The 128223-nt window shown below is 41.3% G+C and overlaps 2 protein-coding genes across 13 annotated transcripts in view; one reads left to right on the forward strand and one right to left on the reverse strand.

Moving 5' to 3' along the window:
* RNF6 (ring finger protein 6) overlaps nucleotides 1-3662 on the reverse strand; it is a 9320-nt gene extending 5658 nt beyond the window's left edge. For 2 of the 8 annotated variants that reach the window (XM_010400251.4, XM_010400250.3), the window contains exon 1: nucleotides 3557-3662. Coding sequence is in view for 2 of the 8 variants with exons in the window: in XM_019286375.3 (XP_019141920.1) it covers nucleotides 1255-1303 (49 nt within the window). In the remaining 6 variants the exon portion in view is untranslated. Of the gene's footprint in view, nucleotides 1-646; nucleotides 2938-3556 lie in introns of those variants that run through there. The other 6 variants (XM_019286379.2, XM_019286378.2, XM_019286375.3 and 3 more) reach the window with 5 other exon arrangements.
* A 7370-nt stretch (nucleotides 3663-11032) lies between these two features.
* CDK8 (cyclin dependent kinase 8) lies at nucleotides 11033-85950 on the forward strand. 5 transcript variants are annotated; one of them, XM_039565549.1, is made up of 13 exons: nucleotides 11033-11160; nucleotides 34255-34330; nucleotides 45235-45345; nucleotides 48284-48424; nucleotides 65393-65450; nucleotides 68198-68329; nucleotides 70223-70366; nucleotides 72360-72429; nucleotides 73457-73529; nucleotides 78258-78355; nucleotides 79725-79803; nucleotides 79923-80081; nucleotides 84664-85950. In XM_039565549.1, exons 1-13 carry the CDS (start codon nucleotides 11033-11035, stop codon nucleotides 84787-84789), a joined length of 1395 nt encoding a protein of 464 aa, XP_039421483.1. In that variant the 3' UTR covers nucleotides 84790-85950. The 5 variants fall into 5 exon arrangements, with proteins under 5 accessions (XP_039421483.1, XP_039421490.1, XP_039421495.1 ...); XM_039565556.1 differs by having other exon boundaries at nucleotides 79926-80081; nucleotides 84664-84789; XM_039565561.1 differs by lacking the exon at nucleotides 70223-70366 and having other exon boundaries at nucleotides 84664-84852.
* Nucleotides 85951-128223: the final 42273 nt, after the last annotated feature.

Raw genomic sequence — 128223 nt, forward strand, 5'->3', positions numbered from 1 at the left:
GAAGAATTTACCTAATTTACAGTAAAACGTTCCCAGCATTTTCAAATGAATTAGTTTATTAATAGCTAAAGATGATTAAGGTGAACCAAGCTCCACATTATTTGCCAAGACACCAGTGTAGTTTATTACGCAAACATATAAATACTTCTAGCTTGCTGAAAAATAGTTTCAAGCCCCCTTCCTCACTGAAAGGCCATACTGGTTGGTATGGCAACTTTAAAATAAAAATGTAATGACAGATTTTTTTTTTTAGCTAAATAAGGATATTCTAGAAAGTTAAAGGAATGAACATAAAATTTATGTCCTTTCTCCCAAGTAAAATACAACAGCAGTGTGGAGTATTTTAAAAGCTGAAGTATAGTTAAAAACATGGTTCTCTGATTATTGGACTGCAATTACCCAGTGTAAACTTGTGACAACCCCAACATAAGACTGTATTTAGTATTTCCATCAGTAATATCCCCCACATAGCATACAGCCTACAGATTTATTTTTGGTGGAATGACTCTTCTGACATTCTTACATTATTTGCATATTTTCCTTGCATTCTCTAATCCAAGGACTAGCTAGCAAAGGGATACCCATCTCCAGAAAAGGGGTGTAAAAGGGATGGGCCATGCTTTAGCCACAGTTCTTCATCACTTACCAAATACTGAACCAGTAGGACCACACTGTTAGAAGGCAAGAATAACCTTCCAGTGTCAAAGAGGCATCATCTCCATTGCTTTCTGTGTCATTACCACCTCTCTCTGGTTAGGAATCAATCCAGGGCAAATCAGTGCTCAGACCACTCCTCAACTTTTCTATTTTCTGAAGGAAACCTGTTCTTCCACTCTCTATTTGGAAGACGATAAAGTCTCCTTTCAATTGAGCTGCCTGTTTAACAAAAGGCACCTGCTGAGGCAGACACCTGACAAAAGAGACCACTTCCCTAAAAAGCTCAAATCACACTGCATCATTCTGCTTGCACTTGGGTAAATGCCTTTCTTTTTTGTTTGCTTTTTGTCAATTCACATACACATAAAAGTCACTTCAAGTTTAAATTATGGGGAAAACACAGAAAACAGCATTCTAAGCACACTCCTGATCAGTAATTAGTCTTCACAAGACAGGTAATGAGACAACAAACAGACCAAATCAACTGACTATTAGAAATACAGAAAAAAAAGCCAATCTTTATCAATACTGCAAACAGATACCAAAAATGAGAAAATGTATTTGTCAACAGCAGAAACTGGCATACATTTAATATACCTTTCTTATGTTCTTTGTGGGATCCATTCTGACGTATCCTTGGTTTCATTATTTCCACACCTCATGTTACTTCCCCCCACCAGCCCCTGCCCCAGGTAGCTGCACTTCTAAACACTTCTTCCAAATCAATCATCTTCCTCCTGTGTCCAAAACTACATTTTGATGCATTTAAAATCTTTTCTCCCCGCTCTAACTCAAAATAAATTAAATCTGAGTATCTTCCCTTCAAGACATTTTCCATTCCCGTAATTTTTTTTTTTTTATCACTGTTGCCCTCTTTGCTCAGTCTCACAAGCTGTAGATAACTGCTGACTTCGATTTCCCACAAGGGCTATGTTCAAATCAGGTCACATCTCATATCACACTTCTAAACACAAATTTCTCATCCAGCTCTTCCTCTTACTACCCCCATTTCCTCATAACAAAAGCAGTTCCCACCCAACCCCCAGCCCCTCAGTTAGCACGTTCATTACCTTGACTACACCCATCATGACTATTACCATGAAAATCCCCAATCCATACTGCACTGAATACTGAAGTTCCTCTCTCCCAGGTGACTTACAACTTGACACAGGTGCAGCGGGGAGGGGATTGTTAAAATCAATTCAGTTTCACTTGAGGTTGTTATTTAGACAAATGCCTTAAAACAACATGTGGCTGCTGGCTCGACAATGACCATACCAAGTTAACCGACTTCCCAGGTACATCAGTGTATTGCTGCACAGAAAAAAAATGCGATACATATTCTTAAGAAGTCCACCACATGTAGTCCCCCTCAACCTAAATTTAAAGTGTTGTTCAAAAGAGAGGTTCTTTAGTTTTCAGCTATCATCCACAGAAAATCTGGAAATCTCTTTGATTTTGTAGGTAGTTAGGGAAAAAAAATACTCTTTTGTTGACAACTGTATGGTAGGATGATTAGTCACACTCCTTAAATGACTCACTTAGAAACAGTAAGAAGTGTGAAGTGCTCGGTTGTCCCATCTGTTTAACATAACTCCACGGATGACAACTACTATCCCTACTTATCAAATGCCATCAAAACGAAGTACTTTGACACCTAAAATGTTTTAGAGTTGTGAAAGTTGAAGGGTATTAACTGCATCAAAAATGAGGTACTTTGCACTAGAATATTTCAGAGTATTTAAAAGATGAAGGGTATTAACTACTAAGATGCAAAAAACTGAAATCGAAATCCACTTATGACTCGGATTACTCTTCGTTTGCAAAGAGGTAGGGGCCACATGCCAACAGCTTACGTTTTCTAGAATTTTCAACCTAAGATTTACTCCATTAGTTCTCCATTCATGGTTACTCTGGACTATTGCTTGAAGTTTACGACTATTTTTTTAATATATACCTTATGCTTTTAGGTTTTAGCCTGTATCCCTGAAGTACTACCCCCGGTTCAATTAGGTACTCATTTTCTGAAAGACTACCACCTGATTGCAAGGCGACTACGGAGTTAAACTGAGGAAGCCTCCTCGAGCCAGAGGGCTATTTAGCATTTCTGTCACACCGCAGCCTCCAGGCAGGATGATCTCACCGACTTCGGGAATAAAAAAAAAAATAAAAACAACCCCCAAACCAAACCCAGAAGCCCCCCACGCACGAAGCCTGGGGAAGGAGGGCGGAAGGAGAGAAAAAGGGAGAGTCAGAAGGTAGTGAAGACACAGCCCCCGGGACACCCAGAGCGACCCAGCCAAGGGCCTGAGACTGCCCGCCCGCCCCACCCCCACTCCCGGCCGGCAGCAGGGCCTGCAGACGCCAGCGCCGCGCCAGGCCCCGCCCAGGGCAGGGGCAGGGGGTCGGGGCCGTGCCCCCGGGCCGCGGAGCCACGAGGGCTCCGGGGACTCCGCGAGCCCTTGGGCCCGGTGCTGCCGGCCCCCCCGCCTGTTGCCGGGGGGACGGGAGCGCCGTGACTGACGGGGCTCCCGCCCATCCCCCGGCCGGGCCCGCGGCCGCCGACCAATCGCAGCAGCGCGTGGCAGCTCGTGCCCTCCTGCGCCGTCCCCCCGGGCTGCCCGGCCCGGCCCCGACACCGACCGCTCCGGCCGGACCCGCGCCCTGCCCGAGCCCACGGCTGCCCCTGCCTGCCGGCGGGCCGCGTCACCCGCTGCGGCAAACCGGGGAGGCACCCGTGCCGCCCGCCTGCCCGGTGGGGGAAGCCTGCGAGAGCGCAGCCGGGGAGACCCGAAAGCCCCGTCCCTGCCTGCTGACCGGCCCGGCCTCAGCCCGCGCCGCGCTCTGCGCCCCGTCCCTCCCGGCGGCAGCAGGAGCCGCCTCCGCCCGGGACACCGACCCTGGGTGTGCAAGCAGGGCGCGCTCCAGCTCCAATTGCGGTTCCGGGTGCCGGCTCCAGCACGGATTGCGGTCCGGGTGGCTGCCAGCGCTGCCGGCGCAGGTTCCGCTCGCGAGTGAGGGGCGGGCCCCACGTGGAGCCCCGCCCCCTCGCGCGCACGCGTGTTGGCACCGTGTAATAACTTACATAAGGAATGACATTTTAGAGTTGGTGTTCTCTCTGCTGCTTCCTTGCGAGGCCTCCTGCGGCGTTAAATGGGACGCTTTTCCTTTTCCCGTGACCTTGCCTCCCTTTCTTTTCTTTTCTTTCTGTTTACGTTTCCTTCTGCAGGAATCTCCCACTGAACTTTTTCTAAAACGTTCAGAAAATAATTGCTCGGTGCCGTCACCTGTCTCAAGCCGTGATTTTAGTAATTTCCATTTGGAGAGCCTTAGGCAGAAGTTCTCCCACGCGAGGTGCGGAACCTCTCACAGAATTTTGCGCGTTCTAGTTGCGGATGCACTGAGGGCACCCACAAACTCGCTGTCCCGCAGTTGCCTGTGCAGATCTGTCTCTACACGCGCTGGAAGCTGCCACGCTGTGACAGCGGAGCGCATTTCACATCTTGCACAAACTCTCCGAACCGGCAAAATGAAGGGATTGCGCCAGAAGGGTTCTTCTATGGAAAAGCACCTCATCCCTCTCATATCCAAACTGCTCTTGTGTTCAAACAGGCTTGCAGAAATAAACAGAGTTTGGGTATTTTCCGTGCAACTGGTCTCGATACAAAGGAACACGACCCCAGTAATGAATGAGGTGGTAGGAAGGGCTCAGGGCCGCTTCCTAGGGAAGATACTTTCACACCACACCCAGGATTTCTTTATTCTGCTTAAGGGGAAGAGTTTACACAAGTGTTATGTTTAGATTTGGTGGTAGTTTACATTCCTGTTCTGCCATTAGATGGTTTCCATGAGACAAACTCACGGCTGGGATGCATTCTTATCAACGAAGCCAGATCAGGAACTACTCCTTGCCCACTGCATTCAGAAAATGGTAACCTCTTTGTTTTTCATGTGCCTTGCCAGAGTATAAATAATTAGTATTCTATTATGATTCACCTTGCCTGAGGCAGTTAAAATATGTCCTTCCTGAAGATCAATTTTACTTTCATAATAGAAGTCAGAGTATATATATATATATATATGTGTACATATGTATATATATAGATATATAGATATACATATATATGTATATATATATATATAGTAGTGCATGGATCCCTTGAAAATTCAGTTTCTTCCCACAACTATTTTTGGTCCCGTTTTTTAAATATTTTCCTCATATGGTCTGCTTTTAGTAATCATTGTTCCCCAATCAAACACTACATCTTCTCTAGTATCAAGCCCACATACAGACTGTTCATCCAGAAGGAAGTTATTATTTAGATGGGTGAATAAACGTGTATTTCCATACCAAAACCTGGCACTGAATTAGTTTATTTTCCACTGACCTGTTCTCCAATGCAGAATTTGGCGTTCATGTCCTGTTCATAGTGATATTTCACAACAGCACGCTATAACTAAGTAAAGTACTTGTTCATTTTATGCTGTGTTGTTAATACAAAATGACAGGAGTAGATCTTTCCTAGAATATTATTGCATTGTAGCAATGCTTTCCACACTGAAATACTCTCTTTGCAACTATAACAAAAATAGCCTGTGGAGGGCAGCAAACCTCAGGCAATTATTAAGTTTTGTAATAACAAAGAATCTGAGAACCTGGATTTAATGTGATTGTTCAGTCTTTTAAGTTCTTTAGAAAGTAGCTCTGTTCTATTATATTTTATTGTTTGATATAAGTAAGGCAGGGCCGCATAATCGGGCTTTTAAAATTGGATCTTAGTATGTCCAGGTGACACCAAAATGGTGACATGAAGTTGATTTGCTTGAGAGGAACTTGGACAGGCTGGAGGAATGGGACATCAGCAACCTCATGAAGTTCAATGACGACAAATGCAGTCCTCCATCTAGGAGTGACCAGCCCCCTGGGACAATCCTGAATGGGAGCTTTACTGACTGTCTCTGCTGGAAATGTTGGAGCATCCTGGTGGCAGTGGTTAAAGAGGATCAAGATTTCACCCCAGCAGCCATTAGCTTGGAGAAGAGAAGGCTGAGAAAGGATCTTATCAATGTATATAATGTGTCAAAAGGATGGGGCCAGGCTCTTTTTGGTGGTGCTGAGCAATAGGACAAGGGCGATGGGCAGAAACCGATGCACAGGACATTCCACCTGAACATGAACAAGAACTTCTTCACTGTGCAGATGACTGAGCACTGGAACAGACTGCTGAGAGATGTTGTGGAGTCTCCTTCCCTGGAGATATTCAAAAAGTTGTTGGGACACAACCTTGGTTAACGTGCTCTAGGGGACCCTGCTTGAGCCAGGAGGTTGGACAAGATGACCCACTGTGGTCCCGTCCAACCTGGCCCATTCTGTGATCCTGTAAACACAGAAAAATGATTATCAGGACATGACTGGGAAGTGATTACTTCCCTTTACATGGCTCTTGTTTGCCTGCATGTGGAATATGATGCCCAGTTTGGGGGTCTCCAGTAGAACAATCCTGATATGGAAAATTCCTGACAAATTGGAGTGAATTCTGCTGAGAGCACTGAGGGGCTGGAGCACTTTCCATGTGAGAGAGGCTGTGGGCCCTAGGGCGTCTTGAAGCTGGAAGAATGGGCAGCCTGCCAGTACTGACAAGGAACTTACTGGAAAGACAGAGGCAGGATTTGTATTGAGAGAAGGACAGAAAATTTCACCTGGAGGATAGTCAGGTCCAGAGAGGCTGTGGAATCTCCCTCCATAGATGCTTGAGTGGACAAACCCTCAAGCAACCTGAATTTAGGAGTAGCTCTTCTCTGAGCAGGGTATTGTCCTAGATATCATCCAGAGGTCCCTTCCAACCTGAATATTTCTATGATTATATGAACGAATACAAACTAATATTTAATTGCAGGGTTTCTTTCCCCTCAGGCAAGAAAAGTAACCATGAGTTCATAGTCTGAATTTTCAAGGTTTGAAGAGGCAGAATCCTAGAATCACTTAGTTTGGAAAAGACTTATAAAATCCAGTCTGAACCATTAACCCAGCACTACCAAGTCCAACACTAAACCGTGTCCCCAAGTGCCACATCTGCATGTCTTTTTAAATACCTCCAGGGATGGTGACAACTGAATCTCTGTCAGGATCATAACGCAGGCTGATTGTTACTGTAGGTGGTCCCAAGTCTGGCAAACAGATGTTTCACTGAATGCAAGCACAACTCTCCTATACAGCACCTGGATCCAAAGCGCTTGCACTCCAGCCAGAATCTAGGATGCTTTGTTAGATCAAGTTGATAAACTTTATAGTAAAATATAGTTGAATGGAAAATAATTTAAAAAAACACCAAACCCAACACATTGCTTTACACTGTTTGTAGAATCAGTATTCTACTTACTGGCATTAAGTAAATTGCGTTTTTAAGTGCTGCTAGTATTCAGCTCACTCATCTGCAGGTAAAAAACTGCAAGGTTTCTGAAAAATACTCAGACTGTGCAAGTATGACAGTTTTTCTTTACATACAGAAAAGAAAAAAGCGCCACCACTTGCCTTCAGCTTTTCCTGGACTAAACAAAAAATGGAAGATGTATATAGCACTTAACAGGACTGGCACTTTTTCAGTCAATACCAAGCTGGGAACACCTCAGTCACACCACTAAAGAATGTCCCTTTGGGGGTATGGGAAAATTTTAGCAGGTAGCTACTGTTACATGAAAAGTTTTCTGAAAAGCAAAAGTATATTCAAATTTGGCAAATTAGTACGTGGAATGAGCAGACACTCTAATGGCATGGGGATGTGATTGAGTGTTGTAGGTTATCTACTTATAAAATACAAAGAAAGCAAAAATATAAAAAATGTACTTCTCTGTATTTTTATTCTATTTTTGGAGACTGCAAAACAAAGAGCAAGTAGTTTGTTGTACATTCCCCAGCTATAAGTTTTGCTTCAGAAACTCTGACTCTAGCACCAACAGTATTGCCACAAGCATGCAAACACCTATCAAAACTAGCTTTGCTTTCAGTATTGATGCTCCCATAGCCCAAATGACAGCATCTGCTTATTGTGACAATCCAACCTTCTTCCCAGACAATCCAGGCTTTCACCTGAAAGACAATTCCCTGAAATACATTCAGAAATGTTTAATGATGTCAGCCTTCCTTGACTACTATCCTGTCTGGTCACAGCTCAGTTTGGTAACTCTCTCCAACACACTGCACATTACCAGTGCTGACATGGCAACAGCGGCTTTCCTGTGGAGAACTCAGCTATCCTTCACAGGTGTGGTAATGTCAAACAAAAAAAAAAGTCAAAAGGGTGTGTATTCTGGACATATTAGAAATTACACAAACTTGGATCAGAAGGATATGATAAAGCAAACCATGAATGTCAGGGGAAAAAAGAGAAAGAGGAAAGCTCCAAAAATCCAACTTCAGCAGGATGTGTTAAGCATATACTTTAAAACTGATTCCTGGGAGACCATGAAAGAAGGGAATGAAAAACAGGCAGTAAGAGATAAGAAATCCTATAAATTGAAAGGGCCACTGTGAGGATGGGGACCTGAGAGTCAAGAATACCAGATCCTGGTTTTGTCTGTCTTTTGAAGAGCAGACCCCAAAATGAAACTTTTCCTTGGAATTATATTACATTGTGACAGATTCTTAAAATAAAGTACAGAAAGTATGCAACTTTCCATGAAACAGAGCTAAAAATTGACCTTGAAATGTCAATATTTATTTCTCATTATAAAAAGAGCCAAAGCGTGCTTTCTATTTCAAATTTCTCTTGAGTCAGGGACCATATGTCTGAATTGGTAAAATCAAACACTGGAGTCAATACAAGTACCTGAAGTGGAAACAGTGTGAAGGTGCAGCAGATTTACAGCTACACTCATTCTGGAAGGCATACAATTCAAATGGTATGTAAAACTAAGGAAAGAAACATTTGAAGAAAACTTGTAAATATTCTTACAAAAGGACCAACAATCTGGAAAAGAAGCTATCTCAGTTGTGGTTTTGACTTCTCAGAGTGTGTCAAAGTATGGAATTCTTTCCAAGTGTTTTATGCAAATGGGAAACATAGCACAGGTCGTCACAAAACGAATCTGGATTGTCTATTCTTCTTTTCCTTCATGATCTCTTTTCTTTCTAAGCAGACGTTGTTTGTCTTCCACACCCTGCAATGTTTCAGCTCAGGACGGACTAATCCCAGCCATTAGTTACCATGCAATGATTGGATCTGTGTGGAGGAGTTTGGATGTTCATTGCCTCCACGAAAAAGTGATAAATAACGCAAAGAAGAGTATAAAGTTACAGAAGTGTGGATATTGCTACTACCCTTGCTGATAGGACTGAGGGTAGTGAGCAGGCAGGAGGTGCTGTACATGGTGGGTTTGGCCATGCAAGCTTGGTCCCTTACTGTCCCTGAAAGTCCCCAAAGCCAGGCATCCCTGAAAGCAGAGATGGGGCTGAGGTGGATGAACTTTGTGAGGTGGATGGCATCCTCCAGACTGTTTGATCTTTATGGGCTGCTGGGCTGCCCTGACCTGTTTCTGTTTGATTGATGCCGTGATGTGCTGGGGAATGTTCTTCTAAAATTTAGTTGAGTGCTGGGCAAATAAAGTGTAATTTTGCTGCTTCTCCCAATTGCACTTATTTTTTGTAACACATGCCTTTGCTTTATTTAACGTACATAATATCCCTAACAACTGCATAGCAACATACTGAAAGTCCGACTGTGGGCATCTGACACGAGTCTGATTGAGTGATTCCAGCTTGAGAGGGAGGTAGAACCCTATCCCAAATTTTCAGGGATCAGTGCTAATGTGTAAATGAAAATGGAGATTTGTAAATGAAAACGGAGATGATTTCAAACCATTCCAGAATATGTTGCTTCTTCTTTTAGGAGCCCCCACATTCTATGATGTCTCTAAGTTAGGGGATTTGAGTGCCCACTTGTTTACTCAATGTGCTGCATTCTTAGCATGCAACGTGAAGCATACATGACAATTAAAAATGCCAAAGCTGGGCTGTAAGTAGAAAGATTGCTGTAGCTTTAGTTTAGTTCCAAGCTGTTTGTTCTAGGAAATTACCGGCTTTGTGTTGGGTGGGTAACTCTGTCAGCCAAGGGAGGAGTCGGGAAATGTCCAGTTACTGGTCACATACAAGGGCCTTGCTAAACATAGCAGTTTTTGTGTTACATCCCGAGTGATCTCAGCAGCCACACAGAGGTTTGTCAGCACTGTGACGTGTCTTGAGAGCAGCTTTGGGCACCACAGTATAAGAAAGACATTAAGCTCTTAGTAAGTGCCCAAAGCAAGACAACCAAGATGGTGAAGGAGTGGCTGAAGTCACTTGGTCTGTTCAGCCTGGAGCAGAGGAGACTGAGGGGGAACCTCACTGCAGTTACAACTTCCTCGTGGAGGAAGAAAGGGGAGCAGGAACTGATCTTTTCCCTGTGGTGACCAGTGACAGGACCCGAGGGAATGGCCTGAATTTGTGTTAGGGGAGGTTTACTGATTATTAGAAAAAAGTTCTTCACCCAGAGCTTCAACCACCAGAGGGTGGTTGGGCACTGGAACAGGCTCCCCAGGGAAGTGGTCACTGCACCAGCCTGACAGAGCTCAAGACAATGCTCTCAGGTACGTGGTGTGACTCTTGGGGACGGTCCTGTGTAGGGCCAGGAGTTTGACTTGATGAACCTGATGGATCCCTTCCAACTTAAAATATTCTGTGATTCTGTGATTTCGTCCGTGTTCACAGTCGTGGAATTATCTTAATTACAACGATGCTAACGGATGCTCACAGCAGCACGAACCAACCGCGCTTGCCCTCTCCAGCCTGGATCGAGCCGGGGACCGGAATATTCACCTTAGCCAAGGCCCCGCGATGGGACCCCTCGCTGGTCGCGGTCGCTGCTGATGGCGGGCCCCCCGCGCCTCGTACCCTGCCCAGAACTACAGCTCCCGGCATGCAGTGCGGCTCGGCTTCCCTCCCTCCGCCTGTACTACACCTCCCGGCGTGCGGCTGCGCCCGCAAGGCACGCCGGGACGGGCCCTTCCACGTGGTGCGCTGCCCGCGGCCGGGGAGGTGCCCGCGGTTTGCGACGTCCGTTTGCGGCAGCGCGCGCGGGCGCGGCCCCGAGAGCCCGCCCGGGGACCGGCGGCGGTGCCGCTCTTGGCGCGGAGCGAAGAGAGGGAGGGAGGGAGGGAGCGCCGGGGGTCGGGGCTCGGAGCGAAGGGAGCAGCCCCGCCGCTGGATGTTCCGCGGGGCGGCGCGGGGGCCTCCTCCTCCTTCTCCTCCTCCTGCTGCTGCTGCCGCCGCCCGGTGTGTGCGGCGGGGCGGGGCGCGGCTGCCGGGGGCGGCGGCGGCGGCGGGTCGCGGCGGGCGCCCAAGATGGACTATGACTTCAAGGTGAAGCTGACCGGGGAGCGCGAGCGGGTGGAGGACCTCTTCGAGTACGAGGGCTGCAAGGTGGGCAGGGGCACCTACGGGCACGTCTACAAAGCCAAGCGCAAGGACGGGTGAGTGAGCGAGCGGCGCGGCTCCCCACGGGACCCCCGGCCCGCCCGCGCCCTCCTTCCCCTGCCGCCTGCTGCCCCATGGGCTCGTGTGGCGCCCCCGCTCCCCGCGTTAATGCCGTCCTTTCTCCGGCCCTGCCGATCCCCGCCCGGTGAGCCCCGCGTTATCCCGGCCGGCCGGCGCCTGGTTCCCCGTGGGTCGCGCCGAGCGTCCCCAGCCTTTCAGCGCAGTGCCGGAGTCGTGTTTCGGTACTGGTGGGCTTGGAGGAACAAATTTTGTGCTCGAGGAAAACCCTATCCTTAATGGATTCTCGTTGTGAGTGAATCAGTGGCCGCTTACAACTGTTCAGCCTGACCATCGGCTTCATAGACGGGTTTTTTTTGTTGTTGTTTGGTGTGATTTTTTAACAATGCCCTTTTTTTGATATGATTTATTACTTGTAGTCACCATTTTGGGTCGTCTTGCTGGCTGCTTCTCGTGCCTTCGGGGCTTTAGAATGCTTTAAACCGTTTTTTGTGTATGACCCGTTCTCGGTATAGACCTGAGTAAATTAATTTCTTGGCATAAACGTTTTAGAGAAAGACCTAATGAAACTGTCATTTAGGTTTCCCTCGTCCGTGACACGGCATCACTTGCTGAACAGCGGAACAATAGGAAGTAGGGAGCGGGAGAAACAGGAGAGGCACGGGTTGTTCCTGTAGCAGGTCCTAAATTTTCAATTACATCCAGTCTTTCTGTTAAAGTCTCACCGCAGTGGTGCTCTGTATGCTGTCGTTCAAATAAGGTGCATTTTAAAAGTCTGGCTATTTTTATGTTGAATAAATAAACTTTTAAAGCAGGCGGTGGTCAGTCATGGCCAAAATACGATCTGGTTGGGTTTACATAAGCTTTTGATTCTAGAAGGAAGTGCTCTGGCTATTATCTAGAGAACAGTTGTAATAGAAATGGTTGCACCTTGTCTTGTCTGGGTCTTACAACACATGCTGATATAACATGCTGATATTAATTGTAGTTACTTCAGCCTGGATTTTGTTTGATGGTAGGAGTCAGGTAACTACCTTTTTCCATAACTTTTGTATTTGGATCCTTCCAGCTGTTCATAGGAAAAATTCTTTATCTTGCATGAATTCTTTCTATTCTGGGAGGGCAAGAGGAAAAAACCAGTTCTCTGTGCGATAAGCTGTTACCTCAAGCCTCCTTGTACACCAGTGCCAACGCTGCTGATACAGCCGCTCTGGTTTCTGTGCTCATACAGAGATTGTACATAATAATACAAAAAATAAATCGAGGTGCTGAAAGATATGGCTACATTTCTAATGTTTATGTCAGGCTCTTTGCAGCTGTTCAGCATGTTGGACTGCAGCAACGTGTAGGGAATTCAGCATGTCATACTGCTGAAGCATTTCTAGTGAAATCATCGGTCTGCTTGATGTTGTCTGGGAGAGAGTGTTTAAAAATGCTGGTGGTAGTGCCATTTTGAGAAATTTCAGGAAAAAAATTGAACTGTTTGCTTTAAAAATGGGTAGTTACTCAAAGGTGGTTTTAAATCCTCACTCTTGTTGGTGAGTGGGGAAATCAAGGTATGGTATTTGATTAAAGTTTGGGGTAAAAAAAAAGATGAGCAATGTATATTGTCTCATTTTTTCTTTGCTTTGTTGTTCATTTACTGCTTTGTTACCAATCCCTTTCCATAATACTTCCCATTTGCCTGAATTCTGTAAACTTTTTCTTCTAAATATGCTGTGTAATTGCTCTTGGACAGTCACTAAAATATGTGAAATAGAAGCATCCATAGATGCTTTTGTAGCTTGTAATATATTTGTACGTATGTGATCTTAAATTACAAGGGTGGAATTAGGATTGAAGGTTTCATTTACATCCCTTTATCCGGAGGGAATCAATTAAATCAAAGAAGCAAATGTGTAACAACATTTAGTTTTCCTGAAGCTGTGGTAATGTATGGATGTTATGTCTTGTGGTGGGGAGTACCTGCAGCAGCATTCGGTGTTTGTGTATTAGTACATGCATATATTGAAATAATATTCTTGCATTGTTTTAGTATTCCTCAGATGGTAAGTAGTGATGGGTCAATCATTTTTTTAGCTGTTTCTGGTATCTCTAAAGCTCAAATCTTCTTTTTTACATTTCCCGTGAGCTTGCAAGTGTTCTTTAAACTTTGTTGCATGATTCTAATTCTTAATTTAAATAGCACAAATATTTTAAGATACACATGGTAATTTTTAGAGTACTTTCAAGAGTGGGCTGCAGGACTGCAAATATTTAGTAAACAATATTGGTTCAGCTTTTTCTTAAATGACATCTTCTAGTATGGATGTCTGAGGGATAGAAGGATCACAAAAAAGAACTGAATTTTAGTAATCGGGTTTGTGCAAATGTATCTTCTAAGGCCCTTGGTGATAAAACCCAGTTCAAGAATACTAGGAGCAGTGTCTGTAGTACAACTGCAGTCTTCATCTCCTTTTTTTTTTTTTATTTTACTGCTTTACAGGTTTTACTGCTGCCTCTGAGGTGCAGTAAGGCAATTGAAAACTAGATAGCAGCTGCGTATCCTAGTTCTAGGAAGTTAATTGCATCATTGGAACTACACAGGAATGTTGTGGAGGACAGTTCTTCAGGAATCCTGGAGTGAGAATCCTTCTAATGAGGGAGAGATGTCCTGCAGTATGTGCACTCGTGACCAAATGAGGGTGTAACCAGGGTTTCGTGCCTTGCTCCAAGAAAAAAGCCAGTCCAGCCCTGAAGTGCCCTTTGCCACAGGGTGAGGCTTGGGGTCTCTACTGGTCCGTCTCAGAGGATCACCAGGTACAGCTCCATGGGGGTTTCTCACATATTAGCTGCCAAACTTGACCCAACTGAACACCAAATCAGCTGAGTGACAATGTCAGCCATCATAATTGAGCTCTATCTGGTGCATTGCCTGCAGCAAAATGGTATTTTCAAGTTTTTATTTTAATCCCTTTTATTTTAGGTTTGTGGCCTGCCTATGTGGTTGAATCTTCCTGGCTTTTTATTGAATGATGGTGTCTTTCTCATCAGTGCAGTACCTGCAATGGGCTCTAAAACCTGCTTAGAACAAAGTCTGTGAATTGATGGGGTTTATTTTTATAGCAGAAAGGTGTACAAGGAGGCATTTGACTCTTAATGGCAGACATTGGGAAGGGAGCACAGGCATGGCATGTTGAGCATCAGCCTTCAGATAAAGGAACTGTTGCTCATCTCTAGTGTTGGTAGGATAGTTTACTTTTTTTTTTGGTCCAAAAAATGTCAGTTATTTCCTGCATAAAAGCTGCTTTGCGTGCCATTTGCGTGCTCCCTCACGAATGCTATTCAACCCAGATATTAAACCTACCTATTTGATTTATGCTGGGCTTGGAAAATATACCAGCAGTTTTTGTTTGGTGAACTAGCATGCAGATTTATTGGTTTTTACTTTTTTTCTCTTCTTTGAAGCTCACTAGGAGCCAAATGCCAGGTATGGGCAGACTGAGGTGGCAGGACGCTGGGGGCTCTCATGCAAGCCTGGCTGCCCAGCTTGTGCAGCACACCGGGTACAGCCCCTCCTGTGGCTGGCACCATGTGCTGAGCATGTGCTAACGTCAAAGCTGCGTGCCCAAGTTTAATGGGATTGGTCTTCCACTGCTTTCTTTGCTCTTCTCTCCCTTTTTATGATACAGCCACAGTCAGAAATCTGAGTGAGAAGCCTGTTCCGTGGAGCAAAGCTGACTGTTTCAGTGGCAATTTGGAGTGTTTCCGAAGAATCATTTTTCCTGTTTATCGGACGTGGTTTGGATGAGAATAAGAAACTATTGAATGTCCCTGTTAGGCAGTATCTAACTTTTTAATTACAACAGCAAAAAAATTACATAACTGAAGGTCTTGAACTCTAGAAATGTCCCCTAGTGCTTTACTGAAAGCTTTTCCTAATCTCTTGGAAAGAGACTTGAGTGGTGAGACTGTTGGTGGGAAACCAACACTAAGCAAACTGGTGCTCTCCTAGCTATTGTCAAGAACTGTGAGAAGTGATATTGGTCCCAAACACAAGTGGAATTGGAATTTTTTGTAATTTCAGCTTTTACAGTTCTGTGTAAGTGGGGGAACAGATTGTTTAATTTGAACCTACTGGCACATTGTAATTGGCATTATGAAAATACATCTTGCATGCTTCAAACAGTCAAATCTAATCTACTTTTTTTTTTTCCTTGAGGGTCTGTAGATTTTTCCTTGAGGGTGTATGAGTTGTAAAAGAAGCAAAATGGTGGAAATACAGTAGATGTCCAGTAAGTTATTGGGTTGCTTAATCTCTAATATGATATATCATAGTTTCTACAGATCAGTTAAAAGGAGATTGCAAGAATTTTGATTCTCTCTCAAAAGCTCTTGTTTAAAGAGAAACTGAAGGGATGAGGAATATTTATCTTGGAAAATAGAGAAGGCAGAACTGTTTAAGTTACATAAAATAATGAATGGATTGGGTAATGCGCAAGATTTTTGTGCTATTCTTGTTTCACAGTGTTTGAAGATGGATGATCTGAAATGTTTTTGGAAAACAAAAGAAAATGTTTTAATACATTATAGATAAACTGCATAACCTGTTGTCAAAGGGAAAAGATGAGAGCATAGTGTCTGTTCTGTAATGTTATCAAAAACAGTCACTTCTGACTGTTGTGACTGTAGAAGTTAAGCTGCTCGCTCAGAGATCAGGCCAAGCTCTGCGATGCATGCAGAAGACCCTGCTTTTGTTTATTTCAGGAATTCTGAGTTTTGGTGGTTGGTTGTTTTTTTTACACTAAACCACTTTCTGGCCCTTCATAACGTGGTTAGCAGATTAGTTCCAATTTGTCTGTGTTTGTGGATATTTATTGATTGAGTTACATCGGATAAACAATCACTTATTTCGTCAAGGTCTATATCAAACTGATATTTAGTGAGAGGTACAGAGAGTTTAGGAGTGCCACAGATAGATGTAATGAATCAGAATTTTACTTGGCAAGGAGTGAAAAGCAGGACTGAATGAACTTCAAGCTTCTTGATTAGTTCTGTATCAGGCCTTTACAGGAGTTTTATCATGGCAGTCATGCTATTAGTTTTCACTAGAAATTTACAAACAACTCTTGTCTTCTCTCAGTTTAATAGATGTGAGGGTGGTGATTTTGTTGTTGTTTTTGGCTGAATGTTTGTGTGTTATTTCAACTGTTTTGACCCGAAGCAGTTGGTAGAGATTCGCAGGCAGGTGGTGAGAGCCGTAGAGCCGGCATGCAAGCCTTTGGCTTCTGACTCCTGTCAACAATGATGTGGAATTTCTAAATGCCACAGACTTTATTTATGTATGTAATATGTGGTATTATCTTCTTAAAATACATGCCCTGAGTCTCTTTTGGATCCTTCACCACAGTAGTTACAAAGTTCCTAATTAAACTATATCTACATAATGAGGTAGGCATGCTATATTGCATAAAGTCTTGCGCTCTTACATTTTTCTGGTCAACCACACTTTTAACTGTCTTCCATCTTCTTCCTTCCCTTCTTACCCGGTTACATGGCTTCAGGCTTTATAGGTTTTTAAGGTCATGTGGTTGAGTGAGTCCTGCTTTGGCCTTTGGACTTAATTTGGTGTGATCTTTTGTTATCTTGTCACAGACGTGTTGATTTATTTTCATACCCTGCAGCAAAGGTGAGTTAGTGTTTCCTTCCTACCTGAAGCCTATGACAAGTACAGAGAAGAGGCTGTGAAAGTAGTGTTGCAAAACAACAAAGAAAAATGCCAAAGTTCTCAATGTAATTTCATTCTGGATTTATAAATTACAGTAATATATGTAAATAATGGGGGCATGTACTGCTGTACATGATTTCCCATGAGAGAATAAGGGACAATTTTTGAGGTTGCTGATTATACAGAAGGTACATGTTGTCAGAGAGCACTGCTTTTGGCCAAATGACATTGAGGTAGTATGTTTGCTCTAGATCTTGGGTATTGTTTGATTTTTCTGTTTTAAAAGTATTTTCAAAGGATTTTTTTTTTGTTTGGTTGTTAAAAATAACCAACCACATAACAGTGGAAATGTCATTTATTACCACTGGAATCTGAAGAGCTGTAATTTGCAGACTACTGTAGCAGAAACAGAAAAATTTCTTCATTCTTACGAAGAGACTTTTAGTCTGGCTGAAATTTGAAAACTACAGATGAAACCTAATGACGGTAGAGCAGCTTGGATTTGTGTATGGCAGGGTTGTACTCCCAACAGTGTGCAGCAACAACCAACTTGCCAATAGGCACTTCACAAGACCTTCAAATTACAGCCCAGATATGTCCACTGTGTCATTAAAAAGTGATTGTTGTGCCACTGTATCAAGGAGGTTGTAAAAATCTGGCTCTTCATTGAACTTTACTGACTTATAAGCCATTCATTGGTGTGCCTGAAATACTTATAGAAGCAGATCGCTCTGAGTAGCCAGTTAATACCTAGATGCTTCTGTCTTTCACCAGAATAATTTTTCCATGGACAAGTAGCAGGACAATGAAAAGCAGGACATGAATTGCAAAGGTCTGAGTAGCAGCACCTCCTAACAAAATACTGATTTGTTTCAATTATTTTTTTCATTTGTCTGTCAGCTTTCTTTGAAACTGAATTCCTTCTGCTATGGATCCTTATCCTTGTGGAATTGTGGTTATGTGGGGTGGACACCGAGCTGCTGTGTTTAGATGAACTGAGGATGCGAGGCATTGCACAGGCTGCTGGTGTGGACTGTGTCTTCCCACCTCCACTGTAGTTAATACTTTCATGTGCAGCTCTGGTTCCAGAATAGTGTAGTTGCCTTTTGGTTTTTTATTTAGATTTAAACATAAAATTAGTTTAGTGAGAAGAAGAAAGCAAAATCATGGATGTTGGTCTTACCAATTGGCAGCCGGTATCTTTTTTTTAGCAGAGATCATGGGCTCCAGCCCCAAAAGGAGATACTTCATGCATCTCACAGAATCTCCTTTGTTCTGTGCTGACCAAGAGTGCTATCTTCGGTCTCTGCCATTTGCCTGGTGTGCTAGTATTTTTGTCTTACGATAAAATGTTTGCCATGTCTATATTTTTGCCATACAGCCTGTTTTGGGTGGTTGCCTCTGGCTCTTAGTTCCAGAGGATAAGCCTTTCATTTTGAAGTGTCATATTAATCTGAATTTTCCTACAAGAGTCTGTAATGGGAGTGATAAGTAGACTTCTCTGTCTTCCTTTCATGGCTGCCTTGGAAGCAGCAAAGATGTGATAATTATTTGTTGCAATGGTGCTGTTAGAGAGTACTGCTGATTAGGGGTAGGTGAAGTGAGGATCATAAATAATTGCACGGTCTGGTAGTGTCTTCTTCTTGGGAAGTATAAAAAAAAAATTAATTAAAAAAAAATTATAATGGCTTCGGTTACAGACAGACAATTGAAGTTTTCTGAATAGTTCTTTTCCCTCTAGACTTCTACATACATAAGAAAACTCCCTATTTATCATAGAATCATTTAGGTTAAGATGTGTGGTTGTTGGGTACACTGAAAAAATGCATTGTGAAGGGAGGGGAGATGAAACTGGAGCTAAACTGCTCCTCAGGAGAAGGTGAAAGAAGAGGTGGAGGTGGTGTGGTAGCTCTGCAGAGTTCAGGAGCTCAGAGCTTGGGCAGTGTATCTCTGCATGGGAAAGCATCTTCTTTTGCAGCTAGGCTAGGTGTGGACTGTGGCAGTGTTGTGTTAACAAATGGTCTGAAGGCAGGAAGAAAAATGGAGCTGCAACTTTCCTGGGTGTGATCAGTGACCACTGTGGAGTAGGATTGGGTTTCTGTCTCAGAGGATGAGTGGGGTGGGAGAGGTGAGTCAGGGTCCTGGGGTCTTCTGGACCAGGATGACAGATCTTGCAGCTCTTGTTTCCGCTACTGAGTTGCAAGAATTTGAATAGATATTACGGAAAACAACCTGGGCTTGGCCTAGAAGGAGCCCCTTACATTTGATATCTGAAATCAGGAATAAAATGGTAGAATTAAGGAAGGATCTAATTTTGTAATTTTGTACATTTGAAGAAAAGTACTTCGAAAACAAAAGTTCAGGTGGATAAGCAAGTTATAAGTACTCAGTGGGCATGTACTTGGCCATGCAGTAGCAGTTCTTCAGTCCACAGGTTGAGAGCAGATTCTGAGGAAGTGTTTCCTCATCTCTGATAAAGTTTTTTTGTGGTATTTTTAACAAAAAAAATAGAGGAGTGGCATCTCCCTTGCACTGAGGGATGAGTGTGATGAGGTTTTAACACCCTTCATGCTTTTGCAGGACCTTGACTGGCCTTTGCAGATTCTAAAAGAATAATCTGTAGGAGATGAATATCCAGATTTCCTAGCCTTTTTGCTGATTTTAAGCAAAATTGTTTGTGGTCTCTTCATGTGATAATGGTTCTGTGGAAAATACAGCTTTCAAGTATTTCTCCAAAACCATCAGGACATGTCTTAACCATAAGATAAAAAATACTACTTTTATAGCTATGCATATGAATAACCTCTATATTTCTTAAACTGCTAAAACGCCAAAGAATTTTGTGTCTGTACAGAGTCCCTCCATTAAGATACATGAGGTTCTAGCTGCTTTTGAGATACTGGAAGATTGATGATGGATGTGCAGCCTTGCTGTCTTAAATTCACATGGGCTGTGCTAGTTCTGTTTGCAGCTTTTACCTTGCACAGTAGAAATGTGATGGCATTTATGAAACCTGATTTATTTGTTCTACTTCCCAAGGGTGTTTGCTTTATTGTGGAATTATCCACTGTCTAAATGCAAGTTCAAATTGGAAGTATACGTGCAGCTGGGGTTGCCTCTTAGGATGAGGTACGTAATGTATTGTACAGAGGTAATAATCTGCATGTCTTATGCCAGTCTGCTGCCATGAAGAATCTTAGATTTGTTTAGCTCAGATTATTTGAGGTTAAAATATTTTGTTTTCTGGACCTTTGTTGGGGAAGAGGAACTGCCAGATCTTAAACATTTGCAATACGACTAGAGGGCCCGTGCTGAAGGGAAGCATTCAGAATTCTCATTTTGAATCTGAGCAAGAATATGAAGATTATTTAATCACTATGTAACTAACTCTCTTTCTTTTATATTTGTTTAAAATATTAACAAAGCCAGCAGTTTTATAATACGATAAAATACTCAGTTCTAGATTGTGATTTTATGTAGAGGATGATAATCAGTTCATCCTTCTCTCTTAGTTAAAGTCTTGGAATTGTTCTTCAAGGTTCAGAACAGCTAAAATGTATCTAAGTATGTTCAAATAATGAAGGTGAGGCAGGAGCATCAAGATACTTCGCTAATAAAAGTCTTGCTTTTCTTTCTGGTAGCCTTCCACTGGAAAGCAGTCTTGAGTTTAGAGTAGAGAAGCCTGTGCTGTGTGAATGGATGGGAATAAAGTTTCAGTTTCAGGCTTCATCATACCAGTGCTGTACCTCTCACGCTCCTCTCCCCCCACCGTCCCCCATCTTTTCTTTGTGAGCTTGGCAAGTAATGCTGCATGTTACTGCTACGTGCGGGCTGATAACCATTCAGGAGGGTTTTGTGTTCTGGCTGGCTAGCCTGCTGTTCTCTCTTGTCTCCTCCAAGGCTCAACAAATGGTTTCTGAGACCTTGTCAAGCCCCATAATAGCACATTTGGGATTACAGCCCTAGCTTTATTCATAGTTACAATTTTTTGTTAGGCTACTTGTGAATGAGTTGCGAACTTCTATGTATTGAGGCTTCCCATTTGAGAGATAGCTGCTTGAATTTGGAAATCACTGGATGATCTTTAAGGTGCCTTCCAACCCAAACCATTCTATGATTTTATGAATAAATATATTGAATTTTGTACAGAAGCATATGAAGTCCTTAGAAGCTTATGTAGGAAAGGTGCTAGATAGACTATTTTAATATTTTGCTTTTTTTTAAGTGGAGAGTTCTACTGATGTTGCCCTATTGAACATTGTTTTTGCATATCCTAGTGAAAGCTGACTTAATCATAGGAATATTGGGGATGCTAGAGAGTCCTTGTAAAATTATATGTGAATAATAAAAGAAAGGTACTGTTGTTCAGAGAAGAGTTTCTATTCAACTGTGTCTTAACTTCCTTGAGTGTTAAGTGGTAGTATGGCAAAGTATATTTTGCAATCAGTTTAGAATTTGCAGGAAAAGAAATACAAGCCAGGATTAAAGTTGCAGATACTTTTTAAAGGACAAAATGTTCTCTTGAACATAAAGATTTTCTCAACTACAGATGCTAGGCTAAACATCAAAAATTAAAATTATCCTTGTAAAAAAATGCACGTTTTGTGAACAGGCAAGAACGCAACTAAAGGTCACTGAAACAATCTGCCTGTTTTTCTGGGAAAGCTGTGCTGTGTGCTTGTAGCACCTTGCATACAAGATGTTGACATTTGAATAAAGGACACTTGAGAGTTGCTCTAAAAATGAAGACTCAATTCATTACTGTCTGTGTGAATAATAAGTGCAGCTGAGAACTTGAAATACAAAAGGATCTGAATTGCAGCAAACCCTTGATTCAACTTCATGTTTCTAGCCAAAATATGTTTTCTGTGAGAGGCATAGCCTTACCCTGTGAGTGGGGAGCCCTAACTGCAGGTGTACTTCCAATTACAGCTTGCATTCAGATACTGGATAATCCCACAACGAAGCCTTGGAAAGTCAGGTTTCATCAACTGTGTTTTCTCACAGAACTTCTGTGCAAGGTATGGAGCTTAATAAAAGCAACTGGAGCAAGCTTTACCTGGGGGGACTTGAAAACAGCAAGGCAGCAAACTTGTCCCTGAGTGTAATTTGAATCTTATCTTACTTTTTGTACTTGAATAGCTTGGCTTTCAAAATCTCTCGCTTCTTTTTGGGTGAACTTCAATCCTGTTTAAGCAGGGTTAGACAAAACAACCCCTTACAAGTAAATGTGCTAACAGTGCCATTCACTGTTACATTAGTTGCATTTTATAAAAGCTCAACTGGAAGCTTATGTGACTCTGCCAGATGAGTGTCAGATACCAAAAGACTGAACAAAAAGACTAGCTATTGCAACACGGAAAGCTCTGTGGGTAGAATGTAAGTGCAGGGGGAAAATATCATTAGGACTGCATTTACATCTGCCTGACTTGTTTGCCTGTGCCGTGTTGGATCAGCGAGGCTACAAAGCAGAGAATACAGTAATGAACAGCTCATTAGGCTCATTTAATTTAGGTGGGTGCTTTTGGTCAGGGACGAATGTCACGACAAAACTTCGTGATAGCAAGTAGTTACTCAGTGAAACAGATAGTCAGAGCATGCACAGAGAATCAACTTGGGACTTGGCTTACAGTAGGGTGGAAGAGTAGATTCATACTGATACTCCTCAGGGCTGTCTGTGACAAACATGGTTTGTTCTTTGCTTCTGTAGGATGCCGAATCTATACATGGCTAAAAGCAAAACCTGCTTGAAATACCGCTTCACTTAAAAAAGAAAATACGGGGGGTGGTGATGGGAGGAGATGGCCTCTCAAAGCTAAAACATAGCCAGGAAGGTGAAATGATGCAAGCTGCCTGGGAACTGTTTTTGAAGCTTTGCTGGGCTCTCAGTGAGGCGAGGGTGAGTAGGTACTCTAAACCCATCAATTTGAAAAATGTGACATGCTGAAGTAGTAGAATAAAGGAAGCCCTTGGGAATGAGGATATGTTCTTTGAAAAATAATGTCTTCTGTGAAGGATGAATAAAGAAATAGAGGTTAAGTGAATGTAGACATTGTGGAGGAACTTAAAGGATTGGTGGTGAAGACAATGATTGAGGGATCTGTCTCAAACTCCAGTGTTCATGAAGTGAAGAGCAGTCGTCAAGGTGAGATGTCTTTGCACATTGGAAGGAGCAGATTTCTAACCAGAAAGTATAACTCTGTGCTTTAAATGGTCCCAGTTATGAAAGACAGGAAAAGGGCAGTGGTGAGATAAATTTTTAAAAGGAAAAGTGGAAACTACTAACTGGTAAGAGTTAAAAGCAGAGATAGTGGATACATGATAGGTGCTGAGATGAAGAGAAAACAGCCTTACAATACACATTCAGCACTTCATAAGTCTATTAAAATCCATCAATGGAGTTAATATACAGGCTAAGACAATGCAGTTGATGTAATCTAACTATATTTCCAAAAGGCATTCTGTTAAGTTCCCTACCAGGGACTGAAGCTGAGCTTAGAGATGATCCTTCTCTGGATGGAGAAGTTAGAGATGTGAAATAATGGTGAGAGGTCATTAGTGGTATCTCTCAGGAGTCTGTGCTGCTCAGTTCTGTTTGGAAATCACTTGTCATAAATAGTTGGGGAGAAGCTTTCTTCAGAAGCTGATGTGTATTATGTGGGATAATGAAGGCAAGGACTGATTGTGAGGGCTTTACCCTCAGTATCACAAGGTCTTCCAAAAAATGGTCCTTTCTTTACACACACAAAAATTTATTATTTAAGAAAACAGTTGTGGAGTTTATAATGACACTTTTGTGAAAGTGCCCATTCAATGCAACCAATTTCTAAAAAGCGGAGAGAATCACAGAACTTACTAGCAATGAAGTGGAGCACAAAGCACAGTGGCATTGTTGCTCTAAGTCTTATTTTCAGTATTGTAGGTGCTTCTAATTCCTTGATCGCAGGCAGGATATACTAGACCTACAGAGGACCAACAGCAATACTCAGGAATGCAGAGTGGTGTCTGTGTGAAAACTTCAGTAATTTGCATGGACAAGGACTCTTCTGTCTGTGAGAGCAAGGGACAGGCAGTGTCTCTAAAATCCTGAGTGTCTTGAGAAGATAGGAAACATTTGTTCAGTGACTGGATAAATTTCTGAAAGAATTTCCATTAAGGGCAAATAAATAAGCAAATATAATCTGTGAACTTGCGGCTCCTGCAGTAGTAAGTTTGTGACTGTTAGGCAAAGTTGTGACTTCAAAGGCTTAGGAAGTTTTTTTAAAGCAAGGAATATGTTGCTTCTTCCAGATAATGTCATAGATTTGACTACTGAAGAAAAATGGACCAAGAATAGAAGTTACTCACTGAAATTTTGGATTTTGGGAGTGTAGACCTGTGCTTTTCCCAGTTTGTTGATGATGCTTTGAAGTGCTGTGTTTTCTTTACACAGCTTCTAGTTTCTGAAGTGGTACAAATACTGAGGTGACTTAAGAGCAATCTGAGATGAGAAGGAAAGTGCAGATGAAATATAGCAATCTTTTCCTTTAGAGATTATTAGTTTAGGCACTTCATGTTTTGCTTCCTATAAATGTACTGGTAAGACTTCATGACATTTAGTAAAGCACCATGGAGCTTTGAGTCTGGAGTGGGGTCTACTGCCCATCAACTAATCTCATAGGAATGATCTTCATAATTGTGTGGGTTTAAAACTTAGGTTTTAGGCTGGCTGTCAAATTACAGTTTTGTGTGTTAAGAGAGGAAAAGATAATAAAATCCCAGGAATTCTTTGCTCTGTGGAAATTTTGTGCTGGAGTTAATTGCAGGGCAAGGGGCAAGACTGTCTTTTTTTTTTGGTTTTTTTTTGTTTTTTTTTGGTTTTTTTTTGGTTTTTTTGGGTTTTTTTGGTTTTTTGGTTTTTTTTTTTTCCCCCTGTGTTTTGAATTATGGACAGCCATACTCCCTGTGGTACTCCCTGTGGTTTTGCCACCACTAGAAAATAGGGTGTAAAGTGAGTGTTACCTTGCTTTTTGTCCTCTATCTCCATCTTTATTCTCTGCTCGTTCCTTTGCTGTCTTTTGCTCTTACCACATACTTTGTTAGTGCTGGTTTTGATACTCATCTTACCCTGCTATAAACTGACAGAATTAGTTAAGTCATGTTAGTTAACTCACTTAACATTAGCTAACTTCTTTTTTAGAAGTAGATAACACTTAGGGAAATGCAGGAGATGAATCATGTCATGGAGATCTCACAGATCAGAGCTGGCATAAAGGGAGGGCCATTTTTTGGCTGGGAGCAGCAAGGCAGAGATGTTGAGAGAAGACTTTCCTTTTCACAGCAGCAAATTCTTAGATGAGAAGAGCCACATGTGTAGTGCATCATTGAATTTATTTGGTTGCTTTGAACTTCTTGCCAAACTACATGTTGTGGCAAAAGTTGTTAATTAAAAAAAAATAAATCTAAGAACAAAAGGAAAAAAGTGAATCAGTAATTGCCATTCACCACATCAGCTGTCTCAGAAGCCCTAGTGTTTATTGGCTTGCTGTTGATGGTTTTTCCAGCTTTGGAAATGACCTTTTCTTTACTCACTAAAAGCTCTGATTATTGGAGGATTTATTTTGAAGTTGAAAATATTCTCAGCATAAGCCTTGCTATCTGATAAAAATAATGATGCTGTTCTGGCCCAGCAATCTTGTCATGTCCTCCTAAGTATTTTTGGGAATGGAAAAAATATTGATGCCTTAGCTAGACCTTTAATAAATTCAGTTCTGTTAGTGCTTTTTCCCCTGCACTAATTTCTTTTTGTTAGCATTGTGGTGAGTAATAAGGGTTTTTATTTTCACATGACCTCTTATAAAATTAGATCTGAGTCCATAAAACCAGCTTTAGTCACAAACTGTGCACCTTACATGCTTCTATCCTTTTGTAAAGGATTTTCTTTTTCATTTTTTAAAGCACACATTTTAAATTGCATATTAAAGTGTTAACAAGACTCAGTCATTCTGAAGCATTACTTTTCCTTCAGGATGAGCTATATGGGGGGGCAGCAGTGGACTAATAGCAGCAGTGAAAAGCACAAACTATTTTTTTCCCCTGCTTTTGAATAAGCTGTCTTTCACCTCTGCTTTTTCTGTGTGTTGTGTACATGTCTTTAAAAGGGGGAAAAAACCAACCCGTACCATGCAAATTTACTGAAGTGTTGCCTTAGGGAGAAGTCTTAATTTTTTTTCTTCTGCTAGATTGTTTAATGTTTACATTTTTAATATGATCTTTCTGTGATAGACCTCGAGTTAAATTTTAGTTCAGCTAGAACTTATTGACAAACTTGGAAGATATTCACTGCCTGGCATTAAGGCACATATTTTTGTTACATCTCTGAAAAAAAATAGGAGAAATGAGAGAACAACAGCAGGTAATTAAAATGAAATACGAAATTTCTGTCAGCTTTTCTGAGTTTTGCAATGTGCAAGTTTTTCAGGGGTGCTATATTGTTCGGAGGCTTCATTCAGCTCTAGGGGATTCTAGACAGTTGTTCACTACTTTTTTTTTTTAAACATGCTTCTATGCATTTTTATTCATATTTTTTCATGTATCTCACATTTGAAGTTGAAGAAATAAATAACATTTATTTCTGTAGAAATAGGGAAGCAGTCTGAAATCTCCCCTTTGGGGGTGAGCACTGTTGAGAGCATGTGACACTGTAAAGAGGTCCTGATGTTGGCATCTGTATTAGAATGGGTGGAAGGTGCTGCGTTTCGTGGCAGGGACAAATATGTAAGAAGTCACACTAATATATGAACTGAATTTGTTCTCATCTGCAGATTAACTAGTACCAGTTGCACTTTATTCCCTTCTCTTCCTGGAAAGAGATGTTCCTTTATTCTCATGTTCTCTTTGCGCAGGTAACTTTGTAGAGGAGAGAAGAGTTGTGAACTAGTCTTTTTAGCTGAAATCCTTAACAAAATAGTTCATATTCACAGATTTTCTGACTGGGTTGTATTATTCATAATCCTTCCTCATATATTAATACGTAAGAGGCTTTCATGACAGAATCTGGGATTTTATCTCATTTTTGGCAGATTTCTTCCTTGAAAGAAACAAGCTAGAATTTATGATGGAATAAACTTTAAGCTGGTTGTAAATACATTTAAATACTCTGGGCTTGAATAAATCTGAACTTTATTATAAATAGTCATGCTTTGGTTGTGTAGCACACAGTTTATGGTAGAGAAGATAATGTTAACCTATTTCCTGTAGGTTTAGTGCATGTTATAGAACTACTTCATTTTTCAAAATGTATTTAAAGTTCAGTCAAATGAAGAAGCAGTAGTTTGAGCTAATGTTTATCTTCTGATTTGGTACATCCTACTTATTTTAGCCAGTTCAACTGAAATGTGCTCGCAAGACAGAACCCATGAGTGGCCCTCGTAAAATTAAGTATTTGTAGAATAATCAAATTTTGGAAATTTGTATGTATAATATGCATAGAGCATCAGTAAAAGTAAAATAACTTTCAAGTCCTTCTTAAACAGCTATAAGAGAAGAACATAATTTTAGCTTATATTGTTTCCATATTTTGAAAAATATGTGGCTTTAGCTACGGTGAATTTTTCCAGTGATCGTAATTACTTCTGCGGGGGGTGCTGCACTTAGCTGCAGCCTTCTGGCAAATGTGGATGTATTGCATCCAGCTGATGTGGAAATGAAGTACTGGTTAGAAGATAATCTGACTTCATCTTAAATGTGGACAGGAACTGCTGTACTTCTGCTGTGTCTGCTTTTTGGTTTTAGGTAACTCCGGTGTTCATCTGAGCACTCAGCAGGCCACTTCAACTTACTAATGGGGCAGAAAGTGTACCAAAGAAAAATCTGGAAATACCTTTCTGAATAAGCTCAGAACAAGCCCTGAACAAACTCATCTCCATGAGAAAATGAGTGCCTGGGCTCCAGTGCAAAGGACAGGAGCGTGTGTGGGAATGAAGATGGGGTTGTTTCAGCAGCCACCTATTGACTTGAAGCAAGCTATTGTGCAAAACCTCATTGGTATTTTTCAGTTCTTTTTGTCAACGTCACTGGAAAACATTTTGATGTATGAAAACTAGCAGGTTTTGCAAAAAGGAAATTATAAGATGATGTAGTGGTTATCATTGCCTCACTGTTAGCTCAGATATTTTTGAGAGAATGATTTTTAAGATTTTGTTCTTTATTTTAGGTTTACCTGAAGATACAGGGTCAGTGATGAGACTTGCTGTGTGTGCTAATTAGTTTGACAAAAGTTTTGACCTAAATGTGTTTCTGGAAAGTCAGGTGCTTATAATGCGATTTCTCAGCCATTGTACCAAGTAGTTAGTGTCCATTTTTTTCCTATACAATTTATTTTCTGCTGATGCACGTATTTTTTGCTATTTGACTGTTACCCTCTATCCTCACAGAACTGTTACATCTCATTCTGCAGAGTTTTACCTGTTCAGCGTTGTACATTGAAATGTATGCAGTGATAACCACTGGGTTCCGTACATTTAAATGTTTTGACAATTTGAAACTTTTCTCAGTCTCAGCTGTTGTGACAATAACCTTTATTACATTTAAATTTCACTGCATTCTTCAGTTATAAAGACAGGTTATGTGCTTGTTGAGGTTTAACCCCAGCAGCTCAGCCCCACACAGCTGCTTGCTGTCCAGGCTCTCTAATTTGGCTCTGTGTGTATGAAGAGATCACGTCAGAAGCTTTGCTAAGGTCGAGGTAACATCCAGTGCTTTTTCACTGTCCATAGAGCTGTTCCTCTCATTGTATGGGACACTCAGGTTGGTAAGACACAACTTACACTTGGAAAATCCTTGCTAGTTGTTCCCAGCCATTTGTTTTCCTTTATGGGACTGAAAATAGCTTCCAGGGCGGGTTTGCTGCATAACCTTTTCATGGACTGAGATTAAGCTGGTTGGCCTATAATATCACTGAACCTTTTTGCCCTTCTCCAAGAGGGTCCTGATATTTGCCCTTTTCTAATCATCAGGAATCTGCCAGTGAGCACCATGACCTTTTGCAGATGACAGAGTGGCTTTGCAGTGATATTTGCCAGCGCTGTTAAGCACCCTTGAATGCAGCCCACATGGTCACGTGGACTTGAGTGTGTCCAATTTGTTGACATGGTCCCTAATTTGGTTTTCCTCTACTTCTTTTCACCAGGACTGTGCTGCTAGCATTGGGAATGTGTAGTTGTGAAAGTTGTGATGTGAAAACCAATGCCAAGAAGGCACTCAGGACCTCAGCCTCTCATGTCCTTTGGCCCTTGGTTCTCCAACATACTTATTTTCTGGGTTGGTAGTTAATATGTACAAAACGTAAAATAAATAGAACTCCTGGACTTATTCTGGCAAGATTATTTGGTGCCATGAATTGTGGTGTTTGAAGAGGAGACAGATAATTCTATTCTTGGAAGTCATCATTTGAATGGGTACTAGGTCTGCCCTCATCTTGCTGCACTTTCTAGAAAATTACGCGTTCTTTTGATGTGTATTTAAATGTTTGTTGTGGCTATAGCATGGACATTTAGTATAAAATTTATTAAATCTTTCAGCTTCAAAAACTGCATTTGTGCATTCATATGGTTCCCAAGAACTGAATTACTACTTCCTGTAGACTTCATTGGATCTCTTGTATGACTAGAATGATTTTCGTTTATTTAGAAACAAAACCAAAAAATACCAGTGCTGTGTCTTGGGAGAAGAGGCAGGGGATGATGTAACAAAATGAAAATGCCAAGTCTCCCAAATGTTGTAATTTGCTCCTGTGTTTGAATTTCATAATTGAATATGTAGAAATAAAAGAAATCCCTACACGTGTTTTATTGGTAGGCTTATCTTTCATTATCAGTTTTTTTTATTTTTTAGGGAATAAGAGGCATAAACAGTTAAGAGATTCCTTAGAGTTTTCTGTGGAGGAGATACTGCATTTACAGTTTCTTTTGGTAGTTGAAAACTCCAGAGCCTATTTCCCTCAAATATTTAACTGCAGTCACATTTTACATCCCCTTCATAGACAAAGCTATTCCTACATTGTCACAATTAATTTTGAATTTGAGATTTTTAACTGTAGTGTAAATTTAGAATTATCATCACTGATTAAAAGGATTTGTTACTTTATTCTGCTGTATTTATTACTCATATGAATTTTGAAATGTTCTAATGATCCAAATAAAGGATATATTGTAATGTTGTGTCAATACATTTCTTCAAAATTTATGGTATGTGAGATGAAATAACAGAACTATTTTTTTAATCTGCCTTTTATGTAATAGGTCTCCTTTCTTTTACTTATGTGGGCATTTTTTTAGGTTTTTTTTTTACCCCGGATGCTGAATATTTCTTATGATGCCTTTGTACTTCCAAATTCAGTAGAACTTAAAAAACTACAGTGCTTAGAAGCAGCATTATAATAAAAACTTGAAACTCTTACAGATGGCAATTTTTTTGTTTTAGTTTATTCAACTTGTAAGAGCAATGCCTTTTCTACTTTTTGATGGTAATTTAGTAGGGGGTTTTTTTTGTTGTTGTTGTCATTAAAATCTGCTGGAAGTGGTGTTGCAGGTAACCATCTTTTTCAAGTTTATGACTCAGATGTTAGTGTTGCCCCTCTGAGGATTTTCCACAAGGTTATGTGGTTTGCTCATGACTACAGTAAGCACTGCTGTTGCTAGCAGCAGTGTACAAAGTCAGTTTTCTTATTCTTGCTGCTCTCCTGCAGCATGTTACTAGTGGGGAGCACCACAGTGTTGAAGATACCAGCCTTCTTAAGTGCAGGAAAGTAAGAATAAATTGGTACAAAAGTAAGTTTGCAGATTGACCAGCTTTTCTAAGCCAACTGATAGGTGGAAGAGCTGCTGAAGTTACTTAATGTTTAATTCCAGGCAGCAGAGAAAGATTTTCCGAACATGACCTCTCTGTTAGAAGGAAGAAATTTAGTTGAATTGAGTCTTACTGTGCCCTTAAAATGCAACCTGCTAAGTGGCCCATTTTGTTACTCACAATTGGCTGTGGAAGATGTTTATAAACAGGGCTTCCCCCCCACCCCCCTTTTTTTTTTCCTTTCTGCTTTTTTTTTCTGTTTTGTCGTTGAATGTCTCTTTATCTTCAAATGTCTCTCATCTTCAGAGAAGGAAATTGCTCCGAATCATGGAGCAGCCTTGGGCTGTGCTATGATTCTAAATAGACTATTGGCAAAATATTGTCTTAAGTTTTGTAAAATAAGCTTGGTCATTGTGTTTGGCACTCCTGTAAACTCTTACTGTTCCCTTTAAAAAGTATTCTCCCAGTTCCCTTCTCTCCCAAAGAATTACACTCGGTTTTACAATGACTTGCCTTAAAGGTAAAAGTAGGATATTCTTACTTCTGTAAATGGAAAAGCTGGTACTTCTGGTGTAATGGGGTAACCATGGTGTTTTAGCAGCCTCAGCGTAGAACAGATGTTAGGAGTGGGTTAGAAATTGGTGTATTACTTTGTATCTCAACTGTGCCAGCACAATTCAGAAAATTTAAGTCTTAGAAGCCTTTGGTATATTTTTTTCCTCATTCTGGAGTGGAGTGTAGCGTGGTGCTAAGAATGTGCTTTATCTCTAAACTTAATTTATTTTCCTTCTTTTTGCCATGCTTATATTTCTTCTAGACTGCTTGGGTAGGCTGGGGACCCAGCAGCGGCCACTTGGTCTGGGTTCCCACATGCAGCACCTGGGCAGAGCAAAGGAGGGAGCAGTTCGTTCCCTACAGCCTTGGGTCACTGTAAGGGCAGAGCACGATTGGGCATTGAAGCTCTGGATTTCAGCTCTTAAAGTGGCCTTTAATGTGAGAAGATTAATTTTCAGAGGCTTCATCCATTGCTCTGAAGAGACCAAATGCTGTGTTCTTTAAGCCACCTTGTTGAATTTCAGCATCAAAGCCCTGATTGTGAAAGAGTTAACACACACAGCTGAAAGAGTGCTCTTCCAGTTTTGTTCTAGGAAACAGCTGAGGGGTTTCTGTTTTTTAAAAATTTCCAGAGGTCTACCATCTGGTATGGAAAATTTTAGTACAGATTTAATTTGGCAAAAATTTGACCAATTAAAAATAGTTGTACCATCTTAAATGGATGGCAGGCTTCATTGTAGACAGTGGTACCAGAAGTGCTTGTAGTATCGCCAGTTGGTAGTACTTATACTGGCTTGTATACTGACTTGTCCTTCAAATACCTTGAAATCTAAGCAGATAAGCAACAGGGCAATGAGAATAACCTTTAGTCTGACCCGTTTTGCTCCCTATTTTGTCAGTGGTAATGCACGTAACAGTAGCAGCTGTGTGGTAGCGCTTCTCTTGAAATAGAGATCTCTCCAAACACCTCAAAATTAAGTAGATGAGCACACGGGGCAATGAGAATAACCTCTAATCCAGTTCGTTCTGCTTCATATTTCTGTCCAGTAACAGCTGGATAGCTAGCCATTGCTAGCTAAGGCGGATGGAGGGTAAAACAATTTTTTGCTGAGAAAATTTGATCTTTTTGTATCAGCAGCATTGGAAATCCCTGTGCTGGAAAGCAGGTTGGGGTTGTTCAGAAGCTGCTCCTGGAGTGGTCCATAACTCCCTTATCTACCGTGAGTTTGTGTAATTTGATCTTAAAATCAAATTACCAAAGATCACCAAAAGATCAAATTGTGTAATTTGGTCTTAAATTTGTTTATGCTTTTGATCCCTGTAATATTCATACATCATGAGTTGCACAGTTCAATTATGTGCTTAGTATCATAATAGTTTCTTGGTTTTGGGCTGCATGCAACTTTTTTTCGTTTAAGGTGTGAACAGGTGTGTACTCTGGGGTGTTGTGTAACACCTTGTTTTGGCCACTTAAGAGTTTGTGCTCAGCATTGTCTCTTTCTCTTCCAGGCTGGCAAGTTTTAGGGTTTTATTATATGGAAACTTCTTAATGCCTTCTATCATTGCATTCCCCTATTCTTTTTTTCCCTTTTTTGTGTCAAATGCTGTGTATTTTCTTGTCTTTTCCTTGCTGCATCCATGTAATTCCTCTGTTACTGAAATCTTCTCTTGTCCACTTACTGTTTGTTCTTTCTACTCATTATCTGTGTTCAGATTTTGTCCATTAATTTCCCACTTTCTTCTTTCTTCCCTAGGTGGTGATTAATAGGGGAAAGTGTGTATTTTGGGTAGGAATAAAGCAATTCAGAGATTTGCAAATTGTGAGAGCTGGAAGAAACTGGAAAAAAGTGTATTTGTTCACAATCCTTAGCTACAGCTTAGTTTTATTTGCCTTAAGGATGTTTGAATTGCATTTTTTTTTAGGGTGGCTCTTCACAGATGGGAAGTCTGGATTCATTAAAAATGAATAAGGCTTGTTATGTAACTTGGAGGTTTGAGGCTATACAAGTGCTCCAAATATTGAAGGCAATGCTGTTACGTGTCATGCCCCCCAGGAGTTCTGTGCGTGCCTGCCCACAAGTGGGAAGGATAGGCACTCTATCTCTTCAAAGTTTTTGAGTCTTTGAGGCTGGGAATGGGCAAGAGTTCAGTGTCTTCTTTTGCTGCAGTGTATCTCTTCCTGATTTTGCTTTTGGTAACTGAAGTTACTAATAGGCTTGCTTGTGAAACAAGTGATTCTAAGCTACATACTGGTCAAAGTACAGGGAGGTCACGGTATTGGTTTTAATATATGTTATATATGTTTGAAGCCAAGCAAACTTTTCATAGAATCATAAAATGGGTTGGATTGGAAGGGGCTTTCAGGGTCATCTAGTTCTAGTTCCAATGTCAGGGACAGGGACACCTTCCACTGGAATCCACTTCTGGATTCTTCAGATTGCTCTAACGTCTGGGGGAGTTTTTTTATTAATCTTGGCAGTTCTATTACCTTGGTAGGAACAAAATTTTAAGGTGCAGTTTGGTATCTAGGGGAAAGAAAAGATGTTTTAATGTGGCATTGGTTCTGGGTTACTCAAGAATTCATTAAAATATGGGTGAGACTTACTGTGTCCCAGAGTAATACATTTGTGTGAGATAAAGCCCTGGCGAGGCTTATTTCTAGTATGTGCTAATTGTTTACTTTGTTTTCTGTTTAATAAGAGAAGGAAGAAATGGAAGAAGTGTTAATCATTGCATTTTAAAAAGAAAGTTTTAAAATCATCTCAGTGTAGTGAGAGCAGACTTATATTTTATCATGGTGCTATGGTTAGCTTACAGTTTAGCTGGATGTCCAGACATTTAACTAGTAAAGAATGAAAAGAAAATAAGATGCATAATTTGTATTCATTAGAAACTCATCTCTGAATGGTACTGAAGAGCTCACATTGAATTAATGGTGCAATTAAAAAAAAAAAACAAACCAAACTTCTTTTTCTCTTCACAGGAAAGATGATAAAGATTATGCTTTAAAACAGATAGAAGGTACTGGAATTTCCATGTCTGCATGCAGAGAAATAGCAGTAAGTAACAGTTCTTTTTACTAGCAAGCAAACTTACTAAAAGTATTAATTTGCATGCATCCTGGGTTATGTTTGCTCAGTCATGTTCTTCTACTGTGGGTGCTATATCTTTATCATAGGGGGTATAAAGTAAGTACAAATGTCATGGAAGATTTTATGTACCTGTTATGTTTGCTGTCTAAAATTGACAGTGTTTTTAAGTTGCAATTTACTACCTGCCTCAGGGCAGATTATATTTAGATGCAGCAGTTTAAAAAGATGATTTGAGTTAGTGACTTAAATTACACATTTGGTCTGACTTTTAGTACTTCAGTTCTCTTCCTAAAGAAATTAGTTCTTATTGGCTTACAATTATTAAAACATTTTAACTTCTGTTTAAGTGAAGATTTCAAACTAAACTGACACAGTTGTTGCCTTGGAGGCTGTAATACAGCCATGAATGCTATTCAGACATTTTCTTCAGTTTTTCAGGTTTATATTTGTATATTTCATGTTGTTAGAAGCTGGTGAATAATGTAGTCTTGTTATAGTTTGTGAGAAGCTTGAGAAGAAACACTGGAAAAACCGGTATTATGAAGCTTACCTGTTGTATGTTCTTATGTTTTACTGCTGCTTGGGTTCATTGTTCTTGAAATGTTTCAAATGAAATTGCTTACTAAAAGGAAAAGCACATAACTTAAGGGGGTGTGTGGGAAGGAAATAGTTTCAGTCCATCTTCCTCAAGAGTGTAAAACTTTACCCTAAATTTCATTTTGATTGACTGAAGTGAGTACTAGGCTTTCTCACTTAGTCAAATTCCAGTTGGCTTCATGACAGCAAAAATGTTAGTCCTTGAACTGAGGTGAAAAAAATGAAAGACAAAGAATATTCTTTAGGAGATGTTCTTTTTGTCCAATGGTGAAAGCTGAACCTTCTGCTATTGTAGACATCCACTCTGAACTAAAGGAGCAGAAAACAGGTCTTAAATTTTGCTGCTTTCAGCCATTTGGGCAGAAGTTTTCCAAATGCTGTTACTCAGGCTGAATGATTTTAGGAAATGTCAGCTACCATTTCAGGGGGATTTGGGATGAGTTGTTGTCTTTCTGCAGTGATTTGCCTAAAAAGATTTGAAGAGTTTGTTCTGCTTGAACTTGGCAGGAGAAGCCTGGCCGGTGTTAGGGAAGTGTCTCTGCTCTGTGTAGGACCCTAACTCAATTTCTGTGTATTACGAGAATAATTAACTTGGCTGACAGGCAGGAAGGATTTGGCCTCATTCCTCTTGGGCCCCAGTATTGATGGAAAAGGAGCGAGCAGCAGGGGGGCTTCCTCCATGCTCTGAGCTGCTGCAGCATGGCCTTTTGAAGAGAACAGCAGTACAGCTCAGGACCCACGTGGGACAAGGTTGGGGAGGGGAGGAGGGAACATAGTGCAAATACCAAAGATGCCAAGAAAGCAGGTATCGAGAGCAAAGAGGGGAGTGGAGCCCAAAAGCAGGCGTAGGGATAGGAAGAGAAACCTGAAGCAGCATTTCTTGAGCTGTAGTTGGCTTTGCTTCTGGTTATGCTTCCAGGCTTGCAACTTCTAATACTGTGGTTGAGTTTTCCTGCAGTTGAATTAATAATTCACCATGGACTTTGAGGTTTGAATTTGGTTTTGCTGTTCTCTTGATGTTGCTGTTTGAAGTGACAGGAGAATTTTTTTTCCCCTGGAAAGGTGTTGTTTATTTTAATTCTGTTTAAAATAGACTTTTTCCCACCCTTCTATCAATTAATATTGTAAAAGAAGCAAAACGAATATCATATGGAAATTAATCAAATTGATGATAATAATCATAGTGTTTATATTGGTGATGTGAGTATATGTAATGTGTGAAAGTGCTACTGAGTTAGTCAGCAGTGTTGTACCCTGTCATCTGTGCATATAACTAATAAAATGATTTGGTTTTGTACTTAAAAAGTCAAGGCTGTGTGCCAGACTTTGTTACAGTGTGTTCTGGACTACCCAAATTAATGCATTTGAAGAACATGGTGGTGTTCAGAGGAACTTGGATGATTTGTTTTGCCTTTGAGCTGTACCCATTTCAGTTTCTCTGGGGAGCTGAAGCTTGTATATTCTACTCTGTGACAATCTTGGAAGAATGTAGTTTGATATAAATCCCAGTGAAATTCTTGTTTTTACAGCTCTGCCATGGCTTTTGTCTTATGATGATTTACTTCAGTTTTGGATTATTGAGTAACTTTTATATTTAAAAATGCCCATAACTTACTCTTTTAAGACATCTGTTTGATGCAGACACCTAAGTTCAAGAACTGTGTAAGAAAAATAAAGTAACTATTGAAATTCATCAGTTGCAGGGAAAGGTTGGAACTAGGTTAGAGACCTGATTTCAGACAGCCGAATCAGTTATGGGATGAGCTCAGTATATAACTCAGTTTAAATAAGTTATTTGTTCAGGGTTTTTTTCTTCAGTTATTTTAATTTTGATTTTCTTCAACCATTTGTTTACTTGGTGGAGTTAACAGTTACTGTGCTAATTGAATCAGTATGTTTCCTATCAAGCTAGTTGAAGAGTTGTATTTTTCCTTATCGTTGCCCCATTCATCTACTGTGGTAAACATTTGTGAATCCTGCCTCTTTCAGAATTTTAACTGAATGTTTGGCTGCTCATATCTTGTTCTCTGCAGATCTGTGCGCTGCCTGCTGTGCTGGGTATCTGTTTTGTGATCTGCAGTTTCAGTTCTGAGGATTTAAGCAGGCACTGAAAACTGCACATTCAGCATGCCAAGAGTTGAATTTGTGTTAGGTGGGAGAGCAGAGGGATAGAATGGTGAGAAGATTTGTATAAAAATATGCAGATTATACAAGCCCAAATGATTGATTCCTCGTCTTCTGATTTAATCATGTGGAAGAAAGTCATTAAACCGTATCCACCTGGAATAGTGCTGCAAATGCTATTTCACAGTTCGCAAAGCAGGAGAATTCTTTAAGGCTGTAGAAATCTGGAGTAGTTAACCAGGCTTTAAATAGAGCTTCAGGATTTTGGCTTGGGCAGCTTCCTATACAGGAGTCTTAGGTTTTGAAGCAACCAAGTGACTTGCTGACATGTTTTGTGTTGATTATCATTTTTCATTCAGTTTTAGCAGGTTTGCAAGTACTTTGCTTGCATATGCTTCCTTTGGCTAGTGAGGAGTTGCTTAGGTTGAGGTTTTGTTTGGGATTTTTGTTTGTTTGTTTTTCGTTTTGTTTAGTTGAGGGAGCTGTGAGGGTTTTGTTTTGGTTTTCTTTGTTGTTTTTTCTTTTTACCAATTTTCCATGTAATCTGTTTATTTGTGCCTGGTTAGGTCAACAGAAATACCCAATAACATTAATTTTTGACTTGGCCCTGAAGAGGAAGTGCTAGCTGTGGTAGCAGATGCTTTTGTTGATGGAAATGCTGAATGTGACAAAGCAGATCTGGGGTGGACAGTGCTGTGCTCTGCCTGTCTCCCGTCTGTGTTGTGTCCTTTAAACACCATATCCAGTTTGTGCGAGTTAGAACAGCCTTGAGGCTGCTGGGGATGAAACAGAAAACTACAGAACAATAAGCAGCTGGCTTCTCTGGTTGTTTTCACTCTTTAGGTCTGCCTTGGAGGCATTCCTAGGATTTTATGTTTCCCGTTATAACAAGTGCAGGCTGTTATCATAAAAGGTGATGTCCTCGGTGTTGGATCTAGTGAAAATGTGACTGTACGATGTTCATCTTCACTGAAGGGCAAATGAGCAGTTTTGTTAGTTTGTGGAGTGAGCAAGCAGAGTTGAGCCATCCTTTGGATGTGCTGGTGCTTCACATAACTCACGTGAAAGGGAGAGGCTCTGCAGCAGGCCTGCTCACCTCTGTATCTGCACTGTCCTTACGGCTTTCAGCTGGGCTGGAGGGTGGCTGAGGTAGAGACAGAGGCAGAGCAGCAGCCCTGGCCCCCATGGCAAGTAAGAAGGGAGCTGCTGTTGGTGAGTGGTCTTGCCTGAGTTGAACTTGGTGGAGGAGGCTCCTCTGGAGAGTAATTGGTCCTTTTCACACACTGGGCCTTCCGTGCCCTGGGTGACAACAGCGTGTCACCATGTGGCTATCAGGTCTCTCTTCCCTCTGCCAGTGGAAGGGATGGAAGAAGGGTGTAAGGGCTCTTTCATAGCCAGTCTGACTGTGATCTCTGCAGCAACCAGAGGAGCCCCATGAGGCAGAAGCCGAAACTGGGTGACACCAGGATTTACTCTCTTCAACACCTTCCTTCTCTTGGCAAGGAACAAATAACTCTCCCAGTGAGCTTGCCTGAAGAGATTCTGAACCAGCTGTGTGGCAATGAACAACAGTTGGGTGTAGGTTCCTCAGGTTATGGGGGCTGTCATGTTCCTTCCAGGCTAACAGTTGCCCACAAGAAAGACCAAACACAGAAATCACTTAGATGACTGCATGTCTTCCTCACGTCAGAGGGCATGTTATGGTTTCTTGGCAATCTTTCCATGTAGTGAAAGGTGACAAAGTACGGAGGAATTTGATGTCTGATTTGACTCTTTTTGGCATGTTTAATGATTCTCAAATTCTTTAGTTTAATACTAACATGGTATGTAAAATATAAGTTGTGACTGAGTACAAGCTGCATTACTGATCTGAAAACAATATTCTTGAGAGATTTTGTCTAAAGGGAGGGTAGCACTATTTTTAGTTCTGTGACAGTGGGACAAAGATACCGACTAAATGTAATTAGAATCCTTAGGAATCATAATGTTTTCTGTGAACAGCAGAATTTGTCCAAGCTTGACATCCAGTACCTGTCTCATCTGGGTACTTCACCCACCTCCTTACTTTCAGAGAACATTTAATAACATCTCTTCTAATACTTCAAATGTGTTTGGAATTAGAAGGTGCTAATAAATATTGACTTGCATGTAACATCACATAAGACTAATTTATTTTAGAAATTGTGGAAGCTAAAAAGAAATGTGGGGTTTTTTTCCTCTAGACATTTTGTGTTGCCAGTCTTCTCTTTTGCACATTTAGGACTTTAAAAAAATCAAAAGAATAAAATATACAACCTTGTGAAATTGTTGCTTTGTCTGAAGAACTGGAGCTTCGAAAATGTGTTGTTAGCTTCATAATAAATTCTTAGAGTGAGCAGTTACAATGCCTTTGTAAGCTTTTATTTGAACACTTCTGAAAGGAAAACAGCATGTACTTTCAGCAGGTATTCTGTTCTTTTTTAGTACTGTGGAATGTCTGACTCGTGAGAGTGTAAAACTAAAATTGTATTTACACTGAAGTGAACAGATCTTGAACCTGCTGCATAGCAGCTAAACCAGCCTGGGATTTGAGCAGTTGTATAATAAAATTGGGGGGTTAGTTTATATAACAAGTTTAAAGTACTTGAGTAGAGCTCCACTGTTTCATAGGAAACTAAGAATAGTGGCTGGAAATTTTTTTACAAATTTTTGTGGCTTAGAATTGGGTGACATCTCTGGAGTTGTCATATTCTACTCCTGCTCTTGCAGACAAGCAAATGGTACCTTAAAAAATCTAGCAAGCTACAAGTTAAACTTGTAAGGAAGAGAGATCTCTGAAGGCAGTTTCTGAATCTCATTCTAGTAATGACTCTATGAACATTATTCAGCCTTTAAGCCAAAATTAATCATGACTAATTTGTACCCATTTGTACTTATCATAATATTGTCAGTTAAAATAGCTCTTCTTTTCTGCTCTCATTTTAAAAAGAGAGATAGAGACTGTTTCTTCTCTGCTTTGTTTTGGCAGGCTATAAGCATTTTGGCTTGGCTTGCTTGTTTTCTTTGAGCATTAGGCTCTCCCTTCCTCTGGGTGTGGGCTTGGGCTTTCTTTGCCCTGTTGCAGTTGGAATTAATCTTCCCTGAATGGGCCAGAATTATGCATAGTGTTTCAGGTAATGTCTTATTGCTGCTTATACTCACCTGTTGTAGCAGTAATTCCACTGGCACCTTACTTGTTACAGGATGAGTAAAATTTGTCATTCGCCTTCCAGTCTGAAAGTTGCCTCTCTGCATCAACTGCAATCTGCTTTGTATTCCGAGTCCCTGGTTACCCATTTTTCCATTGTAAGGCCATGGCATGGCTGTTAATATATGATGTCTGTTGCTGGATCCCTTGGTGAAACTGATGTGAGCCTTCTTGAAGCATGAGATGATAATCATCATCTCTAATCAGAGTTTGAATTTATGCCATCAAACTAGCCAGATAATGCAATAGTGACTTTTGCTTAAATGAATGTTTGGTTGATACTGCCAATGGCTTTGTGTGTAGCCAGTTTTCTGGCTGTCCTAAGGCTTGGGAGAAACGTGCTGCATGGGACTCAAAGGAAGGCGGTCAGAGGAAGAAGCTGCTTTTTCTAAAATAGCAAATGTCCTGACATAGGGGAAGCTCCTTCTAGGCCAGATTACCTGGCAAATTGCTCTAACAGCTGTGCTCCATTATAGGATTTTAGAACCATTTGGGTTTGGAAAGATGTGTATCATCAAGTCCACCCATTAACCCAGCACTAAGCCATGTCCCTCAGTAACAGCACATCTGTGTGTCTTTTAAACCTCCAGAGATGGCAGCACAACCATTTCCCTGGGCATCCTGTTCCAGTGCTTAACAAGCATTTTGGTGAAATAAGTTTTCCTGATAACTAACTGATCTTAACATCCCCTGTGCAGCTTGAATTACAGAAGTACGCATGGTAGTATTGCAGGGCTACATCTTGCAGGCTAACATTCCCCGCGGACCACAAAGATTATCAAGCATCAAGGGCGGGGGTGAAATGGCATTTGCAGTAGAGCTAGAAATCCTCACTTAGATGAGGAGTGTGGTGTCTGGGCTCATGAGAAGTGTTGTGGTGGAGAGCTTTACAGGAAATGTGGGAATATCACCGGAGGAAGCAGGTCGTGTTCATAAAAAATTGTGCTGTCTCCAGCTCATATTTTATGTGAAAGATAATTGTTGTTAGTGCAAGAAAAGATTGGCCTTAGTCATGCTGCAGTTTTCCTGATTCCTTTAGTGCTGCTGTTGATTATTTAATAACATCCTGTTTTACTTCACTTTGTCCTTGTTCATGAAGCAATTTAACAATTTTATGAATCATTGGGATGCTTTGATTTACTGTCCCTCAGCTACCCCATGGCTGTAGAATGAGCATTTCTTCATTTCAAGAGGGAGATGGAGGGACCTTAGTGTGAGCCCAGGACCTGCACACAGGGATGCTGTTTCCCTTGCTGGATCTCGAGCAATATGAAAGCAAGGGCAAGACCAGCCAGGGGCAAAATGGGCTTCTAACCCTCAAGTCAAAACAGATATATTGGCATTTTCGTCATTTGCTGATTTCTGTTTCTTTGAAGGTCTATTGGATCTCCTTTCTTTATGAGGTGGTACCCAGACTAACTGATGTTAGGAAATAGATTTGGTTGAGGAAATAGATTTGAATCATCATGTTATATGCAAATGAAAAGGAAGGCAGTTTACTAAGAGCCAAACACATCATTTTTGTCTGCTTTCTCTTTGTGTTCTACAGAACTGAACTAGAATAGACAGAAGCAGTTAGGTAACAGTCATTAGGCCAAAAAACAGCCTTTATCATTAGTAGACATCATACTGATACTCAAAGCATGTTTCTTGCAGTCTACTTTGTCTGAACGGTCTTTCTTTGAACTCTGTCAGCTGCTGGACACAAGTCAAGTCATCTGGTAGGAAAGGCATGTGGTTTATGGGCTAGAGAGGCCTGGTTCGTGGAGACTGAGGTTGCTGAAAATGCTCTTTACAGCCCATGTGATGCGTTATCATCTGCATGAGCTCTTTCAGATACTTCAGACAGAGTTTGCATTTGTCACTGTGTTTCAGCCTTTCCAAGACAGTGATTCAGGAATCATCTGTCACCACTGCAGCAATCATTTCCTTATTCTGATGGTTTTACTGATGTATGTTAGCCGTCTTATTCACTGGGTTGCTTGTGGCTGTCTGGCTTTGACTGAACCCATCAGGTTTTTTAAGCAGACTGAAAAAATGTGGATTTAACAGCTATTCAGCACAAAAGGCAAAGGCAGAAACTAGCAAGAATGATAAACTGAGTACACCGATGTGCAGACAGTAACAGCTGCTGTCAGTGGCAGTAACAAAGGCCAGAACTCCTAACACAATGGTGATGGGCTGCAAAAGGAACTTCTCAGGTGTGTTCTTGGCGAGTGTCAGCTGGGACGTTGTAACTGATGAGAAGGAAGGCAGGTTGCTGTGGATTTTTGAGGAGAATAGTGGGGTTTTGGGGTATTTGAGTGGACTGCTGGGGTGTTTAGAGGAAAAATAAAAGGCAGGAAGGGGAGTGATCAAGGTGGATGGGGGAGGAAAAAAGCAAGGAATGCTGTGAATCTCAAAGTCTGCAGTATTGACTGCCTCTAGAACAAACAAAGGAGAATTCTGTCTATGTTGCCTTGCTATACAGACAGGGAATCCTTCTGCTGCATTACTTAAAGTTTCTCATATTTGTGTCCAGCTTTGGTAGTAGTTCTCTGTGTGTTCTCCAAGCTGAATCACGTTTGATGTGAAGAGGTTGGATTTTTTTAGTAGGTGACAGCTGCTACCTGGGGAATAAGGAGTAGGACAGACTTAAAATGGGATCAGAAAGGACAAAAAGGAGCATTGCATTATTTTTTAGAGCTCTGACTAGTATCTGTGTCTCTCATTAAGGAATAGTTTGTTTTATCTGGTACAGATGTGTCTATCAGACTACAGGAAATACAATATTTTGATATGGACACATAGTTGCTGAACTGTCATGTAATCTTCTCGTAGAGGTAATTAAAATCTTTAGCATAAGTTTAATGTGTGAATTTTTGCTGATTAAAGAAGCATTGTGCCAGTCCTTATAGAAAAATAGCTTATCATTAAACCCTGCAACATCATTCACCATTGAGAGGCTGGTCTTTGATGCTGTGCTGTGCCTGTCTGGCATGCAGTTAATCTCCACATCAGCCTGTATGATGGAGTGTGTTGAATTTGTGACTAAAGCAGTGTTGATAAGCCACCAGTGCTTTGGCTATTGCTGACAGTGTTCAGGCTTTCTCCGTTTCCCACCCCTGCCCCTCTTCCCTTTGGAGAGGTAGCCTTTGTTTGGAGACTGGCTGGGCATCAGTCTTCTTGTGGGAAGTTATATGTGATTGCCTTTGCACTGCTTCTCTTGTTTTGTTGTGGGTGTGATGTTTAATTCCTCTTTCCTTCACTTACTAAACTGTCTTACCTCACTCACAAATTTTCTGGCTTTTTTGTTCTTCCATTCATGGCTTCCTGAGAGGGATGAGCAAGTGGCTCTGTGGAGTTTAGCTGCTGGCTGTGGTTAAATTACCACAGGCTGTCCCCACCTGTAATTGATAAAAAAGTGCAAATAAGCATTTCTTGGTTTTTCCCATGTTGATCTTATGCTTTGTAGGAATTACAGGCATTTAAAGAATTCCATACTTCTTGTGGATCCTGCCTTAAAGTGCCTCGATGTGCTGCTTTTACAAATCTTAGTTTTACTAGGCTCAAACTCTATGGCCTTCTGCATTGATTTCTATTGTTTTGTCTCCTCTACACTGTGTCCCTGTTTGGGCTCATACTTAAGGTAAAAGCTCTGTGAGCTATAGGTTTTTTACTCAAGAAATGCCTCACTGACTGGTCAGTGAGTCATAATGCGAGTCTGTCTCAAATGAAATAGGAGAGAAGGAAACGAACACAGATATACGCTTCCATTTTACTGTCTCAGTAGCAGTAAAATTTTAGCACATATGACAAAGGTATGAATAGTATCAATAGAAAGGAATGATTTTTTTTGTTTCCTCTGTTGTGTAGTGGAAAAATTATATTTTATTGAAAATAGATTGTTTCAGAAGTAAGTTCTGTATTCAAAGAGTCCTTTAATTTTCCCTTGGCTTTTTTTAAAAAAAGAAAAAGCCCTAACCATTCATTTAATAAAAATCATTTTAATAAAAGTCATCATTTTTGGCACACTGAACTGGCAAGCATTTGACTAGTTTTGGGTAGTCACAAGTTTGCTTAGACAAAGCTTTTGTTTCTTCCTTAGCAATGGAGTGAGTACAGTATGATTGTAACATGACCAGTAAAGCTCAAATAGACTGATGCTGTCTGTATTCAGTTGTTGTGCTGTGTCTCATCTGTTCTCCTTTTGGTGGGGTCAACTATAGTTTCTGGAGCAGCTGAGCTGGTTTAGCGGCTCACTGCTGCTGAAAGAAGTTCTAGGTGTGTCCCTTTGCCAGGGCTGTCTCCGCTGTTAGAAGCCTGATTTGTTTCAGCTCAAGAGCTCTGTACCAGGTTACCTTTCACCAGCCTTTATGCATCCAGAATAGTTTTCTCTTGAAGTGGGTGTTTTTCTGTGGGTGGCTTCTGTGAATGTACTAACTGCTGTAATCTATGTTGTGCCAAAAATCTGGACCCTTTTCTGTATAGAGTTGTGACCTTGTAGATCAGCAGAGCCCACCTTACAAACCCACACCTTGGTTTAGCTGACTGCATTGACAGCTGTACATGAGCCATCCCATTCAGTCTCAAATGACTGCAGTAATTGGGAGTGAGGAGAAAATGGAGTACTCCAAATGGGACTGTTGAAGATTACAGCCTATGTGAAAGGGCAGATGCCACAGCTGGCTGTTTGCAGAGTCATCTTGGTCCTGGATAAGAGTGAGGTTTTACATAGACTTCAGCTTTTAGAACATGAGTAGGAAGTGAATGCCGTGAGGGGGTTATGACCCACTTTCAGGTTTGGTTTGAAACTAATGACTGGTTCTTTCATGAAAAAATGTGGGTTTCTATGGCTTGCAGATTTCAACTTTTGTTGCTTGTGTTGTAAGTATCCCAGCTCTGGATGTATGGATATAACTGTTGTGGACTTTTTCTTTTGCAGTTGCTGCGGGAGCTCAAGCATCCAAATGTCATTTCTCTGCAAAAGGTGTTCCTTTCTCATGCTGATAGGAAAGTGTGGCTTCTCTTTGACTACGCTGAGCATGACCTCTGGGTAAGGTGAATTGTTTGTAGGTACCAGGCTTAGAGTTTTAGTTGCAGCAAAGGGACGAGGTCAGGGGAGACACATCATTTTTAAAACACAGTATAGCTATTTCCTACATGTTTGTTGGAAGCATTTTCAGTACTAAAGGAAAAGCAATGGACAGCTAACCTGTGATCTCTTGAAAAAGATAAAAATCTGCAGAAATGAGCTCTCAGTAGCTAGAAGTCTACTTAAATGTAGATATAAACCCCCATTACAGCTACAGTAGGGTGCAGGAAGATGTAATTGATTATGCAAGTGAATTGCCTTTGAAAAATGACAAACTTATTTTCTGAATAGGACAGTTCAGAGTTTTAGTTGCATTATCATCCATGCATGCATGAAATGAGAGTAGTGACACTGTATATTTAATTCATATATTTCAGTGGGAAGAATTTTTACTCAACTCGTCTGCAGAAATTCTGTGTATTTGGGAGGAAAGCTATTTATTCCTAATTGCAAGATACAGCTTTAAAATATAAACCTCTTGCAGGCAAAGTAAATTTGTTTTAAGATATATACTGTATTCCTGTGTTAACTTGAATATTTGTAAGCTTAATATCCATTTGGAATGCTTGAAAAAATAAAGTAACATGGTAAAAACTGAAAAATATAATGTAGCCTTGACCTCCCTGAAAAAAGGTGTGTGTGCCTCAAATTAATGCTGACACAGATTTGGAGCATTGCCCTCAATGCTACAAATACTAATCTTAAAAGATGCTAAGATTTGCATCCAAGAATGAAACAGAAACAATTTAGAACATGGTGGAAATTTTTATGAATGTGTACATGTGAGAATTGCACAGTATGAGTCATGAGTTGTTTTTTCATCAGCATGTCACTTAGCACAAACCAAAGTAAAACTAATTTCTTTGGAAAATGGTGTTCCTTGTAGTTGGGAATTATTCTGTAGCATTTGCCTAAAACCCTAGTGTGTCAGTTTTCTTTCTGTTAAGCTAAATGAAAGATATTTTCTTACAGTTAAATATCTTGGAAGTTCTGATACTTGGTATTGAGGTTTTGTTACCAAAATAAAATTGGAGATTAAAAAGTTACCAACAGCTGAAATGTTGAGACATTCTAAAGGCTGATAAACAGAAACAACATCTTGAGGGAGTGAAGTTGTTTTGTTTTGTTTTCATTTTAGTATGAGGGAAAACTAAGAGCACTCCTCTTCTCACTGCTCCCCCATATTAATGATATGCTAAGCTACAGAGGTTTAAGAAGGTCTGAGGGGTTTTTTGTTTCAAAATGTGCTACAAGGCTTCATATTTGTTAGGATGATTGACTATGATTTGTCCTTGTTTGTATTTATACATTTCTGCATTGCTTTGTACTTAACCTAAATCACCACAGAAGCGTTTTTGTTAATGAAACACTGGTTTGTACATAAGTAACTTAGGAATGACCCTCAATTTTGACCTTTATGCTTACATGCATATACCTGTATGAACTTCAGAATTCCCCAGCTGTACCAGCTCCTGGATGTTCACTGTATTGGGATGTGAGAGACTTAGTTGCTGTAACTGGGCTTCCTGTGTGCCCCAGAGAGCCGGCTATGGATCAAGTGCTCCAGCTCTGTGTTTAGCACAGCAGGTCTCAAGTAAGACTGGGAAAGGGCCAGATAATACAGAGTGTATTAGAGCAGGAACAAAAAAAAGTCTAGGACAACCATCTGTTTTTCTATCTGTCTCTGAAGATTCACTTCTCTCTGTCCACTGTGTGAAAATAACACTTGTTTTGGAGTTGGTGGAAGTGGGAGGTGAGAGGAGGTGAAGCATGTGGCTCAGGCTGAGGGATGCTTGTGCGTGTGGTGCTTGGCTGATGGTGCAGGGACTGTCACCTTTTCATCAATGCTTCTTTGCTCTGCATCTCCATTTTTACCATTGTCAGGGCAGAAATGTGCCTGTTGCTCACAGGAAAGCCAAGCTTGCTGCCTGAAGCAAAGGAGGGCAGGCTGTATGGAGCTGGGCTGCAGCAGGAGAGGAAAGGCAGTTTGCCAAAGGGTGTTAGGTAGTTGGGTTACTTAGCTGGCACCTGGAATATGAGGGGTCATGAACGTAGGAAGAGCACATGATAGAAGTTTGGTGCCAGGTTTTGGTAGACAAGATCTGGGCTGTTTGAAGGAGGCAAACCTGGAAATGGTTACCATGACTGTGGCACACCTTGCTGTTGAACTTAGTGACACCTGGGACTTGAGTGCTAAGACAACATGTCCTTTTGGGCTCCTCCTTGGTGCCAGACATCATTGCTCGTGTATAAACTTAGAATTGCTAAAGGTTCTTTTTCTGTGTCTGACTTGGTGGCTTACTTTCAGATGGATAGATTTGTAGACTTGATCTGTCAACAGCTTCTGTTTTGAGAGTACTGTGCTGTAAGGGTATAGTAAATAAAGAAGGAATAAATCTGGGCTTCTGATTTAAATGTATAGAATTCCTAATACAGTTTGCAAAAATTTCTGCTTGGCATTAGGTCTCGAATGTTACAGTCATTATTACTGTAGGAGAAGACCTGAAAGTGAAATAATGTAGGAGGTAATACACTTGTAATTCTGTGATGTACAGGATGTCAGCCTGTCTTAACAAAAAGACTCCCCAAATGAAAATGCCTCTAAAACTTTCAAGATTAGTGATCTACAAGGAAATTGTGTTGATGGTCATATTGGTTTTGTATTCTTCATACTTTGCAGGGCTTAGCTGTCTGCTGGGATAAAACTACCAATTTAATTTTTGAGAGATTGCTTTGGGACAGTGATCACTTTGCCTAGTACAGTATTAATTTTTTAGTTTGGAAAACAAATCGTGAAAGGTTGAAAAAACCTGAAGAAGTCTGTGTAAGGAGTTGATGGCAATCTTGTTGTGTAAACATTGCACTTCTTTTATTTTCATTTCTTTTTTCCTCTTTACAGCATATAATCAAGTTTCACAGGGCTTCTAAAGCAAACAAGAAACCAGTTCAGTTACCTCGGGGAATGGTGAAGTCGCTGTTGTATCAGATCCTAGATGGTATTCACTACCTGCATGCTAACTGGGTGTTACACAGGGATTTGGTAAGTGGATCTGCAATGGGTTTTAGCACTGGGATGATGATTGAGGGCAAGGATTGTTGTTTTTTTTTTAATGGAAAACCACTGGGAAGCAAAAACCTTTGTGCTAAGAGCATGTACTAATACATATTTTTATACTGCAGTAAGACAGCCTTGATTAGTAGAGTGAAGTTTATAAGCTGGCTGTGATCTGATATGCTTATGAGAGCAGGTGTATCAGATGGCTGGTTTTGTTTTTTGATTTTCTAAATAAACTATTTTAAATGGGTTCATTTAAATAACAGGCACATTGAGGTACGGAAAATGCCTCTAGTAGTATCACTGCAGGCAAGATAAATAACTAAATACAGCTTTGGTATAGGTGGGGGAGAATGATTGGCTGTAAGAATGGCTGAAAAAAGGTTTTTTCTGAAATTATCAGTTTAACGTCGGAAAGTAACTTTTGAAAGCCCTGATTTTTCTCCTAATGTTTATAATCTACCAGCAGTATAGCCATGACAACTTAAGATGATTTCTGCAAGTAAACGAATGTTTATCCAAACTACAATGTAAGGAAAACATTTTTAACCTGGGTTAGTGTCTTTAACCAGCAAATTCTTTTCAACTGGTGAATCTCACCAATTCTTATATATTTTCCTTCAAAATATGCCCACAGCTAAGTGGTCTTTTTTGTCTGTTGTCTTGAAATTGGCTAGTTTCCTTGATCCACTTGTCTGTAGTTCCTATTCTTGGATAGCATTCTTTTTTTCAATTTACTTCTGAGTGTACCGCCTATGTACAATATTCTCATGCACGAGTGAAATTTCAGTGATTAGAGGTATCATTCCTATGACCTTTCATTCCTATGAGTCAGTATTACCAATGATATTCCATGTTTGGTGAAATAAGTCTGGCTTCTTTACTGCTCCTCCAGAGTCACCTTTTATCTTTGAAATAGCTTTAATAGTGTTCCTGGAAATGTGGTCAAGGACTACTTATTTGTCATCTATTTTCATGCCTGATAAGTGCTTTTACAGAATGCCAGTGTCTCCATGTAAACTGAAGGAAAAAGGTATACCTCTGATAAATAGCATTTTCAGAACTGAAATGCAAGGAAACTTTGCTTTATTGCAGTGATTTTATGGATGGTTTTAATTTGCTCCTGGTTTTAGAAATAGAACCAAAGCCTCAGCACTGAGGGGAAAAAAATCAAAAAGATTCTGGTGGCTTTGTCATGACTCATGAAGTACTGGAGCTAAACATAATATAAAAATACATAGTGCATGTTACTACTTAGACAACTTTGTTATATTTTTAAGAGGCATACAGGAAGCAAATGATTTGTCATCAAGCATCTAAATTTTTCTGATGTTTTACTTTCTACAGTTTTGGAAAATTTATGAACTTAAAATTACACTTAAAAGAAAATCGTGCATGTTGTTAACTGGATGGCTCAGGAGATTGGTAATTTATTACAGAGCCTTTCACATCTAGGTCTGTAGCTCAAATACAGTTTAAGTTGGCAACTTCAAAAAAAACTACTGCCATCTTATTTTCTCTGAAATGAGTTGGTGGTCTCAGTTCAGCATGAAGTTTTCTTCCAGCAGATAATCCACCCATCACAATTGGCTATCTTTTGATAATCTGAGGAAGAGACCAAAAGCTTGAGGCAGAGAATGAGAGGTCTTTCCACCGGAACCTTGTCAAGCTGTGTCGGTGAGAATCCTGTAAGAGCAGTACAGGGGCTGCCTGTGCCACCTTGTCCATGCAAACCTTCAGACTTGTTGTTCTGAAATGTCCAGTTTGAGCTGAATTCAGAAGGCACATGTTTCATGCAGACCAAATGACAGAATTGTACCTGCCAATGCTTGCTTTCTTTTATCAGGGTCTGGAAATAACCTGGAACAGAAACAGAAGGGATTCTACTTAGTGTTTTGTCTTGGGAAGGGAGGGGCCAATGTGTTAAGCTTGAGAATTGGGACTCCACTAACACATGTATTCTGATTCAAAGCAGAATAACTGACATTAATGCTTAGATATGATTTTCTATTCCAGGATACCTGTAACGTTTTTTGTCAGGAATATCAGTGTTAAATCACCAGTTTTAACTCCAGATTGGATGGCTGGACAGATTTAATATGTTTTTCCTACTGTGCCTTTAAAATGATAGGTATTGCTGTAGTTTCTAGATGTTTTATGTTTTCCTGGATTTAGATACACCCACAAAGCTGCTTAAGTAACATGCTTGCTTTCATGTCATACACTATTATAAGAGTGATGGTGCTTGGGGGTGGTAGGAAGCTAAAGAGTATAGTACTTGGCAGAAAAATCTGTTATTCTCTCATAGGATAAGGATTTTTTAAAATGGGTATGAATTATCTGTATAATTATCTTCCATCTAAGTGCAGTTTTATGGGTTTGGGTTGGTTTCCTGTTGGGATTTTTTTGGTGGTTTTTTTTTAAGATGTCTTAGTGAAGTTAGCTTTCACATAGGTAGTTTTTTGGAGGTTTTTTAGGATTTTGACTTCTCTAACCAGAAACAAAATATGTCATAAAGCAACTCCTTTCCTGTTAGCATCTACAAGCCAGGCAGTAAAATTTGGTGGCTATTAAAATCACATTAACTTAGACTGAAATTTGTCTTCACAATGTTGGAATCAAGGAATCTCAACTCATGTAAGGTTTGTATAAAGTGACTGTATTCTGTATGAAACAGTAAAATCTGTTGGAAGACAATAATTGTCTATTGTGGGTTTTGTAGTCATGGTGAGTCTTTTACAAAGGAAATGTGTGCAAATCTTCTCAGTAACTTAAATACTTGACTCTGTTTGTTTTTCTTTCACTGGGTACATGAAAGCCAATTCACCGTTTCCATCAGAGCAAGGGAGATGTTGATTGTATTTACCTTTGAATACTGCCTTGAATACTACTGTGCTTGAGTAGTTGGCTTTTCCATAAGTCTTTGAAACATACCAGTTAAAGTTTTCAACAAATAAATGCCAGCCCTTTTAAAATTTCTTATTTGACTTGTGTATTCTTCAGCTTTTTAAAATTTCATGGCTGAGAGCAATTGAAAGCAGATTGTTTATTCATACTCTGACTATAGCAGGAAGGAAATAAGAACACTTCATATAATTACTGTAAAGTGCATCAATTATAGTTTTAATAATATTTTGAATTTAGTTATCAAGCATGCTTGAAACATACTGCATTTTGCTGACTTCTTTTCTGAGTATTTTTTTCCACTTTATAATATGCAGCTATTGGACTTCCTCCTTTACTCAAGGTTCTTATTCCACACTAAAAATAAGCATAAGCAGATGATTTGCCATAGATCTGTTTTCATCAATATGCAACCTCAACAGCAAGGGAAAAGACAGGATGCACTTTGCAGCATGCTTTTTCAAGTAACGGGCTTAAAATAGAGGTGCCTTTGCATGGTACAGTAACTTTTAAGCCATGCCTGTTAGCGTTTGGAAGTGCATTTCTATTTAATTTTTTTGGTAGTAGTCCTGTCTACACAGTCAGGATCCAGTCTCAGGTAAGAGATGAGCACCCCTCCGCAGCTTCTGTGTCGTGACAGTAAGAAAGTTAGTCTGCAATTTACATTAATAATGGAGTTGGCATCAAAGCTGTTTAAAATACTTCCATGGTGCAGCAGTGCTTAAAAGCATACCACTGCCACCCCCAAAAAGACCCAAACAAAAAAACCTAGAGGAAATCTCATATGTCTTGTAGTACTGCAGCTGGGACACTAGTATAAAATTATTTTTGTTCCTAAATCTTCAGACTACATTCCCAGGCCCATTTCTTTGTGCATGGCGTGAGTGGGTGTTGAACACATGAATTGACACTTGGCAAGTGAGGTATGGAAGTGGGGAACAGAGTGCTGGGCTTCTGCTTCCCATTCTCCTCCTCCTATCTCTTGCCAAAGGAATTAACAGTCTCCTAGCCTTTGTCAGTAACATCCGTGTCCTAGTTAGTCTGGGATTGTGTCACTGTGTTTGTGAGCATTTGCAGACTGGCACTGGTGCCAGTGCAGTCTGGTGAAGGCGCTTCTAGTGTACAGCTCAGCTAAAGGGCTGCTCTGGGATGAGCACTGGCTTTTAATAAGCTTTGAGGCAGTCAGGCTTTAATACAGTTGGCACATGGCTTTCTGAGATCTGGGCTCTTCCCAAGGATACCTGCTACCAGCTTTGGGATTAGTGAGAACATTAAAGATGTTCTTTTAACAATGAATGAGGAAAAGCCACGGCAAGAGTCTTTTTTTGTAGACAGGATCTTAGTAACTCTCCAGGCTCTGTAAAGTGAATCAATTAAATGTGTGCTTTAGGCAAAGTTAAATATATGGAACTTTTACCTTGGCAATTAACCATGTTCCTCATTAGAACTTCAGAATCCAAGGATGTCTCCCTGTCAATATTTAAGGATTACTTCAGAAATACAGGAATGTCCTTTTGTCTTTGTGTAAAGCTTCCAAAGCTGTGGTCATTTGAAGGAGTGAACCTAAATCCTTGAAAAGAAGAAAGTAGTAGTAGTGCACATTACTAGAAATAAGTTTGCAGCTTTAAAATTCAGGGTGATTTTGTACTTCAAGTAGATCAACAAGTGATAGGTGTTATTTCCCAAAAAGTATTATAATGGCTTGCTGATGATTTGCTTTCAGAGGAGGAAAAAAAAACCCCAGCATTCCAAACCCAATCACTCTTCTGGTTGTCAGCTGTTCCATTTCCCAAGATTTTTGTTTCCAAGGTGTTTTTCATTAGGTGTGTACTTTAATGAGATCACAAAAGAACAGTGTGTCTGGCAGAACTTTATTTTCTTGCATATGCTTATAATTACATGCTTTCCTGTGAGTTGTACTGTACTATAGTTCTAAATATTCCATAGCTAAAAATAATATTATTTAGTGTTTCTTAATGTTTCTATTTACAGGGAGCATGACTACTCCCTTGCCTGCCTTTCTGAGCACTTTCTTAGTGTACTAGATTAAACTTTCAAACCAGTAAGTAATGAAAATGTAGACGTGATCAAAAGAGACTGCAAAATTTTAGTAGGTGGTGCTCATAGCAGTGATAAAAAAAACAAACAATAGCCAAAAAAACCTGAAGAAAACAGCCTGTTAGGTCAAACTTTTGACTGGGTAATGTCTGTCAATTTTGTACAAATGCAGATTTAAAGGTAGAAATAGAGCATATTGTTGCAGTGCTACCAGCCTTCTAGTTAGAAAAGCAGGGAGAGATCTTTGAGTTCACCATAGAGAAGCCTGTAGAGATATATAAAATCACGTGCTTCATATTTATGTATGCAAATAATTGTGAGACCACTCTTTGAAAGGTCATAGCCATCAGGGGACGTTCCTGAGGGGAAGAAAGCAAATGTCACTCCAGCCTTCAAGGACAGTCTGGGAAATTACATTCCAGTTACTCTCACCTCGATCACTGGAAAGGTGATGGATCACATCCTCCTGGAAGACATTTTCAAACATTTGGAAGATACCAAGGTGATTGAGAGTAGTCAGCATGGATTTTTATGAAGGGAATATTGTGCTTGGCCAGCCTGAAAGCCTTCAAAGACTGGTGCGATGGATGGGACAACAGCAGTTGATGTTACCTGCTTTAGTAAGGCTTTCAACTCTGCATCCCATCCATCCTTGTAGACAAGCTAATGAAGTACACACCAGGAAGTGCACAGTGAAGGGGATCGACAACTGGATGAGTTGAAGAGCTAAAAGGATTCTGATCAGTGCCAGAAAGTTAAGCTGGCCACCATTCACTGGTGGAGTGTCCCAAGGGCTGATTCTGAGTTAAGTGCTGTTTTAACATCACCATTGGTAACCTGAACAATGGGACAGAGCACACCCTCAACAAGCTGGCAGATGATTTCCAGCGATGCCTTCCAGCCTCAGCCATTCTGTGAATGTATTGTATCTTCACCATTTGATTTGTCTTGAAAAATTCAATTAATGCTCTTTCAAAGTCTAAAATCCAGCTCATGATGAATCAAGAGATGCCAGGTGCAAGGGGTGCCTATGTGGGAGCAGGTATGAGATGAATATGAAAGATCAAATAGCTCCTAAGGAATAAGGAACAATGTGAAGGAAGCAGTGAAATATCCAATCTTTGAACTGCAGCAGGACATTTTTGCAATGTATCTTGACTGCAGTATGATGAGAGTTATGACATGGTACCATTTTCTTTTCCTGAGGGAAAAGGTGATGTATTCCTGAAAATCTTTTTAGAAGCTGTGTGGTCAAAAAATGAAAGATATACTTCTACTGGATCATCAGTTGTTACAGACTTTGGTATGAAACATTTGTGTCATGGCAATATCTCTAGAAAGAGATACCCAAGCATTAAGATATTAAACTGTCAATTCTATAGGATTAAAATTTTACAGAGATTTGTATTTTTAGACCTCTCTTGGATTAGCCCTATATCTTTTATTCTGTGCTGAAGGTGCTAAGTACTGACATCAAATGGAAAATATAAATTAAAATTCTCAGTCTATTCTTCCAGTTGTATTTGGGCCTTCACTGCAAGACTTCCTGATGATTTTGGAAATTGGCAATCTTTAAAGAAAGTAAAAAGATTTTATTTTTTTTAATTCACAGGCTGTGTCCCTTCAAGCAATTTTTGAATCTGAATGTAATCTTTCATAGCTTTTTACAGTTTGATCATCTGTAATCTTAGGACTTATAAGAAAATGTAAGGCCATTTAACAAGTTTTAAGTAAGGGTTGTGAAAGAATAGTACAGACTCCCAAGATTTATGCAGCCTGTGAGATCAACAGATAACACTTAAAAATTTTTATCCAAGAACTGGTGTTTAGCAAAAATGCTAAATCAGTCCTAAAAGGTATTTGATAATCTTTTACCACATAAATTTAGATTCCAATTTATAACAAGATGGAGTGCTAAATAGGGGAAGATTTGATGGATATTTTTTTGATTGCAAGTGAAAAGCTCATTTATTTTCTTGATATAAATGAAGCTAGGGGTGAAAGGAAAGGTCAGAAATATCTATTCCAGGTACAGGATTTTCAAATCTGTGTCTCAGACTGCTGCCTTTATTTAAAGCCCCATTTGCTTGATTGTCAAGCCCAACCCTATCTGTAATTTTTTTGTTGCCTTTCATTATCTTTGGTAGGTGTTTCCAAAAGGTCTGACTATATCAGTGTGTCTGGGGTACTCACTTATCTTTTGTCTGGTGGAACCTAAATTTAGTTTTTCTTCTTTTTAGTTCAGTATTTCTTTTCCATAAACAATTCTCAAAATAATTAATCCTGTGTAGTCTCACAACCTTCGTGTTTAAAACTGGCAGTAATACTGATGACAATTTTTTTCTCTATTAATGAATATATCTTGTTTTGAAACTAGAGTAAATACAATCTCTGTTCAAAGTTTAAAGGGAAAGTCAAGGTGAACCAATATATGTATAATAAGGGGAGCTTTGCTAATTTACCAAGCCAATAATATGACCAAACTTAGGCACAAGTACTCAGACACTGTTACTGCCTAGAGGAAGTGCAGGTAAAGTTTCTGAAACTGGCATTCTGAAATCATTGTAGACTTCTAAATGAAAGAAGTACAAGGTGCAGAAAATAAATGGAAAAAGTAAGACTGCTTATTGAAGTACCACCAGATATGTTAGGGGCAGACAAGTGCAACACAGAGGAGAATTTGTAGGCATGAAATTGCATTACATGATTATTGATGTTTTAGTGAGATATTTTTGCCTTATCTGCTGCAGAACTGTCAGACACAAGAAGCAATGGAAGCAGACTTTTTTTCCTGACATTTCTACATCATTGTAACATGGAATAATTTTAACCGGCAATCTTGGACCAGTTAACAGGCAGTGAAAACTGTTGCAAAAGGGAAACTCGGATTTTGAATCCAAAAGTAACTTGGAGGTTTTCTTTGTATGGCTACAAATGCTGTAAATGTGAACAGAACTGGTTTTGTTTCCTTTTCTCCTCATTCCCCTGGAGCCCTTCAAATAGAATGTTTCAGAACTGATCTGTATAACCATTTGCATCTTTACCTTACAGGATGTGAAACCAATTCAGGCCTTTTCTGTGCCTTTGGGAAGTTTGTCCTTGTCTGGTGGAATATACATTTAATTACAGCCCCAGAAATACATGTGTCTTCATATTGCATACTGACTTCTAAACTGGAAACAAAGTGGTACTTTAGAGTTGTAGATATGCAAAATGATAGCATGGCTTCTACAGTCTCTAGGAAAAAATAGTTTAAAAAATGCAAGTTGTGTTGCATATTTTACAATTAAAAAAAAAGCTTATGTTGGTCTTTTGATTCTGTGTGGTTGCTTAAGGATACAAAGCTTACCTGGACATGCTGGTTCTTTGCTGGTTTCCTCAAGTAACCTTTGTATCTGTTAGCATTTTTCAGGTACCTTTGGTAAAAAGATGTGGTATCAAAACAGACCATTTCTTTCAATGTCATGAAAAGCGAATGTCAAATAGAGGAGGGCATGTGTTCTGGGAGAAATGTATTGATAGTTCAGCCACGGCCAAATGCTGAAATACTTCTGTTGCCTTTTTCCAAGCTTAGAAATATTTTGACTTTTTAAAAATCCAGGTAATTTAAGTAAATCGATAACTGAAGTAGAATGGTGTAATTTAAGTAATAAATTGAGGAATATAATTTGTAGATGATTACTTATATCTATCTGCATATATCTATATATTGCACACTGGGGGATGAAAATATATCGGCTGATGGGCAGACTATTAGACTTCTTTCTTTTCTGTAGCTATAAATTCGTTCTTTTGTTACTAACTTGTTTTTTCATGTGCTGGCTTTCCAAGATGGCCAGATACCTGATTCTGGTGCTGGAAAGAGTAATGTAAGTAATCCTTCACTGTTTGAAGGCAAACTCGGTCATCTCAGTGCATTGCCCTGCAGTAGTTACACTAAACTGACTGCAGGAACTCTCATATCCATATATGTAAATACAAATAGAGGTAAGAGTTCTACAGAGGAAAGGCATGCTAAAACTTCAGATCTAATTCCTGCCATAAAGGTGATGAGCTGCACTAGTCGGGTGGAAAAAATACCAGCATACTTTGTGATTCTGACCTGAGAGAAGTATGGAGGACCAGAATCTCTTTGATCACAAATGTACCTTTAAAGTAAGTTTAGTCAAGAAAAATCCTGCAGTAGGATTTAGTAAAAACCCTAGGGTATGATTTTGGAAACACTTAAATGCAGTTTGCACTTTAGTTTGTTGGATTTTTTTACTGCTAAATACCTTGTTAGGTTGTGGAAAAGTTATCACAGTATAAAATACTGTGAAAGATAGGAGTATGGATTGTTCAAAATACAGGAAATAGCCATAATAAGTGTTTTCACTCCAGTCTGCTGTACAAAGAAAAGGCTATGTTCTGTATGAATGATCTATATTCATGATGTAGTGGAAAAGATGATAAGAAAACAGGCCTTTGAGTAATTCTTATCTGAGGAGTTATTTTAAAATAAACTTATGAATAGGACACAGTTATCCCGTGTGAAAGCTTGTTCTTTATGAACTCCTGACTTCATCTGTCTTACTCTGAGCATGAGTGACACAAAACAAGGTATTTGGGGTATAGTTTGAAATACTGTATTTGTTCTGTGCACAAAAGTGCTCTAACAGGTAAATACAAGCAAAGCCCATGCAACCACTGGAAAGTGCATAGTAGTAAATTATGTGGGCTTTTCACCTTTGGTACTTCTTCTTAATCCAGAACAGGGAGGAGTTGACAATTAATCCATACAAGTAGGGTGATATGGAAGTACTACTTAAATGAAAAATAACAGCAAAATAGGGCTTTTAAAGGAAATGGCAAGGGTTAGCACAACTGCATGCAAACCAAAGAGTACAGTAAGGCAATTTTCTGCCTTTGTGTGAAAGTTTTGGTATGTATGAGATTACAGTACTGCTGTACTGTACTGCCTGTCACCCTGCGGAAACTGCGCCAACAAAACTACTGAGCAAAAATGGTACTCGGGTTTTTATTACACATTCAAAATCCTTACTTGTGAGGCAGAACTTTGAATTTAAAAGGGAGGTGGAATTATATATGGGATAATATAGTACCTAAAAACCAGTTTCAGAGCTCTCCTCTTGCATTTGATCCTGCTCTGATGTGCCCACAGCATCCAGAGTCATCCTAACCTTTGGACAGGGTACTTGCTGCTGTAGTAAAACCCACAGGAAATCTATTTCTTCAAGACTGTTCGTTTTAATGAATTAAGTTAGTTACTATACTTTTGAATGATGTGTCAATGATATTGGACATGGTAGATTTTCCTGCTATAATAATATTTTTGCCTATGATACTCACCTTTCCTTGCTTGGAGGCTTAGTACAGAAAGTCACACCCTTCAGCTTGTCCCGACGTACATTTTTAGGGAGTGAAAGAGTTGGCCTGGAAAGTGTAGTTAATTTTTTTTATTCAGCTTGAATTCAGTTCCAGTGGAAGTGAGAAAAGTCTGTGTATTAGGCAGTGTGCAAGCCTTTAATAAGTTACATTGCCCCAAGTTGGCAGTAATTGAGAGACAGCAGTGAAAGGAAATTTTTGGAGTGTGTTCAGAGCATAAAAACATAATAGACCAACAGCTTTCATCAGGCTGAAACAGAGATAAAATATGGTTGATGGTAACTAGCAGAAGGCCCCATTGGCATAGATACAGCATCCCTCTATTTTCTATCCTATCCAAATACTTCCTGTACTTTTAAAACTTTTGGACATGTGTGCTTTGATAATTCAGGGGTTTGTTTTTGTTTGGCTGTTACTGGTAATTTTAATGGCTCCTAGTTTTAATGAGAATTTTATTTAGATGCTCAATTTATTTATTTTAAAGAGTGCTGAGATGTTCTTTATAAGAAGATAATTAGCAGGAAGTATTAAATTAAAATAGGCTTTCTTAATTTTCCAGTGCTTGTTACAATTCCTGTGTTTTCTAATCAAAAAGAATATTTTAATGTTTAGATTTAATTCTTGCGTTCTGTGGGGCCATTGTTTTCAACAGTGTTTGTCTTGGTCTTTTGATTATAATATATTTTAAAGCCCTGATCAGTTAGTAGATGCAACAAAAATTGTCTTGATTGTGAATGCACATCTTTGAATTCAAGGAAAGAAGTTAACTTCAGAAAAGTGCTGATACTATCATTTGAATAAGGTTAACTGACACTGCTATTGTGCTGGAGTACTGTTTAGCATTGAAGTAGTCAGTTTTGTTCAAAGTGGAAAGAAAATGGAATTATTTTGGAATGAAAATGCAATTATTTTTTCTAACCATAAAATGTTGCAAAAAGACAGTTCCAGTCCCTGCGAATGCAATAAGGGAGCATCCCACCTTGATAATAAGGAAATGTTTTGATGTAGGTTATGACTGCTTGAAGATCAACAAGGTTGTTAGAGATGTGCCAGAAGAAGCATTAACATTGCATCTTTTGTGAGTCATAGACCTTGACATGGCGTGTGAATTCAAGCCAAGCTGAAGGGCTAGTAGGTTTTGCTGCACAGCTTTTCTTGTTGGAGGACCTAACCTGATAAACCACATCAGGATGTTACAATTTTTACCATTATGCCACGGAAGTGCTCTTCTGAATAGGCTGCAACTTGTTAAGCCCTCGCAGTTGTCTTTCAAAACCTTTTTGTTTGTTCTTTTCTTCAGAGCAAGTGATTTCTATCTTATGTTTCATGCTTCCCAGGCATTTGCTCACATACTGTTGAAGAAGTTCAGTTATGGCTTTGTATGATTGTGGGGTTGTGTTTTTAAATCTGTTCCTATATTGTTTGATATGATACTTTGAAGTCTAAAGAAGTTGTTCACTATAAATCATAATAGAATCATTGTTGAGATCATGGTTGCAAAAGCAAAATAATTTAGGGATAAAAGCCCTTTGCTAAGTATTGTTCTTTTAAAGTTAAACTGCTGTTTTTTTAAAATTGAAAACCAGTGTTACATTCTTATAAATTATCATGGCTCATCACAGGTAGAAATGGATGGCACGGCCAGGTCTGTAATTTGGTGGCACAGACATTAATGATGCACAAATAGCAGTGGCTAGCAATCCCTGTGAATCCTCTACTGAGTAATGTTTTAGGAGCCAAACTCTTGAGTATTGGATTATCCGAATGAAAATTGGTTAGGATTATACTAAAACCTTATTAAAAGGTGCATTAAAAAGGAGGTGTAAAGGGTATGAGTCTGTTCATTATTATACATAGAAATGTTGCAAAAAGTTAATAACATCTGGAGAGGAGGTAGCATCCACATTATAATACCATAATAGGTAATCCAGAGGAGTTTAGATTACTCACTGATACCTATGTTTAAAATCAGTCTTTGAAAACTGGTGATTTCAGAAACAGACTAGGAGTAAAACATATATGGAATAATAGTTCCTGCAGACCTAGTTTGATGCTAAAAGTACTAAGTATCAAAAATTGCAGTGTCTAAGCTGTCTAAAAATGCCCAGTTTGTTCCTCACTGCTTTGGTGAGTAGAGCTTAGTGAAAGGAGGGCCCAACACCAAAATACTTTACCTGGAGCACGAGACAATGTCCTATTATTTCCAGACATCTAGTATACAAACATGAAATAAATAATCGTTTCCTGCTCCTATCAATAACTCGCTCTGAGCAGCAGGAATGACTTTTTTTGTCACATCTCATGAAGACATAGACTGGTATAATTTTCATTTTGTTTGTGGTTTTGCCTTCAAAACAGCAATTCAGATAAGTTCTGAAGTCTAGTTTCCCCTCTGTGAAAGAACACAACATTTTCCGTGTATGTTAAGAAGCCATATGTGACTGCAGTGTTCGTTCAAAGTAGTAGTCCTGCTGAAAAGATGTGAAGAATATGTGTGGCTGGTAACCTTAACATGAATCAATAGCCTTACAGAGTGAGGCAGGATACCATGCTGGGATCATACAAAGTGGAAGATGCTGTGCAAGGCATGTAAAACAATCCCTCCACTGCATTTAGCATTAGTGAAGCCTCAGCAGGAGCAGTGTGTAATTTGGAGCACTTGAGTTCAAAGAAATGGGTGGCCCAAGGCAGAACAGCTAGAGGGAATCAGCAAGAATGATCACAGATGCAGGAAAAAAAATAGCCTACTAGGAAACAGAGCAGGAGAGAGTTTTTGGGGTTTTTTTTAATCCAGGTGATAGGACTGAAGAGAGATGTTTGTCCCAGGAAGTGTAAAGTTCTTGCAGTGGTTTCTGTGCCTTCTGCTGCTGAAGAACAGAAGCGGCAATGGGACTAACCTTGTCTGTTGTGTTAGGAGGAAAGGAAAGACACTGCGATGGAGAAGAATGAAAGAGAGAAGATTGCACGGGAATTGTGCAGCCTTGATCACCAGAGACTTCAGGATCAGAGTGAACACGAGCAGTATTGTGTGAAATCAGGCAGATGGGTGAAGGTGGCTGTCTCAAGTTCTTCACAGATCTGTGAACCTCTCTGGGTTTTTACCTGCCTTGTTGGAAATTAGCCTGCTTTTTAGGATTTCTTTTTGCACTTTGCAAATAATTGTTAAATTAGAAGTGCCTAAAAATATTTCAGTGAGGATCTTTATTCTCTTTTCAACAGTAATAGTGATTAAATGCACAAGATTAGGACTTGTCCAGGAATCATAAGAAGGAGTCCTACAAAGCCAAATATAGGACAAGATAAGATTTAGTGCTGTGCCGTGGTCACAAGGTCATTCTTTCATGAGAATGAATTCTCTCCCTGCCGCTGAGGTGGATTTGGGAGGAGAAGGGTGATTTTTCTTGAAATTAGTTCTACAGAATTGCCAGACACTTTTGTTGGTCTCTGAAATACTCAGCTGTACATCACTGCGTGGTTCTTCACATTTGGTTTAGGATCATAACAGGTTTCTTATTTGCATTTGTCTGGCATGTGCAAATTATTTTAATGAATGGCAAAAGTAATTATGCCTTTATTAGTACAAAAATCAGGGACTTTAAGTTGATAATTTGTAGTTACAAAAAAATATAGCTGCCTTAAAGTAGAGTGTTTTCAGAACACAGTATAAGAACTGCTGAAAGATTTTGCTTCACTTGCTCAGCCCAAGTGATTTGAATAAGCAGTTTCAACTTCAATTTCTTCTGGATAATTAGAATTAAACTGAAAATTAACAAATTAAACTAATGCTTATCCAGATTTCTCCCTTCTGTTTCTAATGACTGCTTTTTTTTTTTTTTTTTTTTTTTTTTTTTTTTTTTTTTTTTTTTTTTTGGGGTTTTTTTTCTCCAGATAGTGGACTTGATTAAAGAATACCTAAGAATAATTCCCGACCTATGTATTGACTTTTGTTAGTGGAGTTCAGTGTTTTTCAGGGATTCTTCAAAATACATATGCTTTAGGTATACCAGTACTATCCCTATACTGATTTCCGGTAGATATCCGCCTATTGAATTTAAATTTCATTGTTTGGAAAGTTTTTTGAACTAAAAACGTTGTTCCAGTCTATGTGTACAATCATTTTAGAAATGGAAGCCTCCAGAATAAGACATCTAATTTAAATTTATTATTTTTTTGAGTTGTGATGTTGTATTTTTACACTGATGTGACTATATAAATATTTTTGTCTGTAGGAAGAATCTTCTGTTCCAAACAGAGCTGTTTCAGTGAAGGGCCTTTGACTTTAGAAAAAGGTGAACTGAGTATTCCACACCGAAGGATTTTTTTTTTTAATTTTGCGGCTTTAGAAGGCTCCTACATAGATTTCTAAATTGTCTCTATTGTTAAATGTGTTCTGTACCTTCTGAAATCTGTGTGTGAATCAAGCTGTTGATACTTACTTTGCTAACTAGTACTGTCTTATTGTGCTTTCTCGTCTCATCTCTACCTGCCTTGAACTTAGGTTAGATGATCTTTGGTGCAGGAATTGTTACCCAGTGCTGTGCTGATTAGTCATCTGGTATAAAGCAGTCTTTGTGAATAGGGCTTCTTGTCCTTACCAAAATCCAAACAGTAAAATATTTCAAGGTGAAAATATCATGAGGGTGTTAAAAGCATTTTTGTAGAATATTATCAACCTGTGAATTTGCAGGGGAAAAATGGTGCTTTATATATTATATCCATGTATTATAATATATCTGAAAAATTTTAGTGCCTGTGTAATGTATTGTTAACGCTACTGAAAACATAATAATTAGGTGTGTAGCTTGTTAACACCCCATATATATTGAAGCAGATTTTGTAAAAGATGTGGATTTGTTCTTTGAGTCACTGTGTAGCAATAGAAAGATTTCTGTGGTGAAATGATGTGGTTTTTATACCTAGCAGATTGAATTGCCATAAAGTTCAGCACTGACTCTGAATTTAAAGATGTATGTTGCTTGTTTATTTTTAGGATTTTTGTAGAAGCAATCTAAATGGAATGCTTTGAGAGCTGTGTGCCCACATACTGCATTTCTTAACGTTGAAGCAATACTTACCTGGAGCGTATGCCTTTATTAAAAAAAAAACCAAAAAAACAAAAAAAAAAACCAAAAAGGGGTGGTGGTGCTATGGGGGACAATTCTGGAAATCACAGCGCTAATACAGCACAAGTTGGATCTGTTCTTACTGCTGTTGGAAAGACAGTGGAATATATCTTAAATTTTGATAACATCCTCTATCCTTAACCTGTTTGCAGAAATGAAACACCTCAGATTCTTTTTACATATTTTGTCCATGGATTGTGGAGTTTCAGAAATCCATTTTGTAGCCTTTTGTAAACAACAGTAATTTAATTTCTCAAGGAAATCTTTTGCTGGATTAGTAATTTTTTTGTACCTTCTTTTACACAATAAGAATTACTTCTAGGTTGATACTGAATTGTGGTCTTCTGCCTCTTTGCATGTGTTTACATTAGAGCCTGATAGATCCAGAAAGGCTTGAGAATATCCTAGAATGTGTTTAAGACATCACATTAAGATATTAGGATTTACTGTGTTAACTTTTAGGTAGTCTAAACTGTTTTGCTGGGGTACTCTTTATCTTCAGATCAATTTAAACTGGAAAAGCAAAGCAAGAGCTGTAACTCAGCCTTATTATAATCTTACAGGTCACAACTGAATAGGAGTCCCTGTTTTGTCCAGGATTTACAGAATGAATGGGTATCTAAATCACTCCATTTGAGAACAAGTCTGGCATACATTATCAGCTTTAGTTGTGAGTTTCTTTACTTTTTTCCCTTAAAATAAGCACTGCAGGTTTCATTATATAAACTGTGTTAGGAATTGAGAAATCCTCTGACTACAGATGCTGAGAATGGACTATGGGAAACAGGACAGCAGAAAATAGAGGATTATGAAGTGTGTTGTCATGTTTCTAACCAGCCGAACTCTAGCTCAGTTCTTTAACTTGCCTCCATAATAAAACATACAAAGGGAAGACAGAAAAATAACATAAAGGCAATGCTTTCCAGTTTTGCAGCTGTGTGAATTGGTAAACACTTGTAAATAGGAGTAATTTAGATGAGTTTTCTCTCCAGTATCAAGTGATAATGATAATGTTTCATCTGTATCTCACTTGTGTATTTTTTATGTACAATGTGTCTGTAAATGTGCTTAATAACCCTGGGGAAAACATGGTGTAGAGCTGGCTTCCCATCCCTGTGTTGGGGGTGGTGGGCAGCAGTGGGACTGCCTCCCACTCCCACTGAAAGGATCTAGGGCAATTTGGATAGAAATCCCAGCGACTCGGTGGCTGCCAGCTCACATGTGTTGAGGACAGACACCAGGGTGTCAGTAGGGAATGTGGTGCTGGAGCACAGCCACGCCGAGAAGAAACGTGAGGAAGATGCAGTCAGGGAGAGCCTGTGTCTGGGTCCTTGCACAGCGTTACTGTGACAGAGAAACTTGTCATTTTTATCAAAACGAAGTTGGTTTAAAACTGGCAAAACAAAGCTTAACTAACTTTTCAGAGACTAATGTTTAGGTTTATCGTGGTATATGTATTGTATATTTATTTTTTTTTCCACAGAAACCTGCTAATATTTTAGTTATGGGTGAAGGTCCTGAGCGAGGAAGAGTAAAAATTGGTATGTTTATATCTTTGATAAGTCCCAGTGTAGCATTTAAGTTAGAATGTTCTGAAGGTGCAGTTGTACCACCTAAAGTAGTCACTGTAATACCAGTATGTGCCTGGGCACATTGCCTAAATGCTGTTTTCTGAGTGACTGGCTTCATCATATTAGCCCCATGTACCAGTTCTGACAATGAAATGCTGTAGCCTCATCAATAAAAAGTGGAAAATGTCATTATATTTTGCTTAAGTGGGTGTTTGTGTGGGATGGGGGATTTTGATGTGGGGTTAAAGATGACAGCTACCTAGGAGGAAAGGAGGAGAAAAATGGGATTTTAAAAGTTCCTCCATTTACCTCTAATGCCATGACATCTTGCTGCTGCTTATAAAAATCTAAATAGGGAACTACTCATTGCTACAAACCTTAAATCTTATAGGAATCAAAGATGGCATTTAGCCTACAAAATATTCTTGAAAGAATAGGCAGATCCCTTGGAGATAAACACAAGGGATCTTTAAAGTCCAGAGAACAAAGAAATCCATCCAAAACGTTGAGTGAGAGCTAGTGCTAAATGCTTAGCCTGAGGTGTACCAGATTAGAAAGAACCCAACACTTCCACACTATTGTAACATTTTCTGGTGGGAGTTACTATTTGCAGTGAGAGGATAATTTGTAGAAGTTCAATTATTTTAAACTAACTACATAAATAAAAATTAACAGTAGTCTAACAATAATAAACTGTACTAGGCTGTGCATTATCATGGCAGTGTTGTAATAGCAGACTACTAATGCACAGCCTGCTTACATTTGTTATGGTAATGCAGCCCCATTTGGAAGGGTTTTTTAAAGCTAGTTCATCTATTTCACTTCCCTCTGGCTTTCTTTTATGAGATTATTCTTCTGCATTGTTGCTCTGTTCTCTTACTGTTTTGTTTATCTGAACTATATTGTTAATCACTAGTATAATGATTCAGGGTAGGATTTTCTTGGAGCATTCGGTGCTGCTCTAGGCCTTCCCTTGCCCTTTGGAATCCAGGGAGCGATGGGCCAAGGTTGAATGCTTCTGCAGATCCTGCTCTGAAAGTTTTTAATGCCTTTCTGAGCTCTAAGGTTGACAGGGATTGAGGTCTGCATAGAAAACAGGTACAGCACGGACAACAGAAGGGAAAATTTCTTCATATTACCTTACTCTTCATGGAGGGTTGCTTCCAAAACAGAGAATGTAGATCATCCTCTGGACTCACTTTTGACAGTGGTGGTGATATTTGCTGTACACGACTACTTGCTAGTAATTGCACACAGACCACCCATTTATTTCTTAATTTATAGTTTTGAATTAATTTGAGAATAACTTAGTAAACAACTAAATTAAATCAGACTCTCTTAATGGACAGGTGAAAGATTCTGTATTGGGCCACCGGTCCTCTGAGCCATCCATTCCCAGTGGGGAAAGAGGGAGGGGAACCTTGGATTTCTAAGTGTATTATCAAAATGTAGATTTTTTTTTTCTTATTTTCTTAAGATTGCCACAGCAGTAAAAGAATGCAGAAGTTATACACATACCAAGGGCTTCCACTTTTCCAGTGTAACTAATTTTTCTAAAAAATACATAACTGGTATTTAACTTAAAATAATTTTTATAGGCTTTCTGTGTAATTTTGGGTCATAAATTCACTTTCTGCCAACAATTTTCCTTACTATTCATAGTTATTAGTGACTTGATCAATTTTGAGTAACTGATACTTTAATGTAGAAAACTGTAAAATGTTTCTCTTTTTAAATGCATTAAAGCAGTCATAAATAGGAATGCATATGAAAAAATAATTAAGGATTGTGTAGTCAAGTTAGAGACCCATATTTACACTGCAGTTTTCCCTCAGTGAGCTATAGCATGTAGGTCCTTTTCACTCAGGGTGGCTATTCATCTCATTTCATTCAAGTCTTTCTCAGCATGTGAATATCCCTAGATGATAGGGTCGCTGTCTTGGGATTTGGGGGTTGCTGGGTCAGAAAAGCAATTTGGGGGGAGAAGCTGCATATTTTAGTCTCTGCCCATTTTTTTCTGTATGACTTATATTTAGTAGTTCAGACAACTTTCTAGGCAGTTGTATACTACCAATTCTAAAAAGCAGTTTTTAATTCTATAATGCCCACAACCAAAACTTTAAAATCTTAGCCTGAATGGTATTTAGTACTGGTATATTGATACTGGAAATGCACCTTGATAGAAAATCAGCAGGGAGGCAGATGCTGTAGGCTTAGTTGCTGTTTTTTGTGTGAAGGAACTCTTGCTACAGCTAACTTCATGAGGAGGGAGCTTTTGTCATGTGCACGTATGTATTATAAATCATTCTAACCTTTGCAGACTCTGCATTTTGCTCACTAAAAATTGCTGCTTTGTGAAAAAACATCCTGTGATAATGGGAGTATTTTACCAGAGAACATCAGGTAAAATGAGTCAGGATTTACCAGTGTCCTGAGGAGTTGATGCACTTCTTCAGAACAATGGTTAATTCTTTGTTGGAAATGACTCATGTTAGCAATGATTTATAATGATATACTTCATAGGTGATGCCATCCAGTAACTTCTACAGAAAGGAAATCTGCTCAGAGAGTTCATATCTGCTACAGTCCGCCTTTGCATTTTACTTAGGATTGATGATAGTGCTAACAAGTAAACTCAATCAGTTTGTTCAAAAAAAAAAAAAAGAAAATTGTTAGTTTCCCTCAAATTTTAAAGCATCTCTCTTTGAATTTTGCAGCTGACATGGGCTTTGCCCGATTATTTAATTCACCTCTGAAGCCTTTAGCAGACTTGGATCCAGTAGTTGTAACCTTCTGGTATCGAGCTCCAGAGTTGCTTCTTGGAGCAAGGCATTATACCAAAGCTATTGGTAAGTAAATTGGACAAAAATGTACTATTTTGTTCTTTATGTAACTGTACCCAAATATTAAAGCTTTGATAAATTTTTCAGAGGACAGTAGCTGAGTTAAAGGTACATTACTTGTTTCTTGAAGAAACATACATCTTTGAAAATTGTTTAGTTTACTGTGGTCTCAGGCTATATATAGAAATGAAATCTATTACTGGGTTTTGGCTCCAAATGCCCTGCATGCAGTCTTAGTTTGTGGCTTTCACACAAGGCTTTCATAAATGCTGTTAGAGGCAATAAAAAATATGGAAGCAGCTTTGAACTGCTAGTAGAATTCATATTAGGATGACTGTGAGGCACAGTGCATTAATTTTATTGCAGAGGTTATTACCTAGTGTAATAAATACATGAAATAAGGAATGTACAGAGTGGAGAATATAGTGGCTGCACTGAAGCTAAGCTGTAAAAGTAAGCTGCATTTTAGCCTCTCTGTGTCTTTTTCAAAGACAGATGACAGATGGCCAGAGCTGTTGTGGGCTGTAGAACAGGGGGAACAGCGCAGCAGTGAACTGGAGGGAGATTCATCTTTACTGGATTGATCAGCTTTGCTATGGAAGGGACAGAGACTGTAGGGAAAAGGACTGGGAGGTTTTTCTCTTGCTGGCTGGTTTAAAAGATGTCTTAGAGGCTGGAAACCAATTTTGGGAGGAAATAACTTCCCCAGCAGCTACTCCACTTGCTTTGCACAGACAGAGAGGTTGTAGGTCAGCATACTGTATTGTTGTTTCTGTAACCTGAAAGGCTTCCTCAGAACTCAATCTTTCTGTTTTCTTGGTTTGTTTTTTTTTTTTAAGATCATATCAGTGTTTCTGTCAGCAGTTCTCATGTTTATGCCTTAAATGTATTCTTGTTTACTTTTCTGTTAATACTGTGTTTCTTTTGTAGATCAGATACATTTTTTATATGTTCCTTTAAACTGCTTAATTTTTTGTATTTGCATCTTCCCTCACTTTACTGGCATTTCTTCTGATTGCAGTGTGTGAAACTGCATGGGCAGTCATTGCCTTTCATACATAATTTTTTCAGTGCAGATAAAAAAATGACTGTGTAAAAACACTGAGTAGTGGGGTTATGCTGTCTGCATTATTTGCTTTTGTCCTTGTTTATGACCTTGTTCATTCAAGGCTCAATCTAGCATTACTTTGAGTTAAAAATTGCATTTGTATATACTAGAAAAAAATTGAGAAAACAGCTGGGAAAATTCAGGCTATCTGATTATAAGATAGGAAAGCAACAGTTAAAAGAAAGGTGGTGGGGTTTTGGTTTTTTTTTTTTTTCAATAAATGTTATGAAAAAGTTGTGAGGTATGTGGGCTTCAAGCAATTTGCTTGTTCCTCTCTTTTAGGGTATTATAGATAGCATTTGGTTTATTCCAATACCACTACTTTTCAATTTGTATTTTTTGGGGTCATTTAATACTACTTAAACTTGGCTGATCAGCAGTTGCACATTTCTTTGTCAGGACAGTGTGGCAGCAAATGAGCAAGATGCTGGTTGGCTTTTCTTTGTGTTTTGTGCGTTGACAGTCACCCCAATAGTTTTCTTCACTTTTTTTCTTAACCAAATAACTTTTTTACAATGTTAAATGGTAGCTACACTTAAAAACCCCACAAAAACTTGTATGATACTGTCTCAGCTCCTGTGTAGTTACTGAATTGGGTACCTCAATCCATAGCTAATAGAAAAAGTTGACAAGTACTGCACTTCTACAATAGAAACTTGAAGTTTTCAATGCAGGGACCTTATCTCTTGATAAGCTAAACACTGACATTCTACCTCATCCAGATGCTTTTGGAAAGATTCATTTGTTGTTTTGTTTTGTTTTTTTTTATTTCTGTTCTCCTTTTTTTAAAGATATTTGGGCCATAGGGTGTATATTTGCAGAGCTGCTAACATCAGAGCCAATATTCCATTGTCGACAAGAAGATATCAAAACTAGTAATCCTTATCACCATGACCAGCTGGACAGAATATTCAATGTAATGGGATTTCCTGCAGGTACATTCTGTATTTTTTATCACCGCTGTTCAAAGAAAGATATCTGTATTGCTTTCTTTGCATATGAAGGTAGCAGCTGATCAAAGCAACAAAGCTGTTCAAACACAATCTTTATTTCATGAGTTACAAATCTAGAATCTAGTGGTCAAATTAGATATTTGCCCTTTTATTAATGATAGGGTTATCTTTGTGTATATGTGTACCAATGCTTTATTATTTTAAAAGATTGTATTTAATGGTGGATGATTAAAAATGAGAAGGACTATTTCAGCATTTCATCAGTACTGATTATTGATTTGGAAGGCGACTGATGATTTATGAAACCAAGCAAAACTATATACTTTTAGTGAATATTATGCATTTGTTTAACTCATGCTAAATTAAACACAGCATTTGGAAGTAATAGAGGGTATTGAATTTTTTTCCCCCCTGGTGGAAGGCTGGTGGTATAGAGAAAATTTCTTTATTCTAAACCGGAAGAAAGAACTGCTTGCATGAACCAAAACAAATTACCGTGTGGACATCACCTGCTGCATTTTCCCTTCAGTGTTGATCATATCTTGTTTTTCTGCAAGCTGCCTTGCTTCAGTTAATACTTTGTCTTCTAGTGTTCACATGATCGCAGGAGTCGGAGTCAAAGGGGCCTTATTTTTACTTTTTATTTATCTTTCTCCTCACTGCTTGTGTTCCTGCTGTTGTCCATTCACTGTTAATTATGTTTTCCTTTATTGTTTTTCTGGACTTGCCTCTTCCTTTCACACTAATTTTGTGGTCTGTATGTTTGTGTGGTTCTAGAATTCTGTTATTAAACATGCTCTTATTTTTGCCTTTGACTGTTTTTTGTGTGTATGTACTTCATCGCTTCTGTACTGTTGTATGAGATTCACGGAAATGTTGCCTTTGCATATTGTGTCCTTAGTTTTGCTTCTTTAAGCAGTACTGTCCTCATCTGCTTTTGAACTAGAATTTTACCCTTTTATGCTGTTCTTACTTCATTTGGGTTTTACATTGGTTTTTTACAGCTTACATAAAAAGATCATAGTCTTATTTTGGTTTTCTGATTGGTTTAATGAATCCTTTCTGATGGTCTGCATTTGACCTTTGGAGATCTTAGGTTCTTACCAAGGAATACTTTTCATTCAATTAGAGCGATATTTTTTGCATTTTAATTGACACTTGCCATATCTGAAACAGTTTCACATGTCTCTGGGATAGGAAAGAGGAGAATATTTTGCTTAACTAAGTAACAATTAAATAATTATCTCTGATTTATTTCTTTGTTTATTTAATGCTTTTAAACTCAGTGTTCTGCAGTTGTGATCAGACTTAGTAAAGATTTGAATTGAACCAAATTACTTGCCCACAGAGCCTTTTCAAGAGTTAGAGCTTAAGACATTCGAGGCTAGGTGCTGGGAGTGAGATTTTTGTTTTATTTTTAAATCCATTTCAGCCTTGGTCTACATTGAGATGAATTATTCTTTAATTTGATCATGCAGACTTTACTTTTTCTTAACTTTTTGTTGGCTAGCAGTATTTCTCACTTTGCAGAAGTATCTGTGGGCATTTTTCTGTAACTAAAAGTGCTGTGAGCACAGAGAATCCCTTAGGAGGAAACAGGGTTTGCTGGAGTCTTGTGTACTCCTGTCCTGAGATCACAGCTGTGTCTAAATAAATTAAATAACGGTCCTTATGGGTTCAGGCACAAGGCCTGATGTGTTTTTCTTCGGCGTTGTTTAGTGGGCACTGTAGCTAGAATCTGTTTTTTCAAGTTCTTGAGTTAATCAGCACACAGCTGGAACCTCTGAGGTGTTGGTATGATTTATTGTGAGGAGGTGATGAAGGAATAGGAACCAAAGAGTACAAAGACCTAAGTAACTGCAAGGTTGGAGAAGCAGAATTAAAAAAGAATAAAAATCAAGGCTGTGGAGATACTTGGAAATGCTTTGTTTTACTCAGAGAGAAAGGGAAAAAAATAATTAATACTGCTTTGCAGATAAAGACTGGGAAGACATAAAAAAGATGCCTGAACATTCAACCTTAATGAAAGATTTCCGGAGAAACACGTAAGTCTCAGATGAGCTTGCTTAAGCAAGCATATTTTATATCTCTTTCCTACTCTTAAGTTTTTTGTAGTTCAGATTGTTTTTTATGTAGATGCCAAACAAGGACCAGGAAATCGTTATGACTTAAGATTGTGCAAAATGAAAAACAAAGTTGTTTCCGTGTGGTGAACTTGGCCTGTTGAGGTGATGTGGCTCAGAAGAGTAGCCAGAGAGCCTGTAAAGGGTAAGGTAGCAGGTGTGAAACAGGTGATGCCAGTGAGACCCCACGCAGCTCTGAAGTTTGCAAAGCACAGTGTGTTAAAGCACAGCTGTTCCCAAACCTGTGGTACTGGCAGTGATATTCTGTAATAGCTGCATGAAAGGGGTCTGGTAACCTTACACCATTTCCAGCAAACAGTGGGTATAATTGTCAGGTTTGGTGTCTAGGGTAGCTTATGACGACTAAAGAAGAAAATACCCTTCAGCTTTGCTGTCACATTTCCACAGGCTAATACGTGCACTTAAAATGCCACCCTGTTGCGTGATTTCTGTGCTGTACAGTTACATACCTTTCTTGCACCTGCCATGCTATTGTAACCATTCAGAAACCTTTTTTTTTTTAAGTTTCTCTTCCAAAAAAGTAAATTCATGAATGCTTTTGTAGCAAACTGGAGGTTGCAGGAGAGTGTTCAGATGGGCTCAGTATTTATCTCTACTGTCATGAGAAATATACAGAATCAAACAGTGTAATAGTAAAATTGCTAACAGGCAGTTCAGATCCAGTTGATAGTTTACTGTCTGCATGTGGGTTAAAAGTGTGCTTTTTGTGTGAATGTGATGTGCTTTTATAAGGATATGAGGGAAACATGCCTTTCTGCAGTTCTGATTTTCAAGCAGTCTCTGGTGTTGGTAGTTGTAGTTTTTCCCTTCTTACTGGATTTGCAGGGAGACTAAGCTGTTCTTATTAATATGTTTTGTGGCTACTAAGGAAGTTTTACAGTATCAATGATTTGCATATTAGAAATAAAATTTTTGTTTCCTTTTCTAGGTATACCAACTGCAGCCTTATCAAATATATGGAAAAACATAAAGTTAAACCAGATAGTAAGGCATTCCACTTGGTAAGTTTGTGCATACATAAAAAATCGAATCCCTTGTATAAGTTACGGATGTTTGAAGTAAGAGTTGAGCTGATGTCAAGTCCACTGTAACTAACTTTACTTCATAAATAAAGTTAGGAATAACTGAACTCCGCAATCGGAAAATTGCAAAAATCACTTTACCTTCTCACATTGATGAAATGATTCTGAGTGTCATTCACTGGATTAGGTTCAGTATCAAGTAATTGTGAAGTTTTTGTGTTTAGGTCATGTTAGCCTGTAGTTATATTTGCAGTTTTGCTGCAACCCGTAGCTATTTTGCTGCTTTGCATACTTTCAATAGCTTATTTTTTTACTTTTAAAAAATTCCTATATGCCTGATTTTTTTTTTTTTTTTTTTTTTAATATTCATTTTTAAGCTTTTGAAGAGACCTTAGAGCAGACTTTCAATATGTAAAGGGAGCATTCGTAGAAACTTGTTGCAAGGACAAGCAGTGATAAGACATGGGGTAATGGATTTGAGCTGAAAGGAGGTAGAGTTGGATTGTATATTAGGAAGAAATTATTGACTGTGAGGATAGTGACGCACTTGGGACAGGTTGCACAGAGAAGTTCTGGATGCCCCATCCCTGGAAGAGTTTAAAGACCAGGTTGGATGGGACTTGGACCAGCCGGGAAGGTGCTCCTGCCCACTGCAGGGGTGTTGGAACAAGATGGTCATTAAGGTACCTTCCAACCCAAACCATGCTATGATACGATACAAGTTTGCATCTTACAGACTTAAAAAGAAAATTGACTTAAGACTTGGACATGTAGTTTGGAAAATTTTAAAAGTCTTCCTAGTTCACTAATCCTTTGTAGCTTTCTTATGAATACTTCGTAGAACCCTTACAACAATTTTTTTCTCTCTAGAATGTGTAACATTTTTTATGAAGACTCCAGTAAAAATTATGCACTAGTTCAGCCCTGGAAGTGCTTGTCTTTTGTTGTTTCAGAAATTACAGTACTGAGCCTTTTTGTCCGTGTTTTAAAGAACATTTAAGTTGCTACAAGACAGCCTATATATGTATTTATGTATGAAGAAGAAAGAATTTAAGGGTGTCTAGTCTTTCTGAATGTTCATCCTCCTTATCCTGATGTTTCCTACTCAGATTAAATGTTTTCAGGCTCGAATGATAAAGTAAATAGATTATTTGGGAGGTCGATGGGAGTGAGGGAGGAAAAGGAGAAGATTTTTCTTCTTGGAGGTGAGAAGAACAAATTGGAAATAAGGGAGAAGATGGTGGAGAGGCCTGGGTGTCTGAGGGCCACGTGGCTTTTGCTCAAGTCTTCGGAAGCTGTACCTTCCCAGATGATCAGACACAAGGGGTTTTTAAGCTGCTCTCTCTTTTCTATTCCATACTCTTCCCTCCATATAAATTCTGGAATTTATCCTTCAGTCAGACCAGATCTGATGCAGTATTTTTCTTGTGGCATACTGCTTGAGGATGGGGGTTTTCAAGCAGATAAGTTATACTTCAGCCAGTCTAAAATAGAGCATATATTTAAGGTTCGGATTAAACCCCAAAGTACAACCAGCTGAATCAGGTAATGATTGCAGCTGTACTGTTCGGCGTCATTTACTGTGAAGTGTCTCTGCTCTCTGAAGTTAAAAGTTGGTGAAATTAACTAGAGATGTTTACATAAGCAAGGAGACCAATCCTCTCTGAGGGAGGCCCATAGTAAGACTTTCCCTGAATGAACTAGCTTCTCATACAAGCTGTGTATGCTCTGTCCAAACCAATCTGAAATTTCTCATGTGTTCTCTGTCTTGCAAGATTAGAAATTGTTTTCAATGGAGCAACAAAACTAGACATAAGATAGTCAGATGAAAATAGTTTGAAACACTTACTGCAGCATTTTCTCTTCTCTCTGTAGCACAAGGGGATTGTAACTGTGTGAACGTGTTCAGCATGTTTGTACCAAAAAGCAGTGGTTGCACTAAAATGCAGAGTCAAGGAATGCTGTCCTTTACCAGACCACTGGCACACTTCCATCCTTGGTTACATCTGTTAGTGCTGAACAACAGGATCAGAAGGGGAGTGTGGATGTGGACCCCAGACTGAACATATTCCTCAACTGGTACTTCACCCACCTTCACTCAACACAGCTGATGGCAAGAGAGGGAGCTTTGTGCAATTTGGATGGTGTCAGTCAGTGTCAAGGGAGCTAAAAAGCAGTCAGGGTATTCAGTAGTGTGGATGTAGCTGTGTTCTTTTGTACCTCCCATAGATCTGGATGTGAGAGAAGTACTGTGAAGTTCATTAGCTGTAATAGAATTTTCTCAGTTTTCTGCTCACTGCTGTCTGTCAGAACAGTTCACTGGATCCTATTTAAAAAACCTGAGCTTCCCAGAAGAACATCTTAAAATACTGTTCATGAGCTGCCAAAATTTGAATGTGCCTTAGGTTTCTGCTCTTGTTGTTTGCGGCTAAACTCAACTGCAGATGAATGCCTTGGGCCTCTACAGCAAAGTCTGAACAAGTTCAGTGAATTTCTTGGTTACCAGTTCTTCCAGAGGTGTTCCAAGATCTTACCCTTTCACAACTATTAAGATACAAGTATCTTTTCCTCTTACTCTCTGCATCAGAACAGATTAAAACGCTGTTTATAATCTACTGTCTTAAAATATATAAATCAGAGATTGTTGTCAGTGACAAAAATAAAATGCTTTGATTTCCCAACTTGAATGAACCAGGTTTTTTTCTCCTCTTTACAGACATTCATGTACATGGTCCCTTTTCACATGCAGTACTGATGTGTTAAGAAAACTTTGGCTCCTTCCTGCTTTTGCAGCTTACTATTTTCCCACTTCCACATTCTTGATTTTTTTTCGTACTTACTTACACCCTAGAGAATGGAAAACAGCTGCTGTTTCTGGTTAATTTAGTGATTCTTGATCTTCCACGTGGTTAGTTCGGTCCATATGAACTGTAGTGATTGTCCCATTCATTGATGATGTTTGAAGTTTACTGCATTTTTATTGTGTCATTTAGCCAGGTGATCTTTACATCAAGCAGTTTTTAAAATAGAAAATATTTGTAATAATAAGAGGAAGGTTCACTTCTGTGTGGCACCTGTACAAGGGGGCAGAACCAAAGTTTTGATCCCCTGGGTGGATAATGGTTGCACAATTATTTGTGATTTCTTTTTTGTGTGGCTGATAAGGACCAAGTCTTGTCAGCATGTGATGGACAGCTCTAGAATCCAGGCACCAGAAATTATGCTAGAATCTTGCAGTGCTTTTTATTTGTGTTTTTCAGTGTGTTGGCAGTTCTTTGTCATGTTTTGCCTTTTCTGGCTCATTCAGCGTGCTATTCTATAAAAACTTCACATAGACTCAAAGAGCTGAAATAACTTACTGTGAGTCCTTGTGGATGATTTGAAAAACAAAACTGTACTGATGGTGGTAATCATAGTTACCACGTTCTTAACCATGCCGTCAAAATAGAAGGCTGAGGGGGGAAATGTACTTTCTTAACTTCAGCTTTTGAAGTGTGGAGATTTGCACTGTGGTTATGAATGCTCACTTAATAGCTAGTGAAAGGAGATGACCAGTTCAGACTTAGATCATGACACTGGATCTTTTTAAAAAGGTGAATGTATGAATCCTGTAAAAAGTATGAACAGGAAATTTAAATTAATATTATTTACATATGTAGTTTCTTGTTAGATCCACAATTTTAAAAAACCCCACTACAGGTTGAAAGTGAAGCATTTCTTTTAAAGACCATTGTCTCTGACAGTATGTCATGGTGTAGTTTTGCCTTGGGCACTGTGTTGTATTGGTGAAACATGAAAACTCACAGGTTATCTCATGTTGCTTGTCCAGCACAGCTGCATTCCACACAGCTGCTGGAGAGAAGTATATGCATGTACACCAGACTTTTTGAATGAGAAACACATAGTTTAAGAATGCATCACTGCAGCTCAGCACTAGAGCTAAATAAAATCCTTGTGGTCTGCTGTTCCTAGTTCACAAGACCCCACCTGGGATGCTGTGTCCAGAGGAGGGCCATAAAGGTGCTTAGAGGTCTGGAGCACCGCTGCTCTAAAGACAGGCTGAGAGAGCAGGGTTTGTTCAGCCTGGAGAAGAGAAGGCTCCCAGGAGACCTTAGAGCACCTTTCAGTACTTGGAAGGGGGTCTCCAGGAAAGCTGGAGAGGAGCATTTTTTTGATAGAACAAGAGAGAATGGCTTTATTAATCGAAGAAGGTAGATTTAGATTGGATATTAGGAAGAAATTCTTTATTCAGAGAGTGGTGAGGCACTGGAACAGCTTACACAAAGTTCTGGATGCCCCTTCATTGGAAATGTTCAAGGTCAGGCTGGACAGGGCTTTGAGTAACCTGGTCTAGTTAAAGGTGTCCCTGCCCATGGCAGGTGGTTGGGCTGACTGACCTTGAAAAGGCCCTTCCAGCCCAAATTATTTCCTGAGTAAAGTTGCTAGTACATTGTGGAAACTTTCCGAATGTTTTGATACAACACTTGTGACTGGAACTGAGTGTCCTGAGCTTTGCAAGTGAAAATAGGTGTTCTTTGATAGGAAATGAAGTTGCTATTTTAACAGGGAAGAAGAGTGTGGTTATGCCATTTATGGTTAGGCTTTTGAGTTCAGACACATTTGTATCGTCTTGTCTTCCAGGAATACAGTGAAGTTTCTATAAATGATTTTGGTAATGTAAAGGTTTTTACCTTCTTTTTTTTTCAGCTTCAGAAATTGCTCACTATGGATCCAATAAAGAGAATTACCTCAGAACAGGCTATGCAGGATCCTTACTTCTTGGAAGATCCTCTTCCCACATCTGAGTAAGTGGTCAGTTTATTAACCTATCGGTGCATTCAGAGACGCTTTAGAACTGTGCTTTCTCTCTGCCCTAAGTATGTTTGTGAATATTGAGCTAAATACTGTCTAACAACCGAAGAAAGCTATAACCAGTAAAATGCCATTCGTGGTTTTTAAAATTAAGTAGTATTTTTATTAATTCTCTTGCTTTATGGAACTTTGATCCTATTAGTTGCAGCACTAATCTTGTTACTCACTGACAGGTTGATTATGCATGCTACAGATCTTGGTAGACGACTGCTAAGTGCCCGCAGGTCCACTTCTCTGCTCCAGAATGCCAGATGACAGTCTCTAATTAGTTTACATTTTTGTCTTAGCCTTTGTTGTAAATTCAGTGGGTGGGGAAAGTCAACTCTGTGTCTCTGTGCTGTCATCCTTAACAACTTAAATCCATTTTCTGTAGACACTCCTCTTTTTTGTTTGCACAGGCAGATTTACAAAAGGGAGAAAATGTATGGACAATGAATGATTTCATTAAAAATTAAGCCCCTCTTCCAAAAGACTAGGCCAAGAGCATGACTGTACACCCTTTTAGGAAAGCTATTAGTACATCCTGTGTGTGATTTTCTACCCTTCTGTAGGGAAGAATTTATAAAATATGTATACTTATAAGGAATTAATTAAAAATGAAATTATTTCACTAAAACCCACGGAATTATTTATAGCATCTCCTGACCTGTCTCTGTGATTTAAAGTCAGGTGAATGATTGTTGCAGAAACTGCTTTTAGAATGGTGTTTGGCTTTTTTCCTCAAGTTTAGGTTGACATTTTAATGTGAATACACAATGAGTATTGCTAACCGGTGTACAGAGACTTTATTACAAATACATTCTACTGATGAAGGGCAGGTAAATATTAGCTTTCACTAGCAGTAGTGAATCCATGTAGACCGTGAGATATGAATTGACAGGTGAAATTTCTAGTTACTTTTAAATTTTTCTTCCAGGTGGTTTTATTAATAGTCAGTGAAGTTTCCAGGAATACTTTTAGTTAATCCTGAGATTGTGAATTACACAATAGCTGTAGTGAGATAGCTCTTTGTGCCCTTGCAGATACCTAGCAGGTGATGTACCTTTCTAACCAACAAAAAATTTATTTTTTTTATAAGCTTAAGTTAGTGTATAAGAGTCAACTGAACATTAAAATTGAATGTGAGTATGTTTTTACTAAGCTTAGAATATGGTGATAGTCAGACAGGGAAAGCTTCTCCATTAGTTACAGGTATTAAGTGATGGCTCAGGCAACTTGAAACTAGCATGGGTGAAGTGGGAATCTTACAGGTCTAACCCTTCTGTTCTAATACGGTGATAAATAGACTTTTTTGGGGGACAGTGTTTTTGCAGGTTGTCAAATCCCTTACCCAAAACGAGAATTTTTAACAGAAGAAGAACCAGATGATAAAGGAGACAAAGTAAGTACTAGAAGAACAGTATCATCATGTTTCACTGGCTTTTACACTATTTCCTGATTTCATGTTCTATCATGTACTGCTTTTGAGTTGAAATTTTTCTTTGTGTTTAAACAATTGAGAAGAACCAGCAGCAGCAGCAGGGCAATAACCATACTAATGGAACTGGTCATCCAGGGAACCAAGACAACAGTCACACACAGGGACCCCCACTGAAAAAAGTGAGAGTTGTTCCTCCTACCACTACCTCAGGTGGACTTATTATGACCTCAGACTATCAGGTATTTTGTTTTATTCACATATTGTGTATTTGTTTTTCATGTTTAGAGCACTGTTTCTTCAAACTAAAAAAGTAATTTTGTAAATGTCACTGTATTAACAGTTACTTTTTGGCATCTTTTGAATTTTCTTTCAGATTCATTTAGTTGATGGTTTGTTGATATCCTGATGCTCTTTAGGTTAGCAGTAAGGAAATTAAGATGAGACATTATTAGAGTTACTAATTATTACCTTCATATTAGGGAATGCTAATGGTTATTAGGAGCCTGTCATGCTGTGCTCTGTATCACCTGAAAATGCCATTTCTTGCTTGAACAAGCCTGTAATTGTAGGAGGTAGAGGATATTGCAGTAAAAAAGCTGTGAAATAAGAATCTGAACAAGTATTTTAGTTGGGTAAATGGATGTGGAAACAGTATTTTGGATGACAAAGACTTGGCATGATGCTGTCATAATGTTTCTTTTGAAGACCAAGGGAGATTCCAGGTTGAGTAAGCCAAATATTACAGATCTGAAGATAGGTGAAGTGGTGGCAGTGAATTCATGAGGAAGATGAGGAGACACGTTGGGAAAAGAAACTTGAGGAAAACATGAAAACTTCCCACATTTGCGCTTGTGGTCAGACGTTAAAAAATCAGAGCCTGGAGTATAAGAATATCTTAGTCATCCCAAGGAATGATACCTGAGGTTTTGGGTTTGGATGAGGCTACTACTGGAGACTGGGGCGGAGAGAGTTAAGGACAGAAGCTTTAGTTAATACAAGCTAAGAAATTACAGAAGAGGAGCAGGGGAGACTTCAAATGATTCACAGGAGCAGTTAGAGAATGGCAGATTTTTGGAAGCGTAAGGAATAGAAGATTTCAAGAGGAGGCATGCTGCTGGAAATGTTAGCCTGCAGGAGCTATTGCATACTGATTCACATGGAATGCACAGTACAGGCAGCCAGTTGGCAGACAGTCTTGGATGAAATCAAAAAGATGGGGAAGTTGGAAACTACTGGCAATGTTTTCAGTTAATTTAAAGATTAATATCTAAATGTGAGACCCTGATAATGGAAACCCACTTAGCTGGGCTTATGTAGCAAAACGTAGGGAGAGTTAAGAAACTGAGTAAAGCTGCTGCTGCCAACTTGCCTTTCAGTTTGATACAGCTTCTCCATGAACCACCAGTGGGCTTTGAAGTCTTGCATTTCAGAGTTTGTTCCTCAGAGTACCAGATAGCCTCAGAAGCTGCCTGGAGGCATTACACTCATCCTTACCTAAATCTGTGTAGTCTCAGCATTGGCCAAAACTTGAAAGCACCATGAAAATGTAAAATAAGATCATTTTCAAGAGCTTTATTGTGAGCTCCTTCATATAGTCCCCAAGTGCCTTTGTTCAGTTTTTCCCAGGACATCAATAACACATCAGTTTGCAAGTCATTCTCCTTGAACAAGATACATTTTTAGAGCTGTTTGAGACAGTGGTGAGCCTTAACTACAGTTCTGCAGGGTGGGGTGCCTCTAAGTATAAATGTCATCTTTCTTTTAGTAGGATTATCCATCACAAGCACTCTTAGAGGAGTTTCATCCCTTTCAATTTGGCAAGCTGCAGTCGATTGCTGTTTTGGCCTTTTAATTGGCTCTTTCTACCACTTCTTAAAAACACACACACAGAGCAGAAGGCAAATGCAGCTGTAGCTTTCTTAATCTTGCCCTCCGGTGGAGTCACACATCTAAGGAGGTTGATGCCAGAGGTTGTGTGTACTGTGTCAGGGAGCCCCATTTACGTGCCCTATTTGCATGCCCTTCACCTCATTTTGCTGCTGCATCGTGGCATTTGGAACAAACTTCACCTTGTAGTTCTGTGAGCCAGAGCTGAAGTTTGCTGGCTGTCTAATCAGAGGACTCAAATTGCTCAGCTGGAGTTGTTTGTTTTCAGCTCATGCTCATCAAAATTTTTGTACTCTCAGATATCCATCCTGGAATTACAGCTGGGGGCAGCCCTTGTTGACAAACATAATTTCAGAATACTTTTCCCTTAAGATAATGACAACTGCTGCTTTTCTGTCTCAGGAGCTCTTACTGGTAACTTGACTGCTTTTGACCAATCTTTTTGCTGTCTCTCCAGGAGGGGAAATACCTGGTTTTCAAAGAAAAAATATCTTCTTCCTCCTACCCTTGCAAAGAGGCAGTCAGTAGATTTTTTCTGATTTAGGTGTCTGGAAAACATGATAATCAAAGAGAGGAGACCTGAACTTGCTAGCACTAGAACAAAAGCAGTTAAGAGTTTCCTACTGATGGTTTCAGGTCTCCCTGAAAAAAATTCCTCACATTTTTTGCTTCTGATCCAGCCGTTTGAGGAGACGGCAAACAAACATTACAATACAGCCTTCTGTTTTAATCAAACACCTGTTCCTTTGTTCTTCATTTGATTTGCTCAAATTCCCCATATAAGGCTTGTGAAGAAGGATTGCCATCTCCTGGGCAAGGCACACTAAGACAGTTTCTACATTCACTCAGAAGTCAAATTACTCTCTGCAGGGCACATTGACCTTGTATCCTTTTCTGCCATGCATAAAAATAGTAGGCACATGGCACACAGACTTCCTTGCCTCCTTGTTTAAATCTGCAATGTGACACTCCCAAAGGCAGTGTGATTAAACAGGCTGGAGCAATTCCACTACTCTGAGCTTTTGCTTGTGATAACCCTCTGGGTGCTTAATGGTATTTAGAAAGGATTGGATATTTACTTTTGTTCTTAAACAAAAGCCATTTGTTGCTTTGGGTGTCATGAAAGAAACTGATTTTTCATTGCCTCTGTCTTAAAATAAGATCTGTTTTAGAAGTCAGGATGCAGAGAGTGCTTTACTACTGAAATGAATGGTCAGTTTTAAGTGGTTAAACTTGTGATGGCTTCCTACATACAGGAGCCACACATGGGCAAAACCAACATTCAAGATTTTTGCCCTCTGAAGTACATCCTGTGTTTGTAACATGGAGAAGGGTGACCCAGAGCTGTGACCCTTCTGTTGATGAGTGACTTAGTCTTTCTCTGAGGGCTGAAGGCAAATGTCACAAAGTTCAGTCACTGTGCTAATGGTGCCATTCAGCAGTGCTGGTTTGTTCGTACTGATATTAAGTGCTGGTCCAGCCATTTCTGCCTCTTTTCTCTAGATGTGTTAGCTCAGTCTTATGAGTGTGTTAACAAGTAGAGTATGCCTTTTTTATTTCTGCCATCATCTCAGCATCCTGGGTATAGCTTCTCTTCTAAGTGCTGTACAGCAAGAAAAAAAAAGGGGTTTTTTGTTTTATATTGTCACTTAATATTTTACTTTCTCAGGGTGTTGGTTCACCACAATTTTTCCTATTCAGGTCTCAGTAGCAATACCCTAGTCCTGGAATAGTCACTTTAGAGAAGTTTCCAGAACTTTTCTAGAAGTTTTCCTAAAAACCATAATATGTCCTGTGATACCAAGAATTCAGAAGCTACACAGTTTCTAAATACTGCCAAGTTTGTGAGGGCATGTAAACCTTAACATGAATGTAAACCAGCACACTAATGCACTGAAACCGTGTTAATTTAATGACATTTGATGCTACTAAGAGGTCAGATACTTAGATTGCAAATCTCATAGGCAGTCCTTCTTTCCTTTATAACACATGATCAGTAAATAATAACTTCCAGGTTAAGATTGAAGTAGGCAGTTGCTGGTTTGCTGAGAGCTTCTTGTAATGATGAATGCTCCACTCAATAAATAATTGTGGGAGTTCTGGTTGAAAGGGACCTCTAGAAACCATCTAGCTCAGTCTCCCACTGGGAGCAGGGCTGTTGCTAGTTCTGACTCACTCGGGTTAGCATGGCTTTGTTCAGCTGAGTCTTAAAAACCTTCATAAACAGAGACCTCACAGACTCTATGGGCAGATTCTTCCAGTGCTGTACTGGTCCCTTAGTGGTCCCTTCTCCAGTGTCCCACCTGAACCTCCCAAGCCACAATCTAAGGACATTTTTCCCTGAAATATATGGTTCCACTGAGGAACATGTTGCTGTTGTCTTTAAACTCTCCTTCAAGTATTTAATGCTGCTGATAGATGACCCCTTAGCCCAGTCACAGTGCTCTCAGCCTGTACTCCTAGGTCACACAAAAGGGTGGCAAGTATATCCTCTACGTGTGAAAATCTCCAGAATAAGGCAGAGTGGCTCATCAGCAGTAATGCCTTGTCTGGACCTCCACCCCAGCCTACCCTCTTGGTAGGAGAAGGGAGCAAGTGGAGAAGACCACTGCCATGAGTGATGGTAGCCCAGTGTCATGTGCAGGTGCATTGTAGCCATCTGGAGGGTTGGCTGGAGGTATGACTGTGATGGGTGAAGATTCACAGGAGGCCATTAGAGTGGATAACAGAAGGCTGGCAGCTGTCACTTTCTGGTCTGCTATTCCTGATGCCGGTTACCTGCTGTAAACAGAGTAAGTGAAACGAAGCCTGGAAGTGCAGCTGCTTTGAGGCCGTGTGCGCTGGGTGCCTCGTGAAGAAACGAGTCAGTAGGTGCAGTTGTCTCGCGATGTCCGTGTTACAAAGGGTCATGTGTCTGTGCTTTCCTCCCTGCAGCGTTCCAACCCCCATGCTGCCTACCCCAACCCTGGACCAAGCACATCGCAGCCACAGAGCAGCATGGGATACTCAGCTACCTCCCAGCAGCCGCCGCAGTACTCGCACCAGACGCACCGGTACTGAGCTGCACCCAGTGCCGTCGCTGCGCCGTCGCTAATGCTGCAGGACCGGCCGCACGGCTGCGTGCCAGGAGCCCGGCTTGGGCCAGAGAATGTACTGTACAACCACACCTCCCACCTGTCCGACCGCCACGACCCATCCCCTGCCACAGGGCCGAGTGGGGGCTCCCACGTTGTACCTGGTTTTGGGGTTAGACTTGAAAAGAAAGTTGCTAGCACAGTTTGTGTTGTGGATATGCTACTTCTGTAGTTTACTTGACATGGTTCAGACTGACCGATGCATTTTTTTCAGTGACAGTCTGTAGCAGTTGAAGCTGTGAAATGTGCTAGGGGCAAGCATTTTTGTTGTCGTATGTGGTGAATTCTCTTGATGTAACAACTTTATCTGACCAATAGTACACGACATCTTTGAACTGGTACTTGAAACATACAGTATATGTTACCATGGCAAAAAAGCAAACTAACCATCTCTCAGACAGTTTTGATAGACGTTTATTTTTAGTGACTTTTGTGGGTTGGTTCATTTTCCACCTAGATCAATGTTTCATGACCGACACGATTGCTACGATGAGATTTTTTTAAGAACATGAAAGTGTTTGCATTTTTTCCCCAGCAATTACAAATGTCCCAAAGATTTGTTTCCAACGTAAGTTTTTGTTTTTGTTTTGAAATCTATGACTTGACTGGTATTAAAGCTGCTATTTGATAGTAAAATAAGTATGTTGTCATTGATATAAACATGTTTGGTTCAGCAAACAAACTAAAATGATTGTCATAGACAGTGTTTTATTTTTTTCCTGTTGGTGTTAATGATTTGTGAGCATGCTTTGGGATTAAAAAAGCATGAATGATATTTCCTAAAAAGGTGCGGCATCCATTCAGATATTTTGTCATGATTTTTGAGAACCAGCTTGGTGTAGTGGATTTTAAATTTTGTTCAGTTAATTTTTTTTTTTTTTAATGTTCGCACGTTGTTTAGGGGTGCCATTCCTACTGCAGAGGAACAAGGTGTTAGGAGAGCCTTAGAATTTATGAGAAAAAACTTACATACAATGTACTGTATCAAACTATTTTACATGAATGACACAAGTATTCTGAGTAAAAAAAAATCAAACATTGTTAAAACAAGGTGTTATGTAATAAATTTATTTTTCATAAATCTGCATATGACTTTTGCCTGTATTCCTTTTTATCAGTGAAAACACCCTGCTCCCCCATCCATACATCTGTATCAGGTTGTGTCCTGAGAAACAGCATCCAACGGGAATTTTTCTTGCAAGGCAGGCTTCTGTTAACTGGTGAGAAGGATAATTTTTCCTTTAAACAGCAGAAAAAATGTCATTACTCTTATTCTGTCCATGTAGCTGATCAGCTGGAGATACTTTAAAAGTGGGTTTACTACTAGCAACATTCCCTAGATCAGACAACTCCTCTTCATCTACAAAATCCAGAGGCATTCCTGTCTGGATAGTTCTTCTGAGGTTTCTGTAGCTCATTCTTATTTTGGAGGGTAGTACCACACCATGATTTTGACATAAATATATGTAATACACGCAGGACTTTTTTTCTGCAGGTGCTTCATGTAGTGTGAATATCAACTGGTGTGGTTCATCCAAATGCACTGAGATGCCGATGGAGGGCAAAACAAAAACCAAATTGTTAGCCAGCTGAGAGGCAAACCATGTTTGAGGTGAAGATAAAACCATCTGAGTGGATGGAGCACAGGTTCAAGTATTCAGGGGACTTTAAACTAAAGAAGAAACTCTTGAGTGCAGAATTTATGCTGCTTTTATGATACTGTATGATGCCCTCTTTATTTTGACGTAAGAGGTGTCAAAATCTGTCTTTCCTTGGTTTCTGGAACAAATGAATATACACGTGGGAGTGCCTTAAACTTCATGGTTTGCTTTTCAAGTGAAAGCATTTTTAGTTTTTATCCTTAATTTATATATAGGCTTTACGCTTGCCTGTTCAGTATCTCCACACTGTTCCCAGGTACTCACATGGTGCCAAGAGTAACTTTTTTTTTTTTTTTTCTAAATTGCTCTTGGCCCAGATTTTTGTTTCCTATTGATGCATATTCATATTAATGCATAATAGATAATACTATTCATGTGAAAGCAGACTTTTATTTGATACCACTATATTGTGATGTCTCCAGTTGAAAAGTAGCAGGCTTGCTTTAATTTCATTTTTGCAAAAGGAAATGCATCCAGCTGACAAAAGGTGCTCTTGACATTAGTTTATGCTTGAATTTAATTTTCTTATTAAGAATATATTTGAGATTAAGAGGCAGCTTATCAACTAATTACAATAAAACTAAATTATATTCTGCATTTAGTTTTGAATAGCCTACTACTCTCAATGTCATTCACTCGTATTTTTGTTTTTAGTAGCTGTATTGCAGGCTACATCAACATACAGATCCTACAGGGAAGTCATATCTTAATATTTGACTTGTACTGATGTCTCAGTCAGCTGGCCATTTGTTGGGAGGTACTTGAGGTTTCTTCCTCTAGGACTTCGGAAAGAAAAAGTTTTTCAATGCTTGGTATAACCTCTACTACCTTCAAGACAGGGTATGATTCTGTATTGCAGATAAGGTCAATCACATCATATGCATGATAATTATAAGAGATCTTCTGCATCAGACAAGCTTTTTAATACCGACTTTAGGAATACTGAGGGCAAGGCTCTAAATTACTTGCCTGAACTGTATAAAATAACATTAATCCTGTTATGCTTTTGATAGGGCTTCTACATGAGGGTTACAGAGAGGGGAGGAAGAAGAAAGCACCTTTGAGAAGGGTTTAATAGAAGAGTTACAAATTCCTTTGAGGAGATGGCAGCAGCAGCTGGCGTGCGAGCCATGCTTCTTTCCTCGCATGGCTCAGCTTTTGTTACTGGATTCAAGAACTTCAAAGCTTTTCCTTATTCACCAACAATTATCTGGACCCATCTGAGTTAATTTAAAATAGCTGGAGTCTGGGAGCCTTTGTTGCTGTGATTAAAGGACAAATTGTTTTGCTAGAGTAGGCTTATGTTGGAAATGGGCTACAAGCTTAACTTGATTGTGAGGATAAATATGCAGTTGCACCTTAACCTTGGCGCTCTCAGCAAGCCTGGCCTGTGGCAGCTCTGCATTTAACGTACCAAATAAAGACCCAGCTGCTTTAAGAAGAAATAAATAACTTTTGCACTGATCCCTTTTGAAGAGGGTTTCAGTATTAGTGGTGGGAGGAGCAGTCCCACCTTCCTAGAGGGAAGAACCAGAAGACTGGTTCTGTCCTGTTCTTCCCTGTGTGTGTATAAATAGGAAAATGCTCAGTGCATTCACTGAGTTTGCCCATGGCAGTGCCCAAGCAAAGCCCAGCTGAGGGGTAGGCCAGTGTTCAGGTTTTCTTCTAGATTCTTTTTTTCAGGGGATGTTTAGGCTGGATAACTTTACCCAGAGGGTGGCTGGACAGTGGAACAGGCTCCCCAGGGAAATGGCCATGGCACCAAGCCTGCCAGAGTTCAAGCACTTAGGTAATGCTCTTAGTCATGTTCTGGGATTTTTGTTACCCTGTACAGGGCCAGGAGTTGCACTTCGATGATCCTTGTGAGCCCCTTCCAACTCAGGATATTCTATGATTCCTTCATTCTGAAGCCACTGCTGGACAAACTCTTCTGGCTTCACTGAAAGGCAAGCTGTGATCTCTGCTTTTCATGTGTGGTGGCTGTTGATGATTTTATGGGCAGGGTTAGGCAGTTCGGCTGCAGCCAAGTGCGGTAATGGAGCCTGCAGGAGCTCATAGTGATGCCTGAGGTGGCCACCTAAAACAGAGACTAGACAAGAATAAGAGAATAATAGTAGGTATTTATTTGAAGGGCCTTCAAAGGTACACCCTGGGCAGTCAAAAGGCTACACCCAAGATGGACCCTGGGTCACGGGTTCTTCACCCTTTAACAAGTTTGGTTCATTTGCATATCAGGGTTAATTCTCCAGTTAAAACTTCAGTTAATGGTGTAACTGCCCCAAGTTTGCCCCCCTCTTAGTTTACACATTTTGGGCCTAGGACAATCTGGTTGTCCTTGGAGAGCAAGCTTGGAGAGGCTTTGTTATGTCTACCTAGCATGAGACAACAGCAGTTAACAGGCTACAAGAAACTTCAGAGTTACACACTCGGTGTGGGGTATGCCCAGCCCCTGCCCTGGAGGGAGGCCTGCTGAGATAAGGAGATTGCATAACCTCCCAGCAGAATCCCCTGGAAAGGCAGCCACTTTTCAGTTATGGTGAGAAGAAGGCAGACCCAGAATCCTCTGGGAGACCCTATGCAGATCCTTTGTAACCCACTGGCCTTTACCCTCTGACACCCACCCCTGTATCCCTATAAAAGCTAGCCCTCTGCCCCTGCGAGGGCAGAGAGCTGCCCGCCCCTGGTGTCCCCTTCACGGGGTGCAGACTGATGAAGCTGCCCCATGTGGAACTGCTACACGGGTCTCTTCGTCTCTCTCCTCCTGGTCTGGCCTGGAGGGTGCCCCGCAGAGCAGGAGCTGAAATCACGAGCTGGAATCACTAAAGAGCTGACAGCCTCTGCATGGGCACTCCGGCTACGGCTGAGGGAAGACACCGGGCCCTGGGAAGACAGTTCCTCACGGGACCATCTCTCTGGACTGGTCACAGCTTCCTGGGTCAGAGCTACTGACCCCACACCAGCTGCCTCAACTAGGCAGTACAGGATTTGAAAAATACAAAAGTTAAAACCTAAGGCATCAGTAGGCCTTACTGTGTATCAGGAACAAAAGACATGGAGTATTTCTTGGAGCCAGTGGTGAAGTCGCAGACCTACCATTTGGAGTAAATATTGTTGCCATGGTTAAAATGAGCCTCATTTCTGGAGAAGGAATGAGTAATGTGGTGTTCCCTATACCCTATTTTAGTTCCTCCCCTGAATAGCTCAGCCTTTTTTTGTTGAGAAGGGCAGCTATCCCAGCATCCTCCTTCAGGCTGAGTGGTGGCAGTGCTTCAGGCTGCTTCTGAGTGCTTCTGAGACAGTTTAGTATCTAGTGTCCCTGGAGACCAAGGTAGATGAGCCTGATTCAGTGTAATTTGCTTGTCACAGCTATGGATAAAGAGCACTGTGAAATAACTTGTCAGACATCTGAATGATGGGATGTACAAACTGCTCCAGCAGTAGGATAGAGTGAGAAAAAGGTGCTTACCCTTTGAAAGCAAAACAGAAACAAAGCTGCTGCTGTTTCCACCAGGTCTCCTGTGATAAGTTCCTCCTCAAGGATTTCAGGCAGGCTTTCAGTGATGGCAGGAGCTGTCTCCAGGGAACTGTATTTGCAGGGATGCTGTGCTGGAGAGCTGGGCACTGGCACTGATGTTAATGAAGCCATTGCTCTGAGGTGATGGACACGAGCTCCAGCCCAGGATGGGAATCTGGATGAGTTCCATCACTGCTCTGAAAGCTCCCATGTCACAAGATGTTGAAAAGTACTTTTCAGCCTGCCAGAATTAGGGTGCCTTTCGTTGGCTCTCATGGAGTTTAATTATCCCTGAGTTTAACTATCCCTTTGCATTTCTGCTCCTGCATAGGTGGACTGGGTAGTCCCCCAAGCCATGTGAACAGGTGAAAGGGCTATTACTTAAGCTGCTCAGCACATCTTGGCACATAGCCCTGAGCCCACGGAACACCAAGGACAGCCTTTAAGGCATGGCTTTTGGGAAGTGTTTCCGTTTGCTCAGCTGGGGATGTGGGAAGGCTGCCATATCCTTGGAGCAAGCCTTTGTTTAATGTTTGTGGGAGCTTTGAATCTGTACAGTGTGTCACCCACGGTGTGTGAAGAGCAGCAGCCTCTCTGACACCCCATTAGGTGCATATGGGAGGCAGCTGGCTGACCGAGGGAGGGAGATGAAGTAGGGATTTGTGTATGGACAGTGCTTACAGGAGTGCTGAGATAGAGGTGAAAAGCCCTTGTGTAGATGCTTATGAAGGACCGTGGTTACACCTGTCCCAAAGGCACTCTATGAGAAGGCCAAGAGGGATTGTCTTGCCCTGAGGTGTAAAGAGCATCCCTGTCTTTCATGGGAGCTCATTCCTTCCCTGTCCTGCTGTGCCAAAATCTGACCATGTCCTACATTTGTCTATGCAGAGTTGCCTTTAGTATTTGGCTGGTCTTCCCACAAGATGCTGGCCAGGTGTGCTAAGAGCTGCTCTTATTGATCAGCTTTTAAAATTAAATTTCTGTTTCTGTTTATGGTGTTTCTCAAGTATACTTAGGGACCTGTGAAGCTTCCTACAACAGCCAAGCTCCACCATAGTGAATTCGTGCCCTTACCTGGGCAGGGGAGACAGTAGGATGTATTGCTTGGCATGCTTCACACCTGCTTCAGCCATGTGCTCCTGTAGATTAGAATATGGAGATACCCAGCAAACTGTGGAGAAGGATTCTTTGGGGATAAATCCTGCATTTGGGTGCCAACAATGATCACGGGGAGGGGGAGGGGGGTGGTGTGCCTCGAGCTCAGCTCAGTGCAGTGCTCAGCTCAGTGCAGACAGCTTGTACACAGCTTGGGCACTCCTAATGTCCTCTGCACAGGCTTCAGGCTTTGCTCTGGCTCTCTGCCTCACCTTGCTTTCAGATCAAGAACAGATGAAGGGAGTATGATGTCCCAGCCCAGGAAAGGCCTGTATAAACTCCTAAAGTATGTTCCACTCCTACCAGCCATGCAGGTATGTAATACAGCCGTGCAATTTACTTGCACACCAGACAAAACCAGCTGGCTTGAAAATCCCCTCAGGGTCTTTGGAGACCTTGCTGGGAGAGCCCTGCAGGGACTTCTGACACAGAGCAGCCTGTGCCTCCAGAGTGATGGGCAGAGGAGGCCTGGGGCTGATGAGCAGCTGCTTGATCAGATCTCATCCAGCCCTCGCTCCATGGGTGAAGAGGTGAGGCTGTCACTTGCAATCACACGCTTCTCCAGCTCCCCAGGAGGCTCAGGCAGTGCTGGACCTGTCTGAGGGGAGGAGGGAGGGTGGTGGCTGCAGGCAGCAAGGTGCTGGTCAGTCAGGCTGGCTGGTCTGTGCCCTGGGGCTCAGCAGGACATGGATAGCTCGAGATGCTGAGGGGACCCACTGTCAGAAAGGACAATCTGCTGGAAAAACATCTTTTCTCTGACGGAAAAGTTGCAGAGTGTGTGGGCACTCTAAGACAGTTCTAATGGGCTGAAGGGGAGACCAGCTCATGGCCTGAAGCTGCCTCACACAGCACCTGTTGCTCACAGTGCTTCGAGTGTCTGCTGGGATCTGCAATCCTGCCTCCAGCCCCTGGGGATTTATTGCTGTGCCCTTGCCCACAAAATTTCAATGAGTGCAGCACCCCAAGTGTGTGAACAATGAACACAGTCACGGGGGAAGTTGGTGACACAGGTGCCAAGCCACTGCTCTAATGAAAAACACGCTGGGTTGTGTTTACAGGAGATGGATCATTTTGGTTTAAATATTAGAGAGCGGGAGATGGCTCTAAGAGTGATTTTAGCTTCCACCAGGAAAGAAGGCAGGGAAAACGGATCAACATAGAACATTATCAAGAAAGCTTGTCTGTCATTATGTCTATTTGTTTGTTTGGGGTTTTTTTTAACAGAATAAAAAGTATGGAATCCAGTTCACTGGGAACAAGAAGGAATGGTATCCCAGAGGTTTGTGTTTTAATAGAGTAAGCTGTGCTGCACCATGCGGTGTCCATAAACCAGCAACATGCACATACCTCAAAGGAATGAGGAAAAACCAAACTGGAGTCTGGATTTGGAAGACAAAGTGGGTATAACAAACCTGCAGTTGGAACAAAAGGCCATGAAATGGGAGTTCCCCCCTGGTGTGGTTCCAGCACGTTGTACACACGTGCCCACAGGCAGTGACTGATCCCACTGAGCACGGCCCAGGGGTGCTGCAGCCACAAGTGCTGCTCGTGGGGTTCAGTGCATTTGAGGGGGGTCCTGAAGGGTGCAGGGCCACAGGCAGGGGGAGGGATGGTGCAGCTTTTGTCTCCACTGTGTTTTTTTACAGAATGTTGCAAAATGGGACAGAAAAGCACCCCTGTCCTCCCCAGAGGACACTGGAATGTAGAGATGTCATCACTGTTACTGAATCTGCAGTTTATTCCTTAACTAAAGGCATTTCCAGGGAAAAGGGTTAAACATCCACACTGCAAAACATTTTCACTGGCTGGAAACCTCATTAGTTGATTGTAAAAATTACTTTCCTTGAGAGCAGTACCTTAAACAGTAATATTTAAACAGGGTGGTTTATGCTCCATGAGGTTACAAGTACACCTTTGTTGATCCTTAACATTCCTTGTGTAATTCTTAATAATGCCAGGAATTAAAATATTGATTATGCTAATTATTTATAAAATGTTAATTAATATCCAAGAGCTATTCAGAACAAAATCCTGTGCATAAGGAGCAACGATGCAGAGCATGGCCTGTCCTGAGAGGTTACTGATCTTCATGGTGATGTATCAGGGCAGATTATTGTATATATGTATATATTTTTTTTTTCCTTCTTGGTATTTCAGTCAATCTTTTGATCTGAAAATCTTGCAGCATCAATGGCTTGGAGCAGATGCAGTCAGGGATAAGGATCTCCCAAATAAACCATCACCACACCGCCTCAGGCTTCCAAGTCAGATAGGGAAGGGGAAAAACCCGCAAAAAAACCAGAGACATGTCAAACCACAAAGCAGGGAAGGATAGACATGCATATGTCGTGGACTGTGAAAATACCAAAGCTGAGGCCAGGGTAAGAGAAGTTAAGAGGTGTCCAGAATGAAAACTACTGAGAGAGAAAAGCAAACCAATGTTCTGGAGATACTTTGGAGCGGCATGAATGCGAGGGTGCTGCAGGGTAGGCGAGCAGTGGTGTGGTTTGGGGCTGGGCAGTTCCAGGACCTGCTGCTCACCCGCCATGCCAGGGGCTGAGCCCACAGCTGAGTCCCCTTTCCATTCCCACATGGCATCAGCGTTTCCAAGTGCTGCTCCTGCCCAAATCAAGCTCCACTCTCTCGAAGAAGACAAAATGTCCTCGAGCTGGTGATTTGCTGGTGCCTGGCAGGAGCACATTGGGGAGCGAGCCCAGGGAGGGCCCTGTCCCTGCTGTGCCAGGGGCTGGGCAGAGGTGGATGTCATGGCTAGGTGGTGGCCAGCGTCATGTCCGCTTAGTGCCACGTTGCATGGAAGAGAATCTGATAGGAATCAGAGCAAATGCAGCTCTCAGGCTCTTACTGTTCAAGCCTCACATAGAGGGTGCTATTTCAAATAAATATTTTAGGCAGTAAAACATCCTTCAGAGAGGGCTGCTACATTCCCGTTGTGTGCCTTCTTGCTGGGAGAAGCCTGCCTTAGCTGCTTCAAATATTCAAATGCTTGATATATAGTAACTGTTTTATGGAAAAATGCCTCTGGGTGAGATGTGTTTAATAGAGAGAGGCTAATATGTGAGTGATTTATCTCATTTTGCTAAGTTGATGCCTGTAATTCAATAACCCCATGAGCTACACTTAACTGTATTCAATAAAGATGATCTACAGGAGATGTTCATGCAGGTGAAGGATTCAAGAACTGGAGGAAAGGTTGTTATAAATAAATGAGTTTGAAGTAAACAGGGAGCTCAGGCAGAACTGTCCCCTAGGATAAATGTCTTGAGCATCATTAAACCAGTACAAATGGCTCTGTGAGCTGCAAAGATTTCTTCCTCTGAAAGGAAAAAGCTGTGAGAGAGACTTTCATTAGGGAGAAAATGCCACCTCGTGCTCCGGCCGTGACCCAAATCCTGCAGCAATCCTTCGCAAGCTGTCATCTTGGGGAGCATCCCCAGCAGAGCGTGCCGGATCCTCTGGCAATGAGGTGGTGTTAGGAAGGGCACAGGAAGGTGGTTTTACAAGCAGACAGAGGAAAGAGGTGTGACAGCCCAGGGCTTTATTCTCCATCTGCTTTAGAAAACCTTCAGACACGTGCTTGGGTGTGCGAAGTGCTTTACAGACAGTGCTGCGTGCAGACTCTGACAGCATGACAAGGAAAGGTGGTCTCTAAATAGCTGTTCAGAGCTGTAATTGCCCAGTTTGATGTAAAACTAAAGTAAACAGCACTGGCAGCTGAGTCACCCAATTGCAGACCTGAAGCACATCTAAGTTAGCTCTAAAAATATCTTGTGTGCTACTAAGTTACTGGCTGTATGGAGAAGAAAAGGGCACTGAGAAATAAAGGGATCACAGCATTGACAGTGACTGCACAAAGGGTTTTGGGATGAGGTGTGAGTGTTGTCCCTGGCCTGGCACTGTGGCCAGCACGGCTGTGTGGCAGCCCAGCACTGGAGGCTCGCTGTGTGCAGATCCAGGTGCCAGCCTGGGCCAGGAACGGGCTCTCAGCCTCTGCCCCCCAGCCCGCCCCAGACAGCCAGGGACTGTTCCTAGTTGAAAGTGTAGAGCAGTTGCAATAGCAGGGAAAATGTGGTGGTTTTCAGCCAAAAAGGTGATAGAAGAGGCCTGGGAACAGCAAATAGGCCATGGCCATCCATCGCCTTTTCCCAGCCAACACCTTGGAGGCATGAAGCAAAAGCAGGAGGCAGCAGCTTCAAAACAGAGAGGCGCTTTCACACCGCATGTCATTATGCAGTGGGGCTCTGCCATGGGAGCCAGCCACAGCTTCAAAACGTGGCAGGAAAAAGTCACAGGAAGGAAAATAATTTAAACTCTTGCCTACAGAGACACTAACCGTGGCCCAGGAGGTCCCTTGGATTCCCAGGGCTGGGGAGGAGAGGTTGGGAAGGTGCTACAGTGGGTTCAGCCTGTCCTCACCCTCCTCCCATGGCATCTGCGGCTGGTAGGGACAAAGCTGTGGGGTCAGATGGACATTTGGTCTGACCGAGGGTGACTGCTTCTCTACGACAAGCAGTCTCACACAGTGGGGGCAGCTGTCCCTGAGCCACCACATGAAGGTCACTCTGTGGCTGCAGCCTGGCAAACATGCTGTGCTCAGCCCCCTCAATCCTGCAGCGTGGCCACTTGCCCAGCACAGCTGGAGCCTTTTGATATGGAGTGCATTTGCCTGGTCATCGCCTGACAGTCAAAGCCCAAAATCTTCAAAAATTTGAAAATCAGCCCTGGAGCAAAGTGAGAGGAGACACTGAGCTGGCAGGGTTAGAGGAGGAGATGAGAGAGAAAGGTGCCAGAACCCCTGGGGCACCTGCTGCTGCTACCACAGCTCCTGGTGCTGGTACCACCAAGATCTCGGGCATTGCTGGAGGGAGTGGGAAGGGCCTAGGGAGCTGTAGAATAGTTGGCAGAGACAGAAAGGAGAGCAGATGGAGGAAAGGACAAACATGAGCAGTGGGAGCACCCCAATCTGTGCAACCCACTGTGGTACACATGCTACTAGCTCCTGTTTTTGACTTCTCTTCCCAGTAATTATTGCACTGGAATAAACAAACCAGCTCTTACCCCCTGCAGACACCCTGTTTCTGGTGCCCACAGTCCTCTTCAAAGACCTAGCAGCCAGCACAGGAAGGGAGCTATAGATCTTGATTCTATCCTGACACATCATTGCCACAGATGGGGCTGGCAGCAGCAGCCTGGGCTGAGGCACGGCCAGCTGCTCAGCTTGTCTGGGATGGAGCTTGGGATGACTGGAGCACTGGAAGGGATTTTCCAAAGCATGTGTCACAAAGCTGACAGGTTTTGGGTTTCCTGCTACTTTCAGAAGGGACTTTGCTTGGTATGAGCTCATCTGTTTGTAAGGTTTGGCAGGGGCAGCCAAAGCACTCACCCTGCGTGGGCTGCACGCAGCCTCACAGCACCTCTCTTGGTCCTTGCCAGGGCTGAAGGAGATGCCTGACCCTGGCATCCCACACCTCCCATTCCAGCCAGTCCATTGGGCCAAGTGGCTCAGCAAGAAGCTACATATACTCAAGTCTGTGGGGTGAAAGTTTGGAGGGACATGTTAAAGCAGAGCAGCTACATCTGAGGAAACAAGTCTGTCTGGGCCTTGAGTCCAGGACAACCTCCAAGGGTTTCTTTAGGTCAGTCACTCTTGTGCCTTTCCAAGTGTTTAGGAAAGCTCATTTTTTCCAGCTGGTTCAAACAAAGACTAATGTTGATGTTTTTCCAAAAGCTTTCCAAATAGGTTTTTGAGCAAAGCTGTACAGGCCAGGAGTGGGAATAACAGGAATGTGCAAAGGCCCTGGAGAGCAGAAAAACTTCTCTTCTGGGTTGTATTTGTTCCTCAGTCTTTTCATAAAGTAGCTAATTGAGCTGCTTTTTTTTCCCCTTTGGTTGTCATTCTTTTTGGCTGTTGATATGTTTGTAGCTGCTATTTATGTAAAACATCCTGCTAAAATTTGTCCCAGTCATCTTTTCACTCAGAAGCCACAGAAATATGATGTATTAGGCATCGATCTACCACCTCAGTGATCTCCTTCCTTCACATACTTTGCAGTTCTCTGTTTAGCATCTCTGCTTGCTGTGTTGCTTGCACACACTGTAACTATTTTGCATCCCATCTGCCCTCAACAGTGGTACCCTGGTCACCTGCACCAGCATCCATGGAGGGAAAAGTCTGGGGTAATCTGAAAGACACAGTAAAAATAGCAAATCTCTCTTTCTCCCCCCCCCCTCTCTCTCTGGATCTGAATAAGCCAACCCTCATAAATATGCAGAGTAATAAAACCCTTAATGCAGTGTGATTAAAAAGTTACGGTTCCCCCAGCAACCCGAAGGCGGCTGCCTCGCGCGTGCCGAGGGTCTGAGATGGCTTTGCTGGGAAATTAATGCCTTCATCTGCCTCCGTGCGACACAGCCGGGCTGGGGTTGCCATGGGAATGGGAGGTCAGGTTCTGCCTGGTGCGAACGTGGAGAAACTCTCTGCTCCCCTGCCCTGCCCCGCTCTCCTGTGCCTCGGTGACTGGCAGCTGCCTCATCCAGCTGCCTGCTCCCAGCACGGTGCCTGAGAGCAGCTTCCTGGCCTTCAATCCAGCCCCACACCTGGCACAGATGTCTCCCCCCACCTGGCACCTCTGTTTCAAACCCCTTTTCTTCATCTTTCCCTCAGCACCCAGTGCATCCCAAAATGTGTTCTTTTTTTAGTTGTTTCTTTCAGTCCTCAGTCCTCAGTCCCCTGTGAGGTTCGTCACACTGCCACCGGCCTTCTCCTTAATCAGCTCTGGGTCAGTCCTCTCAGCTCACCCTCTCCTTCTTGCTTTTCCCTGTGCGCCCTTGCTGGGGACACAAGCACCTGCTGAGCCCTTTCAGATGAGGACTCAGGGAACTGTTTGTGTAAAATATATGTGATAAATGTCCTGAATACTTTGGGTGGGTGATCCCAGGGCCCATGCCCCTTGTTTGCTCACGGCAATTTGTGAGTCTAGTCCATGAACAGCATTGGTCTCCAAGGCTGTCAGTCATCAGTACAATGAAATATGAAGTTTGGTTTTTGGAGGGGAGCCCAGGAAGTAATGCAGGTAAGGAACCCTGTGGGCAGCAGCAAACCCAAAGCAAGAATAAGGTATGAATTCTGTGAGGGTAATTAGCCTTTAGGAGCTCTCAGCCGGGATTTATGACACACATCAGGATTTTAATGAAGACAGAGTGTCTTTCTCACAGATTCACTCCTGCTCGGGTACAAATTGCCAGGCTGGATGCAGGAGCTCCTGGCTGCGGTTTTATGGCCACTTGTACAGGAGGTTGGGCAGCTGATGGCAACGGCCCCTTGGCCTTCCAGTTATGACTCTGTGAATTTCAAACTGCTCATTCACTTGTAGTAAGTGTAATTTAACATGGAATGAAATGCCACCCAGACAGTGGCCGGGAGCAATGCCATGTGGCTGCTGCCACAGCCCGAGGCGGCCAGCGCTGGGAGTGGCAGCTTGCCACTGGCAGCCCCAGCGTGCCACATGCAGCTTCCGTCACGGCAGCTCGTTAAAAGCCCACTGGGGAGGAGTTGGTCACACAAGGAAACCTTAATAATCCAAATGCTCCCTCCAGATGTGACAGGGACCTCCCATACATCTGTGCACTGGGAGCACGAATAGGTCATTGGCTGTGAACAAAACAAACACTTGGTGATTTTCACAAATCTCTCTACAGATGTTTTTCTTCCCTCTCCATCACCACCTCCCCTAGCAGTAGGTATCCTTCCTGCTCTTCTTTTTCCCTCCACTTTCCATGCTAAATTACAACTTCAGTAGGACATGTCTACCTCTGTTTGCCATACCATGATTATTCATTCAATTCCATAATCTCTTGTTTTATTTTCACCCATTTTATCTGGAGGTAGCATTACTTGGAGACTGTTACTCCAGAATACCAAATAAATTTTCCGATTTTTTTTTCCATTTTCCCTGTAATTTCAGTGTTATTAAAGATGTACCCTGTTAAACCAAAATAGACGAGAGGCTAATGAGAGGTCCTGTTTTAACTCCACGTGAAGGGCAGGCAGGGAATAGTAGGTTGCAAGGGATCTTTCTCCTGCAGGACACATGCTGCAGTGATTGTTGGTCTTTTATTGAGCAGAACTGGGAGCCTGGAGAAATCCTTGAAAACGAGGATCCAGGGTTTACAGACACCTATCTCCTGCTTTCTGCCTTGGTTTTGTGGGGATCAGCAGGTCTCTGGGTCCAGGGATTTCACCTAGAGAGCAACATGACTGGTGCAGCAGCACTGTCTACATGCGGTGTCTCCTGGCAGAACTAGAGGGAAGGTACCTGGGCAGATTGGAAGTGAGTTATATCCCACCCACTCCCTGTGTTAGTGGGAAGTTGGAAGCTAGGCTGCTATTCCTAGCCTCTAAATTCATGCCATTACATCAGAACTGCAGCTTTCATTTTTGCAAAAAGTGGGAAAACTCGTAAATAGAAGACCTCATGTGTATTGGAATTCACCTTGAGATTCATTAGCTTCATTGCTGATTTGTTGAGCAAGGAGCCTTCACACTTAAGAATGTACCCAACAAAATGAACAGCACTTAGGCACTTGGCCACTCTTCAGGATTGTGAAGGGATGAGCAAAGCCAAAATATAAACCCAGGTTCAACTGTGTTTGGCTTTCCCCCTTAACTCCTGCTGCAGTGCATCAAGATGATTTAATCCACAGGCAAAATAGACAAGGACTGGGCCCAGGAACAGCCTGTGAAATCCAGCCCCAGCCAGCAGCACTGCTTGGAAGCAGAAGCAACCCCTGGATACCTCTCAGATCCATCTTAAAGGATGAGCACCTGGCTGTTAAGTGTATTTAACGAGTGTCAGATTAGCTGAGCTGTGGGAGATGTGGTTGGGATGTTGCAAGCAGAGAGTAGCTCTGTGGAGGGGCAGTGCCTCTGTCATGGGCTGTAATGAGGATGTGCCCCACATGGGTGAGGCCCTGGCGCCTGTGTGTGGCACCTGCCCCTGGAGTGCTGCTGAGCACCACGCTTGAGCTACATCTGTGAGTGGAGCACCATGCTTGAACTACATTTTTGAGTGCTGCTTGTGTCAGCTGGACACAGTCTAGCTTAAAAGTAATCAGTCAAGCCCTGGAGAGGTCTATGAAAATCACAGAGTGTGAAGAGCAAACGGGACAGCTTGGTTTTTAAATTAATGTAACCAGTTTCACTGTGAATTCTTGTTAACCTCGGTTGGCTTTTCTCTCTGAATATTCATAATTAAGTGAGTTCTCAGTTGCCCTGAGCTCTGCAAACAACACAGTCACCTGAACACAGGGAAGATCTTGCATTCCTCTTTGAAGACTGATGCACGGACAGAGCAGCAATTGTTCCATGAAGGTTTCCTGACACTTTATTGTGCCATAAATTGAGTCTCTCCTGATGGGAGAGAATTTGCTGAAAGTCCTTGCAAGGAGTTTAAAAGATAAAGCGAGGCGTCTTCTGTAGTTTCAATGCTTCCAGATAGTTGTTTATTAAGTCTTATCAGAGGAACTGAGCCACTAGCGTGAGCCAGGTACAGCATAGAAAGAGGCAAAGTAGGAGTGAGAGCGAGAAAAGCCTGATTATCAAGATTTACACAGCCTTTTAAAGACATTTTAACCAATAATTACTAAAAACATACATTATTTTCACTTTCTTACCAATTATTCAGTAACATGACTAGGAACTGCGGAATTTTCTATCCAATCAATCCAAACTGCTTTTACTGTAGAATATGGAGTGTTAGAAGAAGGAGAAGAAGGTCTAGAGAGCAACAGCAATCCTCCATTTTGATATTTTTTACTCTAATCTATTTACTACAAAGAGAAGCCTAAAACCTCTAAATCTTTCACCCTATGACAATCTTACATAGTAGTCTATCACCTAATTCACACCACTGCATTTTCTAGTTGTTGTCTGACTGTTGGTAATTTTTTCCAAGGTTTAAAGCTATACCAGTGTTGTCCAGGGGGGTAAAAACCCTTAAAAACAGGCAGAGAAATATTCTCGTCACTCTGGGTTCCTACAGTTTCCCATTTATCAGATTGATAGTGGAAACCAGGATCAGCCTCTGTGCCTGACTGGTCTGGGACTGCTCTGCTGGAGGCTCTGGGCTTGCATCTTCAGAGCACACGGGCAGCCCTGTCTTTTGGGAAAGGAGCCCTAGGCAGAACCCGGGCACAGGCCAGCTTCCCTCCAGGTGGTGCAGGAGGAGAGCTGCTTTCCTGGCCAGCAGGGAGCTGCTGTGCTTCCCGGACAGGCAGATGCCTCTCCATGGGCCAGCGCTGACCCAGCCTTCCTGACATTCCCTGCAGCTACAAGGATTGTTCTGGCAAGCTTAGTTGACTTCTTCCCTGCACAGGCATCAGATGGAGATGTGCAAGGTCTGCCTTGGTGATCACGGCGGGGCAGAGCGGGGCTGTGAGCTGGGACTGCGGGCACAGCAGCCTCCCTGGCTCCTGCCCTCCCTGATCCCAGCCACAGCCCCCCTTCCAGAGAGAGCCTTGCAAGCTCTGCCAGGTAGAGCAGCTCTGCCGAGAAGAGATGTACGGAAATTGTGAGAGTTTAGATGGGCTGGTGAAGGCAATGCCTCCAGCCTTACCACCGAGTGCTGCCAGGTGAGCGCTCCCCTGTCCGATGGGCAACCAGGCCTGTGCCTCTCCCTTACCTGTGAGGAGCGACCTCATGCCCCAGCGCAGCCTTCGGGGCAAAGGAATACTTTTAGATTTGGTGTGGAACGGACCGTCTGGGAGCTCTGCATCTCTGGTTCCGTCCTCAGCAGCCGCGGGCGATCACCTCCTCCCATTTCCCTCAGAGTCTGGTCAACCTCGTCATCACCTTCCTGTCCTCGTTTTCCTCCCCTAGCAGTTATCCCCTCTTCCAGCTTCCAGACCATCCTCATGTTAGATCACTCTTGCTATGGTTTTCTTGCCATGTCTCCTGCTTGGTCCCCCTGCCCGCTCCAGCAAACACCGAGGAGCTGGAAGAGGCGTACCCAAGTGTAGTACGGGATCGCACCATAAGAGGGAGATGATTCCCTGTGGATTTTCTGGGAGACCTGTAGCCCCGTCCTGAGTAGTGGGCGCCAGTGGAAAAGATGGGCCATGGTGGGCACAGAGCTCTGGCAGAGAAGAGAAGGGGACATCTCAGGATCCTGCACCTCGGGACTGTGGTGTCCTTTCCATGGGTTTATCCCGGGAGGTTGTCAATAGGTTTTGGAAAGGCTGCTGTAACCGAAGGATAATTTCAGGTATTCCAGTGTGTTGCAACACAAAAAGGGCTGCGATCTCTTCTAGCCAAACTGTTTAAATACTGTTCTCTGTAAAGTCAGTTTCTAGCCCCACAGAAGAAAAATACTAATTTTGTTGCAAAACCAGCCTTCCTTCTCCAAGGGAAGAAAGTTTTTTCCCAAGGTCTGAAGTGCAAACTTAGACCTTTTGAACCATGCTTTTTGAACTTCAACAAAAGAAGGGAAAACCCACATCAACCAAAACATATGTACCAGTGTGGGTATCTTGCATTATCACCCTGGCTGCCTAGAAAACAGCACCACGCTCCTTGGTGTTCATTTCTGGAAGAGATTTGAATTCAGGGACAAGGTGCGAGACATTTTGAAAAGTCTTCATTAAAGTGCTGAGATATTTCCCACCTCCTCCTCCTCTTCCCATCACACCTTTTTTTTCCTTCCTTCCTTCTCTCCAAGCCTTGTCACAGGAGGTTAAGGAGCAGAATTACATTAACTGCCTCTTTCTTCCAGTCCACAGCGATCTCCCTAGCGGCAGACATTGTTTTTGCCAAGACTGTTTGAAGCTGGAAAGGGCCTGAACTGTGCCAAGTTCAGAAGTTCCTGTGATGGCCGAAGAACAGACTGAAGTGTCCAACACTACTTCTCTACTCCTCCTGCATCCTGGTGCTTCCAGCAAATGCTTTCAAGCCACAAAAAATCTTGCTTGAGGTTGCTGTTGGCTGCTTGGCTCCACAGAACGTGCATGGCCTCCCAAGGCATTAGGGAGAGGGCAGAGGGAAGAGAGCAGCCTGCTAGGAGAGGCTAGGTGGAATCCCCTCAGCATCTTTGCTGAGCCAGAGGTTTTGGGCTGCCAGGCTTTTGTGGGAGGCAGATGGACCACAGGGACTCAAGAGATGCCAGAGGAAGTCAACGGGCATGTACCAAGCCAGAAAATCTCTTGCCAGGGTAAAGCCTGTGGGTTGGTCTCCAGCAAGAGGGATGGGAGCAGGGAAACACTCGAGGGTGGGACTGTGAGAAGAGAGTGGAGCAGGTCTCTGGTAGCTTTGGTCTCCCCCACATTCCCGTCCCAAGAATCTTGTGTTGGTAGGTTATAGCATGCAGCAGGTCCTGGACAGTGAGAGATGTGGCAGTGATAATGTTGCAGCCCTTCAGTTTAACATCGAGCACTGGCAGGAGAGAGAAGGATCCCCTCTCCCAGATCTCTGAGGGCATCACGTCGAAGCACAAAGTGGAGATCGCTGCACCAAAACTGGTAGCAGAATTGCTCAGGGGAGTGAAGGCAAATTTATAGATTTCTTGCCTTCCCTTTATGGCCAGGAAGTCAGAGTTGTGAGCACCTGTTCTCTAGAGCTGAAAGCCATAAGCACCAAGGCAGCTCCATTCCTAGTTTGCTGCTAGATAAAGTGGCTGAGTGAGCAGCCTACCAGTTTCCAAAAGGTAGGATCACCCTGTTCCTCTGGTGAGCACCTACCTAGGTCAGAACTGCTTTATGTTAGACATTTTACCAAAGGACAATAGCTTTTCTGAAGAGCTTGTATTAACATAATCTTCTGCTTTCTTCTTGTATTTCTTTTTGTATTTCTTTCTAGGGTAGCTTCTGAAACAAACAAAAAAAAAAACAAAAAACACCCCAAAACAAAACCAAACCCCCAAGCAAACAATCAAAAAAACCCCCAACAAACAACAAAACCCAAAAACCCCAAACCAAGCTACCCTAAACATCATCCTGCGAAATTCTGTACAAATATCAAATGAAGAGTTGTTCCCCACGGTAAGGTGCTGCAGTCAGTGCACATGAAAGCAGCAACCACATGGATGTGTCCAAGGGGCTCACCGAAGAGCCAGGAGAACATGAGACATGGCTAGGGCTATTTGGGAGCTGACAGCAGCTCCACATTTCTCTCCCAGAAACCCATTGTTTTCCAAGGCACGTGGCCAAGATGGAACTACTGTTCCAAACCCTGTAAAGGACTGGCCCAGAGCAGCATGCATCAGTAAGGGGCAGCAGAGCCTGCTTTTGAGCAGGCCCTGCTTTGTCTTTTTGCAGAAAGTTGAATCATTTTAATGGAGGACAAGAGGGTGATTGAGCCTTTGGTGCAGGCAGGCAGAGCACTCATGTAGATCCCCTCTCCCTCTGACAAAGAAGGAGAAGGAGGACCTCCACAATACCCACACAGATAAAAAAACCAAACAAAACAAAACAAAACACCAAAATTCAACATCATTGCCTTTGGACATTGAACTTCTTATTAGATGCACATTAATTTCCAGTGATGTTTTGAGCCCAAATAAATTAATTTTCTTTTAATGAAAATATTTTCCTTGTAACTTCCAGAGGACTATCCATTGAGTATCTCTTTTCCAAGAAAAAAATAGGATTGGGTGACAAATGTCTACCCAGAAATAAAAGAGAAAGAGAAATCAATACTTCCTCACCAAGCTGTAGTGCTCCAATTCCCCTTCCAAGCTGTGCCCTTGGTCCAATTAAGGAATGATGGGAGGTGCTCAATAGTCTATCAGCTGGACTGGGGCTCTGGTGACCCTGGGCTTCATCACATCTCCATGAGGAAACAGTCAGCTCTGCACTTGCTCGAGATCCAAGAAGTTCATGAGGGCTTAAATCCATCCTCACCTCATCTGCCACTGCCACCCTGACCAGGTTCTCCTTTAATGTCCTGGTCAGACTTCATCGATCAGACTTTGGGGCTGTTGCTCAGGAAGAACAGAGCATCACCTTCTCGGAGGGAAACAGCTGCTTTGTCAAGCTTTGAAATTTGACAATTGTTTGATTGCCTGAAGCTCCCCCTAAATTATAGAGAAGGATCCTGGGAGGAGTGTTTTGGATGTTCTCAGGATCCATGGGAAGCTCCATGGAGCTGATCAGGAGACTAATTTTTTCTAAAGGTCACTTGTGGTCCAAATCAGAACAACAGCATAGACACATCCTTCGCATCCTTTGCCAAGCATCCAACATACCTAAGCCAATGTCTGCTTTAAGAGAAGTAAAATTGTCCTCAAAAGCCAGAGACTGCCTTGACTATAAAGGCAGGTTTACTTCTCCTTTTGTGCACCCACAGCTTTCACCCAGAATATACCAAAGCTGTGTGTCTGCAGGGATGAAAGATCAGAATCAAGCACACTCTTCAACCTTCAAAAGGCACAACTCTGTGCCTGTGCAAGGCCACTGGACTCCTTCCAGATGAGCTGAGCTCGCTGGGATGGAGAAAAACTCCCCATGGCCCTTTTTTGCCATACAGCTATTTTACTCTGTTTATGTGCTGGCTGTTCATCTGCAAATGCAATGCAGAATTGGCCCCTAAAAGAGAGTTCAAGTCAGCGAGGGAAACGTTTTTACTTAAATGAGCTTGTAGACAAAGACAAACAAAAGAGACTCTCTGGAGTCCATTAATTAACAGCATTATGTCATCTACAAGACTGCAGTAGGTAAGTACTGTCCAAGTGTTCTCAGCATTTCAGCCTCAGAGCACTGTAATTCTGGTTTGGTTAAGAAAAAGCTGTCTTTCTAGGGTTGCTTTCTGTTAATAAGGCTCCTGCTACTGCACAAATTTGGGCAATCTAATTATGCATGCCTTTTGTTTGAAAGTTTATGTAACTAGCAAGTCAGAGCTTCTTTTCAGAGTGTTTGAATGGTATCTCTTCAAGAGGTCAAAGGAGGAAATGTGAGATAATAGAGCAAAAAACAAATCAGAATCAGCTGCTTTCAAGTGCATCCAGGGGTTACAGTGGTTTCAGCCTGATTTGGGAACCAAGGAATTTCTCAGTAGCCTGAAACCGATGTAGTAAAAGAGACAAAGATATGGGAGGGAGCTTATGAATAGAAATAATAGGTGCTGCAGTGGCTGCTGATAATATCTTTGCAGAATTAGGACTTTATTCTTCCTGGTGCTCAAAGCTCATGTGTTTTGTTTTTTGGTTTAGTTTTGTTGTTGTTGTTTTTCTGGAGAAGGTTTCCTGTGTCTTTTTTCACTTAAGGTTACATCTTTGCTGCTGAAGTGGGCTTTCTGGTATCCCTCTAGCTCCATCCAGGAGTATAACATAACATACAGCCCATGTAGCCTCTTTCTTTAGCTGACATGGAGGTAAACAATTGAGTGCTTTTAAATTGTGGACGTAGTGCTCAAACAAGGAGCTGGGAGGGAATTTCACATCCATTAGCCAGCCTACTGAAACCAAAGCAGTAAAACTTACCCAAACACTCACAGCCTGTAATTCTCCAAGTGGCATGTTATCCAAGGGAATTTACACACATTTACCAGGGAGGTGTCAGTCAGGAAATTTATTGTGTCTCTTAAATCCAGCCTTTTCAAAATACAATTATTCCTCTCTGTCGACTGTGCAGAGAACTGGGGTGCAGTAGGATGGTGCTGCAGGAGCTCACCGTGGCTGCAACAACGCTCTGCTCCTTTTCTGCCCCCTCTCTGTCCTCCCTGAGCATGGTTTGTCCCCATCCTTCTTTCCACAGGCTCCATCACTCCCCTCTGTCCCCCCCCCCGAGCCCATTAACTCCAGTGGGTCAACAGGAAAACATTCCCTGCTTGCTTTGTCTGTGAAGACTGACTTTAGGGCCCGGAAAATGGGGAGCCAAGGCCTGAATATCTGACCCATTTCATACTGTCATTTTCAGCCAAAGTGACCTAGAGATTTCACCCTGAGGTGATAGCCAAAGCTGATCCATGTTTATTCAACTGGCTTAATTCTCCTCCCTCGTGAAACTTTCTAGCCACAGCCCCATTGATGTTATTTGCGTTACTTCATGCTCTCAGAGGAAAACAAGGCCTTCAGAAGCTCTGTTGTGATGATTGTGACATTTGCCGGAGGGAGAAGGATAGAAATAAGGAAGTACTTAAATGGGCATCTGGGCTGCAAGTAGACAGCAAAATATATGAGTTTCACCATTTTTTCCCCCTGTGATCAGTTATAGGACATATGATGTTATAGCAATGTATTACATTATCTTGTCTTGAGAGCAGGGAAAAGACACTGTGTGTATATTTAAGGTAGTCCTTAGTCTGACTCCTAAATATCCTTCTCAGCATTTGCTTTTTTACCTCCAACTCCAGTCCTAAGGTCTATAAACAGCTCCACACTGGGGAAGAGGTCTCTGCTTCTGGATGGCAGAGCTCGACACTGTGATGGTGGGATGGTGCCTTCAGCCCTTTCTTCTGAGAGCAGTGATATGTTTTAGGTAAGACAGCCTAAGCAAACAGACACATTGTGTTGCAGGGCTGAGATTAAAACTCTATTTATGCTTTGCTGGCAATTTAGTTTGCAGTCATCTAACAAAAACCTGAACTTATCTCTTGGTGGGTAAATGGGGCTTTGTCTTACCAGCAGTGTCTGTGTTTACTCTTGGGGTGGGCTCAGAGGGGCCTGATGAGGGTGACTTGCTAATCTGCAGGTATCAGAAACACATTAACAAGGAGAGGAGAGATGTGAGGGAGTCTTCTCCCCGAGATGCAATCAGGTCCCTAAGAACTCACATAATATCTGGAAAAGGCTACTCTTAGGGCTGGTATCTTAATGCTGAGTTCTGGTGGTAAACTGTCCTCAGCAAGCAGAAGCAACATCTTTCCCAGCCTCTCTTCTCCTCTAGGGACTAGTCACTGAAATGTCTCCCACTGTTAACAGCCAGCCTGAAGTATCACCCCATCTAATTGTGCTCGCTCGCAGAGGAGATGGAAGTCACAGCTTGCTGGTCAGACTGCATGTGGCCAGCCATTCAGAGATGACATTAATTATTCTGCAACTGGTGTTCAATGTGTTGTTCATGTAGGTTTCATGACGTCTTCTGGGGTTCTCTGCTGCTATGGAGCTCTTTGTTAACTGAGGAAATCTGGGCAATACCTAGAATATAAGGGCTGCCAAGACAGACTTTGCTGCCCAAAGATGCGTCATACCTACACAGCTGCATGTGCCACCAACCCCTGAAAACCAAAGGTACCACCTCCTGTAGAAATCAAAGTTCTGTGTTACGATATGCTAGAGGTACAGGAAAGCATATTGTACATAAGAAATTGCTTTAGTAGGCAAATATTCATACTAAAAGAGGAAAAAATTATACAGAGGACACTTCTTACTTCTGTTACATTGCAATGAGTCAGAGCCTGGGTAAAACTTCTGCCAGATTTACTCCTGATGAATCACACAAAAATCACTGGCAGAGGCTACAGATTTCTGTAAGAAGTCAGAAAGCAAAGGAAGCATTTTCTGTCTGTAGATTTTTTTCAGCCCTCTCACAATGCAGTCTTGTAGTTTCTTTTTTCTGCAGCTGAATTTCTCATCTTGTCAGAACAAGACAGTATTTTGAAAAAATGCTTTTTGAAATTTTGAAAAAAATTTTGCATTTTGAAAAAAAAAAATCCAAAGAATTGCTCTGAAAATATGACTTTTTCTCAACCAATCTTACTTGTACTTTTACTTAAAACCATATATGATGATCTATCCACCAAAGCATTTGGAGATCTTTATAATATTGATTAACTATGAACTACCTGCTAATTATATCACCTCTACATTTAACTTCATTAGGGATACATTAGCTTTACAAAACCTGACAAAATTTGGTCTTGAAAAATAAATCTAAATTGGCAAATACCATATCAACTTGACTGCCTAGTCTGAGTTCATTCCACTCAAAGAAATTATCTGACTACAAAACTTTATTTACCTGGTGTTCAATTAAACCTAGCTAATGATTGGTAGGAAAAAGGTGGTTCATTCACATTCCTGTTTCTGTTTTCTTTTGACGTATATTACCAGAGTCAGAAAAACTTTTCTTGACTGAACATAGGCCATGTTTTGGTTCAGTTCCCCATGGAGTAGATGAAGATCTTGCTTGCATGATTCCCTCTTTCTCATCATATTAAGATCAAAAGGAAGACATGGGATATAAGGCAGTGGGTTTTCAGCTATGGTATAAAGTGGGTTTATAAACAAGGGAAACCAGAGACTCCTCAAAAGGCACTGGATATGATTTCTCTAGAGGAAATGTATATCCTGGTTGGGGAAAAGAAAAAATCATACTGGAACACAGAAGAGGAAAAGCTTAGCCATTTAACTGTAGCACTCAAGAGGATGCATTGGGTAGTGATATAATGCAGAATAATCTGTGAGCCAAGTGCAGTGTCACAGATCCTGGGCAATTGCATGTGGTCTGTGAATGGTGGCTCTGCAGCAGAGGGCCTCGGGATGCCCATGGTGACACCAGCTAATGTGTCTGGAGAGAGTCATTGATGGGAAAACTCAACTAGACCAATATCACACATCAAAATAAATTTGGGGTTCACCAATCTGAATCCTATGTGGATTTGACCAGTATCATAATTCGAAGCTAACCAAAGCTTTAACCTGAAGAAAGAGCAAATCTGTCTGCTTTGAATGTTGCCTGTGTGATTCTGTGCAGTGGTTCTCTGTGCACACCCACACCCCTCCTTAGAGGCAAGAGATGATGCTTTTCTTGCCTGGGAAAGCAGTAAAATGCAAATTCTTTACCAGAGAAATGGCCTGGTGTGGGGCAAAGGTGCACCTCCCCAGTCCATCCAGGGCTGACACAGATTATACACTCCTGGCTGAGCCTCAGACTGCTTTGAGTAAAGCCCATCCATTTAATTCAGATCATCTTCAGTTTTATCAGGAAAAAGATCAGATATCTGGAATGGAAAAGTGTGTTTGGAAGCAATAAATTGCAGGTGTCTCTTTTGCTTGCTAAAGCTATTTATATCGTTACTTGAAAGATGGCATACAACAGGTTCGAGTCATTGCTGAACAGCTGAATTATAAAATTACTAATCCAAGGGCTAATTGCATTGACGGTTTATTATGTCAAGTTGTATTATACATGTGGGGTTTATTTGTTGCCTGACACAAACAAGGACAATTTTTCCTGGCACCACCCACTCATACCTTGTACTTACTGCCACAAGGGACTTGGGAAAAAAGCTGCAGTAATAAAATTTTAAATATTCTTACTGTAATCTCTTGCTTGAGGGGCTAATGCTGCTAAACACAGAAAGCTTTGTAAAGCGTTGTGTGTAATGAAGGATGAGCTATGAGAACAGACTTGAAGGAACAATACCATTATCACAAATTGCAAACTTCTTCAGAGTGATGCTTGGCAGTAAATTACAGGCTGTCTGCGACTTCCTTTCTGCAGCTGTGAGACATTTACCATCAGAACAGGCAACCTTAAATTAAAGGGCAGAAAGAAAGTTGGAAAACACAGGGAAAATGCGTGCACATTGTAAAGGCATATACACTGTGCATAGGGGATTGATCTCCTGACCCAAGCACAGTCCTTTTCCCACTCAGATTCCTTTTTAATTCACTTTTTCTGCAAAGGATTTAGCATAAATCCTTTAGCATAAATTTAGAATAATTTGCCAATGAAAACTTTTTTTGTACATATTCATAATTAGAATTTTTGTTTCTCAAAAGCAACCTAAAAACCTATACAGCCGCCAGATTGGACAGCCTTTTCTCCAGGGAATGTCACATCTCTCAGAAAATTATTCTTCCATTTCTTTCACCAATATCCTCTGCAGTTTGTCTTCAGCCTCTGGTTTTGTTCATTTTTGGACTCGCAGAGGCACTGAATTCCCACTGGAGCTGCTGATATTGAGTGAGATTTGCAGGTAGCAGCTTTGGAAATTCAGTGGATTATCTCAGTGATTATAGAAGGAAATGCTGGCATTTTGTCTCCTAAATTCATCAATTTCACCAGAGATCTGGAAATTTTTATCAAATGTTGGAAGGGCTGAAATAACCAGGGGAAAAACTATTCCAAGTAGTCAGTAGTAGAGGGAGGAGTATCACGAGGAGTGTGGGCTATTTTCAGCAAGGTTATACTTGTATCTAGATGCTCAAATCCTTTTGAAACTCCAGGTCACTGGCCTCATTTCTTGGTGATGCTGCACCTGCTTTAAATTGCTCTCCTCAGGCAAAATGACCATAAAACCAGAACAGTTAAGAGCTGAGTCTGCCTCTGTGGGCAAGGAACAGGGATAATGGATCCTACACAGCCCATTCAGCTGGGAATTTCTTCTGCTCTGTGGTGCTTGGCTAAAAACCATCTCAATACGGTGTTACCTTTGCTACAGTGCAAAACCAAAGGTACTGGGGATGATCTCACAGTTTTCAGGACCTTGTTCTGTCATACTCAGAAAAGCACATTAAAACACATAGCATAGAGCTGTTAGGAGCTGATGGGAATTATCTGCATGCACTGCACAGCCATGGGAAAAAGTAAGGTTTCTTACAGGAATTAGAAATCCCTTGTAGGAGGGAGGTTTTGTAGGGCCTCAGTGAAACTGCTACTCCAGCTGAGTGACCATAATGGATGCTCTGCAACTGCTGAGCATCTCTTTCCCACTCTTACTCACATTGCTCTGGGAAAATGGTGAGAATATTAGTGCCTTCAGGTCCCTGGTGTGTGTAGCTGTTAACAGAGAGAGAAATCAGTAATTCCCTCAGTCCCCAAAGTATCGGGGATTTATTGAACGTGTTAAGCTCAAAATCTTGTTATGGACAGCTAAAATGGTTATATCCACTCCTAGTGTCTGGTCCTTCTTCCAGTGTTTTGCAACCCCTCCCACTGCCCTTCTGGGTGCTCAGATTGATGGCTTCATACCAAGGGGATAAGGGGCAACAGCACCCCTATGTACATGTCAGGTTGATAGTGTCTTCCTCCTCCTCTTAGGAGCCAATTGGGATTATTTCTGTAAATTTGCTGATTTGGTTCACACCTTGATTTGCTGCTCTACATTGCAACTGTATCTTACTTATGTTAGATACTTGTTCTTTGCTGTTTGCTACCCCTGAAATGTGCAGCTCCCAGATGATTTCTGTAACTGACCATTGGTGAGTTGTTTACAGCCCTGGGCTCTTCCATGTCAGACTCTGCCCTTTTTCTTATCATCCTGCCTTCCTCTACACCACTTCACTGTGTTTAGACATGAAAGCTTCATTCTGCATGGAAGAGCTCTTTGTTGCTACTGTCAATGTAAACATCATGGTTATAGCCGGCAAAGACAAGCAAAAGGAAAACTAATCAAGCATAGCCGCCTGGTCATTAGGGAAAAAAAAAAAAAAAAGCAGATACAGCTAACCGTGTTTGAAAGGAAGCTCTAGGCAGATTAAGGAAAGTTCAGACGAAAAAGGGCTAGTGAACCTCAGCCCTGAGACCTTGGAAACTCAGCACTGCACGTAAGGGCCCATTATGAGCAGCGGCAGTGCTGTGGTTACAGGGTTATGGGTGCTTGTGCTTGAAATGTTTAAGCCTCTCAGCGAAGCTTAGCACTTGTGACTCATCCTTCATCCCGTCTGTCGTGCTTTGTGACAAATAGGGCAAGCTCTTCACCCCTCAGCACGTGCACATTCGCCTTCTGCCACGATCTGCTGCCTCCAGCCTTACTGGACACGTTATTCCTTTGGTACTACGAAGCTCACCTCCCTGGCTGTCCCCCTTTTCACCTGGCTGACTCCATGGCTCACCCACCTCCCCTTGCTGATGTCAGCCTCTGCTCCCCATGGTGGCCCCTGATACCCCAAAGAACCTTCTGTGATTGCTGAAGTCATTTCCATATGAACAGCATCCACAGCCATCCCAAACCCAGGCTTCCTGCAGAGTCAAGAAAAGTAGAAAGAGCTCAGATCACATGTGGAGTTGAAAGACCCCCCTTACTCCATGCAGTTATGGGTGGGGACTGGAAGGGTGGGGGGGGGGGGGGAACACTGCAGAGTAGAAAGGCTGTTGCAGATTGTGGCCAGGAAAAGTTAGAGAAGAAAATAAAAATGGGGGCTGAGCTGCTTTGACACCATCACTCTCATGTTGTGTTGATGTCTTCCCAGCAAAAGACGACCATCAAGATCAGCCAGCTGCAAAAACAGCTCTACCCCACATACATAACAGACAGCTAACAATAACATATTAATAAGGAAGAATCTTGTTGCTATATACTGAAGAACCCAAGAAATCTTTCCACGATAAAAACATGATCATTAACAATATATAAAAAAATCTAAAGAGCAAGAAATAAGAAGTGGGCTAATCATTAGAGTGCTGAAAGTGTAGAAAATACAAGAAAAAAGAAAGATTTCTTACTAACATAAAAAGTAGTTAAGGAACACAAGTGAGAAAAGGTTATTATCCATTGATTTGCATTTCTGAAGCAGCTAGCTCAAAATTTTCTCAGTGCTTGGATGTAGGAGTGAGGACAGCACCACTGGAGTTCTCAAGGTGGAAAGTGCCCAGGAGGTATAGACCAGCAGAACAGTCTAGGATAGTCTCAGAGAGCTCAGGTCAGACGAGCTCTTCTGCAACATGTGCAGAAATGGCAGCAAAGAAGGTTAGAAAAATTCTGATCCAAAAGCTGCATTTAAAATTCATGGGACCTCCAGGGCTGACTGAAGACAGACATTATGCAGGTGAAGAAAGGCTCCTGGGAACCTCCACACTGAATGAGTGTTAGAGCTTAGAGTATGACCTTTTATTCAAGTTACTTGCAGAAACCTGTCTCAGTAAAACCCAGTACTTGGAGGGGCTGGCTGAAACACAAACAGTTCCACTTCTCAGCTGGTTGTGTAATTCTTGGTGACAGAATAGGTTAAGCTTTGTGAGTGTTGTGTTGGCCAAGTAGAAACTGCCAGATGCTGCGGGATCACTCCAGGTTTTAGGAGTTGGCAGTCAGCTGTGCTGCACCATAGAGCTGGACTTTCTTCCTCATACTTCATGCTGGCAATTTTGGAAATATTTTTGGGCACAGCTGGGTAAGTGCACCTTGTGCTTCTGCCCATGACAATCTGCAGCACAGCCAGGCCACATTTGTGGTGTGGGAAAGGAAGCTCTGTTCATCCCTTTCTGAAGGATACTGGCAGTGAAGAGAGGACTTGGGCAGCAGGGTAGGAGACACTCAGCTGAAGACAAAAATAAGTATTGAAAGAGAAGGCAATTATGAAGCTGAACCAGTAGGAGTGATCTGGGCCTGCGTTGTGCTGTCTTGGAAAACTTTCAAAGCCTTTTTAAGCAATTGGCATGAAGCTTTCTGCTGGCTATAAAAATGCCTTTTGAGAATCATCTCCCATTTGTACTTTTGCAATTCATGCTTTTAATATCAAAAGTGCAAGATTGCTTGACAGCCTGAGATAATGGAGTTCAGTCCAGGCAACATCAGTAGTATCTCAGCATTATTCCTGCCCTGCAAGTCTCAACTCTGCCTCAGAGAGAAGTGTTTTGGGGTGAAAAAGCAGGTCTGTTGGTAAGGCTGCTCCCATCCTTTGTGTGGATGAATCTGGGTTGTTGTAGTGGCTCTGATCCTGGTATCTGTTGAGAAGGAGCTGCCTACAGCCAATAGGTGAATTTCACACTGGCACACTAAGGTTAGATAACTCTCCTTCTTGGCTGGGTTGAAGCCAGCAGCCACCACCATGAGGCAGGGAGTAATTTCACTGGGAAAGCATTGTGTGTAATGGTACACTTTACACAAGTTTCTGCTCCACTGAAGTGGAAGGTAGTTCAGCATACAAATGAGAACTCCTCTGAATAAAGATGGATTTCGATGCCTAGTTCTGTACTCCTGAAATTGGAAATGTAGCTATGCAAGACTATAGACTTCAACCTCTATTTCTTTCTTGATGCTCTGCATCACTTAGAATTTGGAAAGTTGTCTTCATGAGTCATCACTAGAACTATCTACATCCTGGAGCTGAGGAAAGGAGTCAGGACCCTCCATGCTGGCACCACAGCATGAGCACGGGGCTTCCCTGTGCTGCAGCAGTCCCAGGGTATCAATTTGACTCCTGAGACAGCTGAAACTACATCAGAGTAGGCCTGAGGCTCTGCTCAACTTCAATGATCTTTTCAGGTAGTGAGGCTCCTTCCGTACTCAGCAGAGAAAGAGTAGGACAGTAAGTGAGCCCCTGCTCTGTCTCAGTCACAGGAGATCCCTGTGTTTCGCCATTCCCAATAGCAGGACTCTAATCAGACATGCCAACTGATTGTCTTGCCTAAAACTGTGGTGTCAGCATCCCTCCTGTGCACCCAGATGTGCTCTTGTGCCAAGCCCAGCTTGAATAATCTGGACCTCTGTATTCCATTAGCAGTCCTTTAAGTTCTCCAGTCTTCTCTTTTGAATGAAGCCTGTGAGCATTTTTAATACTGCAAACATGAGTGTGTAATTCAGTGCATACGTTTTGGGAGTGGGGAGTCTATGAGAAGGCCAAGCAAATCAATAAAGGTTTAGCACATCGTTATTCATTGTGGCAATGCCATGAGGTATTTTGTATGCCCTTTAGTAGGGAGGGGGGAAAAAAGGGGAAAGCTGTTACATGTGTAGTAAAATTTGATTTGAGAGGAAGAGTTTGCATCTGAATTGCATGAAGTCTATTAAAATTTTGGTCTTCCTCAGACTAATAGGATTATGCCATTCCCAAACTGATTGTTTCCAAGCAACGACGCAGATCCTAGTACGTGTTTGCTTATCTCTTTAGTTTGCTGCTAACCAGAGAAGCTTCCAAAGATAGCTGCAAAACTGATGATATCAGGTGTTACACATAATTTTGAAGACATTGTTTTGAAAAGATGGTCCATTTATCTTCTCTTTGGAAGCTGGAAGAGTGGACCGGGACTTGTGTAAGGCAGCTGGAAAGTGATTTTTATTTAATCTTTTTAACAAAGGAAATGACCTGCACTGTCACCAGCATGGAATGCTCCAGTATGCCATTTCCATTTGTACACAAACACTTTACTGTGTTCAGGGGTAACTGCTCTCTCTGAGGAACAATCCCTAAGCGGTAGCTGCGAATAGCATCGCAAGGCTTCAGAAACTGCAGTTCCACAAGGCTCTTCAAATGCCCTCAAGCGTGGCTGTCTAAAGGGCCAAATCTTCCCTACTTTACTAATTAAAAGCTTCCTTCATGTATTATAAAGGAATGCACAGCTATATAGACTGTATACTAAATAATAAATAGCCAGTTGCAAATGAAGTCGCCATTTTATATTCAGAACTGTCCAAGTTGTGTGGAGATTTTGAAAGGTGCGTGAAGAGGAGATTACAGTATTTTCTCTCTTTTCTGAATGCTTTTGGATTTGATGACATAATGGGTTAAATATCATTTAGGAATCCTTCTATGCAGAATACTCTTCTGGCATTCAAAAAGGCTTCTTAAGTAACTCTGTTGCTTAACATCATTCATGCATTTTCTTTATAGTAAAAAAAACTGTGCATTTATACATAATTTAATATTAAGAAATTACTTTTTACAGTTCTCTGACAGCTGCATAAAGAACATAGTGCAGCTGAGTCTCCATAGAAAGCAATTGATCACCTCAGAAGAGAAATACATCAGCTATTTAGTGGTATAAAGCAACAAAGCACAAAGTTTAGGACAGGAAGTGAAAAATACTACTATTGATAGAAATTTTAGAAGGAATTTATTGTGGCAGAATGTAATTACCCAACTGGATGGAGTGCTGTGATTTATGTTTGTGCCCATGTGAAGTGTTTCAGATGATTAATAACTGGCTCAATCCTTTGTACTCATAACAACACTTCCGGCACAATAGCACTGTAGTGATCTGTCACTCCAGCTATTGTGTTATTGGATATATAAGACCCCTGCATTAGGCAAGCATGGGGTCTTGGGGCTGGTGAGCAGGCAGATCCAGCCCCCTTCCAATTTACATTGTAGGCTTACCAGGGATCTAATAAGGGCTCAGAGCCCTGGTGGGCCAGATGCTGAGCAGTACTTGAAATGAAAGATGGCTTTCCCTTTCAGAGTTCACAATTTAATTATGTGATGGGAATCAATAGATAGAGCAGAAAAGGAGGGCTGCATCACAGGAGTTGTTGCACTTCATATAATAAACACCAGCCAGAGTCCATCATCTGTCTGCATCTCTTACAAGACACACTATTTGATGGAAAATGAAATTATCTTGTGTACAAGTTAAAGGCAGATAATTTCTTTTCATTTGTACTTCAGGAGTAGCCAAAGATAACTGAGATTGTACTGTTCAGGGTTTGACTGCCCAATGATTTGCAGTCAAAGAAAGCAAAATATAAGAGAGAGACCCTGAAAACATCATGTATGATGTGATGGTATCCCCCTTAATTTGGCTCCCTGGCTTTTTGAAGGATGTAGAGCAGCGAGGAAATAGCAGTGAGGCTGAAACATTTTCTCTTCCTTGGCTGGTTTAATGGTGGTGCACAATGACTAAAAAGAAAAACAAAGTGACAGAGATGATGCACAGAAGTGAGAATATGGTGGAGGAGAGGGAGGCAGAGATTGATGTAAAGAGAGTGAGGCTAAAATAGAGACTTTGCAGGGGATTGTGAGGAGCCTGTGAGCAGAGATTGATGATCGCAAGGGAAAATAGCAGTGTAATGATACCTAGTGTCTGATAGCCTTTGAAGACTGTTTCTTGCAGCTGTTTAAGCCAACCTGGCTGCCTTGGCCCTGAAGCTGGCACCTTCCATACTGAACAACAGGACTTGACATTTGCAAGCAAAATTACATGGTTTCTGAAAGAAGTGATAATGTGCTCAGGATTTCCACCATGCCAGTGAAAGAAAATAATATTTGTCAGATAAAGGAACAATACAGAAGAAGAAGCCGATTTTAATGAAATGACCAGGGTCAAATTTGCACTCTCTGGCACTTGTAAAGAAAAAACATTTATATTGAAAGAGACGCCTGGATTTACACCAGTGTCAATGAGGAATATTTGACTGATGTTCTCTCCCTCAGGAAGGCTGTGGTTTTGAGTAGCTGTGTGGTTAGAATGGTCCAGAACTTGTTTTATTTTGTGCATAATATTGGTGGATGCTTCCTCTCTTGGCTGAAGCACACACTGCTCTATTTCTCCTCCTTATTTTTGTGCTTTGCTTGCATTGAGGTCTACTCTTCCCTTCTCCTCCTCCTCCTTTGCAAAACTGCCAGGTTCCGAGATATGCAGCAGTAAAAAACCAACCAACCAAACAAACAAAAAAAAAAAAAACCAGAAAGAAAACCGACAACCAATTTCACATTGCCCTTTTCCAAAGGACATGACAAGTTATAGAAAATACAGCAGAGCGCTGGCGATAAACGCATGCAGCAAAGAAAGACGCCTCACCAACGCTGCTGCCCCTCCCGGCCGGCTGCCAGGGGGCCTGGTGGGGATGGGAAGGCAGTCTCGGGGGTCCGCGGGGAGGGCAGCCCCTCTCCCGGCCTTCCTGTCCCGCTCCCTGCTTGCCCGTCCCGCTGCCTGCCTGTCCCCTGGCTGCCGTTCCTCCGCGCCCCGTCCCTGCCGGCGCGCCCTGTCCATGGTGCTGAGCGGCGGCTCCAGCCCTCGCCCCGCGCCCGCACCACGAGAAGCATTTTTCCTTCAGGTTCCGTAGGCATCCATAGGCTTGCTGCTGCCTCCCTGGTGCAACAGATGTCTTCCAGCCTGGATTTTCCTCTTTTAGCCCCTCTAAGAAGGCAGGGAGATTAATTAAAGCCAGAGTCCCCATAGGTGAATTAGCTCTCCACGCGCTCAGGGGGCTCTCTCACTTTCCCCGGTTGTATCTTCATCAGTTGCTGGCATAGTAGAGAGGATTAGATCAACACTGAAAACGCCTTCTGCGTTGATTTGTTTGTGTGTTTACTTTTAATTTTTAGGATATCTGCAGAAATAATGAGAAACAGCAGGGAACGAGAAACTGATTGAGATTGATCGTTTTGTGTATTTGGCTTGTGATGACCTTTGGGGAAAGCGGGTATTTAATTTTTACTGATGTTGTAAAGGCACAGACAAAGTCCTGACCTTTCTGATCCGGGGTGACCACTATGAGCATCCCACTGAGAATTAATTACAATTGCCTGGAGCAGCTCCAAGCAGCATTTATTAGAGCACTATAAATGTGGTAAAAGCGATCAGTATGCCTGGGAGAAGCCATTCCATGTGCCTGCTGCGATATCAAAGAGAAGCTCAGACTTGTCGGTTTGTAGCATTGTTTTGCTGTTCATTAACAAGACTGAAATAGGAGAGACAGCATTAGAACTCGAGGGCAAACATTTCCCACCATTCTGCTCTCCACACAGATACTTTTGTATTAGATTAAGGCACAGTAGATAGAACCAAGCAGAACAGAAATCAAATGCCTCCCTGAGAGACCAGACATGGTGAAATTCTCTGATTGTGCAAAGCACAGTACAACAGCTTCTAGCAATCTCCTAGAGATGTAAAGTGGAAGTGAACAGAATGCTCCACACAAGAACTCTGTACAAGGAAGTACTTAACACTCAAGGTATGCTATGATGCCATTGTACTTCAGCATCTAGCACAAAGCTGGGACTATTAATCCCATGGGACCTTAAGCCCTTTCCCCCAGAGATCTGCCTAAAAATGGAAGATCAGTTACATGTTCAAAGTTTAGGCAGAACTATTTTCTATAAGATATGATGATTTTGTCTGATACTCTGCCAAAGGAACTGGAATTGAATAAGAAGGTTTAAATACAAATTGTAAACCCATCAATTTTTTGAGAAAGATTTAATTGGGAATGATGATGAAAAAGCCAGAAATGTGTATTAACCTAAAAATGAAAGGGCAGCCAAGTTACAGCAGATGGCTTTTTCTTGTTCTTTGAGTGCCTCATAATGAGGAAAATATGCTATGTAATGACAGTTGTTTCTAAACTGACTTTTTTTTTCAGTTGGGGGAGCATGTGTGAGATGTGGTTTCCCATGCAGCATTGGTTGAAAAAGGAGAATAAAAAAGACATAGCTGCAGACAGCCTGTATTGAACTGTTTTTGTTGCGGAGTTCCGGAGCTTGGTTTGATGTATGATAGGAAAGACAGCCATCTCCCACTTCAGCTAAAACAGAGTGAGCAAATAGCCTCTATTTCTCCTTGCTGCCTCGCCTCCCTGAGCATCTACATAAAGGCTCTGCCACTCTCTTTCTGCAACAGAGCCTCCCAACAGCCCTCTCTGTGGGTTGACCAAGATTTCTTTATTCTGACAGGTTTTTGTTCTGTCTTGTTGTGGTTGCTGTTATTTCCTTCCAGTATCAGTTAAGAATTCCTCTTGTAATGCTGTTATCCAAACAAAACATTTTCCTACAACTGAAAAACTGCTGCTAAGAATTATTAAAATCTCCCCCTCATTCCATTTTTTTATTCCTTCCTATCCAAAATGGGGTTGAGAGGGGGAGGGAGTGAAAGAAAATGGAAGAGGCAGCCTACTCTATATGACATATGCTCGATTTCCCAGCAAGGCTTAATTACCATTGGGAGTAAGGACTCTTGTTCCTTTTGACACAGCGAGCACTCAGAGTGCAGCCAATGCCTCTTGCCTATGCCAGTTTGCATGCACATGGATAAGATTTGATTGTGCACTGGGGCACGTGTATATGAATTGTATATGAGAAAGGAGAGCGTAGGCATGTCCCCTGAAGACTGTAGATATCCATGCAGCTTTCAGGCAGATGTAAAACCCAGAGAAAATTATACTTTTTGTGCTCTTTCCATATCAGGTTTCATCTTGCAAAGAAATGAGTGTGCTGACCCAGAAAGTACAGGTGAAATTTTGAAACCCCCATGGAACTCAGGCAGAAGGGCCTACGATAACGCAAGGGCAAGGGAGCCTTGCAGGACTGAGCTCATGACTGATATCTGAAGGGACTCGTGCTTCATGCTTCATGGGTACACAGGTCTAATTGGAGACAACAGGAGACTTAGGATATAATGTGCAAGATGGAAACCTATCATGGTGATTGCTCTTCAACTTTGCATAATGACATGTGCATTGTGCTTTGAGGAAGAACATGATTTCCCTTGCTTTTGAGTCTAAAATGTAGCAAAATTGTACTAGCTCTAGCCAAAAAGAATAAAAGGTAGAGAATTCGCATGCTGAAGCTACGTTGTTAAGGACAATAAAGAATAAGCTTCAAGAAAGGAATCCAATAAATATAGAACTCTAAAACTTCATTACAAAGAAAATTGTCATTTTCAAGATCAATCATAGTGATGTTGACCTTCAGTCATGTGAGCAAACACTCAAATACATATTACTTACTGATGCTCAAAATCTAAGGACCGTCTATGAGTGAAAATTCAACTTTTGCCTGTCTGGTATCCAAAATGCCCAGCTTTTACTGTCTATTCTGAAATACGGTTTTATGTCTCTTATGCAAATACTTAGTGTTCCATACTAGAAACAAGAGATAAGTAATCAAATTTAATATACTCATGAATTTTAAGGAAATTTTTAAGTTCAGCTCCCTTTAAAACATTGATATACAGAGTGGTTTTTAACTTGGTTAGATGTTCTTTTAAGAAGTTGGAAAAGATTGTTTGGAAAGCAATAATCAGGTAATAGTAAGCAAAGGTTCGCTACTACAATGGAAAACTGTTGCCTGACATTCTCCAGGGACGTGTCCTGAGTTTGGTAATGTTTTGTATTTACTTCAGGGACCTGGATGATGAAGTAGAAAGTATGTTTAGCACATTTGCAGATGTCACAAAGCTGGTGGAGTAGCAATCAAAGTGATCCTGACAAATGGGACAGATGGCCAAAAATTCTAGGATGAACTTACTTCAAAGAAGAGAATGCAAGGTCTGCACTTAATCTGGAAAAATTAAGTGCATTAACACAGAATGGGAAACAGCTGACTAGGCAGAAGTTTTGCTGAAAAAGATGTTGAGGTTACAGTGACTCACAATTGGGATATGTATCAACAATGTCATAGTATTACAGTAAAAGCAAACATGAGGCTTTGCTATTGAGAGCTGCATGTCCAGTTCTGTGCAGTCAACTTCAGCAAATGTGGAGGCAATTCAAAAGAAAGAAAGGAAAATGACCAGAGAATTAGAAAACGTCCAATGAGGCAAGAATGAAAGAGCTAGGGGTTTAATTTATTGAATGAATGACTAGAGAGATGTGAGAAGCTTTCAAATAATCACACATTGTCATCTGTTCTACATATTCCATTGTGGATATCAAGAGAAAAGAATGTGCTAAAATTACATCATTGAAGAGTTACATTAGATATTAGCAAAAAGTTTTCGACGATAGACACTAGGCAAGAATGCATGAGGAAATGGTGAAATTCTCTGCTTTAGATTAAATACCCTAAAATAATACAGCAGACATCAGTCCATAACCATATCTCTCTCATCTATGCACACTTGGCACAGGAAGGTGGATTAAGATAGCCCTTTCTGCCATTTTGGCTCCATTTTCCATGTCTCTATCACTACCCTTCCAATTTAATTCTAGTGTGAACTTTTCTAATTGCAGTTAATTTACATATATTTTTGAAAGGTGGTCTCAGTAAAACTTCATCTCACTTCTATGATTCATACATTTGATTTTCTTCTGGTGCTCTCTAACTTCTACCTCCACACCTTAATCCTTTACAACTCAACTTCTTCCACTCCGGGACACCAGATGCCAAGTCCATTGGGCAAGTCTAACTGGTGATCCAACTGCGTCTAGCAGCTGGGGTCAGGGAGTTGGAGAGTGGCATCTCAACTGGAAAATACACTCCTTTGTCATGCTGCTGGAAGGAGACAGTCTCACTGGCCTTGTGTCACTCCCCTGTCACATAACAGGATACAACAGTGCACTTGTCACAGGACTCCTAAGAGGAAGCCGTGTACAATGGGCCAGGGAAGGTTCAGAAGAATTTTGTACTCACTGTTGTGCATCCTTGTACACACATTTGGTCCCTGCCATCTAAATGGCTGTGCATACAGAGAATAGATTCTTGTGAGGTAGACTCTGAGATTAGTAGTTAGGGTGCTCCCATGACTGCTTTATTCCCATGAGATATGTATGGTTAAAAGCGAGGTTTTTAATATTTTTTATATTTTTATTCATTTTGTACCATACTCCTCATGTTCGTTTGCTATGTAATATGCCTCCTTACAATTCCAGGATATGCCAGGAGCATATTTTTTATTGGAACCCACTATGATTTTTATAATTGAATGAAAAAATGAAAAATAATTTAATGTAACTAATCCTTTCATCACAGACACCTCCTCCATTATTCCTAGGTCACCTTATCTCACATACTAGGCTGCAGCTATTGCCTGTCCAAAGAGGTGGGATGCTGCTGGGACATTCCAAGCTCTTGAACAAGCTTGGGTTTGGCCCTGCAATTTTGGGCATCCATGTGTCATTCAAAGTACTTTCATGTCTAAGGCAAATCACAGGGGTTCAAATATTAGCCAAAGTCACTTCTTGTTCTGATAGCTTATTTTCACTCGGTCTCCTTGACTTTCCCAAAGTCAGAGATGGTAATGGAGGACAACACTGAGGCACTCAGTCTTTTCTGTGGATGAGAAGAGAGATTTCTAAGGGGCCCTAAAGGACCTAGATGATAACCTCTTGCTGAAAGTCAGTGGGAAATGGATGGTTGCAATCTGTGCTGGTAAACTTTACCCTTGAGAGAGACAAGAGAGACAGACAAATCAGATGGAGTGAGGCTACCAGCAACTATTGGACATCAGGCTGGGAGCAATCCAACATAGTTATCATGAATCTTTCAATAACCATGTCTGTTTATGGGCTTAGTAGAGTGAGAAAGCAGCTAGGGACTTCCCAGAACACTGAATAAATCCTTTGACACTGAACAACATGTTGTTATTTCTTACCCTTTTATATTTCTCCAGGAAAGCCTATTTTTACCTATATAAGAGATTTTTTCTCTCTTGACATTACACCCATGTTACAATTGGTGGCCATAATACAAAGAGGCACAGAAGTTTAGGAAAGGACTGCTGGGTTTGTAAAAAGCTATAGTGAATCCAGCCAGGGGAAAAAAATTAGCTAAAAAATTAGCTCATCCTTAGCTGATGGGAAAGTGTTTGTTACAGTACTCTTTGAAACATTCACACTGTCCTGTCTGCAGAAACCCAATTATTCTAGTCCTTCCCTTCCCTTCCCTTCCCTTCCCTTCCCTTCCCTTCCCTTCCCTTCCCTTCCCCTAGATATTCACCCTGGTTCCCAATTTTTAGCTTCATCCCATTAGTCCTAGCTGTGCCCTGCACCACACTAAATCAAGTGTACTACTAACTACAGCTTTCTGTATATAATTTTTAAATCCCTCAGGGAACTTGGAATCATGTCTTTCCTGTGTTTCTTTTTATAAATGGAGCTTGTTCAACTGGCCACGCTGTAAAACCATTAAGAGAGTCTGTCCACTCCCGCTACAGATCACCAGTCCTTCCTTCATAGGATATCCTGCTACACTGCCCTCCCAAAATGTCAGGACCAGCAAAGAAAAAATAAGTTCTTTGCGTAGCAAATAGTTTTTATGACTTACAGTTAATGGACCTTACTATTAATTGGCAGAATTACAACTCCTGTTTAGTTGATGAAAGTAGCTGTCTTGAAAAGTTATTAGGCTTCCTTTTGTTCTTGCTTCCCTGTATTTTTTTCCCCTGAAGATTGATTACACAGTGACTCTTTGAACTTATATTGAATGTTTCCTTTGAGGATCTGCTTGCATCTTGGTTTCATATTCTTTGCTAGTCTTTCAGTATTCCAGCAATCCAGGGATAGCAGAAGGAAAACAATAAAGAAAAAGCAAATAACTAATAGTCTCAGGAAAATATTCCTGAAAAATATGACTCATATGGTAATATCAGTAATGCTGAAAATATGAGTAGTATGAGAAATACGGACGCAGCCTTATCAAGGCTAAACAGTTCTGTGATAAAGGAAAATAAACTCCATTAACAGAGATGGAGTAATTCATAGAGCATCTTAGGCTGTGCAGTGTCTGTATCTGCTGGCTATCCTAAATCAATTCCATCAGTCAAGACATGGTTCCCCTTTCTCTGGGGTGCGGCTGCGGATGGAGGGAAAGCAATTTATTTCAAAAGCTGATTCAGCAAGAAACTCTGCAGGGGCCTATCAATGTACCATTAATAATCAGAGATGCTGTAATGATTATCAGTGGTGTTGTAAATAATTTGTGCAACAATATTTATTTTAACATTATTCAGCAATTCTGTGTTTCCTGGAAGACAAAAAAGTTTTCATATCATGAAATACGCCCTTCAACAGGAAGCAACAAGATATATAACAGGCTTTCAAAATATTGTTTCTTCTTATGCTGTATCTTTTTTTTTTTTTGGTGAAATTAACTATTCAAGAAAAGGAGGTCCTTATAAATTTGGTCTAAACCAGTGATATTACAAGCAGACATTAAGAAAATGTCATGCTCACTCCCACTAACTCATCTTGGTTTTAGTATCCAATAACCCTCCCTTTTCATTACCCTCTGAAGTCTGGTTCTTCCTTCAAGTGAAATTAATAGAAGATCAGTCCTGGATATCTTTTGGTGTGCCAGTCTAAACCTCCATTTACTGCCTTCAGAAGGCTTTTCTGAAGCAAGATTTAACTTAAAAATAATATTGGTTCATACAAATGCTGATTCAATTATTCCTTGCATTTAATTTAACCACCTTTCTTTTTCTCTTAATGAAAACTCAATACAAATTCAACGCAAATTGTTTGGCAGATTTACCTTATTTGCAAATTCAAAAGCAAGGTCAAAGCAGCAGTAATAAAGCTGTGCCTGACTTCCTTTTTTACAAGATCTAGATGTTATTAGAAATGGCATTAAAAATGTCATGAATACAGAGCAGAAAAATGAAAGCTAAGAAGTAATCCAGGAGACTGGGAAGCAGCTGGAACGAAATAAATGTTAATTAATACCTTGCATCACAGAGACTACTTACTTGTATTGATGGAGCAGAAAAAAAGTAGGGATAAGAGATAGGACTGTTTGAAATTAATATTTTTCAAACCGCAAGATCCCATTTTCAGCATGAAAAAAGGACCACTGAATGAGCATGAATGCAGCTGTATTTTAACAATAGCAAGTCATTTTCCCTCTGTTTTATTTTACAGTCTCTGAAGTGTTTCCACTTGCTGCATATGTGTTTTAGGAAAAATACCCTTTTTTTTTGGATAGAGAACGAATTTTTCTGAAAACCTTGAGACTATTTTGTTCTTAGGATTTTTGTCCCACTAAACCCTTTTGCTGAGTAAAAAGCCTGCTGCTTCCTTCTTTTAGGGTTCTGTTACTTAAAGACTTCTTTTATGTTTGTTTTGCTAGTGATCATAAAACTGTCACCATCAGCAGTTCAAAGCTGGCTTGCTGCTTTTTGCTGTGTAACCTGGAGTGATTACAGCAGTGGTTCTCAGCTGCTGCTTCTTACCCTGACTGATACCAGTATCAAATACAAATAATTTTTCTGAAAATTATAGCAATCCCATATATTGTTTTGTTTGGTTTTTGTGGTTTTTTGTTTTTTGTTTTTTTTTTTTTTGAGAAAAGAAGGTGCTTGTGAGCCTGCAACTTTGCTGTAAGGCAAGATGTGGGTAACTGAAGTGGTACAATTGGGTTTGAGTTCAGTAAACTTTTGGTTGCCAGTTGACTGGAGATGGTGTTTTAAAAACTCTTTTAACTGTTTAAAACTTTCAGTTGTGATTATTTTTATTGACTAAATAGTATTTATTCAAAGCTATTACCGAGACAGCGGCTGCCCCTTCAGCTTTCCATAGCCTGAAACACCACTTCCTCACTGCTCCTTGGAGTCCAAGTGACTGCAGCAGAGCAGCCTGAGCCTCCATGGATGAGGGCAGGTTGCTGAGCTGGTTAGACTGGCTGCCCATCATCGCGGCGGGCTATTGCCTGGTCCTCTTCTGTAGAGCATTATTCCCAGTCATGATAACGGTGGCGTTCCTGACCTCTTCGTCCCATATAAAGGCCAAGCAGAGACTCACTGTCGATCTGGACAGCCTGCTGAAATGGGCAGAGCAGCTGGTCGTCATCTTCACAAGCTTGCTGGTTTTGGATGCACTGTGTTAGTTATCATTAGGTATTGAAGCCCCCCCGGCCATTAAAATCCATCTAGCAGTTGTTCTACCCCCCCTGCCCCTCCAAAATCTGATTCACTTGATACACTCCCACCTACTTTTTTCCTAGAGGTTTTGCGGCGCGCAACAAAAGCCCCCGCTCCAGGGATAACCACAAAGGACAGCAACTCAGGCAAAGCTGGAAGGGGCACATTGTAGGGGCTGGGTCGGCAGCTGCAGCCCTCGCAAGGCACCTGCCCAGCGGGACAAGGGCCCCGCCGGCGGCAGAGTCCGCCGGTATACACATGGATCTCTTGGGGGCCCAGATGACCAGGAGCTGGATTCAGCAGGAATTGGGTCGCAAGGGCAAGGAAAGGGCAGGGGAGGGGTGGGTGTGCCTGTGGCAGTCAGGATTGAGGGCAGGAGCGCCGCAGAGGCCTCTTGCGGGCAGAAAAGGGGCCAGGGAGGTGGGAGCGTGACAGCACAGACCCCGCGAGCGACGTGGGGGAGATGCCCGATGGTCCCGTGGGCTGCGAGGGACTGGCCACCGCTGTCCCGCAGCCGGGGCCGGGCGGGGAAGGGGCGGCTCGGGCACCGGGGCTGGAGGCGGCTGCTCCCGGTGGGCACATGGGTCTCGGGGACCGTCTGGGAGCCCCAGGGCAGCCGCCACACCCTGGGGGCTTGAGCGGCCGCACGGGACGAGGCGGGACTCAAGCCGGGGCTGGCAGGGGTCCAAGCGGCGGGGACGGCCGAGGCGGCCGCAGGAGAGACGAAGGGCTGAAGGGATGGAGGGATGGATGGATGGAGGGATGGATGGAGGGATGGAGGGATGGAGGGATGGAGGGATGGAGGGATGGAGGGATGGAGGGATGGAGGGATGGAGGGATGGAGGGATGG

Source organism: Corvus cornix, chromosome 1, assembly GCF_000738735.6.
Source record: "Corvus cornix cornix isolate S_Up_H32 chromosome 1, ASM73873v5, whole genome shotgun sequence".
Taxonomy (NCBI): Eukaryota; Metazoa; Chordata; class Aves; order Passeriformes; family Corvidae; genus Corvus; species Corvus cornix.

Bases quoted from the DNA above. Each gene is read 5' to 3' on its own strand.
- CDK8 (XM_039565549.1), top strand. From the start codon at position 11,033: ATGGACTATGACTTCAAGGTGAAGCTGACCGGGGAGCGCGAGCGGGTG. The intron at 65,451-68,197 runs GTATGTTTATAT...TGAATTTTGCAG, and splicing joins GCGAGGAAGAGTAAAAATTG to CTGACATGGGCTTTGCCCGA. The intron at 78,356-79,724 runs GTAAGTGGTCAG...TTTGGGGGACAG, and splicing joins GATCCTCTTCCCACATCTGA to TGTTTTTGCAGGTTGTCAAA.